This window comes from Syzygium oleosum, unplaced genomic scaffold (assembly GCF_021117445.2).
Source record: "Syzygium oleosum isolate NSW1041296 unplaced genomic scaffold, Sole_v2.1 Sole_v2.31, whole genome shotgun sequence".
In the NCBI taxonomy this organism is placed as follows: domain Eukaryota; kingdom Viridiplantae; phylum Streptophyta; class Magnoliopsida; order Myrtales; family Myrtaceae; genus Syzygium; species Syzygium oleosum.
In genome coordinates this window covers 632741-772166 of record NW_026607515.1, presented here as the reverse complement: position 1 = coordinate 772166, position 139426 = coordinate 632741, and the positions used below count along the sequence as shown (strand labels likewise).

The window sequence follows — 139426 nt, the reverse complement described above, 5'->3', positions numbered from 1 at the left end:
AAATAATGCAAAGTGACATGTACTTGCTTTTGTTGGTTCTCTCTAAATTCTGTGGGAAAATTTACCCACTTGAACTCTACACAATACTTTGGTTGTGGATCAGTTGAGGAGTGAGTAAATGTCAGGATTGCTGGAATTTTTATCATGTTGTAATACCTCAGATAACATCTCCCATGCCATCCCTTTGGCGATTTTGCTTTATGATGAGTGCATTAATTGTGTCCTTTCTTTTATGAGAATAAATGTTGGAATGAAGTATTGATCACCTGCTGCTCAAGTTTAAGCCCTTGAAGATTTTCAATCACTTGCTTTTCGATATTTAAGAACGCTTTCTCGTGTGGAATCTTACAGTTAAAACATTCACAAGCAAACTAGAATTGAGTCGATGCATGAATACCTTCCTGATGAAGCCAGTGAATTGCAGTGCACATACTTAGAAGGATTAGGTTCGTTCCTATATCGGTAGGAATGTGATTTAACTGCAATGCTTCGCTCTTTTTATGTCGTTCTCGATGTCGGTAATGGTCGTTTGCGAAAATCACCCTGATATTCTCCATGATCAATTGGCTAACTCTCAACTTAACAAGAAAAACAGGCGACGGCATCGCATTCATACGTTGCAACATGATTTGACGGGGCCGACTCGTGATGGGCTGGTGTCCTTTGAAGACAATATTGTCGACTTTGCTCAATAAATATAGGAGTGGGTTGGTCGTTGGTCTCGGTCATGCCCCTGTTGGGTCTTTCTCCCTCTCCTCACGTAGCGATGGCTCCTGGACGGTCGTACTAGGAAATAGTACAGAGCCAAGACTTGGGATAGAAAGAGCCAAAGTTAGCTTGGCCCAGTGCAATTACTATACGACCAAACAATGATAATGAAAGAAGAGAGTATATGGACTTAATCACAGCACCTAGAGGAATCGGCCGAAGCGTCGTCCTAAGCCAGGCAAACCCTTCTTCGAGTTGTTGAGCAGATCTCGTCGGACAAAACCAGCCGAATCATCTCCGTTCTCTGCCAAATTGACAAATGGGGTTAAGCATGGTGTTCCTATGACTATGGTAATTGCCATGAAAGGTGGGGGATAAAAAGCTCCATCAGTGCCTTTGCTGATGAGCAGCTGATGCAGCAAAAGAAGATGATTACGAGGCGCTGCTCCCACCGACGTGAGCTTTTCAGGTTCATAAAGTCATGCCAAATTGCCAATCAAATCCAAGCTAATCAACATCCTTTTCCATCGCATCAGTCTTTTTATAAACTCTTTCTTCAACTTTCTCTTTTCCTTGATTTACTTCTTCCCGACGAACACGACCCTGTTAAACCTGTCACTAGCCCCAAAATCAATTCCAACCAAAAGGTACCGTGACACCATGATTGAAGCATCTGTGCAAAGAGGGCTCGCCTTTCCCTGTCAGAAATTAAATGGCGGGCTGACAGTACTGCGTTCTTTATTTTAACGTGCTGGTGACTTCACATCCAACCCCCTAAATTGGGGAAAAGTTTTTCTTTCTTCACCCTAGGAAATACCTCCAAATTTAACGTCCAAATTCAGAATTCAGATGAAGCAGTTTAATGAATTACTCAGGTCCTAATCTGTCGTGGTCCCAAAATCAATTCCAACCAAAAGGTACCGTGACACCATGATTGAAGCATCTGTGCAAAGAGGGCTCGCCTTCCCCTGTCAGAATTTGAATGGATGGATGTGGAGATTCACTGTAAGAAAGACCGCGTATGAGATGATGATTGCTTTAATAGTCGTTAATCGTTAGCTTTTCTCATGATGGTTTCTTGAACGAATCAGCCTAACTTTTTCACCATAGGGTCAAAGAAAAAATCGAGAATTGCCACCCACTTTCGGGGGGTTGAAATCCACGAAACGTTATCATTCCTTAATTACCTAAAGCACACGACATTGTCCGATCACGAGGGAGAAAAAGTCGTCAACATAGCTCTTATGTAGGACTTTGCTTCCGTTTTAGTCAATTTTTGGGTGACCTTGCAAGTCAACAAACCCTCCAAGGTAATATAAAGATATAACCCCAATTCGATGGCCGCGTGATACATAACATTACTAGTCGGTCCGGGTGACGTGCGATGATCGATAATAATGCGGCGTTTTGTGAAGCGTAGTGAAACTTTGTTGGAGCTCAAAGCCGACAAAGAGAGAAAGAAAGGCGCCTATTTTTTATGGCATATTGTAGTTCAGAGCTGCATGTCGCGTGGAGTAACGACGTGATGTATGATCATTACTAAGAGAAATTATATTTTTTTATAAGGATATATATATTCAGGTTTTACTAAGTAGGCGACATCGAGTATCGCTCGAATTCATTGGTAAATCAAGCTACACGGAAAATGAATCTAAGAAGTTTAGGCATATTTTCCAACCCTTCTCGCCTTTTTGTAATTGCAGAGAGTAGTGGAAAATTGAAGGTACTTGGCGGTGAGATTACGTAATCTCTTGTATATTCCAACCAGGCTATAGTCATTATCACGCTTTTTCCCTAACCTCGTGGATGTAGGCCCGCGACCGAATCCCGTCAATGACCACCACACCGCTTCTCTACTCCTTCCCAATTTTGCCGATGTGCCCAACTCGCTCGTGTCGAGCGAATAATTTCAGATCACGTCATCATATTTACTTACAACGACGTTGTAAATAAAAAAGAAAATACTCATGAGGAAGTAGGTCGGGTCGGATATAAAAATTTGGCCAATGGATACGAACGTACTTGAAAGCATGGACCGTACCCCAAATTCACCTACAAAGTGCTGCAAATTATGGAGAGCGATGGTGACGGGGGAAGGATCAACATTGGGAATTGAAATGTGATCCGAAAACCACGTGATTTTGCTACCGCATTCTCGTGCTACTACCTGACCCACCACGCACCACCACGACGCGAATTTCATGTCAGACAGATGCACCAAATGTGGTCTGAAGTTGCCCCGTCCTTTTCCTATACCATCCATTTCCAATTTGTCGCTGCTCGACCGTGGACTCTTCCGTCTTGGTCCCTCGTTTTTTTTTTATAATCTTCTCGTTCGATCGTCGTCTTCAACAATTTCCTCGAAAAGCGCTCGGAAAGAGGGGCAGATGTTCATTGAGAAAGCGCTCTTCTTTCCCACCAATTATATGATTCGGAATATTAAATAGGGATGATCGGTTTCCGGACTATCCAATTTCAACCTAGGAAACGAGAATTGGACCGGTGCCTCTTGGAACCGGACCGAAACGGCGGTAATCGGTTTCCGAACGATCCCATTCCATCTTAGGAAACGAGAATCGGACCGGTCCAGTCCAATTCCCTGGTAGGCCGATGGAATCGATGGCATGTTCTTTTTTATTTTTATTTATTTGTCGTTAATGTTCAAAATGATTTTACCATTAGTAACTCTCTTCAACTCTTTTGGGTATTGCTTCTGGGTAGGAGAAAAGTTTGATTGGAGGGCTGAGTTTCGAAATCATTTCATCTAGTTGGAATTTTTATGATTTGCCATCCACGTTCTCGCTGGATTGTGTCGAATTGCATCAAAGAACATACAACCTGGCAATATAAAGACCTTTTTGTCATGTAATGACTCTGGCTCGATGGGGGCGGTGGCTTTACAACAATTGACTCACGGCTTGACTTGGTGTGACAAATTGTGATTTCGATCGCCTTATCAACCCTAGACACGTGTCATTATTACATCGACAAGTATATGTCTAGATTAAAACCCGAGTATTAAATCCGACGGATACACTTAAATTACCCGGCAAATTAACATTAACAAGACATCACCTTATTGTTATCTCATTGGGTGCATTACAGTGCCGCCACTATTGAAAAGGGTGAACGTCGATTGGTCTCCGAAATGATACGAATGCTATTCATCACACCATTTTCTCCGCTTGTCATCCACAAACTTTCCACATATTCAATAAAACCCGACTTCCCCTCGATAGTTCCGAGTAAATTATAACGTAGGATTCTGGTATATCAACTTCCACACACTTCTCGCTAAAGATACCACTCTTCACGCTAAGCTCAATTGCTCTCTCTTCTGCATTTCCGGCGTTTCAAGTGTTAGACTTAAGAATCGGAGGGCCAATGTGAATGCAAAAGCCTGAACGTCTTGACTTGGCTGTTGTGGTACAGATTGATTTCTCAGTAAAGTTGCAGACCAAGTCCGTGGTTCACATTTCTAGCTTCAACATGGTGAGCCATGATCTTGTACTTCTCCCTGATTGTATGTACGATGCTTGGAATTTGTGCACAGAGAATGATGACAACAATAACAAGAATTGTCGTGACACCCCGAATCTCACGATTGAGTTACGGTATAAAGATAACAAGTGGACCATCCATCACAATATGATCTATTCTAAAAAAAGAAAAAAAAGGTGTCATTCCAGAAAGTATCGAAAAATTTAGATTATTAATAAAAAGTTTTGACCTTTCGTCACGGTCTTTTTAAATAAATTCACGAGTTATGGTATTAAAATCAATTTTTGGGGGATGTTGCAGAGTTTACGATCAGAATCTAAAGGAGCAGCTCTCCACAAAAGGAAGGGTGCTTTTCTGGCCTAATTTTTAAGTTTATTTTCCTTTGGAAACTTTTTGTTTCTTTTCTTTTCTATTCAAAGTAAGAAAATTCGATATACTCTGTGACCGTCGAGTGTCGATATTTTAATAATACCCGAGACCATTCTTAACCCATAAAAGTAAATGATAGGCCGGGGGGGTCCAATCACTGACTATATGGTTGACACTTTTTCATTTAATGCTGACCAAAAAAATGACGTGGCAGCATGTATTATTGCTTAGAAAATCGTATTAGCATTCCCACAGAAATTGAGTTTTTCTTAGAGAGGCAGCAAAAATTGGGAACAATTTTCAGCCTTGCAAGTTCGATACGAAAATTCGACCAAAAAAAAAAAAGAATTTTGATTCGAAGCCCAAAAGTATTTTGATTAGTACCACGAAAAGTTCTAAACTATATCCGCCGTAACATTGGTACTCAGAAGTCTGAAGTTCTTTTTTAGACACCAGAGCCCCTAAACTTATATCAATGTGGCAAACGATCCTAAATTTATATCACATCGAGACAAGTTCGACACGAGAAGAAAAACTGGGCTATTGATATCGCAGTAGAGAAATTTTAACCTTTTTTTTTTGGGTGACATCTCGTTACAAGTTTGTGATTTTTGGCGACAAAAAAAAAATGCTTTTGAATGTTCGTTAGCAAGACGTACGCGTGTCGATTTCGAGGTCACTGCGAAGAGATCAACCTGTCTCATCGTTACAGAGAAAAAGTGCGAGCTTCGTTGTGAGCTTTCCCTAGTGTGTAAGAATATGGGATTTTATGGTTGTGCGTGGTAGAGACGTGACACTGCAACCAACTCAATGTCAAGTGCCCATCAAAGCTATACATGAACAGGCAATGCGCTTTAAATAACAATTATTCAAAAAATCATAAATTTATTAATAAAAAACTTAAAAATTCAAACTATTAAAAAAAATTACAAAAGCTTTTCATGTAAGCATCGGTCGTGCCAGTTAGCAATTTCCGATTAAAATCGATCGGAATGACTATATTGGCAAACCATCAAAAGGTTTAGATTTAAATTGATCAAAATTAAAAAAAAAAAATGTAGGATTGAATTGACCGACGTATGATAAGTTTACGACTTTTTAGACAATTTTGCCTCACTCTTTTAATTCGGGTAAAGCTTTCGAAAGTCTATTAAAGATTAAAGGCAATAAGCTAAACAAGCCAAATAAATAAAGGGGAAAAAAGAAGAAAAAAAGGGGGAAAAAATGGCTTTTCGACCATGCTTTATCATCTACATCTAAAGTTGGAAAGATGTCTAGGCAGTACTATGTTTGTTCATCCAGTCATTTTGTAAAGTGTGATTCCTTATGCTTTGGTTTCGACAGTTGTATCTCCAATGCTTTCTGAGATGCTGTGTAGTACTACTCTGCTTTTCGAGCTTTCTTAGGATGAAGAAGAAGAGCATGTACTGAAAAATTTTGGTCTCTTAACGTAGTGAATGTAAGAAGTTGGTCGTGAATGAAACTGAAATAATTGAGTTTGAATTCAAACTTTAGTCGGTAAGAATAGGACAGCTTTGATTAAGAAAGGCATTCCCTTTTCTTCTTCTTCTTTTTTCATTTTTTGGCCGGTGAAGGAAAGGCATAGTCTCTAGTCTCTACTTTGTAAAATAGACGATAAGGGTTGGTGTCCATGATGTGCAGCCATGTTGTTGTTCTTACTCTTTCCCTACCGAAAAAGGGTGGCCACTTTATATGACTTTTTTTTTTTGACTTTCTACATAATACCAAATGTCGAAATGACCAAATTATACGTGACGTGAGTTTACGTATGGTTAGAGTCGAGCACGTGTTACGCACGTGTGCAATGTAGAATAAACAATAAAAAATGATGGGATAAGGCTACCGGAAGTCTTAAAGTCCTAAAACTTTCAGAATGTGCAATCATGCCATTCCGTTAATTCCATTCAACTTGATAAATAGAAAATGCTAACATAGCATTTTTTTATTACTTTTTTCCTCATACATGGTATTTTTTTAAAATAAATTTTACTTAAATCAAATTAAATAAATTAGAAAATGATAATTCTTTTTTTTTTTTTTCTGAAAACCAAGTAAAAAGAAAGGAACAAGCCCTCGCCGGTGGCCGCCACCACAATCGCCGGGAAGGTGGTTATTTCTTTGAGTAGAGCAAGTGGCGTTTGGCTTGTAGATAGAATGCAACTATTAATTTCTTTCTTTTTATGATTTCACGAAGGGTGATTTTGAAATGAATGAAAATACGAGTGAATTGACCACTGTCGAGGCTCCGTTTATTTCGCGAAAAATGAATCATTTGGAAAACTTCGTTTTAAACATAATCGCTTCCATCGCTAGAAATAACTAGTCAATGAAAAATGCTTTCATTATCAATAATAGTTTATATATAAATATCTTTGTAGGCGATGGAATACTTTTCATCTAATTTTTTTAGAATACATTTTTCGCGAAACGAATGGACACCTATAATCCCGTTCCATCAGTTTCATTTGGGGTCTCTCCCCCATGTGGTCTCTTGTCTTTTCTTTCTTTGGTAGGTCACATAATTCAATGTTTCTAATTTCTTTTTTATTTTTGTCCCAATAGAAAGCACATGGTCATGTCTTGGAGCAAAGCTATATTGATTAGGTAAACGGGCAATAATGCCTTTTGACAAGCCAATGCAGATTAAAAGAAGAAGAAGAGAGTAAATAGCATCTGTCGAGGTGAGGAGGGCTGATCCACTTTGGCGGCTCCAACTAGATGCTCTAAAAGCTGCTAGGGCAATGGGTAGCATCTTCCCCATGAAGCATAACTATAAAAACTGTCAAATGTCCCTCGTCGGTTAATCTATTTCTCCGGCTAATCTTACTGTATTTACATGCCCGTTAAGGGATTAATCCCCAAAGGGAGTTTCCAGCCTATGAACCGCATGAACATTTTCGATGTGGTTTGAGACCAGTGAACAGGCAAAGATCAATCGACAAAGACATGGAAGCCTGCGTGCAGAAACATCCAGGGTCACCTGTCTTTCGCAAAGATTAGTGATTGAATTGGACACGAGATGGGTCATTGGATTGTTCAGCATGTATTGCACGCCATCCAATTCCGTCCGATTGTGATCTTGTTAGTTTAAATGTTCCCTCATGACAATAGTGTAGAAGAGGGCATTTTTCCGCGAGACACGGCGACGGGAGTACCCTCGGATTGCTTTGTTTCTTCCTTTTGGAGTTACGGTAAAACGGTTTCTTTTGAGAAATTAAGCTTTCATATGCTAGTACACCTTCATTATTAAGTTTCCACCGGAAGCAAAGCTTCCGCACAAGAGCAGGGGATTCTCGTTGGCCTACTTTCTCCCGATATTATTTCAGTCGACCGCGCTAAGAAAGAATCGACGCCTCACATTTCTAGAGATTTAGAATCTTTTTATTGTATAATCAGGGGCACGACCCATCACCATGACTCCCCACTTAAATTTGAATCACGAATTTAGAGCCCTTAGCTCTTGAATCGAAAGCAAGACAACGCTCCCCACTTAGATCTCAGTCTATTCTATCGAAGCGTGATCAATTATTGATGTTGCTTCTGTTAAGTCGGGAGCAAAGAGACAGGTGAGGACCTCATTTTTACCAATCAAACTACCCTATCATGTGTATGAAGACCAACACGCTCATGGCCTCGAGGTGGTTGAAAAGACCTCTACCAAAGAATCACGCGAAAATTTCTTGCGCCAGTAATCTATGATCCGTGTGGTTTCTCAATAGCTGACACGACATGACAGATCAAATCAATATTTGCCTGTACCATAATCCTTTTATCTAAGATGATTACAAATCTCGATATGTCACCAACAGATTGATAAATAAGTCATCGGATAAAAAGACCCTTTGATCTTTCTTAATTAGGGGATGGAGGTAGGTGCACGCATTGCTAGATGGGGGTGGTCATTGCACTAATGGTTCCCGACGAATACAAGGCTTCCCTTATTGGCTGCCTCGCAATGTCAAGTCCTTATCCTCATTCCTCTCAGCCCTACCACTAGATGAGGAATCTTCTTATTCATTAGCAAACTCTTTGCACGAGGAAGCATGGGATTTGTATTATTTCTTGATTGTCTCATCCATCTATAGCATTTCATTATTGATGCTTCGCCACAACAATCTCCATGGACAAAGTCTCCGTTCGTTTGAGAGGAGAATTTAATAATGTAAGGCACTTTTTGACCTGAAGACCCGGAGATCGATGTATCTCCATCCTCCCACCTAGGTTAATACCGGGCAATCTCCCTTTCCGTGTTTCGGTAAGAACTCGCGAGCTCGTGCCGTTTCTTGGAAAAGATAAAAAGGAGCGGTGAAAATCGTACGGGTACAATCTTTCTAAACATGGAGGTATCGATAGGATGGCTTGAATCGATTCGGTAAATTTATCCAAGCAAAGGAGCGAATCCCGCAGAGTCTTGCTCCGGTTCAGCGCCGATTCTTTCTCCGGGTCATCCGAAAGCCATCACGTGTCTTAAATGATCAGGAACCAAGAGATAAGAGTCTCGGGCACAAATCAGTATCGAAATCAGGAGTCAAGGAGACTCGAACGGATTCGACCGTAAAGACAGGCCCCGATGAATCTGCGCCATATTTCAAAAGGCATAATATCACGAGCCAGCAATTTGACCCCTAAATCACTCTTGACTTCAAAGAGAGAGAGAGAGAGAGAGAGAGAGAGCGAGAGAGAGAGAGAAAAGCGGGGGGGACTGTACTGTCAAACTTGCAACCTAAGGCACTAGAGACTAACAAGATGGAAAAGGGAAGGGGAAGGGGGGGAGAGAGCCAGAAAGGCCTTGATAATGCCCTATAAAAAGGGAGTGACATTGGAAAGTAAACATTACCCCCCACAGCAATCCTCATTTCTTTCACTAAAAATCACTCAAACCTCTCCCTCTTCTCTCTCTAGCTCACACTTGTATGCAACTCACCTAAGTGTTTTTAGTGGTCATTTTCTTCTTCTGCCTAGCCTCCTCAAAAGTAGCCTCCAGCTCATTCCTTCCCTAGACATCGACCTCACACCCACCTCCCCTCTTCCTCTCCCTCTCCATGTCCATCTCCCCAAGCACATATATTCACACCCATACACACATTCCCAATCCTCCCTCCAATCACTTCCCACCCAATTCCTGGCTCTCTCTCTCTCTCTGTCTCTCTCATCACAATAGTATCATCAAGCCTCAATCTTGATGTTGTAGTGTCACAACTTTGTCTCCAAAAATCATTGAAAATCACACATTCTCGCCCTCATTTGCGTCAATCCTAGCTTGTACTACCTTACCATTCCCTACACATTTCTCCTCGGTCACCAGCCCCACAAAATGCAAGAAGTGGGGCACGCCAAGCTCGGACCCTCCCCCGATGCCCAGCTCCCGGACCGGCTAGACCCCGCCGAGCCGTCGACCCGGGGCCTCCGCTCCCGCAAGTGGAAGCTCGCCCTCCTCTCGCTCCTCGCCCTCGCCCTCGTCCTCGCCTCCGCCATCTCCGCCATCCTCCTGTTCGGGCTCCGCACCAGGGCCTCCGGGGACTCCCGGGGCCGCCACCCGAGCCAGGCCATCGCCCGGACGTGCGCCAAGGCCCGGTACCCGGACCTCTGCGTCAACTCGCTCCTGGACTTCCCGGGCTCGATGGTCGCAAGCGAGCAGGACCTCGTCCACATCTCCTTCAATATGACCCTGCAGCACTTCAGCAAGGCTCTCTACCGGTCCTCCGGTATGAATTTCCTCGACATGGAGCCGGTTGTGCGGTCGGCCTACGACGACTGCATGGAGCTCCTCGACGGCTCCGTGGACGCGCTCTCCCGGTCGCTCTCTGCCGCCGGAGGATCGGGATCGCCGACGGCGGCGGAGGACGTCGTGACGTGGCTGAGCGCGGCGCTGACAAACCAGGACACGTGCGGGGAGGGGCTCGCCAACGCGAGCGGCGGCGTGAAGGATCGGATGATGCAGGAGCTCAAGGACCTGGAGGAGCTGGTGAGCAACTGCCTGGCAATATTCGCGGCGACGGACGGCGGCGGGGACTTCGCCGGAGTGCCGATCGAGAACCGGAGGAGGCTGATGGACGCGGGAGCGCCGAGGGACGACGGGCACGGCGATGTCGCATATCCGGAGTGGTTAGGGGAGAGGGAGAGGGAGTTGCTGGATATGCCGGCGTCGGATATACAGGCGGACATAGTGGTGGCGAAGGACGGAGCGAGCGGGACGTACAAGACGATCGCGGAGGCGATAAAGGAGGCGCCGGAGAACAGTGACCGGAGGACCATCATCTACGTGCGAGCCGGGAGGTAAAGTTCCTCTTCTCTTCTTTTTCTTTTTTTTTTTAACCATTTCAAATTAAGTTTGAATTGAGAGGGAAAAAGAAAAGAAAGGAAAAGAAAATGGCCTTTTGTCTTTTTGCCTTCTTTTTGTTCTTATTATAGAGGAGGATGACTTCAATTGATTAGATTAAATTCAGCCCTTTAATCATGCGAAATCGATAATTGCAATTTGATAATTTGGACGAAAAAGGGTGTTAAATTTATGAAGTGGCCAATTATATAATGGAAAGTCCTTGTCACTTTACACATAGTGATTATGACTTGATCATTCCACAAAAATAAATATGATTAAGATAATTGCCTACCAATCTTCAATACAAGTACGTCATTGTTTTGAGGAAATTTTTTTTTTTTTGTGAGTACGAACGAATGTTGTCTTTAATCGGTGAACATTGAATTATACGTTTCTTTTGGAGATATACTAATTAACAAACTAATTATAGCTATGCAAGTTCAAGTTTTTAATTGCCTTTATTAGAATGTTAAATATTAAATCACGCATTCGTGTATTGGTTTAAACATTAAGAATAATTCAGTGGCGGTTCCATAATATTTCAATTGAAATGAGTGAAAATCGAGTTGACGGGTGCTTTTTAGCTTCTTCGTGCTTCAGGTACGAGGAGGATAACTTGAAGGTGGGGAAGAAGAAGAAGAACCTCATGTTCATCGGCGACGGGACGGGCAAGACGGTCATAACGGGCGGCAAGAGCGTCGCCGATAAGATGACCACCTTCCACACAGCCTCCTTCGGTAAATTTCCACTCTCGACTAGGTTAGGCCAAAAAAAATTATCAATGACACCGGGTGATCAATAAGATAATAATTATAAAAAAAAAGCAAAAAGAAAAAGAGCCCTAGATCTTAATTTGACATTAGAATCACGAAAGACATTAGGGTCAATAAATAATTATTATGATTGAAAGCCGCTTTAGAAATGTCACTAACAAGGAAAAGGGTTGTTGGGAAATGCTTCATGTAGAAAGTTGCATGTGTTATGTCAATTGTTGCCGGCATGGCACCAAATCCCGCCCCCTTCAATTAATTCCGTGCCACCTTATAGCTGCGAGTGGACCCGTGTGCGGGGTGCGGTCCTAATCACGAACATATTCGTCGACACGATGTTAGGACGCCACTAACGATTGCTTCGGAGTAGCTCGTTAAATATGCTTAAGCAGGAGTTGTTCGATCTTCAAAGTATCGAATCGCGCATGTTACGAGGAGAATACTTAGTGCATCGGAAACCACGGCATTTCCTCTGTTTAGCCCGGGCTTTTCATCTCGCCCTTTCTTTCTTTAATGATAATCCCGTCAATTCGGACACGGCCGATTCCTCCTTTTAATGATCATGTTAAAGATTGTTTTTGCTGCACCAAACCACGTTTTGTAATACCCTGATCCAATCTTTCTCGTCTCTTCATAACGCCAGCGACATTGCTGGATGAAAGCCTCATCAATGGATGTTTTGCCGGTCCCAACATCGAATGGCATTATTGACGTGGGTCATGCGGGGGGCTACATACGCACGCATGTTCTTCATTTGGCTACCGTTCGTTACAATTCCGACCCTTCGACATTTTCCCATCTTTGGAACGATGCTAATTTACACAATGTTTGGATGCTAAATCCCGTTATACCAATTCCGAAGCGCAAACTTCATGAGATGATCTTCGTTTTGACTTATCCATCGTCGGCTTTGTCACGTGGGATGAAAAAGATTGGCGTGAGTTATCCGCGAGATGTTTGGTCGAGAGTCGACGTGTGATTCTTTAGTTTTCCGTCGAGTTTTGATTCTTCTCTTCTGCTCTGCTCCCTGCAGCGGCGAGCGGAGCCGGTTTCATTGCCCGTGACATGACCTTCGAAAACTACGCCGGGCCGGCCAAGCACCAGGCGGTGGCTCTCCGGGTAGGAGCGGACCACGGCGTAGTCTATAGGTGCAGCATCGTTGGCTACCAGGACACGCTCTACGTCCACTCGAATCGCCAGTTCTTCCGCGAATGCGACATCTACGGGACGGTCGACTTCATCTTCGGCAACGCGGCCGTGGTCATCCAGAAGTGCAACATCTACGCCCGGAAGCCCATGGCCAAGCAAAAGAACACCATCACGGCCCAAAACCGCAAGGACCCCAACCAGAACACCGGCATCTCGATCCATGCTTCCCAGATCGTCGCCACTTCAGATCTCGAGGCATCTAAAGCAAGCTTCCCGACGTACCTCGGCCGGCCATGGAAGATGTACTCGAGGGTCGTGTACATGTTGTCTTCCATGGGCGACCACATTCACCCCCAAGGGTGGCTGGAGTGGAACGGAGACTTTGCGCTCGACACATTGTACTACGGAGAGTACATGAATGATGGGCCCGGGGCAGGCGTCGGGGGACGCGTGAAATGGCCGGGTTACCGGGTCATCACGTCCGCGACAGAGGCGAGCAAATTCACGGTCGGGCAGTTCATATCAGGATCTTCATGGTTGCCGTCCACCGGGGTGGCATTCGTGGCCGGACTATCAACCTGAAATTGGCATTTTACAGGTACCATATGTTGTGCTAAGAACCCACATGCATAGGTGTTCATGTATTTACTGAGCTTAAAATTTAGGTCGTTTTCCTTATATTTTTTATTCACAAAAGGCCAAAAATAAGCAAGTGTAGAAAAGCCACAATTTCGTAATGGCATTATTCCTCATTATTACCTTTTTTTATGTTGATCAGAATCCCTTGTGTAGCCATTAATCAGTTGTAGCAAACACATTCTGAGGTTAAAGAAGTTGGTCAACGCAATCAATTCCTTCTCCAAAGTCCTGGACAAAACCTAGGAAGAACTGGTTTAAGACGGTGTGCATCATCTGATCACGTTCCATTATACCTTTTTCGGCAGCTAACATTATATGGAAATGAATTGAATGAAAACCGACTCATGCTCAGATTCCAATGGCAACCTTTGAATTTGTCAAGATAAAAATTTCATATGGAGAGGCTCAGAAGGACCGAGGTTTCTGGAAAAAAAATAAATGCCTAGACCTCACTCTTACTCTTAACTTGATGATCCCCTTCGTCTTCCTAGCATATGGCCCAAAGAAAGTGCTTAAAGCCGACCCCATTATTGCCGTAGTAGTCGCTCTCGCTACTTGTGTAAAAACATTTTCAAGCGTATAACTTAAGCACCAAGTAACACATAGCAAGGCTATGCTGAACATTGATCCCCTTTGCTCGCCTAAAGATAACGCATGTGGCCCACTCGAAAGTCAAAACACGAGCATATCCAGAAGCCTAGCAATTTAAACAACAGCTCACATTATTCAATACCGCTATCCTTACAAGTGATATGTACCGTTGCAATATGACTGGCAGTGACTGCTTACAAAATGTTTGCGAATAGCATGAAGGTCGATTTCATATCGCCAATGCTCAAATCATTGTTCCTTGTAAAACCCAAAAGAGCACATAGCTTTCCATCCTGGCCGGCCAAAGTGGCAGCTTCGGGCTGTCTTGGACGCCAAAAAGATTGATGCACCAGAGAATGATGCGAGTGAACAAGCATATAGTCCAAGCATTAGCAAAGATTTCACAAGAGCAGGTCTGTCCAGGAGAGGGACTTCTGTACATTCATGCAAGCATGCACACACTAGTACACACTACATAACATACAAGTTCACTCAATGGCCTCCATTTGAAAGTTTATCGAGGTAGTGATCCATAAGCACTGAGACAGATTCAAGAAATGAACCTTCACTAGCTCCAGGAAGCACACTTTCCTCTGCTTCTTTGACAATCCGCTCAATCAGAGACTCCTTGTTAAGAGTTTCCCGACACATCATGCTTCCAATGGAGAAAGGAGTAAGGCCTCTCTCCACACCTTTCTTCAAAAGCATAGTAGAGATGCGCAAGGTGCGAGCACACTCAATTGGCAAGTCCCAACCGTGAAACTTCAAGAGTTGAATGTCTTGTTCGGCATCCAGTGACTTGATGTAGTCCATAGTTTCTGGAGAGTAAGGCCGCTGAGCTTGTGGCCAGTAGAGCCACTCAAATGTGCAATCTTCAAACTGCAGCGACAAGAACAAAGATAATAAAAGACGAGAAGACGACGAAAAGGAAAGACTACAAAGAAGCTCGAGAGGTTTTGGAGCTTGGACGGAGTCATTATGCTTCTGAACTGATGCAAGAAACTAAACTATTGAGTTTGCTACTCATAGATCAACAGAAATCCAATACATCTTCCATAAACTTAAAAATCCTGGTCATGCTCTCTTTTCTGTGTTTACCACCAAAATAACTGAGCAGTGACAAGCATGAAGCATAGACTCCGAAGCAAATGTCATCTGCACATTTTATCCAGTGATGTGTCGATCTGAAGTACCTACGTGTCAAATAAAAAGCGGTTCATGCAGCCAAAGCTGGATGAATGCTGCTTGTGCAATAAAAAGCATCACACAGCCATCATTTTGTCTAGCCTAACCATGCAAAAAATTTATTGTATAAGTTTCGAGTTACAAACAGTCATCAACGCAACTGTTGGTATAACCCTGATGCAAATCAGTAAGTGCAACACATCCTAAAAACGACAAATAATTTTACAGATATGCACATACGTACGTAACCAGAGGTGATGGAGATTCCATCTTTGACAAGTTCTGAGGCATTAAATACTCATTAAGGAAAACGCAGGGTTATTAAGACTATAATCTTGGATCTCATGCCAATTAGGACGAATCATAACTCAAAGAATAACAAATCATCTATTGGTATATAACCCTGTTGCAAATCAACAAGTGCAACACATCCTAAAAAACAACAAACGATCGCAACAGAGGGCCCATTTTTCGTTGCCTAGGTTACACCTTCAGAATACCACAGAAGGGAATTTCTGAGGCATCCAATACTCATTAAGGAAAACATGGGGCTATTAAGACTAATATCTCGGATCTCATGCCAATTAGGACAAGTAGTAACTGAAAGAAGAACACATCATCTATTAATATTTTTAGCAGAGAACAACCATACAATCAATCAGCGAAGAAAATATGATATACTCACGTTTTCAGGCAGACAGTATCCATGATCAATAGGAATAAGCTCTATACGTCCATCTTCACCGTCCCTGCTGATCAATATGTTGCCTGCATGCCTATCCGCATTTGCCAACCTTATGTCCAAGACAGAAATCTTGTGTACCTCATCCACAGGAAAAGCTCGGGGTCCCATATCCTCACAACTTCCTATATTCTTTATGAACATCTGCAGCGATCCTATCTTACAATTCTTGTTTGTGTACTCATAACCTTCAGGATAATTGAACTCTCTATGCATACACTTCACCATAACAGTGGGCGGAACCCCAGCAAAGCCCTTCTCAGAATTGTGCACCGCTGGGTGGTCCAAGATGTAAGCTGCAACTTCTCTCAGTGCTCCCTCTCCCACACGCGTGCCCTTTTTCATCCCTTGACCATCTAGTGACAAGGGAAGCCCCCGAGGGTTATTCACCGCCATTGGTTCCTCATCAATAGGCTTGAAAACTGACACATACTCCAGGCCAGAAAAGTCTTGCATGAGGTAAGCTCCTCCCGATCCCTCTGAAGACCGTATTGGCTCATTGCCTCTATCCAATCCTTGAAAAGTAGATTCAATCAGCTCTTTTAACACAAATGGAAGTTCAATATCTCGAGTAACGATGAAAGGTTCCAATAGGAAATCTTTTGGCAGTGGTCTACTCTCCATGATATTGGGTTTCGACAGGTCCCCAGACTGATATTCACCAACTGCACTAGCATGCTCATTCAAATCTGATGCATCAATAAGCACTTCAAAGTGCTTGTCGACGGGTTTCACCCTCACTTTAGCAGATTTGCAGACCAGCAAATGGATAACAGCGTCACCGTTCTTCCTACGAATGTCATGGACGAGTCTCTGATCTTCAAGCTCTTCACCATCACATACCAGCTCTTGATCCTCCAGATTGACAAAGCCTTGCCCCTTCTTCACAATCTGCTGCTTCACATACCCTACGTTTCTGCTCCTCTCGACATGGAACTCAAATTCCTTCCCACAAGCAGTTCGGACAGTGATAGCTTGAAGATCTGAAAGCCACAGCACAAGGTGCAACACATTTCCATCAGCAACCCCATAGTCTCCAACACGCAAATTGTTCCGAGCTAGTTCTCTCCCATCAAAGACCAGTTTCTGCTTTCTGACAAAGAACCATGTCTGTATCTTCAGCTTCACAGACGCAATTGAATCTGACTCCATAATGCGCATGGGAATCACAGACCCACCAACACTGAGGTAAATCAGGATCGAATTGTTCAAATGAGGACCATACTGGTGGGAGAACTTCCCAGGGAAATTCAAACACTCTTCCAGAACCGGGCTAAGTGCCACGCTAGCAACCGACATCTTTCTCTCCTGTTATCTGCACAGCCCCTTACCAGAATAATCAAACTTTTAACCAGTCAAAACCTTCATCATGCTCTCTGGACAACCCATTTGACCAGAGAGTCCCAAACTTCAACTTCGTGCAATGCCACCTCAAAGCTGATAAACTAGGAAACTCGGTTTCCCCACTCAAACAGGTTCTCAAACCTAATATTCCATGCTCAATAACCTCCGAGACCAAACTCGAGCCATAACCCAATCTCCAGCTCACTGGATCCTTCGTATGCATCGGGCGTTAGGGTTTCTTCTGCGCCATGGAAATTTCCAAAAGAAAGCGCAAGGATTTCGAGAGAGCCGGAATCGTCTGGAAACTGCAGCCAACCTCAAAAGCAAGAGAAAGAAAAAAAAAAAGTACAAACAAATTGGAATCAGCTACCGATCAAGCTCGACCACGAAATCTTACCAGCGATCAAAAAGCAAAACGCCCAAAGAAACGAAGAGATACTGATGTACTCATTAGCAATTGCCCCCGCTAATACATAAAGCTTAGCCTAGTCAATCAAATAATGGACAACCTAGGCTCAATCTGGAGCATCGTAGAGCCTCGAAACACTCCCCGGATCATCATCTCCCGCGCTTCTCGCGAACGTAGAAAATCGCTTAAAGCCAGCATGAACGACATTGCCAGCCCACAACACAGGAGATACCAAAAAAAAGCAATTTCATCCGATCACCTCGTCCTCTACAGACCACATCTCGTCTCTTCCGCACCCGGCAAATCGCAACCGACCTGACCGCTCCCCACCTCCAGCCGACGCGATACCGACGGACACGACAAGTAGACCAAGAAAGTAAAAGCGGGAAAAAACCTAAAAGCTGAAGCTGCGCGGGTCGGTGTCATGTACCTGAAGATCAGGCGAGGCGGCGATCAAGTGCACGGCAATCGGAGTCACTGCTGCGCTTCATCGTGTCCCCGATCACCGAAGCGATGCGATTCGATGCCTGCGAAATCCGCAAAGCTCCGCTGCTGCGGCTTGGGCTTCTCGCTTGCTCCAGAGAATTCAACAGTGAAGAAGAAGAAGAAGAAGAAGAAGAGAGAGAGAGAGAGGGTGGAGAGGAGACCAACGACGACGCTGCGAAAATGAAAGGAAGCGTCAGTGGGGTCTTCTGTTGATTTATAGTGGCTCGTGAGTAACGGAGAAGGTGACTTTGTACGGAAGTATCGGTGGGGGGGCTTAAACGGCGTGAGATTTCCCGTGACGACGCCGTCCTCTCGCCTTCTTTCCTTGGGGCTTGGGGTAAAGAATAAAAGATGACGGGAGGATTTTCCCCGGGGGGAGGGTGTGTCGCGGCGTAAAAAGACGAGATTGCCCTTCGATGGGATGGAAGCAAATAATATATTATGAAAATAGCATAAAATATCTACTCTCATTTCTAGTTTTGGCGAACTAGATATGCTCTAGCCATGCCAATTTCCGACACTAACTAACACGGAACATATGCCGACGTACATGAAATATGAAAAATTAAGTTGCTCTTTACCTAATAATCATTCGTAAATGAAGGTTGACCCTGGTCAACTTTAGAGATTCTTAGTAAATAGTAATGAGTTTTCTTTTTTCAAAATTGGGACTCTAGAGTACTCTTCGTTTGTCATATGACAATTATCAAGAGTTTATCTATCTAGATGATGCACTCGTATTTTCATACTCATAAAACCCTTGACATGATTAGATCACTCGTAAAAACTCACTGGCAGTAATTATTACACATGATGAAATTTGATATTAAATATGAAAACTCACAACCATAACACCCGACACCATTTCCTCATCTGTAAATCATTAGGAAAATCTCGAGGTAATTCACCTCCAGTCCCTAAAAGACCATCAGAAGAAAGGGATGTAAAGATGGCCTCCCCGTTTCTCGTCTTGCTGGCAATGGCAACCTTTTCATGGATCCAATCAAAGGTCGTCTGCTTAAATATCTTCCTCGGTAGGTATATCAAAGGTGCCAGATCTTTCTATCACTAGGCAGTAGGCACTCGCATTTCATAATTGCACCCAATAGAACACGAGCGATCAGCCAAATATTTTATTAATATACATGTCTCCAGAAGGAAGTCTCAGGCGAGGGAAGCGAAGGGTAAGGACGTAATCTCGGAGAGTTATTACGCTGTTCAATGCATTAGCTTTGGGAGAACTAACGGCGTCTGTTACGGAAGCGAAGCGTCCGTGAAGATTCTAACTTGGAGACCAAGGTGGGGTGGGGTGACGTGGGGTCGTCGATTTTTGAGTTGTAGGAAGCGCGCTGCCACGTCACGCACGGGAGCCCCCTCGCCGCCCGGGAAGTCAACAATCATGCGCGTAACGCCGTCCACGTGGCAGGACCCGATTGGGCGAAGCCCGTGGCTTCGGCAATTTCCAGCTCAAAATAGAAAGTCTGCAAGACGGGCGTGAACAACTAGAAGAGAGATTCGTATTTGTAGAAAATTTGAGTTGAGCGGGGGGGGGAAGAGAAACTCTGCTACCATTCGCCTTCAGTGAGCAACGAAGAAAAGAAGATGAACAAGAATTTAAAGGGGGAAAAAGAAAAATGATACTTCACAGGCTCCTCTCAATGAACTCCCAGATTCTCTCCTCCATGTAGATCCGGTCCCTCCGCCGCCGCGGCATGTGCCGCTCGTCCGGGAAGATCAATAGCTCGTACCGCTTCCCCGCCTCGACGAGCGCGTTCACCAGCCGGGCCGTGTGCCTGAAATGCACGTTCTCGTCGATCATGCCGTGGACCAACAGTAGCCTCCCTGTCATGTTGTCCACGTGATGCATGACCGAGCTGGATTTGTAGCTTTCCTGATTAGCGGAAGGAAGCCCCATGTACTTCTCGGTGTAGAACGTGTCGTATCCGTCCCAGGATGTCACCGGGGCACCGGACACGGCGCAGCAGAAGACGTCGGGACATCTGGCCAATGCCATGGCAGATAGATACCCACCATAACTCCAACCATATATTCCGATCCGACCGGCTTGAGCTAGCCCTTCTTTGACAAGCCATTCGGCTCCGGACACCTGATCCTCGACGTCAATGTGGCCAAAGTTCTGTTTAAGAGCACCTTCGAACTTCAGACCACGCCTAGCGGTGCCTCGGTTATCTAACTGTTGCACCAGGCAATCAAACATTGGTTGTGAGTCACCAGTCATTCACCTAGAGAGAGAGAGAGGGGACAGGCTAGTCCTGTATTAAGGGAGTAGTATGCATTTTCGATATTCTGTGCTGCATGAAGCTTTCTTTCTAGGCTATCCTAAACCATATCAACCATTGTCAGTTTTACTATGTCTTATGATTCAGAAGCAGTGACTTCCACTAGGCCCATCTCATGTTGATGAAATTGATAAGTAAGATTTGCTTAAACCATCATGCAACCTTTACGGTAAACGCACCATGCAACATAAATGAAGTAAGATGCACCACAAAATAACTGGCAAGATCATGACATATTGAGGGATTTGCCTTACTTCTACAAACAGCCTATGTTCACAAGTAAGAGACGATGTCTGAGGTGACTAAAGAGATGGTACTGACCTTCCAAACTAAGATGCCTTTGCTTCTCAAATACTGTGCCTTCATGTCAACTGCATTTGCCCATGAATCACAGACAAATTGTACGCATGGGCCTCCATACACAGCTATCATGGTCTTGTAAGGTGGGGGTCCAAATTTTGCTACATCAGGTTTGTACAGAGCTCCATATAGCACAGTCCCATCATTTCCCTGTATTTGCATGATCTCTGGAGGCTCAAGCTGCAGCTTTTTCAACCTTGGTATGGTCAATGGAGGCTCATACACTGGCAACATTCTGTTGCCATCATGCAAGGAGCACAGTGACACCCTAGGGGGAGAAGTGAGAGAATCGTGAATATCAACAAAATTCCGCAGGTGATGATCAAGCACAACCACATGTTTTCCTTTTCCATTGGTTAATCTCTTTGGAGCTGGCACAGGACTATTCTTGTCTGGGAAAAGTTTAGTTGAATATAAGTGCTGTTCCAGGGGTCCATCTAGAGTTCCTGTAAAGTATACAAGTCCTGCAGCTTCATTTACACCTGCAAGTTGCTCAACCATCCAGTCACCTTCCGTGATAGGTCCTAGGCAAGTCCCATTCGAGTCGTGCAAATAAAGATGTCTAAATCCCGTTCTTTCACTCGCCCATATAAATCCCCCAGAAAATTTGGCTATTCCTTTGTCTAGAGGAGTGAAGCAGTCATGCAAGTTAATCCATGTACTCTGTTCTTCCACCAGTACAACTTTTCCTTGGCCCGTCTTAATATCAAACTTAAGCATCTTCAATTTGCTATGTGACCTGTTTAAGACCTGAGCAGTCAGAATATTTCCATGCATCCAGTTGACTCGGGCCAAATATTCCTCCTCATTGTCTAACTCATTTGTTCCTCCACATTGAAGATCCATCCAAGTAACAGGACCTCCACTAGAGGAAACTACCCCAAGACGAACTTTAACATTTACAGCTCCTGCGAAGGGGTAAGCATGATCTTCTTGTGCCTCTGGACCCACTGAGCTTTTACCTTGATGCATTATCCTGAAGAAAGGTACGTTAGAAGTGTCAACTTCTGTGAATGCAATGAACCTGCTGTCCAGTGACCACCAGTACCCATTTTTACGATCCATCTCTTCCTGCAAGCAGAAACAATATTATATTAGAGAAAAACCAAAATATAATAGACACGTGATCAAGTGATATGACATTTCAGTAGTGTTTTATCGCTTTTACCGCATAAACATAACTTTCCAGTATATCCTGAAGACCCAGAAGTTCTTCAATAATGCGGCACGAATGCAAATCAAGATATGCTCAAAAGAGAGTGAAGGGAGAAAATTACCTGAGCTATGTACTCAGCGAGCCCATGAGTCTGCAAAACATAAGTATATAGTCAACATCCAGAAAATTCTTGAGAAAAATAGAAAAGTCAAATAACAAGCAGACATTAACAGGAACAAACCTCTTAAATATGTACTTGTTCCATCCATTGCAAGTGAAATAATAAGCAAGCTAAGAACTAAACTCCTATATCACAAGGACAGCAACATACAACATTTTAACAAGTTCGGGCTCATGTGAAGTTGGATATAAAGAGGAACCGAAGGAACAGCTTTAGAAATTAAGATTCTGGATTTTCAAACGTTTGCTCAAGCTGTCAAATTAGAATTTCAGTTGATTACAGGTGAAATAAGTGGAACCAAGTTGGGCAACAATTATTGGAAGGGGAAATAAGCCCAAATCACCATGTAGAACGCATAGACAGAGAAAAGACATAGTATCCACATTTAAGCTCACCATAGCATTATCAATGGCACCATCAGTTAGCTGACATTGTTCGTTGTGTAGGAGGTTTAGAATGTGCAATTCTCTATCTCTAACAAAAGAAATCATGGTACCATCTGGAGAGATGTGTGGATCAATAATCGGTGAGGATGATGCGCTTGGAAGCTTAAGCTCTGGTTTTGAGCTAGAGAGATCCTGAATATAAACCTGTAACCCGAAGGAAAACACATCAGTTGAAGCTGCTTCTTTACAATCTTAATTGACAGATAGTTTAAAGAGAAAGATGCAGGCAACCAGGGTCAATATGATTTAAAGTGTTCCGATCGAAAAGCATCAAGATATTTCGGGATCATCGTCCATGGAGAGATTACCAAATGACATTTACTTCAACTATCAAGCCCCTATCTTCACCCATAAAACAAAAGGGAAAAGAAATGAAGAAACCATAAGGCAAAGATTAGAAATTGGATTGTCAATCTATATAGGTGGTAGGCCAGCAAATACATGCAAAATAGATGTTAAAGAAATGGCATTGTAGCATGAATGAGCGACCAGATAGTGACACCAAGCTTAAGACTTATTTTATCCCAAACGGCTGGATTAAAGACCGTCAGAACTTTGACCATTCTGCAGCATGCATTAGCTTGAAAGAATAGAAAAGAAAAGAAAATAACATCGAGGAACTAACATCAAGGAACTGATCCGCTTGAGCTTATATTGCAAAGTCTAATCATTATTCCTACCACTATGTAATTGAAAAGAATGCACGCCGATGGTATCTCTTACCGACACAGGAAGATAATTAAGGATGCCTCGATCATAGATAAAAATTTAAATAAAGATTCTCATTCAATGACCAGTAGAATCACGGTTGGATATACCAAAGAGCAGAGTACATACCCCGGCTGGCAAAGGCACCATAAGCGCCTTCTTCTTTGAGTTTGTCTTAATCCATTCGTATCGTGTTACTCCCAGACCACGCTCCCTCAATCTCTCCCTTCTCAACTTTTCTTCTGGAGAAATGTTATTCTCATCAAGCCCACCATCTGAGGGACTGAAAAATAAATCTTGCTTGCTACTCTTGAGATCAAATGCAAAAACCTTCCTATTTAAAGTCTGATCAGGACTGAACAAATAAGCGACGAGAGTATCATCAGGGCTGAAAGTGATTGACGTTGGTACACCATATCCAGGCAAGGGATATTGTACTATTTCCTCGACCGGGAAAAGAAGACAGTCGTCAATTGCTTGTGCAGCTGTGCTGTCAGTTAGAGGCATATTGCAGAATGACCCGAATCTCTTCAACTTCTTCTCCCTTGTCTCATTAGCCGATTGCATTACAAGAGAACTAGATCTTTCTGGTCAAATGACAAAAGAGCACGAACAAGCATGTTAAAACTAGGGCGCCAATCACTTCAACTAAATGTTGACTAGCATATAAATAACACTAGAATATATAATTTCGTGTTAAAGTTGAGTGTGCAACCGTTTGTTTCTACAACTTAAGCTGTTGAAAAACAGCCCGGATTATTTTTGTCTGAATAAGCCCAATCAAACATCATGATGATCATCAACATTCTTGCAACCACGCGAGTTCAACGGTTTTGCCGGGACCATGAGTACACTATGGGAAAACAAGAAAAACCGGATTCTACAGTCCCATATACTACAAGCAGAACCCCATTCAGATTGGCCCGTACAAGCATTTCCAAGTCCACCGACAATTCCTTCCTAGTCAGCTTAGACTTGAGAATAGGAAATGGTCTCGAAAGTCCATCCTTACTCCTAAGGAAGGTGGTCCATTCGTTTAGGGAAAACAAAAGCGAGACTACTTTTGCTCATCTCCTCACACCTGTGAAGGCTCATTTCCTTTTCATTCAAGCCACAACAGGAAAACTGCCAAAAATCGAAACTTTCCATAAATTTTCATTTTTCCTCCCTTTTTTCCAGAGAAGCCAACTAGTAACTTTTTTAACATTTCACGAGCTTTACAGGCTTTCGATTCGCTTCCTTTTTCCCAGCCAAAAAGCCAAAAAAAAGCAGCACGCTCATTTGGGGCAACTCCTATCTCTCTCTGTCTCTCTTCACTTGCCAGTCACAGGAGCTAACCAAACAAATGAAAAAAATCAATCCCGTCATCATCCGCAATCGCGTTAAATTCAAACCGTAACCCCCCCACGATCGCCCGCTAACGAGAAACACACCAAAAAGCCTCAGCTCCCGCTCGAACCCTCTCAATCCGATCGCACTCCATCAAGCCGCATCCGGCCAACCCCTCGCACTCCATCCGCGAAACTTAGGAAGCCCCAAAAAAAAAAAAAAAACACGAAGAGACGGCGACGAATCCGAGGCGGACCGCATCGGATTCGACGAGGAACACGACGGGATCGAAAGCGAACCTGTAAAGCGAGCGGATGCGATCGGCCATCAAAAAGCATCGATCGGGAGGCGATCGCCAAGGGCCCTTTTCCCGATCGAAAAGGCGCAGCCGCCGCGAATCGGAATCGGAGAAGGACCGATCGAGATTCCGAGAGCGCCGGCGGTCCGTCGGTCCTCGTCGCGCGCGGGGAGAGAGATCTGGGGGACAAAAAAATTAGCAGAGCTTCGGAAACGATTAATCTCGGGGATAAGAATGGCGGAAATTAGTCGATTCGAGTTTGTTCGCCACGCGCGCGGGTGCCGCGTGCGGGCGGGGCGGGAGGGAGCGCACGTGGCCCGGATCTAACGCGACCGTACGATCCCGATCGCTCGTCGATCGTGCGGTCCGGAACCGGACACGCGTCGCCCGGGGGGAGGGGGGGTCCGGGGGGGGGGATCGTTGATCGGGGAGCGACGATGGTATTTGGGATTTGATTATATATACTGACGAAAGCGAACCTAAGCGATGACGTGTACTGTATACGACGGTTATTTCGACAAGAAGATAGAACGTTGCGTTATGGGTTAATTTGGACAAGGTAGTATGTGATCATGGTATAGATTGATCAATACCGGGCTAGTGAATACTCGTGAATGTTAATTATTTAATTTGACGAGACCATCCGCCGTGGATGACCTCAGTTTAAGACACGGCTTGGGGGTGCGCATTTGTTTTTTCGCGATAAGTAAAACGATCTGGAAAAATCATTTTTAAAAAAATGATCGCCTATGTCGCTTATAAAAATGAATGAACGAGAAGTCTTTGCATGTCCACAGAAATATTTAGACATTAATTACTGTCGATAACGAAAACATTTTTCGTTAGCTAATTATTCCAAGCGATACAAGCAATTATTATTAGAAAAATGTTTTCCAAATCGTTCGTTTTCCGCGAAATGAATAGAGCCTTACTAGACTTTTACTCTTTATGTTTTGTTACCTAATTTGAGTTCCGTGGTAGACGCATTATAATTTATGTCCAAACATCTTCATGAATGGCAAAAGTATTTTCCATTCATTTATTTCGTAAGAGATAAAAACGATTAATTTTAAGAAAATACTTTTCCAAATCATTCATTTTCCGCGAAATAAGCGGAAGCAACAAGTCCATCCAAGCCCATCCAAATTGGGATTAGTATGCATGGACCATTTGGTTCAGCTGTCCATGAACCAACCCCACCTTCAGCTATGGATATTAGCATGTTAGAATCTATCTGGAAAAGTCGATAATTTATGAAAGAACATTACAAGCAGAAAACCCATTTGCTAATTGATCCATAAAATCCATAATTGAAAAACAAAAACAGCACCAAAAAGGAAAAAAATATATGTATCACGTTGCTTGAGAGAAAGAGAGAGGCAGAACAACATATCCAAATTGTCAAAATCAGAGAGAGCTTATTGGAATGGATGGACCACTTGAAGATAAGAAGATGCCAAAAGTTACGTACGTGTAAATAACTTTCTATTGGTACAACGCAGCATGTCTCGTTCGGACCGGCCATTCGATGTTCGCACTTGACTTTTGCGCAGCGTTCGATTGCCATGCGATGCGATGGACAATATCACGATGAGGATGTCATTCTCTCGTTTTTTTGCGTCCACGTTGTCCACACCAAACCTTGCTTGTAGAAAGACTCCAAGGACAAAAGACAAACATTGCTCTTGTCTTAATAGACCGGTTGCGATGTCAACGATTCGATTCGGTTTTCTGTGATACATGAATCGAAATTTCTGGGCATTTGTTCGCCCCGACCCGAAACTCGAACCGAACCGTATTTGACCCGAACCGAAAACACGGTTCGATTCGGTTCGGTTTCCTGATTCTTTTTTTTTCTTTTGGGACGTATGCCCTTTCTCTCTCTCCTCTCACCGTGTCCTTCTGTTCTTGTTTTTTGGCTTCGGGGCTCCCTCCTTCTTCAGGCATCCCCTTTTTCTCTCTCCCTGGAGTTCCCTTCCGCCCTTCGAGTTCCCTCCGGCGAGTTCCCTCTTCTAGCTACTTAGCAAGTTCCCTTCCGCGTAGCGTGGCCACAACAGGTTTGGAGCATGGCCGGCCCGAACCGAATCGTCAAACTACCCAAATTCCTTTTCTTCCCCAACCGAATAAGACCTGAACCGAATATTAATAGATTAATGCATATAGGGAATTAGCATCATCATGTGTAGTTTTTTTTTTTTGTCTCCCTCCTCTTTTCAATGTACATGTGCACGCGGTATTTACGAGGATCGAACTCCAGATTTAGTACTCTGCTACTCCATCCCCAATCCTTTTACCAACAGCGCCACAGGTCTGTCTGCTGACTATATGTATACAATTAGCATTAAATTGGGTAATCAACGAGTTGATTCGAAATTAGCTGACTAACTTAGTGTACTAAGTTGGCAACACTCCCCATTTTCATGCACACTACTACTATCAGACATGTATTTTCAAAACTAGACACAGGATTTTGCTAAAATGTTCTTGAGATTCGCTCAAGACCCGAGTTCAAATCGTCACACTTATATCTTATTTTGATACCATTCTAAAACCATGAAGATATACGATTTCGGTGATCGCTCATTGTGTCTCGGAACATGAATTATCACATTTTTTATAGAACAAGGTAATTGAAGGGTCTTGAACATGAGTTAAGGAAAAAAAAGATGAAGCCATCAGTAGCCAATAATCATGCGGTTTTAAGGAAATAGTACACCTATATCTACCGAAGAAACTAAAGTAAAGAGGCCCGTAATGCTTTTGCAACCAACAAAAGTAAAGAGGCCCACACCTCCAAGGCTCCATTACTAACCCAGGAAGTACAGCTTCATCGAATGATTCGAGATTCGTCGGGACTTTCGATAATGACACAAATAGTCTTTGAATTTTGGCCAAATATATAATATGATTCATGAACTTTAAAGTTGTTCAATGTTGTCCTTGAACTTTAACTCAATCTATAATGTCATCCATGAACTTTTTATTTGTTCAATATAGTCCCCGGACTTTTGGTAAAAGTAAATTTAGTTCCTGGACTGTATGAAAATGTTCAATGTTATCAAGTCTCACGAGGCACAGGAACATGATCCGATGATTAATTAGACATACACACCTGATCTTCTTAAACCTTGAAGTCCATGAGAAAGTTAACTATATACATTGCAAATATACCTCTCTTCCATGTATCCACTCAAATCTTTCTGAACTCAAAAAAATGAGAGACAGATGAGGCTTTGAATGCTCCATGATCCATAACATATCCCTTATACATTGGTGCATCTTATTCTCCTTCAGATTTTACCTCGCGACGATAGCTCATACTTGGCAGATTCTCAGAGCATCATCTAGTTCTATATGACATTGATTTGACATGTCGTCGACGCCTTCGTGATGGAACAGAGAGTCATACTTCTGAATCTTCATACTCAGAACTCACTATGAAACTGGGAAATGCCAATGTTATGTCCCTGCAAAAGGTGCAAAAAGAGAAAGAGTTGTAGCATAAAACTCGTGCAGATTAATCGCGTTCACAATGCGGTGCCCAACACAAGATTGACGAACCAACATGACCAGAGACTGATGTATGGCGGACAGTTTTTGTGTTATCTTTCTCTTTACAGCGGTTTTAAAGTATGAAGTAGAGAGGCTGTTCGTCGCATTGATGTGACCTATAGGTTCATCTCGTTCCGGTTTACTTACTTTAGATATGGAAGAGTCATATTTCTCATCAGAGAAGGATTCTTCAACACAAAGTCCTTCCACTCTTCCTGATCAATCCGTCCGTCATCTTTTGTATCGGCTTCCTTAAATGTCTGTTAATTCAACGACCGGTTTCAGAATGTTTAAAGTACCGAACCAAGGATAATTTGCACGTGAAAGTTGAGTACCGCACCTTATCCACGATGGTTTCCACGACATCCTCCATGAGTACCAAATCTGATTCGTGAAGAAGTGCCAATACCATTTCCTTCAACTGTAAATTGAAACCGAGATTTATTATGCCACTCCATGAGAAATTAAGAACAATTTGAGCAACTGTCAAGATGTCCATGCAACAGCAGAAAAGAGGAGATACCGTCCTCACCTCTTCTCGCTCGATATATCCGGTGTGCCTCAAGTCATACAACCTGAAAGCAACTGTGGAAAATGTTAGAAATTAAACCAGATTCATTGGAAGTTGCCGATTCATTAAACAAGTTACCGAAGGCCGTTTGACTTCCAAGAATGGTGCACGCATTCAAGAAGAGTCTTTATTGTAGTATTGTTTTTTCAAAGAGTCCGTTCGTATTTCTATTTCTTGACCGTTCGTGTTTCTAGGTCTAGTTAATATTGTGTAAATTCCTAGGAACCTATCTCCTTGGAACGGTAGAGTTCATTTATGAGTCATTTAAGAATAAGTCTAAGAGTCATGTAACAAGCCTATAAATCGGCATGTTTTGTACTTTACCAAAAAAAAATCGGCATGTTTTGTAATTATTTTGATAAGGTGAAATAAAGAAAACAGAGAAGTCTATCCATCTCCTTCTCCTCCCCGAGATTATGTGAATTGAGAGTGTTTCACCTTCGAATGTATCTCAACAAATTAAATTGGTATCAAAGCTTACAGTTTATGATCATGGCCTCAACAAACAATCAGCTTCCTCTTCAATACCTCGTCTTATCAAAGAAAATTATGGTAATTAGGCTGCTAGAATGAAAGCTCTTCTTGGCGCCTATAGTGTGTGGGAAGTTGCCAACACCGGCTATGATGAGCCAAAGGACGATGCCACGTTGAATCAAAACCAGAGGAATGCCGTGGAGAAAGTTCGAGCAAAAGATCAATATGCCTTGTCAATCATCTATCAAGCTTTAAATGATTTGATGTTCGAGATGGTGTCGAATGCTACTACTTCTAAGGAAGCATAGGAGATTCTTCACAACACATACCAAGGAGTGCAAAAAGTTCAGAAGATTCGCCTTCAAACTTTGAGAGATGAATTCAAAGCAATCCGTATGAAAGAATCCGAATCGATTACCGATTATTTCACAAAAGTGTTGGCAATTGTCAACCAAATGAAAAGAAATGGAGAAGATGTTCCAAATGTTCGTGTTGTTGAGAAAATTCTTCGATCCTTAGACAAAAAGTACAACCATATTGGCGTTGCAATCAAAGAGTCCAAAGATCTTGATGCCATGACGATTGATGAGCTCATGGGTTCATTACAAGCCCATAAAGAAAGATTCAGAAGAAACAAGAATGAACTGATGGAGGAAGTACTCCAAACTCGGTTGACCATTTGAGATAAGAAGGAGCAAAGTAGAAATCCCGTGCAAACTCAAGGGACTAATCAAGATCGTGATCAAGGTCGAGGCTAATGTCGCTTTCAAGGAAGAGGTCGTGGACGAAGCAGAGGAGATATTGCTCGAAATAATGGAAGATACCAAAATTAAAGAGGTGTTCGTGGAAGAGAACATAACTCGAGAGGGCAATGGTATGATAAATCTAAAATTCGATGTTATCATTGTAATAAACTTGGCCATTATGCTTCTGACTATTGGAACAAAGAGAGCAGCACAGCAGACGAAAAGGCAAACTTGGTGAATGATGCCGAGCAAATTCTTTTATTGGCATTCAAAGAAGATGAAGGAGGACAAAATGATACGTGGTACTTGGACACCAGCGCAAGCAACCACATGTGTGGGCGAAAGGAGATGTCTGCCAAGTTAGATGAGACAGTCAAAGGGAAAGTCTCGTTCGGAGATAATTCCAAAATTCTCGTCGAAGGCAAAGGTACAATTCTGATTCGTTTGAAAAATGGTGCACATCAGTTTATTACTAATGTTTATTATGTACCAAAGATGTCAAGCAATATCTTGAGTTTGGGACAGCTTCTGGAGAAAGGTTATACTGTCCACATGAAAAATCTCAGCCTTGTGTTAAGAGAAAAAAATAATAAATTGATGGCAAATGTAAAGATGTCGAAGAACAGAATGTTCACTCTCAATATAAAGAATGAAATGTCTCGATGCTTAAAGACATGCGTTGATAATCCTTCATGGTTGTGGCATTTGAGGTTCGGCCAAATCAATTTTGGTGGACTCAATTTGCTTTCTCGTAATAAGATGGTTTATGGTTTACCACATATTGATCATCCCGATCAATTATATGAAGGGTGTGTTATCAGCAAGCATTCCAGAACTAGCTTTCCAAAGGAAGTATATTTTCGAGCAAAGAAGCCACTTGAGTTGATTCACTCTAATGTGTGTGGCCCAATCACTCCTCAAACACATCGATATTTTGTTACTTTTATTGATGATTTTACTCGAAAAACTTGGGTGTATTTTTTGAAAGAAAAGTCAGAAGTGTTTGATACTTTCAAACAATTCAAGAGCTTAGTTGAAAAAGAAAGTGGCTATTTATCAAAGCCATAAGGACAAATCGAGGAGGAGAATTCACCTTGGCCATATTCAACAAATTCTGTGAAGATCATGGTATTCGGTGATTCTTGACGGCTCCATATTCTCCTCAACAAAATGGCATGGCTAAACGAAAAAATAGAACCACTCTTGATATGGTTCGTAGCATATTGAAAAGCAAAAATTTGCCCAAGGAGATTTGGAGTGAAGCTATTATGTGTGCTGTTTATCTACAAAATAGATGTCCTGCATATGGATTTGAAGGCGTAACTCCACAAGAAGCATGGAGCGGGAGAACATCAAATGTTTCGCACTTGAGAACTTTCGGGAGCATTGCCTATGCTCATATTCCGGACCAGAAAAGATTGAAGTTGGAAGACGAGCAAAAAGCTCATTTTTATCGGGTATGATTCATCATCCAAAGCCTATCGATTATTTGATCCTAACACTTTGAAAGTGTATATAAGCAGAGATGTCAAGTTCGATGAAGAAGGAACGTGAGAAGAAATTCAAAAAGATAAAGCAAATGCTCATGGTGATTCAAGCCAAATGGAGTTAAAGGATCTCTCTTCACCTTCTTCTCCGATATCTTCTTCAAGTTCATCACCACCAACTTCTTCAAATGGTGTCGATGAACCGCTAGTGCCAAGATCAAGGAGATTATCTGAAATTTATGAAGCTACCGATGAGCTTCACCTTGTATGCCTTCTTGCAGATTTTAAACCGCTTATCTATGATGATGCAGCCAAAGAAGAAAAATGGAGAAAAGCCATGAATGAAGAAATTGAAGCCATTAAGAAGAATAAGACATGGGAGCTTTCTAATCTTCCGAAGGACCAGAAACCGATCGGTGTGAAATGGGTGTACAAGGCTAAAAAGAACGAGAAATGAGAAGTGACAAGGTACAAGGCTATATTAGTCGCGAAGGGATACAAACAAAAGGTTGGAATCGATTATGATGAAGTTTTTACTCCTGTCATCTGCATGGAAACGACTAGACTAATCATTTCTATTGCCGCTCAAAATGGCTGGCAAATTATCAAATGGATGTCAAATCGGCATTTTTAAATGGCATCCTTGATAAAGAGATTTATGTCGAGCAACCCGAGGGATTTATTGTGAAAGGTCATGAAGATAAAGTGCTAAGATTGAAGAAAGATCTATATGAGCTTAAACAAGCACCTAGAGCGTGGAATTCCAGAATCGATGCCTATGTCACAGCAAATGGCTTCTCTCAATGTCCATACGAACGTGCACTTTATTTGAAACAAGATAAATGTGATGTTTTATTGGCTTGTTTATATGTCGATGACCTTGTTTTTACAGGAAATAATTCAACAATAAGGCATCGATGGTGAAGGAATTTAAGATGACGGATAATGGTCTCATGAATTATTTTCTTAGCATCGAAGTGAAGCAAAGTGCGGGTGGGATTTTTATTTCCCAAAAAGGATATGCAGAAATATCCTTGAAAAATTCAACATGAAGAATTGTACAACGGTCAATACACCGATGGAGTGCGGAACCAAGCTCTCGAAGTTTGACGAAGGTGTCGTTGTTGATCCAACGTACTATAGAAACTTGATTAGAAGCTTGAGATATTTGACATGTACGAGACCGGATATCATGTATAGTGTTGGAATTGTGAGTCGATACATGGAGAAACCGAAGTCATCTCATCTTAAAGCGGCAAAGAGGATACTTCGCTACATCAAAGGTATGATTTCTCATGGGTTACACTACTATCAGTCTTCATCCTTTCGGCTTAGAGCTTATTCAGACGGTGATTATGGTGGGGACATCGATGAACAAAAAAGCACTACGGGCTTTGTGTTTTTCTTGTGTGACACCACTTTCACCTGGTCATCAAAAAAGCAACCTAGTGTTACTCTTTCGACATGTGAAAGTTGAATATTGTAGCGGCATCTTCATGTGTTTGTCATGCAATATGGTTGAGAAACTTCTCAAAGAAATTCATGTGGAGTAGTTGAAATCGATAGAGATTTTTGTTGGTAATGTTTCTGCTGTTGCTTTGGCAAAAAATCCAATTTTTCATTAACGAAGCAAACATATCGATGTTCAATATCACTTTATTCGAGAACATGTGAACGAGAAGGAAATTGAAGTGTCACATATGAAGACTGGAGATCAAGTAGCAGATATTTTTACGAAACCTCTGAAGATCGATGCTTTTCAGAAGTTCAAGAGTTTGCTTGGAATGATTGATGGAAGAGAATTTGGTTTAAGGGGGAGTGTTAGAAATTAAATCAAATTCATTGGAAGTTGCCGATTCATTAAACAAGTTACCGAAGGCCGTTCGACTTCCAAGAATGGTGCACGCATTCAAGAAGAGTCTTTATCGTAGTATTGTTTTTTCAAAGAGTCCGTTCGTATTTCTATGTCTTGACCGTTCATATTTCTAGGTCTAGTTAATGTTGTGTAAATTCCTAGAAACCTATCTCTTTGGAACGGTAGAGTTCATTTATGAGTCATTTCAGAGTAAGTCTAAGAGTCATGTAACAAGCCTATAAATCGGGATGTTTTGTAATTATTTTGATAAGGTGAAATGAAGAAAACAGAAAAGTCTATCCATCTCCTTCTCTTCCTTGAGATTATGTGAATTGAGAGTGTTTCACCTTCAAATTTATCCCAACAGAAAAGTCTCACAATTCGGCTATCGTAGCTACTCATGTTAACATTATGTTCCAACAGGAAAAAGCAATTTAAATCGAATTTTAGTGAAAATTAAAAGGTAAAAGCTGCATAATGGGAACAAAAGAAAAAAGAAAAGAAGGTATATTTGAAGTTTTCTTACATGCAATCTTGTCTTCCGTTGGTGCATTCGGGTGAAAGATGCCGAGCGATCTTACGAATTCCCCAAACTCAATGACCCCATTCCCTTTCATATCGAACAAATCGAATATCTGCAATATATGATACCAATGGTTCATGTATCAGCAGTAAAAAGAAAAGAGCGTCAGTCTAGTGAATGAGAAAATTCACAAAAAAGTTGTGAGTGGCACTTTGTTAGATCAATATTATTTGAAATTTCCATTTCTTTTTATCTAAGTCTGGCGATCAACTGTATCAGATTACAGGATATAAATGAAAGTAAAAGGATCTCCGTCGAGTCGAAGTGAGTCTAGATTCCATACCCTGTCGGCAAAAAGATTTCTCCGATTTCTGTTCCCGAAAAGAGCAAGCTGAAACTCTTCCTGCTCAATGTACAGCATAAATTGCAATGATTTTCAGCATTAAGTAGCAGAAACAAGTGCATAATTAACCTTTTCGGAGTCTTGTGATCATGCAAGACTTGGCTAGAAGTAGATGACCCAGCGAGCGACAACTGATAGCCAAAGGCTGAGAGATTTCACTCAAGTATCAAATGCAGGTTCAAAGCACACCTTGTGAATAAGCCCGTCGGCAATAATTGAACTACTTAATTTTTTGAAGAGCACGTATAAGGCCTCGACTTCGCTTGCAGTAACTGCAGTCAAGAAACTTGAATGGATGAAGTGATGAAGGAGGGTAGCATCCCAGTTTAATTACCCATATGACTTTATTGAAGAGCCTATAAATAATACTTTCCCCATCTGTCCCCGATGAAGTAATTCTGAACTGTATGCAAAATGAGGGTAGAGGAGGTGACAATGCTCGATCGGATGAATGAGCTTCTCGAGAATGGACAGGTTAAGAATCAATCGGAAAAGACAATCCGGGTTACAGTAAACCTTCATCAGAACAATCTAAAGGGAAGTAAATGCAGAAACTTGACATCTAAAGGATGGACACTTACAAGGTGTTGCAGCAGCAAGAACTTTAGGCTCTTCATATCCAGGTGTATGCCCAGACTTCTTTGAAATAACGCAACCCATGGCAACTACTTACCTTGCTCTTTTCCCGTATACATCTGTGAGCTCGAAACAGTGAAACTGTCCAGCCACACCTGCCAATGCCAGTTCACAGGAGCATGAGATGCTGCAAAATACTGATTCAGCTCAATTTGTGAGATCAAAAGGTTTTCTTTTACTGCTCAGATTTTCAATCCACGCGATTGCTCTTCTTAGGTCTGCAATGACTGTAGAAGAGATTGCACCCACTGGTGTCGCGGAATTGATGGTCAACACTGCGAAATCAGGGTCTAGACAACCTCATGCAACACAAAATTCAAGAACGGAGGGTGTCCACTCTAAATAGAGATTAATTGTAACTCGGAAAGGTGTCTGGTATGGCTGAGTCATCTATGTATCGAGATAGATGACACATGGACTCTGTGTATGATTGTGTAAAACTTGATTGCTAATACTTGGTTATCCGAAAACATAGAATCAATCTGCATTTTCGCTCTTGGTAAGCAGAACATAAGCCAAGGTTCATAATTTTGTAGGACATTGAATCATCACCCCTCAAATGTCACATAATCTTTCTTCAACATTCTAGTTATGGTGATTCAGACTGTAGCAGGTCTGCCATGAGACAAACTTGCAAATTTTGAGCTCAATATGAAGTATCCCCGTACCCGCACCCATGCCCATGTCTTATCCTATAGATGCGGGTACATCGCTTCAACATGAGTCAGAGCAACCTCGACGGACACAAAGAAAAAGAAAAGAAATTGTTGAAAGAGCATTGTAGCTTTGATTCGGTTGCTGATGTATACTTGAATGTACACTATCATGGTATTCGCTGTTGATAGCGAACACCGCGCATCAATAAATCACCAAATTAAAGGTCGAGAGCACCTATGTGTCTAAGAGCAAGAAACCGACCCAATAATAACAAATCTCCCATTTTTGGGTCTTCGATACAATCATTTCTATGTTAGGGAAAACTATGAGTCTACGAAGATGAGACATGAGTAACAGGTTTTTCAAAGCAGAACCATGACCCCAGAAAACTGTAGAAGTTGGCAAAATAAGCTGTTTTTCCCAACACAATGACCAAATAGACTAAACCAGAAACAAAGAAACTCTGATCTCAAAAACGATGTCTGCACAAAAACTTACCACGCAAGCGGCTCAAGAAAAATTTACAAAACATGAAAAAAGAAGATGGAACTAATCATCTTTAAATATGAAGATTCTGACATATATCCAGGAAAGAAAAGAATTTATGCCTCAAGGTTGATGGAAGCAGCTGTGCACGGTACGCGCATCCAATTAATTCCCAACTTACAAATTGACAACAGTGTATTACACAACAAAAAAAAACGTAAAGAATTTGAAAAATCGTTTGAGGAATCAATATGAACCGTTCTCATGAGGAAGAGATTATGCAAAGGAACCCAATATCTAATCGCCCGTTAAAACCGCCGACAATGTGGAAAAAAATATCCTTTAAATCGTTCTCTCATAGGACCACATTCTTAAGAAGCAAAGACAGATTTTTCGAGCTAATCTAGCTGATCTTTTATTTCTCAAAAGAGAAAGTCCATGTTAAAATAATGAAATGAACCTTTCACTCCAATCAACTTCTCTTTGTTTAACTTTTGTTAGACTCCAGCCATGTACAGAAGGATATGACTTTTGGAGGCTTCCTACGTAACAATGAGAAAGACTGCTCAGTGGAATCGAATTCCCAAGAGAAAGAATAAACTCTTATAAACCATTTGCTAGACGAAAATGAAGGGTAACTCCAACTCGAACTGTCATATCAGAATATCGAATTTATGTAATCATCCTTTCTTTCCATTTACGACCAGTTAAAGCAAATAAAGATCAAGAAATTTACCAAAAGAGGGAGGAAAAGAAAGAGAACGAAAGAAAGAACTTTGCCCTGCATTTGCATGGAGGAAAACCGATGAAAACATAGACAAGGAGCATGAAAGCTTTTGATTCTTTCTCGTGTTTTGCTCAGCAACCCCAAGGAGCATAAGCGAAAGGAAGCAAGGAGAATCAAAACCAGGAGGACAACAGGGCAAGTCCTTGAAGTGGGCGGATAACATCACAACCCCCATCAATGACTCGGAGAGAGAGAGAGAGAGAGAGGAGTCGAGGACTGACCAGAAATTGGTGACGGAGGAAAGGAAGAGAGACGTGAATTTTTGCGGGATTCTTTCTCGTGCTCTGTTTTTATCTATGGGGGAATGGATTTCCTAGATATTTGGTTGCTCTGCACGTCTTGGAACTTCTCTGAGAACAGAGAGCAGCTTTCTTGGTTCATGTGTCTCCCTCCCTCCCTCTCTCTCTCTCACTCTCGCTGTCCTCCCATGGAAATCTGTTGAGCTTGCGACTTCGCTTTCGAACTGCCAAATGGGGGGAGCTATCTGTGAACTCGCGGAGATCGACGTGGATGAAGAGTTGAGAGTTCAAAACTTGTCTTCCTCCACTTTGTCTTGTCCTGCAGTTATGGCCAAATGTATTTCATGGACGGACGGATCCATAAATTCTGTGTTGAATCTGATTGGGCTAACTCGGATCCACCATGCAAATGGTAATTTTTTTAAAGTGTAAGTATTCAACAGAGTTCGCAAGAATAAGGATACCACGGCTGACATAACTTTTTTTTTTCGATTATTTAAGTGATATAACTTTTAAAAAACGTTCACTTAAATGTCGTACGTACTTGTGGTGAACGTTTTTCAAAAGTTATGACATTCAAATAATTAATTAAAAAGTTATATGAAAAAAAGTTATGGTATCAAGTGAGCGCCGTACATAAATTATAACATTCAAGGAATTGAAAAAAAAAAAAGGTTATGACATTCAAGTAAGCGCCGTACGAAAGTTATAGCACTTGTGATGTCCTAACACCCTCTACCATGAGGGCAAGAGATCCTAACCTTATACTCACAAGAGTTCGGCAAGGCTCTAGCAAGAGTCGCACGACACTCACTCCTCCTACTGTGAGAGTAGGAGATCCTAACCTTCTACTCACGAGAGTTAGGCGACCCTCAAGGAGTTATTTAGCGCCACATCAACATAAGATGTCTTTCTGACCAAAAAAAAAAATACAAAATGTCTTTAAAAAAAAAAACACAAAATGTCCGTCATGTCCACATCATCTTTATAACAGCATCGATAATTGTTTGCAAAAATAAACTTCGAAGGCCAAATCACACAACTAGTATAATTTAGACGATTAAGAGTGTACATAATCCAATGTTGTGCTGTGCATATATAAGTGCAAATTGAGAATATTTTTCGCAAATATAGGAATTCAAGGGAGGGTTGGCTTATTGTCATTAACATGCATACGTGCATATAAGTGCAAGATAGCTTTGATCCCATGTTTCACGAGGTGCAAACAATTTTGTGATTGGTCATCCTAACTTTGATCCTCAATTTAGGTAACTTTGAGATTGTTGCATGATTTTATCGAATTAGAGGTTAGCAATCTAAGAAGGGCTGTCCTTTCCTTCATTCCTGGTTGGAGGAAATCTTCTGCAATTGTGCCTATGACTGTAAGTTGCAAAAATCGACATCACTCGCTTTCAATTTTAATTGAATTAGCCTTCCGATAATGTTAACAACTTATATACCGCAAATTAAAAATATGGTCGGAGAAGTTTCCTCCAATAAGAGGTGGAAGAATATATTCAATTCAAGACTTAACGAGTTCTTTTTGCAAATGCACCACATGAATAAGTTGACATTGGAGAATGAGATTACTTACTCTGTTTATTTTCATAAATAGTTAATGTAGTTGATTGTAAATTAAGAAAATTTTCCTTCTTTCCCCTTTAAGATTAACCCATTTTGAAATATTAAATTTTTTACCGCTAATAATTCTCTAGTAGCATTTTACACTGGATATCAAGTTTCTCTTTCTTGCTTATTGGCGTGTATTAGCATAAGGGTCATGTTAAGAAATGTCTTGAAGCACTTTTTAAGGATACTTTATAGCAAAAAAATTTGGTTTTCAAATAATGGATCGTACATATTGCAAGAAAAGCCATTAGATTCAAAATTAGGACTTTTCATATTTAATCTACTTAACGGTTGTCTTGAAAATAATCTCTATCGAAACTCTCTTTGGAAAATCTTCATTTCTTGCATAATGTTGTTTGCCAGCGTACACTGTTTGATATGTAGAAACTTATTTAATTCAAATCACGTACTATTCATTAGATATATAATTTCAAAGTAATATATATATATATTACATGGGTTAATATCACGAAAAACTCAAAACTGATTTATTTATGACAAATTTACCCCAAACTAATTTTTTTAACCACGAAAAATCCAAAACTGGTACACTTATGACAAATTTATCATCCGTTAAATTTGATTAATACAAAAAAAAAATCACAAACTTGTACACCTGTGACAAACGGAGGGTAAAACCCCAAACCAATATATCCGTCAACTGCCACGTGTCATTTAACTCAATGACTTGACAGTAAAATTTAACGGAAACTAATATATGGTAAATTTATCACATATGTACCAGTTTGGAATTTTTAGTAGTAAAAAACTTAATTTTTGTTAAATTTGTCACAAGTGTATTAGTTTGGGATTTTCGGTAGTATTAACCCATATTATATAGAGAAAGAGAGAGAGAGAGAGAGAGAAATACCCCGACACCGACACCTTATGTAGATTGCATGGAGCATTATTCACGTGTTGTGACCATACAACGAATAATTGGGCCATGATCATGCATGCCTTTTTTTCAAGACTTTTCATTGGACTTTCACATCATTGTTTTTTCTTTTCTTGGATATTTTGTTTTTTGCCCTTTTTCATGTCGCTGATGAGGGAGCAGTAATGGCGATTGGAAAGGAAATCATCAAATGGATCAAAAAGGGTGAGGCGTCGAGTCGGTCCACGCCACCAATTCAAGGTCTCCCCTTTGGCTTGTCCGTTTATCCTGGATTAAAATAGCCAACAAGATAAAAAGAAGCACTTTTGCTTTTGCTTAATTTTGTAAAGGAGAACCGATACCTTTAATCTCATAAAATTACTAAGAAAATTCTAAATGATTCTACATGTGCATTTATTTCGCAAAAAATAAATAATTTAAAAAATATTTTCTTAAAAATAATCTATTGTATCCCTTACAAAATTGAACGAACGGAAAAAAATTCCATCATCAATGAAAATATTTACACATAAATTATTGTCGATCATGAAACATTTTTCATTGACTAATTATTTTAAGCGATATAGACGATCAGTTTTAGGAAAATATTTTCTAAATTATTTATTTTTCGCGAAACAAATGGAGCCTACACATCAATATTTCCATATTTTGTAATTGGGCATTATTGTCAAATTTTGACTTTTTCTTGGACTTTTTTTTTTGGTAACCGAAGATCTGTCGCCATTCCCCGGGGACGAGCCCGCACAGGTAATCGGGGCGTCTATACCTTGGGGGAGACTAGCCCAGCAACCCACCGCCAGAGCCCCCCACTTAAATTACGGAACCAACGGGGATTCGAACCTAAAACCTCTCTGAGGGAAGGAAAGTGCCCATCAACTCGGCCATGCGCAGGTGGGTCTTTTTCTTGGACTTTGTACCTCAAACTTTGAAATTAGGCTTGGACTTAATTTTAAGTACCTCAGATTTTCAGCGTCGAAGTACCTCACGATTTTAGAAATATATGAATAATAACATTGAAGTCACTCTAATTTTTTCATGACATTTTAAAGTTTTGGGTTAATACCACAAAAAACCCTAAACTGATACACTTGTGACAAATTTACCCCAAACTAATTTTATGACTGTAAAAAACTCCATCCTGGTACACCTGTGATAAATTTACCCTCCGTTAGTTTTCGTTAAATTTTACCGTCAAATTGCTGAGTTAGATGGCATGTGGTAGTTGATGGATGTATCAGTTTAGGGTTTTACTCCTCTGCTTTTTACATATTTACCAATTTATGATTTTTCGTGTTATTAATTCAATTTAACGGAGGGTATATTTGTTACAGGTATATCAGTTTGGGGTTTTTGACGGTCAAAACATTAGTTTCGGGTAAATTTATTACTAGTATACTAGTTTGGGATTTTGGGGTCAAAAAATTATTTTAAAGTAAATTTGTCACATGTGTATCAGTTTAGAATTTTTTGTGGTATTAACTCTAAAGTTTTTAGCCTTATGAGGGCAAATTCAAAAGGAACCTTTTGGTCCGGCGCAACGGGCTTTCATTATCCCCGTAAAAGTAAGAGAACATGTTACTTTAAATTTTTGAAAGTATGAAAACGGTAATAGTGATTTCAAATATTATTTAATTTATATCTTAAAAAAAATTTGAAGGGCTCAATATTATTAAAATAAATTTCAAACCTTAACCATTAATAAAAAAGCCAAAAAGTCGTCGCTGAACTTTTAATTTAGGAAAAATTCCAATTAAGGACCCTAAGTGGGGTCAAATTCTCAAAAAAGGGTCCAAAGTGAATATTGTGTCAAATAAGAGCCTGAAGTGCCCAATCAGTTTCAAATAAGGACCCGAAGTGCCCAAAAAGTCTCAAATAAGGACTGACTCCCGTAAAAAATACCGCTGCCGGCGAGAAAGTTACTATTCCGGCACCGAACAAGAACTTTTTAAATTTTTATTATTTTCTTTATGTTTTTCCTTTTCTGTTTTTTTTCTTTTCCTTTTCCTTTTCTTTTTTTTTTTCTTCTCTTCCTTCGCCTGCCAGAGCCGAGGCCGACGGAGGTCGCCGACCTCAGGCGAGGCCGCCCTCGCTGACGTCGGGCAAGGGCTGCCCTCGCCTGGGCTGGGCGAGGTCGCCCTCGCCGGCGTCGAGCGAGGCCGGCCTCTCGCCCAGCCCAGGCGAGGGCAGCCCTCGCCCGACGCCGGCGAAGGCGACCTCGCCCAGCCCAGGCGAGGGCGGCCCTCACCCGATGCCGGCGAGGGCGGCCTCGCCTGAGGCCGGCGACCTCCCGTCCCGGCCCGCCTCTAGCAGAGGAAGAGAAGAAAAAAAAAGAAAAGGAAAAACAGAAAGAAAATAATAAAAATTAAAAGTTACGTTCGGTCTGAACAAAACTTTTCTCTCGCCGGCGGCAGTATTTTGGCGACGGGACCCGTGTCCTTATTTGAGACTTTTTGGGCACTTCGAGTCCTTATTTGATACCGATTGAGCACTTCAGGCCTTTATTTGACACTATGTTCACTTTAGACCATTTTTTGAGAATTTGACCCCACTTGGGGTCCTTAATTAAAATTTTCCCTTTAATTTATTCAATGCAATCCTTGAACTTTTGGTATATGTTCAATTTAGTTTGCGGACAATATTAAACATGTACTAAACGTCTAGGGATCACATTAAACAATTTAAAGAGGCTAGGGATGACATTGCACCTTGGGCTAAAGTTCAGGGACCGCATTGAATAAATTAAAAGTTCATGATCACATTGCATATTAGATCAAAGTTCATGGACCATTTATGTCATTTTCTCAAAAAAGAAAAAGTCGCACAGATTATCCTCAAGTGCCTTGTCATGGGCTGAATTTAGTTTTCGTTGTCTTTGCAAAATTCCGATTGCGATCTATGTACCCGCACATAAAATTTTAGGTACGTGCACGCGTAAACAAAAAGAAAATTATGTCAAACGAGCATTATTCTCTTATATGTCGGGTATGACAATGATTTGTATATTCGTGTTAGGTAGGATGGAGGTCCCTCAAAATTAACATTGACGTTTCTCGTGTGCTTATTGATAAGTGCATATGATGCTGATCGACAAAAAAATATTCATGGCAAAGCGAAAAAAAAAGGCAAGAAATGAGAAGATATTTAATAATTAGCCGATGGGTATAGCGTCGACCGTCCGTCGATTAATAACCCCTATTTGACTTGATTACAATATTAATTTTAGGTTTAGGAATTCCGAATCAATTTTTCGCTCTAGCCAAAAGATTGAGAAGATGGTTGCACATTCATACATAAAACAACACCATGACATCAACTTGATACATCCGAATCGATTACACGTAATTAGTATTTAGAAATTTGGCATGTGAGGCATGCATCTTGAGACTGAACATTAGAGGGAGTAGATTTCATCTTAATCAGAATCTCCCTAACTACATAATTTATGAAGGTCATCCGATACATCATCGCATCAATAATAAAGCCTTTGACCTTTGTATTCGTTCGCCAAATCTTGTTCAGTTCCATCCGAGGGTTTGATCATTCCTTTCGTGCTGAATATTTAAGGGGTTGTGTGATCATTCCGTAATAAATCGACATATTACGTACAGGGCTATAGATTTAAATTAAATTGAAGAACAAGTAAAACCCAATCGAGTGTACGCTAACAAGGGCTGCTAGACAACAATGATTTTGCGCGGTTATTTTCCGTAATAAAAGTTAACCATATACATTGCAAATACGCCTCTCTTCCATGCATCCACTCAAATCTTTCTGAACTAAAAAATTGAAAGACACGAGAGGCTTTGAATGCTCCATCAATCCATAACATATCCATTGTCTCCACGCCGCTCTGTCGATAAAATGGCGGTGCTGCATCTTATTCTCCTTCCTGCTTTCAGATTTTACCTCGCTCCAACGACAGCTTGTACTAGGCAGGTATTCAGAGCATCATCTAGTTCCATATGACATCGATCCGACATGTCCTCGACGCCTTCATGATGGAACAGAGTCATACTTCTGAATCTTCATACACAGAACTCACTATGAAACTGGGAAATGCCGATGTTATATCCCTGCAGAAGGTGCAAAAAGTAAAAAAGAGCTGTAGCATATAACTCGTACAGAGTAATCGCGTTCACAATGCGGTGCCCACCACAAAATTGACGAACCGACATGACCAGAGACAGATGAATGGTGGACAGTTTTTGGGTTATCTTTCTCTTTACAAGGGTATTAAAGTTCAAAGTAGAGAGGCTGTTCGTTGCATTGATATGACCTATAGGTTCATCTTGTTCCGGTTTACTTACTTTAGATATGGAAGAGTCATATTTCTTATCAGAGAAGGATTCTTCAACACAAAGTCCTTCCACTCTTCCTGATCAATCCGTCCGTCATCTTTTGTATCGACTTCACTAAATGCCTGTTAATTCAACAACCGGTTTCAGAATGTTTAAAGTACCGAACCAAGGATAATTTGCACGTGAAAGTCGAGTATCGCACCTTATCCACAATGGTTTCCACGACATCCTCCGTGAGTACCAAATCCGATTCGTGAAGAAGTGCTAATACCATTTCCTTCAACTGTAAATTGAAACCGAGATTTGTTATGCCACTCCATGAGAAATTAAGAACAGTTTGAGCGACTATCAAGATGTCCATGCAACAGCAGAAAAGAGGAGATACCGTCCTCACCTCTTCTCGCTCGATAAATCCGGTGTGCCTCAAGTCGTACAACCTGAAAGCAACTGTGGAAAAGTCTCACGATTCAGCTATCATAGCTACTCATGTTAACATTATGTTCCAACAGGAAAAAGTAATTTTAATCGAATTTTAGTGAAAATTAAATGGTAAAAGCTGCATAATGGGAACAAAAGAAGAAAGAAAAGAAGGTATATTTGAAGTTTTCTCACATGCAATCTTGTCTTCTAATGGTGCATTCGGGTGAAAGATGCCAAGCGATCTTACGAATTCCCCAAACTCAATGACCCCATTCCCTTTCATATCGAACAAATCAAATATCTGCAGTATATGATACCAATGTTTCATGTATCAACAGGAAAAAGAAAGGAGCGTCAGTCTAGCGAATGAGAAATATCACAAATAGTGTCACTTTGTTAGATCAATAGTATTTTAAGTTCCCATTAATTTCTTTTTATCTAAGTCTGACGATTGACTGTATCAGATTACAGGACATAAATGAAATGATCTCAGTCGAGTCGAAGTGAGTCCAAATTCCACACCCTGTCGGCAAAAAGATTCCTCCGATTTCTGTTCCGGAAAAGAGCAAGCTGAAACTCTTCCTGCTCAATGTACAGCATAAATTGCAATAATTTTCAGCTTTAAATAGCAGAAACAAGTGCATAATTAACGTTTTTAGTGTCTTGTGATGAAGCAAGACTAGACTAGAAGAAGATGACCCAGCAAGAGACAACTGACAGCCAAAGGTAAAGAGATTTAACTCAAGTATCAAATGCAGGTTCAAAGCACACCTTGTGAATAAGCCCATCAGCGATAATTGAACTACTTAATTTCTTGAAGAGCACGTATAAGGCCTCGACTTCGCTTGCAGTAACTGCATTTAAGAAACTTGAATGGTCAAAGTGATGAAGGTGCGTAGCATCACAATTTAAGTACCATATGACTTTTTTTTTTTGTCCGTCTTATCTTTAACTCTCCAACTTTTGCTCTGCCTCTTGCAGAGCGCGAAAGTCAAACCCCGCACTTGTGATACTAGTGTCCCCACCCCCCAATCCCTTTATCGGCAGGGCCGCACAGTTTAAGTACCATATGACTTTATGGAAGAGCCTATAAATAATACTTTCCCCATCTGTCCCCGATGAAGTAATCCTGAACTGTACGCAAAATGAGTGTAGAGGAGGTGACAATGCTCAATCGGATGAATGAGCTTCTCGAGAATTGTCAGAGTAAAAATGAATCGGAAAAGAAAATCCGGGTTACAGTAAAGCTTCATTAGAACAATCTAAAGAAAAGTAAATGCAGAAACTTAACATCTAAAGGATGGACACTTACAAGGTGTTGCAGCAGCAAGAACGTTAGGCTCTTCATATCCAGGTGTATGCCCAGACTTCTTTGAAATAACGCAACCCATGACAACTACTTACCTTGTTCTTTTCCCGTTTACATCTGTGAGTGCGAGCTCGAAACAGTGAAACTGTCCAGCCACACCTGCTTATGCCAGTTCACAAGAGAATGAGATGCTGCAAAATGCTGATTCAGCTCAATTTGTGAGATCAAAAGATTTTCTTTTACTGCACAGATTTTCAATCCACGCGATTGCTCTTCTTAGGTCTGCAATGACTATAGAAGACACTGCACGTACTGGTGCCATGGAATTGATGGTCGACACTGCGAAATTAGAGTCTAGACAACTACATGCAACACCAAATTCAAGAACGGAGGTTGTCCACTCTAAATGGGGATTAATTGTACAACTCAGAAAGGTGTCTGGTACGGCTGAGTCGTCTATGTATCGAGATGGATGACAAGTGGACTCTGTATATGAGTATGTAAAACTTGTGTGCTAATACTTGGTTTTAGGAAAACATAGAATCAATATGCATTTTCGCTCTTGGTAAGCAGAATATAAGCCATGGTTCATAATTTTGTAGGACATTGAATAATTATTCCTTGAATTTCACATAATCTTTTTTCGACATTCTAGTTATGGTGATTCAGACTGTAGCAGGTCTGCCATGAGACAAACTTGCAAATTTTGAGCTCAATATGAAGTATCCCTGTACCCGCACCCATACGCATGTCCCTATAGATACGGGTACATTGCCTCAACAGATGAGTCGGAGTAACCTCTATGGACACAAAGAAAAAGAAAAGAAATTGTCGATAGAGCATTGTAGCTTTGATTTGGTTGCTGATTTATACTTGAATGTACACTATCATGGTATTCACTGTTGATGGCGAACACCGCGCATCAGCAAATCACCAAAATAAAGGTCAAGAGCACCTATCCGTCTAAGAGCAAGAAACCGATGTAATAATAACAAATCTCCCATTTTAGGGTCTTTGATACAATCATTTGTATGTTAGGGACAACTATGAGTCTAAGAAGATCAGACACGAGTAACAGGCTTTTCAAAGCAGAACCACGACCTCAGAAAACTGTGGAAGCTGGCAAAATAAGCTGTTTTTCCCAACACAACGACCAAATAGACTTAACCAGAAACAAAGAAACTCTGATCTCAAAAACGACATATCCTTAATGCAGACAGTTTGAGGTCAATTTACATGAGAAATGCACAAAAACTTACCATGCTAGTGGCTCAAGAAAAATTTACAAAACATGGAAAAAGAAGATGGAACTAATCATCTTTATGTATGAAGATTCTGACATATATCCAGGAAAGAAAAGAATTTATGCCCCAAGGTTGATGGAAGCAGCTGTGCACGGAACGCGCATCCAACTAATTCCCAACTTACAAATTGACAACAGTGTACTACACAACAAAAAAACGTAAAAAATTTGAAAAATCATTTGAGGATCAATATGAACCGTAAACTAAAAGCAGTCTCATGAGGAAGAGATTATACAAAGGAACCCGATATCTAATCGTCCGTCAAAACCGCCGACAACATGGAAAAAAATATTCTATAAATTGTTTTCTCGTAGGACCACATTCTTGATAAGCAGAGACAGATTTTTGAGCTAATATAGCAGATTTTTTTTTTCTTAAAGGAGAAAGTCCATGTTAAATAATAAGATGAACCTTCCACTCCAATCAGCTTCTCTTTGTTTAACTTTTATTAGACTCCAGGCATGTACAGAAGGATGTGACTTTTGGAGGCTTCCTACGTAACAATGAGAAAGACTGCTCGGTGGAATCGAATTCCCAAGAGAAAGAATAAACTCTTATAAACCCTTTTTCTAGACGAAAATGAAGGGTAACTCCAACTCACACCGTTATATTAGAATATCGAACTTATTTAGTCATCCTTTTTTTTTTTCCATTTAGGACCAGTTAAGCAAATAAAGATCAAGAAATTTACCAAAAGGGGGAGGAAAAGAAAGAGAACAGAAGAAGGAACTTTGCCCTGCATTTGCAGGGAGGAAAACCGATGAAAGCATAAACAAGGTGCATGAAAGTTTTTTATTCTTTCTAGTGTTTTTTTTGGCAAAACCCAGAATCGATGGAAACTGCTAGATTTTGCCGATGCTCTCTGCATTTGCTCAGCAACCAAAAGGAGCATAGGCGAAAGGAAGCAAGAAGAATCAAAACCAGGAAAACAGGGCAAGTCCTGGAAGCGGGCGTAAAACGTCACAACCCCCATCAATGACTCAGAGAGAGAGAGAGAGAGAGAGAGAGAGAGAGAGAGAGAGAGAGAGAGAGTCGTGGACTGACCAGAAATTGGTGATGGAGGAAAGGAAGAGAGACGTGGATTCTTGAGGGATTCTTTCTCGTGCTCTGTTTTTATCTATGGGCAAATTTCCTAGATATTTGGGTGCTCTGCACGTCTTGGAACTTCTCCGAAAACAGAGAGCAGCTTTCTTGGTTCATGTGTCTCCCTCCCTCCCTCTCTCTCTCTCACTCTCGCTGTCCCCCATGGAAATCTGCTGAGCTTGCGACTTCGCTTTCGAACCGAGGGGAGCTATTTGTGAACTCGCGGAGAGCGACGTGGATGAAGAGTTCAGAGTTCAAAACTTGTCTTCCTCCACTGTGTCTTGCCCTGCAGTTATGGCAAAATGTATTGCATGTACGGACGGATCCATAAACTCTCTGCCAAATCTGATTGGACTAACTCGGATCCACAATGCAAAAGGTATAAGAATTCTGTAGAGTTTTGGGAACATGGAAACCACAACCGACGTAACTTTTTTTTGGACCATTTGAATGCTATAATTTTTAAAAAACGTCCACTTAAGTGTTATAATTTTCAATCCATCACTTGAATGTCATAACTTTTTTCAAAATATTCACACAAATGCCATAAATATGACGTTCCATGATACTTGTGGTGAACGTTTTCAAAAAATTATGGCACTCAAATGATCGATTAAAAAGTTATATAATACCTAAGTTATCGGAAAAAAATATTATGATTATTAAGTAAGCATTGTACATAAGTTATAACACTCAAGTGATCGGAAAAATAATTTATGGTACTCAAGTGAGCGTCGTACAAAAGTTATAATACTTAAGGTGTCCTAACACCCTCTACCGTGAGGGCAAGAGATCCTAACCTTCTGCTCACGAGAGTTAGGTGAGGCTCTAGCGAGAGTCGCACGACACTCACTCCCACTATGTGAGGGTAGGAGATCCTAACCTTCTGGTCACGAGAGTTAGGGGACCCTCAAGTAGTTATGTAGCGTCGTGTCAACACAAGATGTCTTTCCGACCAAACAAAAATACATAAGATGTCCATCATGTGCCACATCAACTTTTTATAGTATCGATAATTGTCCACAAAAATGAACTTCGAGAGCCAAATCACACAATTAGTATAATTTAGACGATTAAGAGTGTACGTAATCCGATATCGCACCGTGCATATAAGTGCAAATTGAGAATATTCTTGCAAATTTAGTGAATTGAAGGGGAGGGTTGGCTTATTGTCATTAACATGCATACGTGCATATAAGGGCAAGATAGTTATGATCCCATGTTTCATGAGGTGCAAACAATTTTATGATCGGTTGTCCTAACTTTGATTCTCAATTTAGGTAACCCGTGAGATTGTTGCATGATTTTATCGATTTAGAGGTTAGCAATCTAAGAAGGGTCATGCTTTCCTTCATCCCTGATTGGAGGAAATCGTGTCTCTGATCTAAAGTTGCAAAAATTGATATCACTCGCTTTCAATTTTAGTTGAATTCGCATGCGGATAATGTCAACAACTTATATACCACAAATTAAAGATATGATAGGAGAGTGGAAGAATATATTCGATTCTAAACTTATAAGTTCTTTTTGCAAATGCACCACATGAATAAGTTGATATTGAAGAGTGAGATGACTTACTCTGTTTATTTTCATAAATAGTTAATGTATTTGATTGCAAATTAAGAAAAGTCAGGGAGTTTTCTCTCTCTTTTTCCCTTAAGATAAACCCATTTTGATATATAAATGTTTAACCCGTAATATTTCTCTAGTAGCATTGTATACTGGATATCAAGTTTCTATTTCTTGCTTAGTGGCGTGTATTAGCATAAGAGTCGTGTTTTTTTTTTTTGGTAAATAAGGGTCACGTTAAGTAGTGTCTCGAAGCACCTTCTAAGGATGCTTTATAGTAAAAGATTCGGTTTTCAAATCATGGATCATACATATCACAAGAAAAGCCACTAGATTTGAAATTATCAGTTTTCGTATTTAATTACTTAATGGTTGTCCTGAAAATAATCTCTATCGAAACTCTCTCAGAAAAATCTTCATTTTTTGCATAATGCCGTTTGTCATCGTGCACTGATTGATACATAGATACTTATTTAATCCAAATCATGTGCTATCCATTTGATAACCAAATGCCATAAATCAGACGTGGCATGGTACTTGTGGTGAACATTTTTAAAAAGTTATGATACTTAAGTGATCGATTAAAAAGTTACATGTCATTCAAGTTATCGGAAAAAAAGTTATGGTACTCAAGTGAGCGCCGTATATAAGTTATAGTACTCAAATGATCGAAAAAAAAGTTATGGCGTTCAAGTGAGCACCGTACGAAAGTTATGAGACTTAGGATGTCCTTTCCCCGAGTTCTCATCCTCTAAGTTCTGGCATTTGTATAATTTGATCCTTAAAGTTATTTTCATACAACCAAATCCTCTCGGAGGGGGGTTAGCAAGGCTCTAGCAAGAGTCACATGACACTCACTATCGCATCCAGTGGTACAAAGAATTAATCGAGTAAAACGACTTCTCACTGACGCCCGCCGTTAAAAAGTTCAACTCAAAAGCTTAAACTGGGGGGGGGGAAGAACAGCAGAAGTGCCAAAAGCTGTGTACGGAGCTCACTTTAGTGCCAAAAGTTCCATTTGGATCACTTAAGTGTCAAAAAATTTTAAAAACGATCTTTTAAGTGCCAACTCCGATCTGATTGGTCGAAAATCTGACGTGGCAATTTTTTATTAGTATTTGAAGCCAACGTGGCTCGCCGGAGAGTACAGTCAGCGTGCAAACACTAAAACGACGCCGTTTTATTCACGATACCTATACGGCGCCGTTTTATTTAGCTTCTTCTCCCCAAAATAAGAACCCTAATCCCCAAATTGAAAGATGGAGGGCGGAAGCTTAGCAGCGGCTCACATTCGGGATACCTAACCCGCGAAAATCAGAACCTTAAATCCCCAATTATCAGCTCGCGCTTGCAGATGGAGGGCGGAAGCTTCAGCAGCGGCTCACAGTCGATTAAAAAAAGCGAATTAGATGGTGAGTGTTACTGTTTTTGTGGGTTACCGAGTCCGAGAAGAATATCTTGGACTCAGTTAAATCCCGGGAGAAGATTTCATGGATGCGGCAGGTATAGAGAAGGCTCAAAGTGCAAATATTTCAAATGGGTTGATGCCAAATTCTCCGATAGAGCCACAGAAGTGATCTTGCAGCTACTTGAAGGACGACATCAACCTCCACCTACATTAATGGACGAGTTAGATGATGTCGACTCAATGCAAACTCAAATGAAGGGTTTAACATCTTTAGTCGACCATTTGAAGAGGAAAGTTTCAAGGCTGAAAATTGAAAGAAACTTTTATCAAGCATTAATTGTGTTGTTGTTCTCTTGTGTAGTATATTCAAATTTGAAGTGAGCAATGAGAAGAAGTTTGCATGTCTACCATAATCGAAGATGTGGAATAGTTACTTGTATTGGGTCATTTGTAAGTAAAGTGTGTTACTGGTTTGCTGCAAATTGTATGGAACAAAAGGTTTTATTCCAATCTATGGTGGAAATGGAAGGTTGGAGTTGGAATTCATTGGTTGTGAGCACTTCAAATTTTTTTTGCTTGGTTCTATATTGTATATATTGGTTCGCTTGGTTTTTGCATCAGATGTAATGGTTTGCTGCAACCATTACTGCAAACCATGAAGAAATTAAGGGGTGGTAACAATTCATGAGTGACTATTTCAGTGCCATAAGTTGTAAATAGTGATCGTTTCAGTGCCAAGTTTTTCTGAAAGTGATCATTTTAGTGTCAATCGCGATGAAAAAGTGATCACTTGTGTTGCACGAGTTTAAAAATAAGAACAAGTCAGTTTCAACTATGTTTCCATTGGCTTGCACCAGTCGTGGTGCATGTTGTTGCACCAGTTGAGTTGCTAGTGCATCTTGTTCTTGCACCAGCTCATGCAAGTGTTGGTGCAAGAAGACGCACCAGCACCCAAAGTTGCACTGAGAGCTGTGTTGGTGCAACAGGATGCACTAACAGCCACAATTGCACTAGTGCTGTGCTAGTGCATCTTGTCTTACACCAGTACTTGTATTTGCTAGTGCAGGAAGATGCAACACCCACAACTTCAACCAGCACGTACATCCAGCACCCACAACTTCAACCAGCAACAATAATCAACCAACCATTTCCAAAAACAACATCAGCCTCATAACAAGGTGCAAGACAAGAAAATAACAAAAACATTGTTGCCATTGACATTGATTGGTTCTTTACAAAAATAAACATGTCCATAAAAAACACCAGTCCCCCAATCAGTCAACGATCCCCTCCCACCTAATATGTCAATGCGAACACATAAAAACAATGGCAGCAATCCCCATCAGTGAAGATACCATGTCTAGCACCCTCCCATTAGTCAATATGCACAACACCCCCGGCTCCTTTTCCTTTTGCACTTTTGAATTGATTCATAATTCGGGCACTCTTTCGAACTGGACACGTAGGTTCGTTAACTGGCATTTCTGTCACATTCTTCTTAGCATCAACATTTTTTTTTGTAGCACGTGTCATGTGTGGGGACCTCTCCGTAGGAACATTGGTCCCATGATCAGTCGGTTGAGATGGAACTAGTACTGGTTCTGTTGGTTGAGATGGAACTAGTGCAACTTTATTTGTTGGTGGCTATTTTGAAGCTGTACTCGCTGTCTTCTTCTTCTTCTTTGGCTGCGCCCTTGACTCTTGAGTTGGCCCACCTTGAGAGATAAGGACCTCCGAACTTCTTCTAGGCTATAAGAACATAATTATATTGTTAACCAAATGAATTGAAATACCATAAATTAAATACATGAGTCCTACAAATCTTACATTGAAAATAGTCATTCCAGTACGTTCATCTGTGTAAATCCCATAGCCATATTGCCTTATTCTTTTTCCAAGAACCCCTCTTGTTCGCTGTGGTGCATCACTTTGAGCAACTTGTGGGGAAGCAATTTGTGCAACCTGTGGGGGAGCAACCTGTGGGGCTCCCTGTCCTTGTGCAACTTGTGCAGTTGGTCGTCTTCTCACCTGAGAAACACATAACAAAATTAAACTCAGCCCATAAAAGACAAACACAACAATGTATAGCTTACTGGATATTTTTTCCTCGTTTGTTCAACAGTGGACTCAGTTGTTGTTGTTGCTGTCCTGCCTGTACTTGTCCCTGCACTTGGGCCTAGAACAGGGCCTTTTGTTGGCTCTTCAGTAGGCCCAACAGCAACCTCTTCAGTAGGTGTTGTTCCTGGCCCACGATCAGCTCTTGCAACAACTTCTTGTTCACGTTGCCTTTTCAACTGACAACCTTTCTTATTGTGCCCTTCCTTGTGGCAATAGAAGCATTTCATCTTTACCTCGGTCCTACTCATCCTCTGACTTGATGCCTCTCCCTCCTGTATTCTTAGTTTTTTCTTTGGCCTTCCTATTTGCTTCTTTAGTGGCAAAGGTTAAGGGCCTTCACGATTTGTTGGCCCCCAAAATTTGCTACTTCGGATAGGCTGCATCATGAATTGGTACGAATTAAGGTATAAGCTTTTTTTGTACCAATCATGTAAGTAATTCTCTGGCCTTTCTTGCTTCATCAAAATGGCACAAATACCATGGGGACAAGGAATTTCACTTAGTTCTCAGGATCGGCATGAACACTTTCTTCTATCTAGGTTGATCACATACTTATCATTATTGTGAATGATCTCATATCCATTTTCTCCATTCCAAATCGAATGGCAAAACCTACTAGCAGCAATGTTCGCATCCAATTTCTTTACAATTCTAGGACCGCATTCTCTGCTCCACTTGGTAGCCTCATCTCTTTGCATGTGCAGTCTGGTCATGACCATAACGCGAATATCATCAAGCATGCTGATGATTGGCTTGCACCTGGCCTCTAAAATTCTGCCATTGAAAGTTTCACTGAGGTTGTTGTCAATTATATCACATTTAAATTCTTCGCTGAAGAAGGCCCGACACCAGTGCTTAGCTTCTCGTCCTGGAATAGTGCATCAAAGCCTTCCTTTGTCACCGCAACAACCCCCGTTTGGCTAATCGAAGTCAGCCATGTTGGTACTCTTCGCTATCTGCCAAAACTGCTTCTGCAGCATATCTCCTTTGTAGTTCTTTGCCCAATTTGCATATATGTGCCTCACGCACATTCTATGCTCAGCATATGGCATCAACTCAGCCAATGCAGGAACAAGTCCCTACAAAAATTCAAATCAACAAATACAAGTCAGAAAATACTCAAGTAATTAATATTAAAAGGGAATTAATTGACAATGGTATTACCTTCTGTTGGTCGCTCATGAATGCCCATCCTCCCCCATCGTTTATGTCAAGGTCAACCATTAAATTCTTGAGGAACCAGGACCAAGTATCATTGTTCTCAATCTTGACAACTGCCCAAGCTATCGGAAACATTTGATTGTTGGCATCTCTCCCCACAGCAGCCAACAACTCCCCCCTGCATAAACCCTTAAGGAAACATCCATCCAATCCTACAACTCTTCTACAACCAGCCCAAAAAGCCCCGTTTGCATGCATCAAAACAAACATAAAATCTATTAAACCTAGGCTCACAATCAGGCAGTGGCCTCTCTACAGCCTTAGCATATACCCTACTAGATGGGTTTTGAACCACACATTCGCGGGCATAATCCCATACCTGCGCATATTCTTCCTTGTACCAACCCATCAAAATTTGCATCACCCTCTACTTAGCTCTTTTGCACTGATTCCTCGACACATTAACTCCTACCTGCTCCTTCACTAACTGCTTAAACTGAGGGCATTTGATCTCGGGCATTGCTTTGATTGTATTGAAAAAATGCTTTGATTGTATTGAAAAAATGTTTCGACAACCACACACTTGTTACCCTTTTGTTATCAAAATGAATTGAATAAGTATGTTCCTCCTGAAATGACCTAATCTGGAATGACCCCTTCCTACTCACAGCGCCGTACAGCTTCCAAGGACAATTGGGTTGTGAGCACTTAGCTCTCACAAATTCCTTCGTATTTCTAATGAATTCTACGCTCCTCTGTTCAACAATAGAACTCTCCACAATAGCTTCTTTTAATTGTTTTGCATCATCAAATTTCATATCGACACACAAAACAGGTTTATCGACATTTGGATCATAGCAAGGGTACTTAATTTTCCTTCGATGAACATGTTCTTCATTATCATTCTCCGAACCAGCAGTTTCATTGCCGCAACTTTATGTATCTTCACTTCCATTACCTCCGGCTGGAACTCCATCCAACTCAAGCCTTTCTCCTAAAGATGGGAGTTTTTTTCTGAAAAATTCCCTTTGGTTTTGTCTTGACTGTTGGAGTTCATCATCGTCTTCATCACTTAGGAAATTGACAATTGGCAAAGCTTCATCTTCTGACACACTATATTGAGCAATTTCCCATTCTAATCCAACTAAGCCTTCATCAGCCACATCTTCAACTGAGGCTTCATCCACATTTCTATCAAAATCTGTCTCCCTCTTCTCCCTCACTTGGCTCTTATGTTGCCCTCTATCTAACGTAGACTCATCCCCAACCTGATTACTCGCTTGAATATGATCATCATTTCCATCATCCTCATCAGCCTCATCATCACTATAATATTCAACATAGACCTTAGCTTCATCGACGTGAAAATAATGATAAATGATATCCTTAATACCATTATTGTCACTAAAAAATCTCAAACCATCCTTCAATTCCTTCCCAGGAACACAATAGTGCAATTTTTGCACTTTGCATCAACAAAAATACACCAAATCCCTTACAAAATCAATATATGATAGCTTCCCAACATTGACGTAAATAATACCTTCGTTCCCACCACAATATTCCCAGTCGTCAGCGCCAATAACAAACTCTCCACCATAGCAAACGATGACGCCTACATGATTCCCCTCCATTTCGATGCTGCACCCAAAGAATAAAAATAAACAGTCATTCATTGGGACCACATAGCAGAATCATCAACAACTTTACATTTAATTGATTAAACAATTATCAAAAGAAACAAAGGAAGCCGATTTATTCAATTGATTAAACAACGTGAGGTCCCCAACACCCATTTGTCAATTCGACCCCATTCGGTCCCCACAGAAACACTAACTAACTAAATAAAGAGGGGTCCCCACCACTGTCCCCAGCACTCCAACCAGTTTCCCTCTGCGCTGAGCCCTCATTTTCTCTTCCACGCTCTATTTTTCAATTCAGTCACATTCGGTCCCCACAATTTTGCCTTCCCCACAAAAGTGATTAAACAAAAGTGAGGTCCCCACCATTTTTTCCTCCCCATAAAAGCAGTCCAAGCCAAGCCCTCATTTTGCCCTCCGTGCCCCAATTTACCTGTTGGAACCCTAAATTATCCACCCAATTGACTCACGGCGAGAACATGACAAACCTGAGTGAAGCGGCTGAGCGACGGTGGGCCAGCAAACAATGGCGCAGCTACGACGACGGCCGACCGACGGCGGGTGAGCGACGGTGGGCCAGCAAACAATGGCGCAGCTACAACGACGGCCGAGCGACGGCGGGTGAGCGACGGCGGGCGAGCGACGGAAGGCGATCGAGGGATCTACGGCGAGCGAGGGAGTGACGTGAGAACTCAAGATCCGAGCCCTAATTTTAGTCCCCCTTCTTCAGCGATGTCGTTTTTTAAACGCAGTCTATGTAGGAAAATGAAGCGACGTCGTTTCTTGTAGAGGATGGAAAACGACGTCGTTTATGCCATTCCACGTGGACTGCGATTTAAAATATTTGCCACGTCAACTTATTTTTCTTTAATATAAATGCCACGTATTAATTTGGCCGGAATCTCTCGCCGTTGGTACCAAAGTGATCATTTTTCCTCCGATTTAGCACTTAAGTGATCCAAATGGAACTTTTGGTACCAAAGTGAGCTCCGTACACAACTTTTGGCACTTCTGCTGTTCTTTCCCTGCTTAAACTGATAGGTGAAGGGAGACCGACCACATTAATATAAGGGATATATTCACTAGAAGTCCTAAAACTCGTCACCAAAGTGTAATTGAGTTTTAAAACTTGCAAAAAGTGCAATCAAGTCCTTAAACTTATCAAATTGATTCAAATGAATCTTAAAGTTAACACCGTCAAATTTACTAACGGAAAATGCTAACGTGACGCTAACGTGGCTCATTTCAATACTTTTTCTCTCCTACTGGCCAAATTTTTTATTTTTAATACTATTTTTATTTAAATTAAATTTTAAAAAAAAGGAAGAGGACAGCCGAGGAGGGAGGGCTTGCCCTCCCCGCCACCGCCGCCACCCCACCATCGTCGGGAGGGGCCGGCAAGGCGGGGGGACGACAGGCGGGGGTCGTCGGGCCTCGGCCAGGGGCCGGCGACCCTTGCCGACAGCAGGCGAGGGGTCACAGCCCTCCCCTAGATTGAGCGAGGGTCGCCGGCCCTCGCCTAAACTTGGTCGAGGGTCGCTAGTGGCAGCCGACCCCCGCCAGTGGTGGCCCTCCCCCAAATCTGGTGGGGGTCCACCGCCACTGGCGACCCTTGCCTGATCTGGGGGAGGGCCCGCAGGCCTTCGTCTACCATCCCCCCACCCTCGCTGGCAATGGTGGGGCGGCGGCGGCGAGGAGGGCAAACCCTCCCTCTCCGACTATCCTCCGCCTCCCTTTTTTTTTAATTTTAGCTTATTTTTAAATTTTATTTAAATAAAATTAATATTAAAATAATGATTAAAAAAAGTCACGTCATTGCCACGTATGATATAAAAAATAATAAAAAAGCCACGTCAACATTTTCCGTTAGTCAAATTGAACGGTGTTAACTTTAGAATTCGATTGAATCAATTTGACAAGTTTTAGGATTCGATTGCACATTTTACAAGTTTTAGGACTCAATTGCAATTTGGTAACAAGTTTTAGGACTTCTAGTGAATATATCCCTTAATATAAAGAGCAATTAAGACCCATTGTCAAGCGATGTCGATACTCGCAAGAGCACTTGGTGGCTATTCGATTCCGAGACCAGTGCACAGATACAATGAATATGCAACCCGCATGAAGACAGGAAAGGACAAGACCGGCAAGCATATGAAGCACATTTTGCGGATGATCATCGTGATCTTTCCCCTCGACTATGTTCATTGTTTCGCTTTTGACTAGTTGCTAGCATGTTGTCACTTTCATGCAGAGGACAATAGTAACTAATGGCCAAATACTATCTTGCTTGCCATTGTATGTTGTGATGCTATATGATTAATAATTCTCTAGTAGCATTTTATACTGGATATCAAGTTCCTCTTTCTTGCTTATTGGCGTGTATCAACATATAAGGGTCGTGTCAAGTAGTGTCTTGAAACACCTTCTAAGGATGCTTTATAGTAAAAGATTCGGTTTTCAGATAATGGATCATACATATCACAAGAAAAGCCATTAGATTCGAAATTACCCCTTTTCGTATTTGATTTACTTGACGGTTGTCCTGAAAACAATCTCTATTGAAACTCTCTCATAAAAATCTTCATTTTTTAAATAATGTCGTTTGCCAGCGTGCACTGATTGATACGTAGATACTTATCTAATTCAAATCACGCGTACTATCCATTTGATATGGAATTTCAAAGAAAAAAAAATAAAAAGTTATAATATGTATGTATAAGTTATATATACATATATATATGTGTGTGTGTGTGTGTATACCTTCAAAGTCTCCCCTTTGGCTTGTCCGTTTATCCTGGATTAAAATTCCCAGCAGAAAAAAAAAAGCACTTTTGCTTTTGCTTAATTTTGTAAAGGAGAATAGATATTTTAAATCTCATAAAATTACTAAGAAAATTATAAACGACTCTACATGAGGTGCTTTTTTTTCGCAGAAAATAAATGATTTAGAAAATATTTTCCTAAAAATAATCGTTATATAAAATTGAACGAACATAAAAAAAAATTTCATCGTCCATGAAAATATTTACACATAAGTAGTGTCTCGAAGCACCTTCTAAGGATGCTTTATAGTAAAAGATTCGGTTTTCAAATCATGGATAATACATATCACAAGAAAAGCCATTAGATTCGAAATTACCACTTTTCGTATTTAATTTACTTAACGGTTGTCCTGAAAACAATCTCTATTGAAACTCTCTCATAAAAATCTTCATTTTTTTAAATAATGCCGTTTGCCAGCGTGCACTGATTGATATGTAGATACTTATCTAATCCAAATCATGTACTATCCATTTGAGTATGGAATTTCAAAGTATAAAATAAAAAGTTATATATATATATATATATATGTATGTACATACATACATATATACTGACAATTGGTGTAGATTGCATGGAGCGTTATTCACATGTTGTGACCATACAACTAATAATCTTGGCCATGTTCATCCATGTTTTTTTTTGGGGGAGTTAATACCAAAAAAAACTCCAAATTGGTATACAAGTGACAAATTTATCTCAAACTAATTTTTTGACCACCAAAAGTATAAGAACCATATTGAACAATTTAAAAGTTCAAGGAAGACATTGCATGTTAAGCTAAAGTTCAGGTGTAATGACCCGGTCCGACGAGGCAAGGAGTGATAGCCGGGGCCAGAGGGCCTAGATAAGGAGTGGCTCTTGGCAGGTTTCTAGGATGGCGAAGGGGGCAGAAATGAACCGAACTGTGTACCGAAGAGGGGGAGAGCGATCCTGAGATATATATGTGAAAACTATAATTAACTCACGGAGACGCCTTTTGACATATCGGCGAGCTTTACTTTGGAACTCCAAAGTTAAGCGAGCCCAGGCCATAGCACTATTAGGATGGGTGACCTCCTGGAAAAGCGTCTGCCTATACGCTAATTGACAAAACCGTGAGGCTCGATATGAGACGAGCCAAAGCGAATAATACCTCAAGTGAGTTAAATCCAGAGTGTCACAATATGGTATCGGAGCGGGACCCCCTCCAGTAGGTGTTTGGTTCGGGGACGAACCATACGGAAGCTGGTGGGCCTATAACGACCCGGTCCGACGAGGGCGGGAAGTGGTCGCCGGGGCTAGAGGGCCTGGACAAGGAGCAGCTCCTGGTAGGCTTCTAGAATGGCGAAGGGGGCAAAAATGAACCGAACTGTGCACCGAACAAGGAGAGAGCGATCCTGAGATATATATGTGAAAACTGGAATTAACTCACGGAGTCCCTTTTTGACATAACGACGAGCTTTGCTTTGGAACTCCAAAGTTAAGAGAGCCCAGACCAGAGCATTATTAGGATGGGTGACCTCTTGGGAAAGTGTCTGCCTGTACGCAAATGGACAAAACCGTGATACTCGGTATGGAACGGGTTAAAACGGACAATACCTCAAGTGAGTTAAATCCAGGGTGTCACATCAAGGACCACATTGAATAAATTAAAAGTTTGGGGATCACATTACACATTGGGTCAAAGTTTATGGATCATTTGGGTCATTTTCTCAAAAAAAGAAAGAGTTACGTCAATTATCCTCGAGTGCCTTGGCATGGGCTGAATTTAGTTTTCCTTTTCTTTTTGAAATTCCGATTGCGATCTATTTACCTACACATAAAATTGTAGGTAAATTCACATGTAGCTGAAAATTATGTAAACAAAAAAGAAAAATTATGCGAAACAAGCATACTCTTACATATCGGATATGACAATGATATGTATATTCGTGTTGGGTAAGATGGAGGTCCCTCTTTCGCGCGGGCTTATCGATAAGTACATATGATTTCTAGCAAAAAAGAAAGAAAGATAAGTGCATATGATGCTGATCGACAAAAAATATTCGTGGCAAAGGAATAAAAAAGGCAAGAAATGAGAAAATAATAAAAAATAATTAGCAGACGGGCATCGACCGTCGATTAATAATCCCTATTCGACTTGATTAGAATATTAGTTTTAGGTTTAGGAATTCCGAGTCGATTTTTCGTTCTAGGCAAAAGATTGAGAAGACGATTGCACGTTCGTACATAAAACAACACCATGACATCAACTTGATACGTTCGAGTTGATTATTAAAGGAAAAAAGAGAGATTACAATAGATTAGTATTTAGTAATTTAGCATGTGAGATTCCATCTTAATCACAAATCGACCTAACCATACATATATTACTTTATGAAGGTCATCCGATACATCATCGCATCAATAATAAAGCCTTTGACCTTCGTATTCGTTCGCCAAATCTTGTTCAGTTCCGTTTGAGAGTTCGATCATTCCTTTCGTGCCGAATTATTTAAGGGGTTTGTGTGATCATTCCTTACGCAAGCAGTTGAAGAACAAGTAAAAACCCCAATGGAGTGTACGCTAATAAGGGCTGCTAGACAACAATGATTTTGCGTGGTTATTTTATACACATGTTGTGCTTAACTGGCGTTGCACAGGTACGTTGTTGTCTTGTGTGAAGTAGACGTTTGGTGTTCTTCTCCAGATTATGACTTGCCTTAAGAGATCAGCCGTCGGCCGTAGACATGGCCACGGGCCGGTTTTGGCCCGGAACCGGCCCGTGGCCTACGGGCCCGGTTCCGGTTCCAAAAAAAAAAAAAACTACTGCTACAGGCTCGCTGCAACAATTCCTCCTCTCCAGAATCTTCCCCTCCTCCTCCGCCGCCGTAACCCATGGCCCACGCGCTCCCCCTACAAACCAGCAACATTGCCAACACCGTCGCCGCACCGGCGGCGGCGGCAGCGCACAAGGGCAAGACTGTGGAAGAGACCTACCAGAAGAAGTCCCAGCTCGAGCACATCCTCCTCCGCCCTGACACCTACATCGGGCTCCGTCGAGAAGCACACCCAGTCGCTGTGGATCTACGAGGGCGACGAGGTGGTCCGCCGCCCCGTCGCCTACGTCCCCGACCTCTACAAGATCTTCGACGAGATCCTCGTCAACGCCGCCGACAACAAGCAGCAGGAGCCTGCAGCCCCATGTTCCAACCCCACTCACGCCCACCTTCTCTAGTCCTCCTCCAAATCCCTCCTTCCCTCCTCTCCCCTGCGCCTCCTCCGGTCCTCCCCTTTTCTCCTCCGCCCGCCCCTCGTCTTCCCAGATCTGGACCTCGCCGCCGTTGCCCCCGCCCATGGCCGCAGCCCGCCGACGCCGACGCCCCTCCTCCTCCCCTCGCTACCCCCGTGCCTCCTCCCCTTTTCTCCTCCTCCCTCTCGAACCGAACCGGCCGGAACCGAACCGCCCGAACGCCTGAACCGAATCATAGTCATACATGGCCACGAACCGGAACCGGCGGTTCCTGAACCGTGGCCATGTCTAGTCGGCCGCTTTCCTAATCTCTGATTAATTAACTTGTCGATTTCATCTGCCATCACAACTCGATCTGGCTCTCTCTCTCTCTCTCTCTCTCTCTCTCTCTCTCTCTCTCTCTCTCTCTCTCTCTCTCTCTCTCTCTCTCTCTCTCTCTCTCTCTCTCTCTCTCTCTCTCTCTCTCTCTCTCTCTCCTTATTATGAAACTCGTATTCAATAATCTATTAATTTAATACATAATCATAGCCATGTACGTAGCTCTACGGTCTACGGTCTCCATTAATAGTAGATGCATTAACTTTTGATTGAAGATAAGAGCTACATGAAAAGAATTTGGGATCATTTGATTGGTCCGAAAGCGAGGATTTTCTTGATTGTCGCCCACAAAAATATGAACTTTTTTTTTGCTTGTGCGTGCTTCTCAACAGGAATAGTATAGTTGCTCGATCAATCCTCTGCATAATATGTAGATTTATTTGGGATAAGTGCATCGGAAGTCCTAAAACTTATCACGAAAGTGCAATTGAGTTCCGAAACTTTTAAAAAGCTCAATGAAATCCTAAAACTTATCACGAAAGTGTAATCGAATCCTAAAATTTTCAAAAAGTGCAATCAATGGAAAGGCTTGATTGGACTAATTTGATAAGTTTTAGGACTTGATTGCACTTTTTGAAAGTTTTAGGACTCAATTCCACTTTCGTAATAAGTTTTAGAACTTCTAATGCATTTCTCCTATTTATTTAATATAAATAAGTCTTGCATTGATAAATTTCGTTTGATTTCGCGGCCTTTGTCTGTGAGAACTAGAAAACCTTGTCTGGCCCAGGAAGTATATAGAGCCTAGAAGGAGTGGAACACAAACTACCATAATTATCATGGAATCATTTTTGGACCAGTTTGAAATTTTTCATAATAATGTTGGCTAGGTTGTCGTAAAGGGCCATGAAGTCGCCTCAGGTAGGTAGTCTTGGAGTTTTGCCTTTAATCCATGCCAAACTCGCTCTCCACGCAACTAAAATTAGGGTTGTCAAAGAATATTCGCCACATATTCAGGGAATCTCTACAAATGAGGGGGAAAGCGTTTCGATTCAAATATTGGGTTTTAGGCGTTTTTGATTGAGCAAATATCGGTACAATTGGTTAGATGCCGGCCGACATATGAGAGCTAGTAGCGGCTGTCGTCACTCTTATATTTGGTGCTTGGTGTAATTTTCAGTATGTAATACATGACGCTCGCATTAGCATATTTGAAAAGTTCGGATATTGCAACCTTTTTTGAAAAAATTCTTGCTCCGCCATTAGTTACCTAGAGTGAAGCGCATCATTCATTTTCTGCCGTTTGGTATTGAGAATATGTCTCGAGTTTGAGTAAATTTTCCACTTTGAGTTGATTTCTTAAAGGGGGTTTTCTACTCTGATATTGGATACAGTAGAGCAAACAAGAGGAGTATTAGGTTTTATCTGAGTTTTCTAAGTGAGTTCTTTGTAAAAGATTGTGAGATGACACTTGTAAGTTTGCTTTGGGTGTAATCTAGAGCTAGGAAACACTTGAGTAATTGAGCGATTGTAAAATTCTCTGAATTCATAGTGGATTACTTGCGACTGGCTCTTTCCGTGGAATATCTACCGACACTCTAACTGAATCACATAAATCTCAGGTGTTCGTTATCGTTCTTTGTTAATTTCTCTGGTAATTTCATTCTCTCTCCTTCAACTTTAATCGCAAGATCCATTAACTTCTGTGTGAAATTTTTCATAACAATTGGTATCGGAGCTAAGGTTAGGGTTTCTGGAGTTGATTTGGGGCTTTTATTTGTTTGATCACTCTTTGGATATTTTGATGCTGCAATTATGTCCAGAACGAAAGTAGAGAGTGAGAAGTTCAATGTGAGGAACAACTTTGGGTTGTACAACATTAAGATGCGTACCCTACTAACAACCTTAGGTTTGGCGAAGGCATCATATGGCAAGGATAAATGGCCAGAAACTATGAAAGAGGCCAATAAGATAGAGTTGATGGAGAAGGCGAAAAGCATAATCCTATTGATTTTATCGAATGAGGTATTTTTAAAGTGGCCGAAAAGAAGAATGCCGCACCATTGTGGGAAAAACTTCAAGTACTTTATCTAATGAAGGGTTTGAACAATCGCTTGTATTTGCTGAAAAGAATGGTTCAATCCCGGATAGTTGAAAGTACATTCATCAACCCATTTAGATGAGTTTAACAAACTCATGATGGACTTAAAGAACGTCAATGAGGCCTTGCCTAATGAAAAACAAAATATGATGTTGTTGGCGTTTCTACCGGATTCTTTTGAACACTTTACTAATACAGTGCTACAAGAGCACACTATGATTACATTGAAAAAGGTGAAGTCTGCTTTATTTTATGAGGAATGGCAAAAGAAGTTACGAAAGGATAACTTAGTGCAGGATATGGCGCAAGATTTGGTTATCTAGGGTAGAGATGCACGGTCTTGATATTAACCCAATTTTTAAACCATAGTGGAAAAGCCATATTGATTGTTATTAGCAGTAAATACTCTTTTTTTCGAAATGAAAATTATCTAACCATCGTTTTTACTTACTATTATAAATACTCAACCACCAAGAGGTTGAAAGCCCACATATTTCATAACACTAGAGAGTGTTTGTCACAAGAGAATCTAGCTTGCATAATATTTTCAGGTGATGGAATTTGAACTTTGCTTTTGGGTACAATATATAGTTAGAGAAATCAGTTCAGAGACTTTTTACTATGAATTTCTTCCACTTTTATGTCGCCTCACTTTCCTATGAAAAAATCGTAACTCTAGTTTCTTCTATCATATGGTCATATTTGTTAAAATAATAATATGGTGGCCACACTCTGCAAATGTCATTTTAGCTTCGTTTGTTCATTTCATACTGAATTAGAGTTCACATTACGAATAACCATGCGTATATGACACTGAATTGCTCCTGAATTTGAATTATTTTCCTTTTGGGATTATTAGGAATAATGCTGTATGTACAATGGTGATCAATTTCCTTACCATTTAAGCTTTTAAGGGAAAAAAATTCTTTTGTCCAACATAATGGTCTAAATTATGACACTCTGCGTCATATTTATTATTCGTGTTATTCTTGTTGTTCCGTAGGAATTCCCTATCAGATCGTCTAATTAACGTGCGAAGCCTGACTTAAAACTATGCGAGTAATTGCTCTTTAGGTACAATAACCTGCCAACAAAGGAAACAATGACGCTATCAAGGCATGCTCAACAGAGATTTAAGGCGTACTCTCACTCTCTAATGCAAAGCAGCAATCAAGTTAATATGATTAGATAGAAGGAGAAGTGAAAAAAGAGCAGCCTGTTTGAGAATCAAACTCTCTCTTGTACTCACTTTGGCAGTCTCCTGGGGCACAGGAGAGATCATCCTCGTGACTAATTTATCAGACATACACATTATCTTTTTAGTCCTTGAAGTTCCTGAAATTTTTTACCTACACGTTGCAGGATGCCTCTCTTCCGTGTATCCACTCAAACCCTTCTGAACTCAAAAGCTCAAAAGACACGCGAAGCTTTGAGTGCTCCCATGATTGATAATATATGTGACCACCCTTATGCACCGATTAGTCGATGAAAATGGCCAACTAAAGACTTGACGACGGCTGCTTCTTATTCTGCTTTCTGCTTTGAGATTTTACCTAGCAACGACAACTGGTATTTGGCAGATGCTCAGAGGCATCATCCGGTGCTATATAACATCGATCCGACATGTGTTGACGCCTTAATGATGGAATGGGGTCATACTTCTGAATCGTGAGACTCAGAACTCAATATGAAACTGGGAAATGCCAACGTTATATCCCTGCAAAAGGTGCAAAAGAAAGAGTTGTAGCATATCACTTTTGCAGAGTAATCCCATTGACAATGCGCAGCCCGACATGACCAGAGACATGTTTAGTAGACAGTTTCCGGGTTATCTTTTTTTTTTTTACAGGGGGTTTAAATTTTGAAGTAGAGAGGCTGTTCCTCGCATTGATGTGACCTATTAAGTTAATCTCGATCGGGTTTACGTACTTTAGGTATGGAAGAGTCATGTTTCTTATCAGAGAAGGATTCTTCAACACAAAGTCCGTCCACTCTTCCTGATCAATCCTTCCGTCATCTTTTGTGTCTGCTTCACTAAATGCCTGTCAATTGAACGACCAGTTTCAGAATGATTGAAGTACCGAGCCGATGATAGTGACACGTGAAAGTTGAGTACTGCACCTTATCCACGATCGTTTCCACAACATCCTCCGAGAGTGCCAAATCCGATTCATGAAGAAGTGCCAATACCATTTCCTTCAACTGTAAATTAAAACCACGACAAAAGAAATTAAGAACAATTTGAGCATATACATCGAGATGTCCATGCAACAGCAGAAAAAAGGAGATACCGTCCTCACCTCCTCTCGCTCAATATATCCAGTGTGCCTCAAGTCATACAACCTGTAAGCAACTGTGGAAAAGTCTCACGACTCAGATATCATTTAGCTACTCATGTGAACATTATGTTCCAGCATGAAAAAGTAAGTCAAATCGAATTTTAGTGAAAATTAAAAGAGGAAAAATTGCATAATGGGAACAAAAGAAAAAAGAAAAGGAGATACATCTGAATTTTTCTTACATGCAATCTTGTCTTCTATTGGTGCATTCGGGTGAAAGATGCCAAGTGATCTCACGAATTCACCAAACTCAATGACCCCATTTCCCTTCATATCGAACAAATCAAATATCTGCAATATATGATACGCATGGTTCATGTATCGGCAGGACAAAGAAAAGGCGTCACTCTAGTGAACGAGCAAAATGACAAAAAGTTGAGTGGCACTTTGTAAGATCAAAAATATTTGGCATCCCATGTCTTTTTATCTAAGTGGGACGATTAACTGTATTAGATTAAACAACATGAGTGAAAAGATCTCCATCGAATCGAAGTGAGCCTATGTTACATACCCTGTCGGCAAAAAGATTTCTCTGATTTCTGTTCCGGAAAAGTGCGAGCTGAAACTCTTCCTGCTCAAAATACAGCATAAACAGCAAGTTTAAGTAGCAGAAACAAGTGCCCAATTAACCTTATCAGTGTCTTGTCATCATGCAAGACCAGACTAGAAGAAGACAACCCAGCGAATGACAACTGATAGGCAAAAGTGAATAGATTTCATTCAAGTATCAAATGTGGGTTTGAAGCATACCTTGTGAATAAGCCCGTCGGCAATAATTGAACTGCTTAATTTCTTGAAGAGCACGTATAAGGCCTCGACTTCGCTTGCAGTAACTGCATTTAAGAAACATAAATGGTCAAAGTGATGAAGGCAGGTAGCATCACAGTTAATTTACCAGGACTTTATTGAAGAGCTTATAAATAATACTATCTCCATCAGTCCCTGATGAAGTAATTCTGAATGTACACAAAAGGAGCGTATGACAATGCTCTATTGGATGAACGAGCGCTCGAGAATAGACAGGTTAGAAATGAATTTGGGAAAAAAGTCCGGGTTACACTAAAGCTTCATGAGAACAATCTAAAGGGAAGTATATGCAGAAACTTAACATCTAAAGGATTGGCGCTTACAAGGTGTTGCAGCAGCAAGAACGCTAGGCTCTTCATATCCTGGTGTTTGCTCAGAATTCTTCGAAATAATGCAACCCATGACAATTACTTACCTTGTGCTTTTCCCAGATATATCTGCCAGGTAGAAACAAGGAAACTGTACAGCAACACCTGCCAATGCCAGTTCACAGGAGAATAAGACGCTGCAAAATGCTGATTCAGCTCAATTTGGAGATCGAAAGATTTTCTTTTACTGCTTAGACTTTCAGTGCACACAATCGCTCTTCTTAGACCAAAAAGAGATCGCGCCTACTGGCGCCATGGCTTTCATTGTCAACACTGTGAAACTAGAGTCAAGAACCTGCATGCCACACCAAATTCGAGAACGGAGGTTTTCCACTCTGGGTAGGCATAAATTGTACTACTCGGACTCCAACCCGGTGTCTGGTATGCTTAGTCATCTATGTTTTGTGATATCTGACACGTAGACTTGTTATGTGGATGTGCAAAATTTGAGTGCTAGAACTGGGTCATAGGAGAACATAGAATCAATATGCATTGTTGCTCTTGGTAAGCAGAATATAAGTAAAGGTTCAAAATTTTGTATGACATTGAATCATCATACCTCGAATTTCAGATAATCTTTCTTCGACCTCGTTATGGTGATTCTGACTGTAGCGGGTCTGCCATGAGACACAAACTTAGCAAATTTTGAGCTCAATATGAAGTTTCCCCATACCCGCACCCATACCCATTTCTTATCCTGTGTATATGGGTCGCTTTAATAGACGAGTCGGAGAAAGACTCTAGGGACACATAAAGATAAAAAAAAAAAAGAGAGAAAAGAAATTGTCAAAAGAGCATTGTTGCTTTGATTCGTTTGCTGATAAGTACTTGAGTGTTCGCTATCATGTATTCACCGTTGGTAGCAAACACCCGCATCAGTAAATCACCAAATTAAAGGTCAAGAGCACCTATCTGCCTAAAACATCTGGGTTAGAGAAACTATGAGTCTTTGAAGATGAGACATGAGTATCAGGTTTTTTTTTTTAAAGCAGAACCATGACCACAGAAACTGTGGAAGCTGGCAAAATAAGCTGTTTTCCTCAACACTATGGCCAAATAGAGTTAACCAAAAGCAAAGGAACCTTGATTTCAAAAGCGAGATATCCTTGATGCAGACAGTTTCAGGTCAATTTACTTGAGAAATGTACAAAAAGTACAACGCAAGTGGCTCAAGAATAATGTACAAAAACTGAAACATCAACATGGAACTGACCGTCTTAAAATATCAAGATTCCGACATATATATCCAGTAAAGAAAACTATTTGGGCCCCGAGGCTGAGAGAAGCAGCTATGCACAAAATGAGCACATAAGTGATTTCACAATCACAATTTTTACAAATAGTGTACTACAGACAAGAATATTCAAGAAATAGAAACTTCAAAACTCAGCCGAGGAATCAATATGAACCGTAAACTAAAAACTGTCTCGTGAGGTAGAAATTCATTCAAAGAAATCCCATCTTTTAGTTATCCATTAAACAGTCGACGAGGGATAAAAATATCCTTCAAACTGTTTTCTCAGTGGACCACAAACCCAATACGCAAAGGCAGATTTCTTGAGCTACTTCAGCAGATTTTTCGTTTCTTGAAAGGGCAGGTCAATTTAAAGGTATGACTTTTGGAGGCTTCCTGGTAACGATGAGAAAGACTGCTTACTCGAATCAAATTCCCAAGAAAAAGAATAAACTCTTATAAAACCTTTTTCTTAAACGAAAATGAAGGGTAACTTCACACCGTTATACTATCAAATTTATTTAATCATCCTTTCCATTTACGACCAGTTAAGCAAATAAAGATCAAGAAATTTACCCAAAGAGGGACCACAAGAGAATGAACAAGAGAAGGAACTTTGCCCTGCATTTGCATCGAGGAGACCCGATGAAAACATAAACAAGGTGCATGCAAGCTTTTGATTTGCATGCGAGCTTTTAAATCTTCCTGTTGTTTTTCTAAGGCAAAATCCAGAATCGATGGGAAATTGCAAGATTTTGCCGATGGTCTCTGCATTTTCTCAGAAAACCAAACAGAGCATTGGCAAAAGGAAGCAAGAAGAATCAGAGTAAGAAAACAGGGCAAGTCCTTCAAGCGGGTGGAAAACATCACAACCCCATCAAAGACTCAAAGCAGAGAGGCAGATAGAGAGAAAGAGAGAGAGAGAGAGAGTCGTGGACTAACCAGAAATCAGTGACGGAGGGAAGGAAGATACTTGGATTCTTGACAGATTCTTTCTCGCGCTCTGTTTTATCTACTGAATCAGGCGCTCTGCATTTGGCTTTGGAACTTCTCTGAGAACATAGAGCAGCTTTTCTTGTTTCTTGGGTCTCTCTCCCCCTCTGTCTTCCGTCACGAGAATCTGTTGAGCTTGCGACTCCGCTTTCCGACTGCCAAATTGGGGTGCGTTATTTGTGAATTCCCGGGGCGTGACGTCGATGAAGAGCTCAAAGTTCAAACCTCTCCTCTTCCTCCGCTTTGCCTTTGTCATGTGTGGACGACTTTATTGCGTGGTTTTCTGTGTTAAATCTGTTTGGACTTACTTGGGATCCCCTCTGTCAATAGTAATTTCACAAATCTCCTATAAAGGAATCTTAATTTATTGTTATATAAACCAAAATCTCTCTCTTTGAATTTATACGATCAATCTTCGTATTAGTCATTATTACTAACACCGTCAAATTGCTAATGTTGGGAGCATGTAGCAGAAACCTAATATCTTAACTTGGAAAATCGCCAAGAATGAGCTCAAGTCCAAGCACACTGGTTGATTCGTGGAACCCCTTGCCGAGGAAGAGACCTTCCCCGGTTTTTTGAAAACTTTCTGCATGTCCCTCCTCCCTTTCTTGATCGGCCAAGAGGGTAATTATAACCTCCATTAGGATGAGTTTGAATTAAAAGCAAGGATTATCTTATAGGAGTTTGATCGATTTCGGAAACGTCTAAAAAATTTGAAAGAGCTTCAATCATTATCGTTTACGCAAATTGAGCTGATCAAAACCCGTTTGAAATAGCGCATATAGGATAAAATATCATTCAAACGACCAGTCCCCTCCTTGTAGATAAAATATGGTTTGAAACGATTCAAAAGCAAATAGGAATAAAATTGAATGGATAACTATTGAATCGAGTAATCACTGGAGATCAAATCTCATCGATAAGGAATTGAGTGTGGAGTTTAAACCCCCCCTAAGGATATGACCGGCCATGGCTCTCGATTGCCCGCGCGATGATACTTGATAACATCGTGTTAAGATCATGTGACTTGCATGTCATGCATGACTTCAATAAAATGCGAACGTGAACTATGCTAATGGAATTTTTGTTTAGAGGTCGGGGTCGATCCCTAATTTTCTTATGTAATAAATGACTAAGGAAAATAGCCAAAATTTAAGTGTCAACAGTAAGTGATATAAGCGATCATTTTTATGAAAAATGTTTTTTAAATTATTCATTTTTCGCGAAACAAATGCACTCTTTAAGGAAAAAATTGAAGAAAACCTAGAGGGAAGAGAGGGAGAGAGAGAGACGAGGCAGCTGAATTTATTTAGTGCCATATCAACGCAAGATGTTCGTCATGTATCACGTCAATCATTTTGACAGTGTCGGTAACGGCTTACAAAAAAAATCAGATGACCAAATCTCACAATTAGTAAATTTAGAAGATTAAAGTTGTCCTTGACCCAAGACTCCGTCCATTTCACAGAAAATAACTTTCAGGAAAACGTTTTCCGGATTTTCCGCCGTTCTGTTCATGAAAAATAAACTAGTCAAAGAAAACATTTTTCGTCAATGGAAAAAACACCTTCAAAAGTGGGGAAAATATTTTCACTTTTCAAAAAGCGGAAAACATTTTCCATCCTCTTTCTTTTGCCTCTACACCAAGCACTTTCTTTCACCAAACACCTTTTCCTTTTTTTTAAATCGAGTTTTTAATTATTTTAATTATTTTCTTTTATTTTCTTTTGTTTCTTTTTCTTTTTACTTCTTCCTTGGCCGGTCGCGGGCGACCGACCAGAGGTGAGCTCAAGCCCCAAGCTTGCCCGACCAACCTTGGGCAAGCTTAGGCCTCGCCAGATTTGGCGAGCTGGGCGGGGCTCGAGGTCGCCAGAGCCTCGCTGACCTCTAGTGATCTCAAGCGGGGCGACCTCAAGCGGGGCTCGAGCTCACTTGTGGCCGGCTGAGGAAGAAGCAAAACGAAAAGGAAAGAAAGGAAAAAAATAGATGAGAAAAGAAAAGAAAAAGAAAAATAATTAAAAATTCAAATTTATTGATATTTTCTTCGAAAAATCAAATCAAATACCAAACGGCAAAAAATATTTTCTAGTTTATTTTTAGATTTCAGCCGAACATCGGAAAATACCGTTATTTTCTTAAGAAATGGCTTCTTGGAAAATATTTTCTAGAAACATCACATTTTCCGCGAAACGAACGGAGCCCAAATTTATAATTAGCGGTTGCGAAAAATTTTTGAAGGGTCAAGCTTAGAAATGTTCTTGCAAACTGGGTGTTGGGTGGGTTTGGCTTATTGTCCTTAACATGTAGTAGTAGATATAAGTGCAAGACAATTTTGATCCAATGTTTCTTAGATTCCGTTTGTTTCGATTATGAATGATTTGTAAAATATTTTTCTAAAATCGATTGCTTGTATCACTTAAAAAAAATGAATGAACGAAAAATATTATCATCGTCAACGAAAATATTTAGAGATGAGTTGTTGTCGATAACGAAAATATTTTTCACTATCTAATTAATTAAAGCGATACAAGCGATCATTTTTAAGAAAATATTTTTCAAATTATTCATTTTTCGCGAAACAAACGGAACCTAACGTGCAAAAACTTACGTTTGGTCGTCCTGACTTTGCTTCTCAATTAACCTAGTCCATGAGGCTAGTTCATAATTTAATCAATTTGGAGGTTAGCAATCGAAGAATAGTTGTTTTTCTCCTCCCGAGGTTTGAGAAAAGTTTCCACGATTGTGCCTTTGAGCGGTGCATTACAAAGTCGACATCGCTCGCTTTCAATTTTAATTACTTTGCATGTGAGTGATGTCAACAACTTATAAAATATGGGTTAAAGACATAGGCGGAGGAAATTTCCTCCAATCAGAGATAGAAGAAAATGTTTTATTAAAAAAATTAAGGGCTAATACCACGAAAAATCCTAAACGGGTACATTCGTGACAAATACACCACATGAAGAAGTTGATTTTTTGAGAATGAGGTTACTCAGTCAACATTAACTCTATTTATTTTCATAAAAGTTAGTGTATCTAATTGTAAATCAAGAAATGTAGGGAGTTTTCTTCTTCTTCTCTTCTTTTTTAGAAATAACTCGTTTTGAAAAGGCAAAGTTTGATCCCCTGATAATCCTAATAATATTTTGCATGGACATCAAATTTGTCTTTCTTGTTTATTCATGCGTGTTAACACAAGGGTCATGTTAAGCAGTGTCTTGAAGGACTCTCTAAAGATACTTATTATGAAAGGGTTTAGTTTTCAAATCATGAATCAAACATATTTCGAAAAATCCACTAAATTCAAAATTGCTACTTTTCATATGCAATTACTTGACGAATGTCTCGAAAGAAATCTCCATCACAACATTCTATGCAAAATGCCATTTGTCAGCATACACCAATTGGTCTTATAGAACACTATTTCAATCCAGATCACGTTCGATCCTTTCGATCTCGAGCTAATCATTTTGTCACGATTTTACACTTTCGTGGCGATTTTTGCATGGAGCATCGTTCACTTGTTGTGACCATTCGAGCTTCTTTCTTTTCCTTTTTTTATAATGGAGCTTGATGTGACATTTCATCGAACTGTCACTACATCGTTTTTGTTTCTCCAGTGATGTTATGTGTTGCTAAGGAGGGAGCGGTTGCAAGTGAATGAAAGGGAATCGTCAGTGGATCGAAATGTGTTTTAACGCATGGAGTGCACGCCACTGTCGCAAAGTCAACCTCCTTGGCTTGTCCTTTTATCCTGGCTTCAAATCAAAAGAAAAAAGAAATGATCACTTTTGCTTTTCCTTAATTTTGAAAAGTGGAAAAATTGATTTGCATATCATAGAATGATAAAGAAAAATATCTGAGTGTCCATGTATAAATGTCTGTTTATTTCGAAATGTTTTCGAGTCTTTGATATATTTCAAGTTTCGAGGAGAAGAAAAAAATATAGAGAAAAGAAAAGGCGAAAATAGAAAAAAAGAAAAAGAGGAAGCACACGGAAAACTCAAGAGGGGAAAAGCAATATTCGAAAAATGATTGGTTATATGCTTTGAAAAATCAGTCAGTGGAAGATATTTTCATTGTCCACATAATTTATGTTTAACTCTTTTCGTGGGTGATGAAAATATTTTTCATTCGTTCATTTTTGTAATATATACTAGCGAGAATTTTTCGGGAAAATGCTTTTCAAATCTAGAATTTTCCGTTAAATAAATACACCCCCAAATGTGAATTTAAAAAAGATAGATCGGATTTGTGTGTGTGTGGGTTTTATTTTCCACTTTTGACTTTTTCTTCAACTTTATACCTCGAAACTTTTCAAATTTGACTCGGACTTAATTTTAAGTACCTCAAATTTTTGGGTATTCAGTATCGAAGTACCTCAAAATGTTATAAATACACAGACAATAATATTAAAATTCATTATAATTTTTTCCATGATATTTTAAAAACAAAATTTCACTGCAAACAAAAATTCACAAGGAGCTTTTTGGTTCGGGCAAACAGGCCTTGATTATCCCCCGTAAAAAGGTTCGAGAAAAAGATGTTTCAACTTTTGGAAAGTATGAAAAAGGCACTAGTGATTTTTTAGACGTTATTTATTTTATATGTTAAATAAAGAGGCAGTAGTGAATTTTTAGATGTTATTTATTTTATTATCTTAAATATCTCGAAGGGGGTGAACATTATCAAAATATAATAATATCGAACCTTTGATCGTTTACGAAAAAGCCAAAAGAGAAAAAAAAAAATAAAGGGGACATGGTCACGCCAATCAGTTTTCCTTTCCTTTATAAGATTCTGATTACGATCAATGTACCCGCGTATCAAACCGTCGGTGGATTTGCATGTGAATAAAGCTGAAAATTACGTTTTAAAGGAAAGGAAAAATCCTGTCAAACAAGCATATTCTCTTATATATCTGATATGACAATGCTTAGGAGAATTAGTGTTGGGTTTGGGAATTCCGAATCGATTTCCCGCTCTAGCAAAAGAAGATCGAGAAGACGGGTGCGTGCTCATGCATGGAATAATAGAGGTGAGCATGATTTCGAGGTAATTAAAATCGGGAACCTGGAACTGGACCGGTGAAGATCGAGAAGACGAGTGGGCACCGTGCATATGATAATAGAGGTGAGTATGGTTCTAGGATAGAACTGGAAATGGGAGGACCCGACCGGTGGGAATCGTTCCGATTCTAGGTTTTGGTGAGATTTCGGTTCGGTTCCCGATCCCATATTTTTTGGAACCTCTACTATGCGGGAACCAACTTGAACCGGATGTTAGGATTCGGCACACAATCACTTTGCTATTTCACTATAACTAACACATTGCACTTCTGTATTACATCTCTCAATTACAAGAAAATGATAATATATAAAAGCAACTGTAGATATTCATGGGCGCAGCCCAAACTACCAATAAAATGCATGCTCAAAATATAAAAACCCTTTGACTTTGCGGGGACGTTGTCCCCTACGACCCCTGCCAAGGAAGCCCCCAAACACCCACCCGGTGAGACCCCCATGCCTTCCTATCAGAGGGGAATATAAACCACACGCCAACACCAAATCGAGAATCGGACCGGGAATTGGACCACCTACAAAACCCTAAAATAGAAATTGACATATATTGTACGATATTGGGGGAAAAGTACAAAAAAAGTCATAAACTTATTGCATTTATACCAATTCAATCATAAACCTTTTCATATTGGTACCAATTCAGTTCATCCGGTCAATTAAGGCTAGAAATCGCTGACATGAACACTAGCCGATCTACGTGGCACGGCCGGCACTAACGTGAACAATCTTTAATAATTTTTTTGAATTGTCTAATATTTTTTTTCCCTTTTTCCTTTATTTTTTTTCTTCCTTCTCTTTTTGGCGACCGACCACAGGGGAGAGTCGCTCTCGCCGATGAGGGCGAGGGCTGGACCCTCGTGGCCTGGGCGAGGGTGGCCCTCCCCCATGCCGCGAGCCGTGAGGTCGACCCTCCGTTGTGGTCGGCGAGGGCGTCGGCCCAAGCTAGGAGAAGGAAGGAAAAAAAGAAAAAAAAAACATTAACAATTCAAAAAATATATTTAAAATTTTTTTAAAGATTCCACGCCAGCGCCGGCCGTCCTACGATGCCGACCGTGCCACGTAGGACGGTCGGTATCCACATCAACGGTTTTCGATCTAAATTGGCCGGATAATCTGAATTGATACTAATATGAAAATATTTAGAACTGAATTGGTATTAATGCAGTAGGTTTATGACTTTTTTTGTACTTTTTCCACGATATTGGTGAGGGCTGCGAGGCATAGTGCTGTTCACTCCATGTGATTCATGATCCTTTCCTGCTCAGTATAACCCCAGAAAAGCTGTGTATCGCGTGCATTAACAAGAAGGGTGAGACCCGGGTTTTGAGTCCCACTTGCTTTTGTCTGCTTAGCTTTTGCACATTTCTTTCTCAACTGGCAAAGTTAGCGACACCCGTTCAAGCAAGAAGAAGCTTCTCGATAAAGTATGATATTCTCGTAAACAAAAGGATGTTAAAAGGTAACATTCTAACAGCAATAGTGATAGCATTCTCTTGCGTTCCAAGATCTATCAAGTCCCGATACTGAAATCTGTGATCGAGTAGATTCCCACGGGACATGTTCCAAGTTCCTCTGAATTGGACTGACTATGGAACCACCCATTCCTGTAGAATAACACACTGACATGAACTCGATAAGGTTTAGTCCGATTATTAAAACGCAGATATTATACTTGAAGTAAACCCAATTGAGTGTACGTTGGCAGAGATCGATTCACACGATTACTTTATACGTACTCTGCGGCATCATATAAGCACGTTGTCTTGTACAGAGCATACATTTGGTGCTCATATCCAGATCACGACTTGCCTCAAAGAGATTAGCCGTCGGCTCGGCTTCCTAATCTCTAATTAATTAACTTGATTATGAAACTCGTATTAAATAATCTATTGATTTAACACACGATCAATACTCTATATACTTCACATTAATGGTTGATGGGTTGACTTTTGATTTGAAGATGGGAACTGCGTACTAAGAATTTGGGAAAATTTGATTGGTCCGGAAGCGATGATTCCCTCGATTTTGTCATCCAGAAAAAAAAACATGTCCATTATTATGTTTGGTTGCACGTGTTTCTCAACCAAAATTGCTGCTCTATTTTAACACTCCGCATAAAACTTACTGTTAAAATTTGGTAAAACTTCTTTAATTTCGGCGCCTAACTATAAGACCTTGTGTGGCCCAGATGACGTTCAACAGAGCCTCGAATGGGCATGGAATTGCTAATTGTCATGATTATCGTGGAATCATCTTTGGACCGGTTTGAAATCATTTCCATGCTTTTAGCTAGTCTTTGAGCTTTTGACGTCGATCCACGCCAAACTCGCTCTCCATCCAATCTATAGTTAAAATCGGATCCGATGGTCAAATGCCGACCAACATAAGAGACAGCTAGCATCGGCGGCGGCCGTCGTCTCTTCAACGTTCGGCGTGTGGTCTAATTTTCAGTATGTAGTACACGAAAGCCCATTTAAGTGTACCCGAAAAGTTTGGACATTGCGTTGTTTAGAAGATTTTGCTCCGCCATTAGTTAGCGCAGCAATCAATTTTCTTCTTTGGTCCGATTCGAGAAGGTTTTCAGTAAGTATGGTTCGCAAAGCAAATGACACTGCGTTTTGCAATTTGATTTTGTTTCGATTTTTTTCTTAGACTCGTGGGATCGTGAACTGGGTACTCCATATTAATCGATTCTTTTTTTATTATTTCTCTCGTTAAAGTTGATATCAGGGCTGAAATCGGCATTTCTATACATATTTTCTTTCGTCGTATATTTTACATCATATACTAGGTTAATCGATCACGTTGATTTTTTTCCGTTCTTGCCCTTGGGTTTCGTATTTTGGTATTCCGAGTTAATGTCATAACGAGGGTAAACACGGTTTCAGGTAGAACCCGAAACCTAATAATTGACTCAGTAGGAACCTATCCGATTTCGTGTTTCGCTTCCAAAAATTAGAGAACTCCGCTTTTGATAATAAGTTTCAAGTTTTAGGTAAATGGAACCGCGAACGGAAGAAAGAAGAAAAAAAAAATTGGACAAAATTGCCGCTATTCCGGTGCGGAAATGTCGGGATCAGCCACGGAGAACATTTGTCCGACGGCAAATGGGCTCAGTCCTTATTTGATACTAGTTTGACACTTTGGGTCCTTAATTGATACCTTGTCCACTTGAAGTCCTCTTTTGAAAAAAAACACCCACTTTGGGTCCTTATTTTATAATTTCCCTGGGTACTCCATATTAATCGATTCTTTTTTTATTATTTCTCTCATTAAAGTTGATATCAGGGCTGAAATCGGCATTTCTATACATATTTTCTTTCCTCATATATTTTACATCATATACTAGGTTAATCGATCATGTTATCCGATTTCAGGGTTCGGGTTCCAAGGTAGGTTCTAGGTTCCAAAATTAGGGAACTGTTTTGATAATAAGTTTCGGGTTTCGGAGTAAATTGAACTGAAATCTGGAACTTGTGTTTTTCTTGATCTATATCTTCGCGCGATCCTACGGCATTCCATGACATCCGATGATGAGTGTATAATCCGGAACCACTAGTTCGAGCTTCTATTTTATGACCGAGACTTTTACTTTGTTATTGTTTCATATTTTTCGTGTATCTAAATATATATTGTGGTTGGATTGTAGTAACAAGTGATGGTCATAAAAAGGTGATGATTCACTGTAATCGTTCAATTAATAATAAAGTCGGACCCGAGTAGACCTTGGAACCGACCTTGCAGCTTGTGACACGGTAGGTTCTAGGTTCCAAGGTATGTAGGGTAGGTTCGGTTCTCGAACCTCAGTAGCAACCAGGAATCGCTAACCCCTAATCACGACGCGCGAGTTTTCCTGGCGAACCAGGAATCGCTAACCCTTAGTCACGACGCGCGAGTTTTCCTTCATCGCATAGGAAAAACCCGCAACAAAAAGCCCATAAGCAATCTTTTACTGGGCCTTAAAGCCCAAACCAAATCGCTCATCCACAGGCCCAACAATTTACTGGCCCTCCAGCCCAAACCAACGCTCTCATCCCAGGCCCAAACCGACCCGACCCGACCCGCCTCTCTCTCTCTCTCCCTCTCTTTCCTCCCTTAAACCCTCTCAGAACCCTATCCTCCATCTTCACCTCCTTCCTCATCGCTGCTCTCTCTCTCTCTCTCTCTCTCTCTCTAGAAAATGTCGCTCTCGAAACCAGCCTTCCTCGCCCACCTCAGAATCCTCGCGAGCCCCGCCCTCCGCCGCCCTCCTCCGCCGCCGCGCCGCTTCGTCTCCCTCCGCTCCCTCTCCTTCGCCACCCCGGAGGAGGCCGCCGCCGAGCGCCGCCGCCGCAAGCGCCGCCTCCGCATCGAACCCCCGCTCTCCTCCCTCGGCCGGCCGTCCGCCTCCCCTCCTCCGCCTCCCACGAGGCCCCCGTCCTCCATCCCGCAGAACCCCAACTCCCCGAAGCTCCCCGAGCCAATCTCCGCCCTCTCCGGCAACCGCCTCAACCTGCACAACCGCATCCTCGCCCTCGTCCGCGAGGACGACCTCGAGGAGGCCGCCCTGCTCACGCGCCACTCCATCTACTCCAACTGCCGCCCCACGATCTTCACCGCCAACGCCGTCCTCCACGCGCTCGTCCGCCAGTCGAAGTACTCCGATTTCCTGTCCCTCCACAGGTTCATCACCCAAGCTGGGCTTGCCCCCAATGTGATCACTTACAATCTGCTGTTCCAGACCTACCTCGATTGCAGAAGACCCGATACCGCGATGGAGCACTACAAGCAGTTCATAAACGATGCGCCGATCAACCCTTCGCCGACCACTTACAGGACACTGATCAAGGGGTTGGTGGATAACAACAAGGTGGAGAGGGCTCTGGAGTTGAAGGAGGAAATGGCTGTCAAGGAATTTGCTCCGGACCCGCTTGTGTATCATTATCTGATGGTTGGGTGCGCGAAGAATTCGGACGCTGATGGAATTTTCAAGCTTTATGAGGAGTTGAAGGAGAAGTTGGGGGGTGTGATTGAGGATGGGGTGGTGTATGGAGGGTTGATGAGAGGGTACTTCTTGAGGGGAATGGAGGATGCTGCGATGGAGTGTTACGAGGAAGCCGTGGGTGAGTATTCGAAGGTGAAGATGAGCGCTGTCGCGTATAATTCGGTGTTGGATGCGTTGACAAAGAATGGGAAGTTTGAGGAGGCGCTGAAGTTGTTCGACAGGATGCTTGAGGAGCATAGTCCGCCTAAGCGGTTGGCAGTTAATCTGGGGAGCTTTAACGTGATTGTCGATGGGTATTGCAAGCAAGGGAAGTTTAAGGACTCTATTGACGTTTTCAGGAAGATGAACGACTATAGATGTGGCCCAGACGTGTTATCATACAATGTTTTGATTGAACAATTATGTGAGGATGGCTTGCTGGCAGAAGCCGAGGAGCTTTTTGGGGAAATGATTGAGAAGAAAGTCAATCCTGATGAATTCACACACGTTCTGTTGATGGATGCCTGTTTCAAGAACGCCAGGGCTGATGATGCGGCGGGATACTTTAAGAAAATGGTGGATTCTGGTCTGAGACCTAATTTGGCAGTGTACAACAAGTTGGTTGATGGGTTGGTCAAGGTTGGGAGGGTCGACGAGGCTAAGGCGTTCTATGATCTCATGGTGAAGAAGCTGAAGATGGATGTGGAGAGCTACCAGTTCATGATGAAGGCGCTGAGCGAGGACGGTAAATTGGATGAAGTTCTTAAAATGGTGGATCAACTGTTGGATGAAGATCCAATTATCTTCGATGAGGAGTTTCAGGAGTTTGTGAAGGGGGAGCTGAGGAAAGAAGGGAGAGAGGAAGAGCTGGGGAAGCTGATGGAGGAGAAGGAGAGGCAGAAAGCTGAGGCTAAAGCTAGAGAGGCTGAGGCAGCCGAAGCGGCCAAGAGAAGCGCAAGAGCTGCGGTTGCTTCTTTACTTCCTTCAAAGTTGCTGGGTAAGAAGGAAGAAGAGAAGGAATTGGCTAATAATGCCAGTGGCGAAGCCAATGCAGCCCTATCGGCGAATGAGGACACTAATGGTGGGAAAGAAGAGACTACTGAGGAAGTTGTTGCTGAGAATGCAGCTAGCGGAGAGGTTGATCCAGCCAGAGAAGCTCCTTTGTGCTAATTAAGTGCTAGTGAGTATTTCGACCAAGAAAAAGTGCTAGTGAGTATGTGCATTCTTTGCTTCGCTTCAGCGGAATAGAAAATGGATGAAATGTGACCTGCTTTGTCTTGCTGAACTGATCATTGTGGCCTGTGGGTATTCAACTTGGTGATGCCATCGGGTGCATACTAGTCGCGATATAGAAGTTGTCGACGGGGATAAAATATCGGACTTTCTGTGAACTACTGTTGGTATGCATCACTCACTTCTGGATGTATAATAAAGCAGCTACTAATCAATGCCCCTTTCTTTAAGTTTAGAACACAAGGCCAAATGTCGTTTTACCTAACAAATTTTGCCTGGCAACTTCAATGGAAAATGGGAAATTTGCTGAAAGTAATCGAAGGAATAGGATGGGAACTGACTAGATTTGAAGAAGGTGTAGTATCGCTCTTGGACACCAAGGGCAAGACTCCACTTAAGATGATTTGGTTATGGAACAATGATACCGATATGCTTGATTCGTGTCAAATTCAATAACCGAGCGTCAATTCATTTAAGACAAGAAAAACGCCGTATTATGGTCTCCCATAACCATAATGATAATCTACCCGAGAAGGGTTCCTTCTGAAGTGAAGCGTAGAGACCCCATTTTCAGTTGGTATCTTTACCCGACAGCCGATCTATGCTTTCAAATAGGCTGGAACGGTCTATGTACTTACTCCCTTTCGATCGGTTAGTTCGCCCTTCAGAATAATGCAACGTCGTAGGGTCGAAGCCTATTCCTTAGGATGGTGCTCCTCACACAACCCCATGATCAAAAGAAATACTTCCCGCCATAAACAGACAGCAATGCCCAAATTTGAACTCTCACCCTTCACAATACCAGACATGAGAATGAGAATGGGACAATAACGCCCGTCATTAAAGTAGATAATGCACGCCTGAAACATGCCCAATCACGAGGAACAATCTATTTGCATATTTTGAAAGGAGAGAGAGAAGTTGTAATGCATCATAGATCTCAATCAGAAAAGGCAAAGGCAATATACAAGGCGCACGAACCGGTCAGAAAATGCAATTTCCAAGGAGGATTATAATGTTTCCCGACCAAAGAAAAAAAGGAGGATTATAATGTTTATGCGTACACTAACTAGTTCAATAAATATAAGCTTTATTATGTACACCGGTGGAATTACAATAAGAACGAGCCAAAAGGATTACATGCTGGCAACAATTTTAGGAATCTCAGCTTCCACCTCGGGTTCCCCATCAGAACTCTCAATGCTCGTCTGCAACAGGAAAATAAGAGCATAATTAAGAGATGTTTCGTCAGTGATAGACGTTTGTAGCTAGAGAACACAGCAATATGCACCTCTTGATCCTTTACTTTCTTTTGGGAAAGATATCGATCAAAAGCACCTTTGCCATAGAGGATTTTCGCCCCATGTCCACGTCCCTCGATCCCAACCGCCTCTTCGTCAACTACGACTGCATCAATTATGTCTTCCCCCGTTCTTACATCTGGAATCTGCAAACAAGAATTAGGGAGTCTATTAGGTATGTAATGAGATGACTAGAAACGTTGCAAATACGAACCTATCAATCAAGAATGGCTAATAGATCACCAAACCAACGTTTAAAAGTAGTTGAAGAAACATTCAAACCCGAGAACTGTCGTTCTTGATCTAGCTACAAATTTTTTTTAAACTGTCCTTATTAAGCCAACAAGCAAAGGGATTGATGGACATTACTGCTCTCAGAAAACCACTCAAGTGATTTTCAGAGAAGATCCAAGGGATGTCAGAATTACCTCATACATGGCTTCCATCAGAATATTCTCCAGTATGGATCTTAGTCCTCGAGCTCCAGTATTTTTGGCTATCGCTTTTCTAGCAATTAATCTCAAAGCCTTATCAGTATAGTGCAGCTTCACCTGCAATACGCAATGTCTATGTAAAATCAAACAATCTAAATGACATTAGTGACACTGAACACAGTAAAAAATTCTAACAAGAGTTTCTCCACATAAATTAGGAAGAAGCCCCTGCAAAAAAACTTACGCCATTCATTTGGAACATCTTCCGGTACTGCTTTCCCAAAGCATTTTTTGGCTCCGTTAAAACCTACATGAGTTACAACAGAATCACGAGATCATAGAAAACAAGCTTAAAATTGGAGCTGACTATCCAAATCATGTTGGCAAACATCACAAGTTTTATTTTGCTGCAGTCATTTAACACTTCCGTGTTTTCTCCAACGAATAAAAAGTCAATGCACTTAGTCAGCTACGTTTCAGCACTGTAGCTGGAACTTGAACGGTTAAAACAAAAGATGTCTATATCTTTTGGTAAAAGTAAAAGACAGCATGAGGCAAACAAAAATGCGGGATATCCAGCAAAATAAAAAATCAATCAGTCAGCTCACTTCACATAATTAGCCTCACAAATTTAAAGTGCCAATTATAAAATAGAGTACAGAATTACCTCAACAAGTTGGTTTTCACTTAAAGCTGACAAACTGACAAGGATTGGAAACCGCCCAACAAACTCAGGTATCAGACCATATGAAATAAGATCACTACTCTCAACCTGCCATACAGCAACAGACAATGTGAATTTAACAAGCTGAGAAGACTACTAGCTGTTGGATGCAAAATGAGGACTAGAATGCACTTACAATCTCTAATAAAGAAGATGCCACCGCCGCATTTGTAACATTGGAAGCTCGCATGTTCGCACGTACTGGAGCACCAAATCCAATCGACGAATCTTGACGCCTGCAGACCAACTTTTCAGGTAGTCGAGTACAAGCACATTTATAGTCAGTTTTAAGGATATTAGAATCAAGACTTTAGCATTAATATGACCTCTCTGAGATTGTCTTCTCTAGGTCAACAAAGGCACCACCACAGATGAAGAGGATGTCCTTGGTGTCAATCTGCCAAAAAGAGGAAGAACAAAATATAGGTTGTAAACCAGAAAGTAATGAAGTACAAGCTCATGACTTGTAATTCATCAAACAAATGCAGGGTGAACATACTTGAATATTGTCACCTCTAGGATGCTTACGAGCTCCCTTCTCTGGAACATTTACAACCTTTACAAGATCCAGAACAAAATGAATGTCAAGAAAAATTCAAGATCAGATATGGTTGAGAGTAATCACTGTAACAGTTATCTCATTTGACAGACTCTGGAGGTGATGTGATCAACAGGCAGGATTTTTTTTTCCTTGTGTGTATATATGTATGTGTCTGTTTGTGCGTTTATGATAGCACAAAGAGCTGCTTCAGTGACACTTTGTCACATTGCCTGTCCCCAACATGGAAGCAAAAGCGACGGCTAATTTACTCATTTTAGAGCTGGGGCATAAAACACACTTACAGTCCCCTCAAGCATTTTTAGCAATGCCTGCTGGACACCTTCCCCAGATACATCTCTACTTATGTTAACACTCTCAGCCTGCAAGGCAAAATAGGTGATCAGATCACATGCTTCTAAGGTTGAAAATTTTTTGTAAATTCTCGAGCAAAAATGACCAGAGAGAGGAAGTAAAAACCTTTTTGGTGATCTTGTCGACCTCATCAATGTAAACAATGCCCTGCTGTGCAGCTGCCACATTATAATCAGCAGCCTACCAAGTTGAAGAAACAAGATGGTAAGATCACCAGTTTTCACCGCAATGAGAACCGTGATCGAAGATAATCGTATAAATACGCAGTTGCTGGAGTAAGTTTTCTTGAATAACCACATAAGCTAATACAGCATCGAAAACAGTGAAAAAACTTAGCCTTTATCTTTTGTTGTTTTTACACAAGGAAAACCATTATTCTTGAGAAGAGGGAGAGGGCATCTAAAGGACAACCCATATACAGAACATCAGCAGATCTACCACCCTCTGAGACTGAAAAAATTAAGATCAGTATACATGTTTAAAGTAGAGCTCGGGACTTATGTCAGGACAAAAGAAACTTGAAAGGCCACACGAAGAAGGCCCAAAATCTTACAACGAAGCAGCACTGAATCTGAGTAATAGCAAGCATAACTTTGGCTTACTCAGGTGAAGCTTGAGCAGTTGGACCAGAAAAATGAAAGTGACTCAGAAGTCAGAAGTACAGTGATAGATCACTACTGCTGTGAGAAATAACCCTAATGAGCCAGAACAGACAAATCCAAAGTAACTCTATATTATATTTGTGGTAGAATTGTCCTCGTTCAAAAGAAGAAACAACCAAAACGAACCGAAAGTGAATATTACTAAGGACCTGTTTGTTTTTGATTAATCATAAGCAAAATGCTCTTTTTTGCTTTCGCAACGAAATTTAAAATATTGTTCAAATTTCATAAGATTATGAAAAATATATATGTAAATTTATGGGGTAACATTTGGATGTTGTGAAATTTTCAGATATTTTTAGATTAAAAAAAGTCAAAGTAGTTGCAGATTTAGATTAATCAAAAACGTATAAAGTAAAATCCTTCGGCTACAGACCCTAAATTTGCAAGACACCATCTTAGACAAAGAAAAGATGCAATGAGAGAAAAAAAATCAAGTCAAGGGACAAAGGTTCTCAAAAAATGTAACTTCTTTTTGGGAGAAAAACTTACTGTAAGAAGCTTATGCAATATGGACTCCACATCTTCCCCTACATATCCAGCCTGCAAATTAGAGTTCATGTCATTGCACGTCCAGAGCTAAAATCACTGATAAACTTTCTCACATTCGCAATTATATAGGACGTTGCATTAGAGGTAAAGAAATATGAATTCCAAAGGAAAATGACACAAATTTCAATTCTAAATTGAGCAAAAAAAACAAACAATGATCCTAGCTATCCTTGCATTCCACTCTCCTAAAGGAACTTTAAAACAAACAGAATAAAATCATCTAGTCTCTCCCCGGAAGTCTGAGAATAGGTAAAGAAGTTTTGTGAACCATAAAAGAAGCAATTTAGCTTTTACTTTGCCACTGTCGATACCAAATTTGTTAAAACTCAATGAACACGAGTCTTCCCTGGACAAGTCACTTACTCCAGATCGTCAAATATTCAAGAACTCAGCAAGAATGACACAGAAAAAGTTACTGATATCCATCTAAAGGGTAGGGTTCCAAATCAGCAATGCCAACTGAAAAGGACTAGGTACATACTTGCATGCTCATAATTCCCAACGCTTGTGAATATATAAGCAACTAGGGAAAATTCCTCGTAACCCATGAAGCTTCCATGAATTCACATTTTTGCTCCATAATACACAAAGCGGAAAACGCTGATAATAAAAATAAAATTAAGGGGCTACCAACTTGCCTGAGTCAAAGTAGTTGCATCAGCTATAACAAAGGGAACATTCACAAATCGTGCTAAAGTTTTGGCTAGTAATGTCTTCCCTGTCCTTGAGACAACATCGACAGAGAGTAAGCACGAGAAGTAGTCGATTCATGGGATAAGTAAACGACTGGGAAAAAAATTCTGTATAGTTCTCATATCAACTGTTCATACTCCAATTTATTACTGCGATATAATAGTAAGCAAATAGAGATCAACATCAGTTACAGAAAAAAAGAATAAGGCAAGGAGAAGTTTTTCCATACTAATTCAGTTTATACAAACTGTACTCTGGATTTAATGAACATTTTGCATTCATGTAGGGACCCTAAGTTTGTTCAAATGAAGACATACAACTAGACAATGCATTTCACACTTGATCAGATTAATAATATTTATTTTATAGCTGAAATGTTTACTTATTCATGTTTGTCAAGTAGGGATAGAGACTGATAGTGAATTACCTGAGCCTGTCGGCCCCATAAGAAGGATATTACTCTTTTCGAGTTCAACTGAGTCATCATCAGTTGACTCTGATCTTCCATCCTCTATAACTCCAGCAGGCCTAACTTCCAGAATGACGACAGAAGTGTCGAAGGATTAATCAATTAAACAGAAAGAGTTACGAGCACTAGAATTGACACTAATTAGGAGCATAGAGAAACTCAGGGAAGCTATGCTCCAATATTTCAATGTTATGGTGCTAGAAAACATTTGATAGACATAAAGAAAGAATCATTGAAAACGATTAACCCATAATAAGTTCCAAGCCTTTATGGTGGCAAACTAAAATGTACAAGTTTCACCGAAGCTATTCCATTTCACGTGCATGATTTGCACGAATCATTTTGGTATCTTCAATGTATTGACTTGAAGTTATTGTGAAAAAACAGGTCAATGCTAATCCATCTTTGAATTATGAATGGCTTTCCATTCAACTTTAAGATGGAGATTTGCATATTGCATGGCAATAATCACGGTTAAATTCTCAGAGTGACTCCAGAAGCAGATTAAAATAACATGGATAATAATAGAGTGAATATCTTCCAAAAGCTTGAAATTCTAGCTTTACATCACAATAGTTTATCCTTATTGTATTTGCTTAGGCATATACAACACACGCGGAAACATCCAGGCATCTTGCCACATAAAAAACTAAATTACCAACAAATTTTAATTTGTGGGTTTGAAACAATAACAATTAAAGCTGCTCATTATCAGTTAATGGAAAAATGGCAACTCCCAGAAGTGAAATTCACCAAGTGAAAAGAGAAATTGCCTGAAATATACATGAAAGCATGGCACAGTTCAATTGGCCATTTAAATGGTTTAACATCAGAAGTGCATGGACAACTCAATCAGGGAATATTTAGGTTCATATGAGTATGTCATGAGGTATTAAGCTAATTACCTCTTCGCAGACTCATGATATATCCTTTTGTAGTGATTGTAGACTGCAACGGAGAGCACCTGCAAAAGCACATGTTAAGGAGGACTGTAAAATAAAATCTCTTTCAATGTTTTAAACAGACCGAGAAACTATCTATAGCTCCATAGCTTTATAGTAAACTCCATCGTATTTCCATATTATGCACACCCAACATCTTCTCACAGCCACACAAGTGTTTCAAGGCTAGCATATCTGGAAAGGGATCCCAAAGAGTTCAGGTAATGCAAGAACCTTTCATATGATTTGATTCCGAAACCAGAATGAGCACTGAATATCACCATGCTAAATCATCAATTATGACATTCTCATTCTGATAGTATGACAGAAAACCATTGGATTTCCAGTGTTCACAAAAGGTAAAAGCATATTGCTTTGAAGCATATGCAACTACAGGTGGCAATGATATCTAAACAGCTTCTTTATTCCCAACTAAGGGAGAATTACTCTACACCATTTGATTGTATTCCAGCAAATATTGCAATAACCTGTAACCACTGCTAACTTGTAGCCACAAAGAAATATCAATTCAAAATAAGAAAAGAAGACACTGCTTTAGCAAATTAAGCTTCTTGACATCCACAACACTATCCTTTTACATTTCATAAAGCATAAAAAGTGAACCCGCAAAAACGCATTTTAAGTTCACCAACAAGCAACCAAGCATTACCTTCTTTGCTCTCTCTTGTCCAATCACGAACTTGTCAAGCCCCTTGCAAATCTCCTTTGGAGTGGGAAAATTGCTCCCCCGATTTGAGCCACCCCAAGACTCATCCTTGGGTGAATCGCTTTCCGAACCCGACCCACCTCCTCTCGTCACGACGTACCCTGAATTCCCGAGCCTCACCGTAACTCCACCCCCGGGAGGCTGCCACACCTCCGGCGGGTCCCCATTGGAGCTCGCCATGTTAAATCTCTCACTCCAACTTCTACCCCCATCACAATCCCCGCGAGAATTACCCAACATCTCCCTCTCATCACACGCTACGGCACCCTTCTTGCCGCTAACAATCGAGTTAACCCTCCGATCACCCAAGAACTGCGTGCCCTGCTCGACGAACTCCCCGCGGAGCGTCACGGGCTTGAAAGAAGTGAAGTGGTACGGGGTGTTGGCAAAGAACCTATCCCAATTGGAATGGCTAGCGCGGTGGGAATTGGGCACGCGACCCGCATGCATCTGGTTGTTGAACACAAAGCAGCGGAATTGGGAAGCCGCGAAAGTCGCCGTTTCCTTGGAGGGCTTGCATTTGAGCACGGCGGCCATGACGGCCGTGAATAACTTCCCCCGGAAAGAAGCAAAAGGCAGGGGAATTCCGTCAAGCAAAGCTGAGCTCAGTCAGAGCGAGCGAGCTCCGAGTTCATACAAAGAGATGGAAAAATCGGGAATTGATCGAGGTGTTCGACGAAATATGAGGTGAATCGAAAAGGGTCAGCGCAAGATTAAGTCATGAGCACGCAAACAGATTCAAGATTGAATTTTTTTTGCTTCCTCTGTTCTACAGGAACACGAACGCCCACATACGCAGAGTCAGAAGCAGACAAGGAAGGGGAGATAATGATGAAAGAAGCCAAAGAAAAATATAAAGATACGAGCTCTCGAGAATATCTAAAGCGGTCGGAGTCGAGCTCAAACGACGCCGTTCGTTTTCGCGGCGAAAGGAGGTTGATGTCGTTCCCGGTTTTGTACGATATCTACGAGGGCCGCAGGCAGAACCAATTCCCGGTTGCACGTGCGACTGTTGTCTTTAGGAATGAGACAGGGACACCTCTCTACTATGTATTTTTTCTGTACTTTTCATTTCATCTGTTTTCTTTCCGAAAAATAATGCCTTTTGAAGTCAGTTTGCAGAGAGTTGTTCATTAGTTTGAAGAGACAAACGAGCAAAAGCAGTGATTGGAAATGCATGTAACACCTATGCCGTGTTACTAGTTTCCTTTTAGCTTCGACAATGAGGTGCATATTGTTACTAGTTTCATGCAAAACCGATGTTGGTATTGTCTTCTGATAATTGATCTAAAGGAGGGTTAATTCCGGGAAATTGCTGATTGTACATGACTGTACATAATGTGCATCGTGGTTGTTTGTTTGAGAGGTGACACAGAATGATGTGATGGACAAATCAAGTATAGAAAAAGTGTTGCAACGTAGTTTCTCTGTATGTGGTACATGATCAGCTTGATTTGAGAGAACGAGTCTTGGCAATAATTTCTCGGTTATTTGCAAATTCGATGCTCCGCGGTCATCGCATATGGAATGGGAGCAGCTTTAGCCTAGCACAAGCGAAAGTAGGTGGTGTACACTACACATCCTGCATATGCCACTTTCACCTTCTACTAGTTACAGATTACAAGCTAACTTCGAACAAAGAATGTCAACAGGTTACATGAATATAATCTCTCGATCGTCAATGGGGCATCGGCCAGTTACCAGACCTTCGATGTCTCGACATCCAGATATTTACAACAAATCCCTTTCTCTAACACTGCTTAGGATGGAGCCCCGTCCGACAGATAGTTGCTTCGTTGTCTCTCGTCTCAGTCAGCTGAACTACAAGACTATGAGGGGGCTGAGGAAAAATTCAGGGAGCAATACTGGAAGTATCGGCTTCGAAGAGTACAGCAAACGACTTTGAATATGACAATCCTACACACGTGAGTTAACTGTTATTTGTTCAATTTCGAGGGCAAAATGAAAGTGTCAACATACATGTTACAAGAATGTGCTGAGGTCAAGAGCTACACTGATTCTGGTTAAGTTCAGCTGTCAGAACTTGGGCCTCACGTACAGCATAACTTGCTGAATAGATCGCCATCTTTTTAACCTACAAAAAAAGGAAAAGTAATGAGACTTGACTTAATATTTGCAGCGTTACAATCAGATTACCTGGTGCAGATATTGCTGTACCAACTAAAAATGTTATCTTTCCACAATATGCCGACTGGTATTTCTAGTCGCGGCAAGCATGCCAGAAGCTATATCAATGTGTACAACCTTATATTTGCTTTATCTTTACTGTCGACCTCACAAACTTAGTCATTTGACTTTGCGAATTATTGGCTATACCAATAACATAGTTAACACAAATCTAGTGGAAAACCTGATGAATGATGATGTGAAATCACAGCTTATGTTATTATATGAAGCAGCACCATCACAACGTACCTCCAGTTTGTCTTCCTTAGCTCTGTGGTCTCTCGGAAGCTTGCGGAATTCTTCAGTTAATCTTACGCATTCTTGAACATTTTCAGGGGATACGAAGTCGAGGGCCACTTTGATACACGACTGTACAGTACGACAGCATAGCTATGTGAAAGAAGCGAACTTACATACAAAGAAAATCAGTTTGCTCTGGATAAATCTTAAAGGAGTTTCATTTCTTTGAACTTCAATCTTATTTAGCTCAATAGAGACTAACAAAGCAAGATCAAATTAAATCTGATAAAAAGTCTTTCTTTCTCTTCTCTTGCAGTACAGAAGAGTTGGCTCTTAGAGAGGATCATTGGCAACACATTCACATGCTTAGGACAGTTGATCGATCTCGTTTTGAGATTAGCAGTCTCACCTGTCTGTTTCTCACTTGATGTGGACATCCTGCAGGAATGAGAACAGCCTCACCAAGTTGTTGCTCAAACGTCCAAGGTTCAACATCTGAAGAGAGTTCACCGGTAAGAACTGTCCCTGTCTACACTTCTATACTAAGAAGGAAGTACAAATGAATAACTTTACATACTGTATTCCTCTTTCAGTTGCTTCTTGTGCCTCTCGGTTAAGTAAAGTGTTTGGTCATGTATCGGATGAATAACCTGCCACAGTCACATCTACCGAGTTTAGAGAATATAACTTAACTTTAATCTTGGCAAATTAATTTTGGAGCCAATTACCCACAGATTCGACGGGTAGATTGTTGATGTGGCGAAATTCTTTCCAATGTCTTTGCAAGTACTCGACTAGCTTGGGGACGTCCTGCCGACGGAAAATATCCCAAACAGCACCTCCAAACGATACATCCAAATCATCGTCTTGAATAATTTCTTCAGTAATGCTCAAGTTTGGCTTCAAACATGCATCTCTCATCTCATCCTCCAGAAAAACCAATTCTGATGCGCTTTTACTGACCTTATCATGTGGCTCCTCACCCTCATTTAGCTCAGACGAGGAGAGTGAGTCATGGACACCAGGATCACTAGTATGAGCACTTAATGTGTCTCTTTTAGATGTAGCCAAGTTATTTTGCATCCAGTTAACAAGGTCATCAGGGCCTTCTGCTTCATGTCTCTTCTGGAGAATGTTTATGGCTCTATGCTGCCATTGAGCTATATTTACTTTGGTAGTATGCGTCAATACATTGATCTGAAAACACAATGTTATGACTTAAACTTTCAAATTGTGATATATAACCTTCAAGAAACAGGTGAGAAGTTTGAGAGTTTTACCGAGAATAAAGTACTTGGAAAAAGCACATAGCAGAAACTAGTAAGAGCAAAGTGCCTTCCAGTAATGTGATTATTCTATGCAAATGTAAGTATGTAATAAGAAAAGAAAGTCCCCATGCCTCTAAACATGTGAGCATTTCATGATCAAATCCAATTCACTTCAACTTGCAAGTTGCATATAATAAGCAATTGTAAAGATTACTCAAAGCATTGAGCATACCGCATCAGAAACGTCACAGTGAAGCTTTGTAACTGAATCACCTCTTCCAAGCTCTTTCGAAAATCCATAGGCAATAAATGTTTTAGGTCCCAAGTCAGGCTTCACAAATGCGGGAAGCTTCGTGGCAAGGTTCAAAAGACCAGATCTTGGATGAGTATAATCCATGTAAGGAAGCATTGCAATGAATTCGGTCCCATGCCTCGGCAAACACTCGTCAAATGAATTCGACGGTGGCCAATCCTTCAATTTCAACATCTCTGGCCACCCATTTTTATACCTGCGGCCCTCTAGGTAGCCCTTGAAGAACTGAAAAATGTTGATTCCAACCTGCAGCATCAGAAACAGACAGCAGTGTTTTTATCCTGAAGTATAAGTGCATGCTATGCATTTTTCCGTACATAAAATGCAGCCTCAATATCTGTTAAAATCGCCGTACATGTTCCAAAGGAATAAAGAAGGAAGAATACCTTACCCTTTTGAAGGATCTGATTAATGGATGCACAGAAGTCCCGAATTTTTCTATTTAAACTTATACATGCATCTTATAGAATCTCAAGCAATTATCTAGAGACGCATGAGTTATTGAATCTGAGCTCAAGTTTTCCTTTTTCTGATACCTGTCTGGGCTTAAGTTTAATTTTACTCATTGACTGAGTTGAAGAAATATCAAGGAAGTATAGCTGTGGAGAGATTCATTGACCTGGCCAAAGTGATCCTAGGAAAACTGACACTTCCATTCTTTCTACTGCTATGTGTCATCACTACTGAAGTTTGCATAAAAAATAAGGCATCATAATGTAACGGAATTCTCCATTCAACCACAGCTTATATTAGACCAAATAGCAGATAACATTCAGCGAGAAACAAGATAATACAAACTCACAGATTCAGCTAGCTTAAAGTTGAGACCTACCTCACACCAATCCAGGCAATCAATGGCCTTAACAACATGAGCATCCTCCTTCAATACCTTCTGCGCACCCCTAAACGCCCTCCACATTACCATCGGCTCCCAACTTAGTCCAGACGCTTTTTGTAGTAGATTTCTAACAATGACAGGCTCACCTTTGATCCAATGAGTTTGAAAATGCTTATATCCATCATCTTTCAAGTGAAGAGCATCAGGACAGTACAAACAGTTATCATGACTGTTCTCCCGGTGAGCTGCTTGTCTTCTTTCGAGTTTCCCACTTAATGTAGAATCAGTGGAATAGCACAAAATACATCCTTGGGAAAGTTTGGTCTCTGGGGACTCGTAATGTAGCATCAGCTTATGCGCATTGTCTATTATTTTGTCTATAAAATTTGCATCAAAGATCCGTCTCAATTCAAGAATTCCACTACCGCAACCTCCCTGTGCTTTGGAAGGACAATGGATCGAACCATCAGTTTCTGCTCTCCAATTATGAAAGTCAAATTTTGTATTGCCAGCATAATTGTTCAGTGAGGAGGTCAATTTGCTCTCTTGACCATGTTCCCCTTTCACAGATGGTATCTGGACATCCAACTCCGTACCTTCACTCTGCAATCTTTCTAATTCAGTTGATTCTGCCTCATCAAGTCTTCTCAGCTCCGAACAGCAAGTTAGACACAGATCATATGAGCAAACAGGGTTGGGGCAGCTTCTGTAGAAATTGATGATGGACGTATTGCAGTTGTCACTGTTGAAGGAAATTTATGCAGAATTACAAATTTATATACATCCAAACTACTTGGAAAACATATTGTTGGTCAGTATGAGAAATTCAAAAGAAACAAAGAGACAACAACCGTCCTTGGTTTATCATGGAGCTATTTTATACAACGTTTTCCAATATGTGAATCAGAAGCCTGGCTATGATGGCGAATGAGGGTCATACTATATGAATGTACCACAAGTTGTAAGGTTGAAGCGCACCAAGGTAAAATATAAAACATCATATATATTAATTTCAGCAATCAGGAAGACCTGAACAGTATCTACCAGTACACTCGATCGTCGTCATCCAGTAGAGACTTTGGTATATCTTCCTCCACCACTTGATTTCCTATTAACAAGAGGAGCAGACAAAATGCCTTATTCAGCTCACTCGATGACGAACTTTTGAGCAGATAAAGAGAAGAACCAAACGAGCAGTCTAATACCACAGATTCTAGCCTCTGCACCCAATTCAGAGACTTGCTCCTGTTGCATATGCCTGAGGAGAGGCAAAGTTTTGTCGAGCATGTAAAGCAACTTCTGCAGCTTCATCAAACTATCCTCTTTGTCCTCCTCTGCCTAAGAGAAATCAATATCCAGTTTGGTATGGAAAAAACACCGAAAACAGGCTTCTGGCGCAGGAATTGAAAGGAAGAAAGCAGATAAAATGCAAAAGAATGTGGAAACTAACCCTAAGAACTGAATCTTTCCTGAGGCATCTTCTACAGTTGCAATGGCCGCGGCAAAATGGGCATTCCATCTCCATGTCTTGTTTACTTTTCCCCGGGTACCTATTCAAGCATAAAATGAATAGTCCCTTGACTATGGTCACGTGACATTGACAGAAGACGATGCAAAAAAACCTACAAAAGTTCAAATGAAGCCTGCTAATTTTGATTTAATTATTACGTACAGCTACTCTTTGTTTGAATGGAATAACTTGATTTACTGTACCACTTGTCAAGGCAGTCATAGCAATAGCGCTTTCTCTTGCATCTGGAACAAATTACAACCCCACTTCTGTGACTCCTCAAGCACTGATGACACATTGAACTCCTCTGCTCCATTTTCCGACTCCAATGATACTGAAACAGAAACCAGATAATTCCTAATTCCCACGGTTCTCTCAATTTTGTCACCAACAATGTTACACAGAATGTCATAAAAAATCTCCATCAAAATTACTATTACATTGCGAGAATCCTGTGTCACCAACACAACATTAAAATGAATGGAGAATGCTTCTTAAGACACAAGCTTTGGGACAACTTACTGATGATCTTGAATTTCCAACTCTCCTGCCACTAATAATCTTGATCATTCTTTCTCTATTCATCCGTTTGACTACCCTCTCTGTGCTGTGAGAAGACGAAGCTTTCTCAAGTAACAGAGTCTTCTTCTTTGTTGAACCCTTTGGTCTGCCTCTGCCCCTTTTAGGCTTCAATGTCTCAAACCCAGGATGACCATTTCCCAGGAAATCTCCATTCTTGCCTTCCAATTCTCCATCAGCAGTAGCTAATTGCCGATTCTTCGGCCCCTTGGGTCGGCCTTGTAAAATCCCATTCTTCCCCTCTCCATGCTCAATGCCCACTGCATAACCCACATTAGCACCATCCTCAGAAACCACTTGGTTTTTAGCAGTAGCACAATTCCGACACTTCGAACCCTTCGGCCGACCGCGCTTTCGTCGTACCACCTCAACTTTTTCCTCTTCGTTTTCTCCAAGCACTCTTTCATCTTTCTCATGACCCGCATTATTAACCCAAAACAACTCATCATCCCTAGGAGCAGTTTCCTGGTTTTTTCTACTTTTATGAGTGGCCGGTTTCCATTTCTTCGAGCCCTTCGGCCTACCACGCTTCCGCGTTAAAATCATGTTTTTGCACTGCCCGTTCTCAGTTATCTCTCCATTCGCTCCACTAACTCCCTCATGACCCACATTGTTAACACACAGAGTCTCAAGCCCAGAAACTGCTTGATCCTCTGCAATTCCAACACTTGCCCCCTTCTTCTTGTCCTTTGAACCTTTTGGCCTTCCTCTCTTTGCTTTTGGACACAAGCTCTCATTCCCATCGCTGACTGACGCCACCTCCTTCCCAGTCCCATCACCAACTCTCTTCTTGTTCGTTGATCCTTTTGGCCTCCCTCTCTTCCGCGGACCACCGTCTCTCTTGCTCTCACCGTCACCACCATCACCACAAGACCCTTCACCACTTCCCACCTCCGGCACCCTTCTCCAGCAGCCCACCTCGGAGACGTCACCGGAAGATTTCTCCCTCCTCCCTTTGGCTCCAGCACTTGCACAAGTACCGGTCGCGCGAGCGCTCCTCTGCATCTTGGCGTAATACAGCAAATGCTTCTCACACAACTTCTGCCCACTCACGGCTCTCTCCTTGCACCGCCAGTTCGGCGTGCCGGTTCTTGCGCATCTCCCGTACTGCTCCGGCAGGTCGGAGTCCATTTCCCCGGATCCGGGTCAGTCAGAATCAAGAAAATCACAGCAAGTCTCAAGAGTGTGGGGTGAGTGGGAGGTGGGCTTTGAAGGCTGGTTACGGAATCATCAGCTTTTTTCTCTCCACCATGAAAACACTGACAGTGGGACTGTACTGACCGGGCTGAACGAGGTGGAGGTCCCGCCAGAAAGCATCTCATCGTACCTGCATCGCTCAGTCATACGAACAAGTCAAGTCTGAGTCAATCTCCCAGCTCCATTTCGGTGACATAAACCCACGTGCATCACATCAACATAACGTATGAAATACCTCCGTCTCCCATTGTGTTTCACCCTCTTCTTTTTACGGCCGTCGAGGCGTTCAACGTTGGAGTGATAAATGCCTGCCGTACGTTTCTGAAAGTGAAAAGAAAAAAGGGGTGATTATGATGAAGAACTATGTCTTCTTGAGAGTCGACAGGCTTTCGTATTTGGCCGACGAAGAGGTACAGCACTCCCACCACTAGGGACAGTGCTGGGAACTGGACAGAATCCACGTAATTCTTGACCAAAACCTCGACCAAAAAATAAGCGAACGAATGATTCAAGTAGATTGGTGGAGAATCTCACGTGGGGCGTAGGCTCATCAAGTGTATTCCACATAAAAACAAACAAAAGAAAAGGGAAAAGAAAAAGGGCTCATCGGATAAACTACCTACGCATCTCCGAAATTGTCACGTGTATTATTACCAGACTGGACTATAAAAAAGCAGCTCTTTTTAATGTAAATATAGCATAAAGTAGTCACTTTTTTTTTTTGCCTTTTTTCATATCCCACCAAGAGCAAGACATCTATGTATGTATATCGTGAACTCACGATGCCATTCTTCATAAATTTCTTAGCTTCAGTATTGCGAAAGAATATACATTTGAAACGGATATGCAAACAATGAATTTGAATTTGAATTTGAATTTGAATGTTTAACAGGTCGGGAAAGGATTTCGAAATATTCCACAATAAGCTTATGAGCTTGACATTAAGAGACGTTGAGATTTATAAATTGTTAGAACGAAATCATCAAGCAAATAGATAGAAACTCGCTCGGCAACGTGGACGGAGCTTTATTGTACTCTACTCTAGATAATGTCATATCAATTTTGCATCATCATCTTTTCTCGACGAAGTTTTTTTGAATAAAACGTTCTTATTGTACAACTTGAAGTTATAGGAAAAAGAAGGGAGTGTAGAAACGTATATAAAAGTGCAATTTGTGTGAAGTGAACTGTATTGCTCTGCAATTTGCAAACGTAAAGAAATAGAGTGTGAGAAAGAAACAAGAAGAGGACAAGAATGTGGCAGGACCACTGCTGGACAGATCCCCATCAAGTGACGGCCCGACAGAGCATAAGACAGAGAAATTAGTGGAAAGAAGAGAGCGCTTTACGTTAATTCGAGATTAATTAGTCAACAAGTGCTCTGTTTTAAAAACAATTGGTTCATCTTTAATAGGAAAATGCTTCTGTGGAGGGATGTTGGACGCTTCTACCCAGGAGACAAATAGAGAAAAGTTTAACGTTGTACGCCGCCAAAGCGACAAATGATGAGTACGGCGAAAGACGCTTGTGTTGCCGGTGTGTTTGTCGATCGCTTTGTTTTAACTCCCCTAAAAGCTGCTTGCTTGTCTGCAATAATCTGAACCTCTCGCTTTTCTCTTTTTATCTCCCCCTTATCCTTAAAAGAAGAACCCATTCTAATTGAGAATTTTAAATATAAACCGCCCAAAACAGGCATATAAAACTTTGGGCATTCAGCAGGACTTGATGAAGGACAAGTACATCAGACCATGGTTTCTGTACTGGCTTCTATCAAGTGTGTTCCACAAGTGCAGAGAGTACTGCAGTCAATATAATCGACATTCTATCCGAGATCATGGAAAACATCTGCAAATAACACGCATTCTCATTAGCATTGATTCGGAAACTCATAATTTGGGGCGATAGATGAAGCGATGCCAAATGACTTATGATTCCGGATTGTCAATCCATCAAAGAGGACAAAGATGTTTGACTTGCGGTGCGAGCTGTGATGGCGAGGCTGCTCGAAAAACAGTACTAGCAGATATCCTTAGCCATGGTTAGGGGTTATAGGACGTGCATTTTCCAAGAAGCACATTTCTCTGCGTTTCTCCACAGTTTCAATTCCATAAAATTGGTAGCTGCACAGAAGTACTCTGGTTATCTTTCATTTACTTGGCATAGACAATAATCCCATCTTTCCAAGCCCAAAAATATAAAACTAAAAATAATTCACAAGGGCATGGTAGGGGAGACAAATTCTTTCGGGCAGGATTCCAACTTCGGACAGTGATTTTTCATGAAAGCCTGTGCCGTGTCCATTAACTTATGAAATTCCTTAGTCTTCCCATAAAATTGCCGCTTATCTTCCTCACAAGCTCTTGTAATCTTACGTATCTTGTGGACGGTCACTCTTAACTCTGACATAGCCTCTTCAATCTGCATCTTGAGTTGAGAACTCTCTGGCGAAGCATTGATCTGAATTTCTGACATGACAACAGGAAAGAATATGTCTGGCTTCCTGAAGAGGTAAAATGGTAAACCAGGTCACTCGTAGCAGAAAATGGAGATATCCTCCCGTAAAACGTGAACTAGCAAACAGGTCAACCAAGAACTCAGGAGCTGTAATAATCAACAAAGCATGTAGTACAGTGTTGTGAAACTTGTTTAAAATAATGAAACGATTAGAAGAAAAAACCCACAGGATGTCCTTGCTCCTGCTACAGCTTTTACAGCAAAGAAAAAACTTCCTTGATCAATTTGAAGAATGATTGACTATGCATCCAAAATGTCTCACACCCTTTTCTCAATCTAAAAAAAAAATGCAAAGAAGTATATATTTAGCTTGATCACTAAATAGCAACCAACTTCCTTTTCTATTTTGATTTCAGTTAGGTCAGATCCTGGTCACAGAAATTTTCTAGTTACTTGCAACATCTGGAAATTGGAGGGAGAAACAGAGATACCAGAAGCCAAGAGAAATCAATCCATCCTCTCGTATTATCCCACCGTCCAGCGATACAGCACCGTGATCTATGCAGACACGAGCCTGCTTCATGTGTTCTCTGGTGTCATAAACCTGTAACTTGCCAAAAAACCGATAAAACAGTGTTTCTCGAAGACCAAGGCCTTTGGTTGTTCTTGTAATCAAATGATCGACGGCTATGTCGACCATGTTAACTGCGTATCCCATGAAGCCCGGAGGAATTTCTCCATTGGGCAAGGTAGGATGAGGCAAAGCCAGTTTCCTCTGAGGATCACAGCCTTCAAACTCTCCTCTATATGGGCTGCCAAAGATTTATTGCAAATGACTGAGGAAATGCTTTCGACAACTCAATTAAGTTGGTTGAGGAATATGATCTTCCATAACACTAAATGTTATAAAATAAAAAATATTACGACTTTTGTACCTTATTTCCTCAAGACATATGACACGGAATTCACGACTAATAGACTTGCCAAGTTCAGCTGCTTTTGCATAAACAGCATTTTGGAGATCAACTTCTCCGTTTTCGTCATACTTCTCGAGACTAAATGCGGTCTCAAAGTTTGTGCACACAATCCCAAGCATTTGATCTTCACCCAGATACTTGGCTAAGATCCTTCGAAATGGAAAAATGCAACTTTAGGTATCGATTTCTCTAAAAGGTGAAAAAGGGAATTTGCAACATTGAACAAGTGGGTCAGATGGAAGGGTCAGTGATAGTTTACCTGCTAAGCTCAATATTGCAAATTGTTCCAAGAAGTGCAACCACACCAATGATGCCATCTCTAGATCTTCTATGCGGTCCTTCTGAAGGAAAATTTCTGATAAGTTCACAGAGAACAGAAGCCGCCGAGCCATCTCTGTTTTCTATCATGTCCATCATTTCCTCTTTGGTGAAAAAGCAGTTCAAGGGGGAAGGCTCTGCATAAACTGTAAAAGTTGGTCATCCACACAAACCTAACTTGGTAATGTAGGTCCTACTTGTCACAACTGAATTTGCTAGGTAAAATGAATAATTGCGCCCCAGGTGATTTTGGTGAAAAGCAACCATTAACAGAGCAATCATTTTCATCCTAACTTGATTTAGATCTATATATTTTGTACATTGGAATGAACGGCAAATCGTTCTTTAAAAAGCATCACATTCTCTCATCTAGAGACAAAGATGATAATACTATGAGAGTCATAATATGACAATCAAAATATGGATTTATATTCTTTAAACTTTCCAAACTAAGTAGCCGTAGGTCACTGATATTGACAAGACCACAAGGGCAAAGAAATGCACATCATCGCAAAAGAGTGTTGCATGCATTTATGAAAACCAATTATCCTTCAGAAATGACATTAACCAAGACGAATCACCTCCCAACTCCATCAAGGATTGCTCTATTTCAACCTTCCGGTCATGCAGCAACTTCAGTACCTTTTCCCGATGTCCAATTCGCGAACCAGTTTCAAGAATGTCATCCTCAAGAACCTGCGAGGAGCAGTAATTGTAAGTCATAAAGCACAACTGATCACATAAGTATGTGAGAATGATGGGCAATAGCTGCAACTAACTGAACTCATTGGAACATGAGAAAAGCTTAAATTTAGAATCTTAAAGCCAGGTACTTAAAAGAATAATTATGACTACAAGATTACAGTGGGAATTTATAAACCACAAGTAACCAGATTTATGATAGCAATCAATAAAGATCTAATACAATACCTTCTCATTCTTGATGATGGAAAGTACATTCTGTACATCAATAGGGGTTGATGTGTCCTGAAGCATCATTGCATCCCTATTTCGACATACAGTTTGAATCTCAGGCTGCAAATCTGAAGAAGGCTGAACGCCAATCTGCATACACAAATCAAGTACGATAAATGTACCAATGCAAATTACCAACAAATTACCAGAAATAAACATTGCGACCTTGATGCTTAAAGATAACTCTTGGTGACGAGAATGAACAGCAGAAAAGCTAAAGCACCCAGCATCTTGAGGGACAGTAAGAGAAGGAATAGTGCATCTCCCCTTTCGAAAAGCATATAAAGTGGTCGATTTTGTAACGGACGAGTCCAGTTTGATGGAAAGTGTATGAAAATGGCCATTTCCTTCATCGTTGTGGATATTCTCATCGAGATTACCCTCTGAATCCACAATTTCGAAGACAAAATTTTCTAGTTGGGAACCAGCTGCACAAAGCTGAGGCACCTGCAAATCAAGCCAACATTAAAACAAGTTTCTGAAATTGAAATCATTGTGCAACTAAAAGCAGAAGACTATACTAACTGGTTCTGCAACTCTGAGCTCCCTTTTTTCTGTTTGGAACTCTTCCTTGAATATTTCTTCACCACCGGCTATAACAGACAGTGATGCTGTATGCAGGTAATGAATGTAGATATCCCCAGACAGTCAGTGAAACTCAAAACACTTAATAGTACAACTATTGAAGCTTCACTTTCAGCGCAGCTGCTAAGTGATGACAGTCTGGAACCAACTGGAGTTTCTTTCAATAAAATGAAATGTGAATTCATACCCTCCAGTGAACTTAACAACATAAATAGTTGTTGGTAAAGAAATTGCACTTTTTTCAGATGCCTAACACTCCTAATCCTTATTGTAATAGTATAAAATTATCAGAACATGATCATACACATACAGAAAAATAGACTTTGACCAAAGCTTTAAAATCACAATTACGAAGGGAACATTACATTCTCAGTTCCTTACTCATCCCCCTACCCACAAATCTCGTTAGTGACTCCATATAAAATTTAAACAGAAGTATTAAGATAAATGCTGAGTGAAAATGAAATACAGACACGTAATTTTACTAAAATAAATTATCATCGACTGAAATGTCCAAGAAGCAAAATTAAAATAAAACACCTTCTTGATGAAACTATGGGATTTCATGTCCATATCACAGAAAGCCTGCACTCTGAGAAAAGGGATTATTATTTACCGCATGTATTGGGAGTACCCAAATCCTTGTTTACAGAATTCATGTTAAGCTTTGATTGATCAACGCTACAATGAATAACTGAAGTAGATAGACCTAGAGCGTAACTATACTAAATCGAATAAACTGTATGTCAATGCATAAGTTTGAAGATATGAAAGGTGACCCAATGTAATACTCTTAAAATATTGATTCATCGAGTCTACTGGATGATTAATGCAATCCTTTCTTTGAGTCAATTAAAACAATTAGTATGGTAAATTGAAACTCAAACTTTGTTCTCATTACAGTAAACCCCAAGCTATGCGTCAATAATGCTACCTCTCATGTTTCTTATGTTTTACATAATGGCTAAGTTCTTCTCATTTTCAATTCAATTAAGGTTAAAGTTATTTCACCAAGAGAGACAAGAAAAACTCCAAAAAAGAACATATGATCGAGTTGTCGCTTTACTAGCAAGAGTTTTCGAACCCTCATCAAGAAAGAGATATTAGTTCGAAAAGAATGAAAACAAGTATAGATTATTTTAGAATAAGGATGAAACTTTTCAGTGAGAAAAGGTAATTATGATAGGCTGAGTATGCTTTTCTTTTACTATTGAGTTTCCAAGTTATTTGCTTCTTGTAACTTCCTTTATTATATCAAGATTTATGAGTCCACCCTCGGTAGAGACTTCAATTCAAAACAAACTGCATTGATTTCATGGCACGTGTAGGAACTAAGAAGTTAGTCACGATAATCAAAATTAACAGGCATTGCATTGTAAAGAAAATGCCCCATCGATGATGGACCCAATAATAGTTTACAACGTGATACTAACTGTAGAAGGTTGGGATTATAAATTGGACCATAAATGGGCATTATTTCGAATGGCCATAGGCCTAGTAGTAGCATTCTTGGTTGCAGACTCAATCAGTAAATTAATATGTAATCACGAGCTGAGCTACAAAACTGCAAAAAGAGAAGGAAATATGCCTGAGAGTAAGTCCTAACAGACCACTTGCCCCCTAAAATGGTGAGTACATGGTTTCATAAAAATTCAGATATAGCTTGTGAAAGTTATTGCAAGAATTTGAGCTATACTCCACTCTACTTCACTTGATGTTCTTTTGCAAGCATAGATTCCTTCAACAAAAGATTTCCCAGAAAACATTACAAGAGATCAAAGTAAAAGTTTAAGCTACAAACTCAAGGCTCATACCATCTTGACCGTAACCTGCAGTAACTTTCAACATGCCACCAAGATGAACAAATCCATCATGATCCACCTGAACAAGAAATTCATTCCTTGTCTTAAATAATTTTTGACAGAGGTTAAATCATTATCAATGGATTTGGTGCTTCAAATATTGTATGAATACACAATACACATCTACAACTACGCCAATTCTTTTTTGGGCCACCAACATGCTACTTCAACGTTTCGACAGTTTATGCCCAATATCTAAAATGTCAGCAGGGTCATTCCCAATAATAACAACATAAATGTAGGTAAAAATGAGAGCAAAATCACCACAAAGTTCATGTTGCTTCAGTTAAACAGTCCCATGCACCTCATACACAACTACGGAAATATAAGTGCCCTGACTAAGATGCTTAATTGAATGCCGATGTGTCAACAAAGGCCATCTTTAAAGCTTTGTTTGGGAGAGTGGGGGGAAGAAAATTTAGGTGTAAGTACACAAAACTGACTTTTCCTTCCATACTCACGAAAATTCCGAATTCTCACCTACCCACTTTCCACCCAAATTTTCATTTTCCCATTTTCCTTCATCTTCCAAACATAGAATAAGAGAACAAATCACCATTTACAGAATTTACTCATTAGCACCGCAGGGAATTTGGGAAAGCACATCACCTTGTGCTTTTTACCCATCTGATCTTCAATGGAAAATCCCTCAACCTTCAAAAGAACTTCAGATCCCTTCAATGCATGATTTCCATATGCATCAAACATCTGAAGGAAATGAATCAAACGAAAGGCATAAGCAAGGGTGCCAAATAATTGCTTCTGCAAATATACAGCGGAATATATGCTAAACACAATGATAATTCCAGTTTGGAACAGGTCATCTTGTACTTCTTTTTCTGTTGTACGGTGAAGTTCTACAAGGTACATGATAAAAAAGTTCAAAGAAGTTCTGCCTCAGATACTTGTTACTTTTCTTTTGAAAGGAGAAAGACCAGGCCTCAATTTCCATCCAATAAGATACCTTATGAAAGACTAAGAACTATACATGGCAAGTAAAATAATTGCCATGGCGATCAGGAAAACGCGCTGAGGACTATGACTATGCAATATGTGCACACAAGTAACAGTCTGAACGTGATTGAGTATTGTCTCATACAAATAATGCTAGAAACTTCATTCACAATTAGGCTTAAGGGCTTGAGAGGATCTGCTTTTACCTCCAATTTGAGTTCTTGTACTATGCACCCAGGAAGCATTTGAATACTTTGCATAGATGGATGTGCCAAAACTCGCCGCATGTGTCCAGGAATAACTATGAGAAAGTTGAGAAAATAATTGCCAGGCATATCAATAGCTGAACAATCACCAAATCTTGTGCTCATGCCTGTAAAGGAATTTAATCTGGAATGTGATACCTTGACATGGTACAGAAATTGACAAAGATTCATCTGGTGGACATAGAAGCATTGTGCCCTCATAGCTTGGCCGGATAATGTCTAAATCCCCACTTTCTATTAGTAAATCCTACACAATCGGTAAATCTGAGTTACCACAACAATGCGTTGTAAAGTGTACAAATCTGAGATGGGCCTGACATACATAGATGTGCATGGTACCTTAATTCTTAGAGTCTTTTTATCGGCCAAACGGCATGCCTTCATTTTCTTTACACAAATCAACGTGCCTTTGCGCATCTTGAATTGCAAATTGACTTTTGGAGTTGATGGAAATGGGATGAGGTTCTCATATCTGTCATAACATGCAACATCTAAAGGTGTAAAGCATGATCCAACCCTGTCAAAATAGCCCATAAATTACATTATAAACCTGGAGCGCCACATATAAACAAAAGAACAAAATTGGTACTTTCAAAAACTTCTTACCATCCTTACCTGACTTTAAGATGCTTATTCTGATCATATCCCAAAAGTTGCCACCTTCCAACCTCAGCAGATGCATGAACTGTTACCTCTTTTTCACAGTTCTTACAGCTTGTCTCATCCTGATCTCAAGTATATATCAACAAAATGATTGAGAGGTATTACACTGTAAAAAGAGTATTTGGTAATAAAGTTTGTCCCTGCTTTTTTTGCTGGCAGAAAAGGGAAGGAAGAGGCTTGCTTACCGTATGGAACAAAAATCTATATACACCGGATTTCTGAAATAGGTCATGTGACTTGTGCTGCAAGGAAAAGATGTATAGACCATGAAATCCTCTATGACTAGACGGTGTCACGCGAGATGAATAGAGATGACTTTCTTGACCATTGTCAGAATCGCCACTGAATTTGACTTCCATAGACATTTCCATTTTATTTTTGACAATGTACTTCTGATCCAAGTTCTTTGGGGCAGTGGAGTAACTGAAATTTGCTGGCCGTACAACTGCTACAATTTCCTTTGGAGGGTCTTGTCCAGCAGGAATGGGTGCATGAACTGGTACTGCCTGAAAACAAAAAGATTAAAAAACAAAAAATGAATAGGCTAGTAATATAGACAGAGGACAGATAATAGTATTTTCAGGTCAGCGGTTATTCTGAGGAGAAGGAACAATATGTATCACCAAGCAGAAATTCTCTTTAGCTCTTAAATCTTTCAGACCCACAGATTTCACGTAAATGCTATAAAATACTCGAACAAGGTTATATAGGATGCTTTAATAAATACTGCCTGCAGTCACATGTGATTTGAAGATTGATTTTTTTTGGGGTCAAAATTTGAAGATCGATTTACAAAACCCTAACGAGACACTTACCCCATGAACTCCTAACTCTTCACATTGGTTGGCATCTAGCAAGTCAATCGAAGATGGTGCTTTCAAGCGGTGCTTCTCCAACTGGCACTCCCACTCGGATTTCCCAACAGCTACTAACTGTGTTTAAAAGCTCAAGATTGAGTAGAGATCACAAAGAATTGCTATTCTGGACATAATATGACATAAACAAGTAAAATGACATTCAAAAAATTAAATAGATACCTTTCCAGAGTCAATGACTCCAATAGGTATAGATACAGAACTCTGAACCTCCAAGCAAACATTTCCATCATGCTTATTGAGGATGCAGCCTTTCTCATCAGGCACCCCTAGCGGCCTTTTACCCACAATAACGCAGGGACAGCTTGTTAGCAGAATCTTGAGGTATCCAATCGGTTGATGAAAACTGAAAATACTTCAACCACAGAAGATCAACAAGTGATTTACCTGCACATGATTCGTGCTTCCCCTGCAGAGACAAGACCATCAGATTAATTGACCAATACACTTAATTGAACAGAATAGAGAAACATCGTCACAATAAATAAACTGTTTTCTCAATCAAGTTGAGGGATCTTCTCATTTAAAAATCCCCTATGAGCAGATAGACGGTTAAAACTTGATCCAAAGGTTTTTCTCCAACTTAATACATGATCTAATTCTTTCATTTCAATCCTCATGCACATAAGTATTGACTTATGGTTCAAATGGAAAATGCTGCCACTGATTGATGTGCGGCACTTCTAAGGAACCTCCCTTTCAGTCCAAAATTCCTTGGAAAACTTAACATAAATAATTCATTGATGGCGAAATAATAAAATTGTCGGAAAACTTTTCACTAATATGGGACGGGCACACATTTGAAACTTAGAGTTACCAAAGAAACTATAACGTCTGTACATATTAACGCAGTGTATCTCTTTCTGTTTCATATCGCATGCTCAACAGAAGATTCTATTCTGTTAAGTATAAACATGATCTGTTAGACGTACTGAGATAATCTACCATGGCCACAATAAAAGTATCGTTTTGGCAGAAAGCTCAAAATAAAAGCAACTAAATGCATGCATGTATAACATTTCTTACCACCACCGTCTCCTTGAAGTCCTTCAAGCAAAAAATATTCCAGAGTAGCATAAACATTGTTGTTGTGCACTCCGGCACATGCTCCTTTCAGAATTTTGATTTTCTGGCCACGTCTCCAAGATACTCCCTTCCTTTTCATCCGACGGTGCACTCTCACAACTAAGATATAGATATTTAAATTAACCAATTGCACCATGAGAAGCAAAACAAACAAATAATAGGTAAAACCAGAAGCAGTACAGTTGAAGAAGTTCAAAAAATATCAAGCATTTTGCCCAAAACACGAAAAGACTGAATGGCAAGCCACTAGCATGCGACATAGCTGAGCTTAACTGGTGATCCACTAAATTATGATATAAATACTTCTACATACCGTCAGATGATACACCAAGTGCCTTCTTGTTTCCAGGGTTGATTATGAAAACAGCTTGGTCTTCGCCGCTGTCAACCTCTTCATCATAACGTTCATGCATTTGGATAATCCAATCACAATATTCCTTTTCCAATTGTAAAGGAGTCAACAACTTCTCTTCTCTACAGATTTTAAATTTTATTTCTACATAATGGAAAAAAGATTCATTAAGGACTTTAAAGTGAAAACCATGTAAGTTCAAGAAAAAGATAGTGGGTGTAAATACAAGCATGACCTTTAACTCCATCAAGAGGCCTGCCAATTTTTTTAAGAGCACTGGTAAATGGGCTGTGCTGGGCCAAATCTGTCTGTAAAAAGTAAGGAGCACTGAGCATCTCTATATGAAAGTTCCACAAGAAGATGAGCAATTTACATTTCTCAAGCAATTTAGATGAGGACTATATGTCAATCTACCTATTTTGGTCCTTTAATTTAGCAATTTAGATTAGGACTCTATGCCAATCTACCTATTTTTGGCCTTCAATTACTCTTTCTGTAAAGCAAAGTATTTCAAGTACTGAACCATTTACATAAGAAAGACATGTTTTAGCTTCAATGTTTTCCGAAAGTACATTATTTGCTTATCAAGCAAAGAGTCAGCTCAACAGATATTAGACAAATGAAGAACCAAAAGAAAAGGAAGTGAAGAAGACCTGTCTTTGAAATTTTGATCATCAAACTTATTGCCGTTTCCAATTAATTGAATTTAAAAAATTTATTAAATTGTGTTAAGATATCATAAACTCATCCTAAAATCTACGTGTGTCAACTCAAAAAACCTTTAAATTTCAATAAAAGCATTATTCTACTGCAAAGGCATACAGGTACTGTGTTTGCATAGTTCTAACCTTCTCCCTGGCTAGGTAACAGCAATGAGAAAGATTTGAAACATTACTGTCAACTGATATATAATAGACGAATGACAACATGTTTTGCCCACAGATATAACACTTAAAAGGAACTACTAAGACATTGAATTCAAATGTACTAATATGTCAACATAAAGAGGACTCAACTCTGATCAAACTTATGACAGCCACATTAAAAATGCTACCATTTTATCCATAAAAGGGCACATTCCCACCAACATACATCATGAAATTTCAGAAGAATCACTTTGGAAACATATGAATAATCTGGAGACATTTTTCATTTTTTGTGTTCCTGCTCCAGTTTGCACCTCAGAAACTGCACGCTCTGTTTGGCCTTACTACGAGAAATCTCTATTCCATATGTTTTCAGTAGATCAAAATGGAAATTCTTGAGTTACATAAAAATATTACAACTGGGAACATGAAGTATTCTAATACTGAAAGCTTGATGGCCCATGTATAGGCAGTAGAGCTCCCCTCACCTTAGAAGTTGTTGGAGAGAATCCAGCATCAGTCTCTGCATCATCAAATTTTATGTCAGACATATTCATGATGTATAGAATTGAAGAAAATGCAGTCTCATCAGATAGGAAAGGTCCGAATAATCAGTGATAACAGTACCAATAAAGCATTTAACTCTAAAGAAAGATCTCCTGAATAAGTGAGCTTTATCTCCTTTCTTATGTCTCTCTTCCATGAATGGAAGCAAACCCTGTGGTAGAAAGCAACCATTAGGATATTGGTTACAACGCTTTTTTTTTCTTTTTTCTTTTTTTGTTAATAATCAAGTTAGCAAATAAGCAGAGACAGTGGAAGCATCGAACATTTGACATTGACGCGATTTAATCCCAAAATTTTCAATTAGATCAAGTTTCTCAAATAGGACCTTCTCAACGTGCACATAAAATTTCTATAAGATAAACCACTATGTATATATATGTTGAGTATTTGTGTTTTCTTGAAAATCTTGTCAGAAATTCCTTCATTTTGGAATAAATCTTACCTTTGATGATATTCCACAAGATACGAGGTGAATATTACATAAAACCTTCACTGTTAATTGAGTAAAATCGAGAAAAATACATGTATAAGCATATTAGAGACCCATTTACTGCAAAATGAGTCTTATTAGCTGACTCAATAGCTTGAAGAAGATGATGTCAACATTTGCATATATGCACTACAAGGGAGGAACAGAAATGAGCAAATGCAATTGAAGTGGGCAAATATATGAAAAAAAAAAGAAAGAAAAAGTAGATTTTAGCAGTTGTCATAGACTAAATGAGTTGCCACAGGCATTTGCTGGACATGAAAGCACATTGATATTGACTATAAGTTTTGGGCAAGATTGCCCACCAAGGAAAGAGGTAGAGCATGTTTTGATGGGGTTAACCATTTGGAAAATTTACTAGAGTTGATAAAAATGAGTTGCACTGCAGCACAACAGCAAAGAAGTCTTGAAATGGCGTCCTGATGTTTCACCGTTGTTCTAGCATGCAATACACGCAACCCGTCACATGATATCTGCTATTCCCAGCACAGCAGCCGCAACATAAAGGTAAGAAAGTGGTCTCATCAAACCTATAAACCAGCCTGGCCAAAATATAAAAAACTTAACCAGCCTAGGAAGTTATACTTGATACCAGCTTTAAACACATCGCGTTTGCTTAATTTCATGCAGGGAATGAGCTACGACTGTTTGATCTTTCATACTAGGGCAATGGCTGTCACAGTCGTCCAACTTCCATTTGCTGAAGATTTAATCAAATTTTTTTCAGGTTTGCAGAATGCTTCCTTTCTTGATGCACTAATATCCATCAGATGAGCAATGGCTGTGACAGTTGTCCAACTTCCAAAAGGATAACCATGGGTCGAGGCGTCTAAACCTCGCTTCATGGACGGTTCGGGGAAAATGGATTATGAAGGACTATTGGGCCACTAGATTTAGAGAGCGGAGAAAAAGAAAAGTTTAAATAACCATCTGTTAACAGGGGGCCATATCCAAAAGGATAAAGGCTTGAAGATGTGTGATCAATAACAATGTAAGCTGTACTACTTTAAAGCAGCATAACATTTAAGGATCGTGAAATTTTCTGTTGGTTTTTAGGCATTTAAGCCTGCATCTCACCATCCTAATCTTATGTAATGCAAGGGAGTTGCCTGGGCGTTTTGTTTCATCAGCTTTTCTTAGTTTGATTATAATATCCGAAAAGATCCACAACTCACCCAGCGAGCATCTGGAAGCAGTCGGCCAAGACGTCGGATTGACACGCGACTGAAAGATTCATAGGTTTCATCAACTTTGCATCCATCAGCTTCTAACTTCTCTAAGATTCTCTCGATGTTTTCCTTCCCCTGGAGTACTTAAATAAAGAACTTCCTCCACAGTAAACTGAAAAGAAAAGAAACTATAAGAATATACTGCCATACCTGAACAACAGGATAGTAGACACACCTCAGGCGAGCATTAGCCTCATGAATTGATGTGGAACCTGAAAAGTGTTGCGACTTATTATATTAGAGACAAGCCGCAATCTGAGTCACATTCTTAGGTAAAACTAGTGCTAAAATCATTGATGCCAACAGACCAAAAGAAGGGCCTAAAAACAATAAAAGGTGGACAACCTAGAATAAAAGACGATAAAACTGTCTCCTCTTTTAAAAAGAAGGGACAGAGAACTACAGATACTTACCAAGTATTCTATTAGCATCAGTGTCCGGTGTGATCGAAAAATGAACTTGAATTATAAAATCAGGACCATTGCATGAATGCAAGTTGGTGATTGCAACCTCCCCGCCTTCAATTTCAGCTAAATCAATACCATTAACCTGACAAAGCACAAACTCATTTCATGGTGCAAAAAGCTTACTATGAGATCCCATTATTGCATAATGGGAACAATTTTTTCCACAAATCATACACTATAACAAGCTCATATCACAAGCGTCTTAATAGCAAACCTTCTCGAATTAGTTTATATATTTGTAGGCATAGCGAGAACAAGAAATCCGAAATTGTTTGTAAAACTGAACAACATAGTTACATAGCTGGATTGTGCCTTTTCTATCCCAACATTAAGAATGTAGACGACTGCCTGATCACAGTGAACTAAAAAGATAAATGCAATAATGGGTACAATTTTTTCTACAAACCATACACTATAACATGCTCATATCATAACCGTCAAAAATAGCAAGCCTCAAATTACTTAATATAGTTGTAGGCATAGCAAAAACAAGAAAATCCAAAATTGCTTGTAAATCTGAAAAACATAGTATTGTGCCTTTTCTATCCCAATATTAAGAATGTAGAAGACTACCCGTTCAAAGTGGACAAAAAAGATAAAAGCATCAAGTGGCTGAAGGAGATAATATTAGAGGCTACCGTATCAACAGTGCATTTCATACCTCGAAATGGACCGGTCTGGTTGTCCTCCTCAAATTAGACAAACCATCACACTGCAAACAATCAAACTAATGAGATAAAATCAAATCTAAGCATCCTATATGATCCTCATAGAAAAAAAGCAAACCTTCATAACCCTGAAAAGTCATTTCACCTACTACTTGCTCTCTTAAACATTGCTCTACCTTGATATCCCCAGTAATACAGCAAGTTAGTCATAGTTATGAATTCACCAGAAGGGAGAACTCATTAGCATAGTTTCAAATCATAGCCAAGAGTAATAATCTCAAAGACATTGACCAAAGCCGTATCCCACATTGACCACAATTGCTAACTGAACCCAACTTGATCTGGTAGCAGCATTTATGAACATTTTGCAGTGATGGCATTATAGCATTATTACATGTGCTATAGCAGTAATTTTTCATAGCAGCATTAAAGAAATTATGATACTACATCGATATTCTATTTGGCAAAATCAACAGAAGTGTTTGAGTTACTCCAATTTCTGCAGAACTTAAACTTTCCACCACCACAACTCCAGGCAATCAAAGATGACATCAAGGCACCATCTAAAATTTGCAAAAATGCAGATCTGTTTGAAAAATCTAGCAAAACCTTTTAAATTGTTAGAAAAATAGATCATTCTAAATTTTACGAAAGTGATACGACTCTTTCCCAAGTTTAGCTGATGAACCTCATAAAGCCAAGAGAAAAAGACCAGCATGACTTTTTCCACTTGTGGTGGAATAGTTTCTTGCTATAACATCTCTATAAAAGTCTTGTTAAAGAGTGCTCGGGACACTTGTTAAGCATACTTATATGAAATGTATCGATTTCTAAAGCATCAACTACACATAACACAAGTAAACAGTGCATCTAAAACTGTAAACTTTCCTCAATTTGTGATTTAACAAGTGCCCTAGGGGCACTCTTTAACAAAATCCTAAAGAAAAACAGATATGATGGCAGCAAACCTGAACATATGGGAAATAGATGTCCTTCAGCTTGCACTGGAGTTGATATAGATTCACCTTTTTCATTCTAGGCTTGAAAATCTCAACCTGTACGGATTTTACACGACAAGACTGCTTTAAAACATCACAACATATTGTCTAGGTATCGAGAATTCACAATATTTACCAGCTCGTGACAAAGCAACAAATACCTGAAAATTTACCGGCAGAATGTATTTAGAACAATACATTCAAGTCATTAACCACATATATATGCCCAAGGCAGTACACGAAAGAAATAAGATTTTTTGCTTAGAACTTCATATTGGAGGCTTTACCCCGTCAACAGATGCCGGCATGCGTGAAGATGTCTTCTATCAATCATTATTGACTTCAAATGTTCCAAGAGTTATGTCTTAACTCAAAGTAGCAGCCATCTTATTTGTTTCATAATCCTTGTGAGGGGGTTTCATCTCTCACTCATGTATAGTTCTCAACTCGCCTCACATCTCCTAGATTTTGAATTCTCCCTATCTCTTCCCACTGTGTTACCTCTCCTATAAATATTTCAATCTTATATCTCAAAAAGAACATATATTTTACTGCCGCTTTAGTGGAGTGACATAATTAGAAAATCTAAAGCCTAAGATTTGCTCAGGAAGACTAACTTTGCCTTGAGGACAAAGTAAAGACATGACCTGAGAAGTCTTTGACTGGCATAATCAGAGAATCTAGACCCTAATAGTCACTCAAGACGACTGACCGATGACCACTTCCAAGTCCTGTGCCATGGCCAAGCCAAAAAACAAATTTCTAGAGCAATGGAGGTTACGAAAAAGGCATGCTTTCAAGAAGTGTCCCGGAGAATTTGGGATGATGCTCAGGTCAGAGCATGACAAATAACCTCCTAGACAATGGTTTTTACCAGATTTTGGAGAGATTAGCTGAGTAAAACCTTCCCAGAAAAAACACATGCAAAAATTCTCCGGGACATAAAAAAAGAAAAGATGTGGCATGTAGTGGCAGAATGTCCTACTGACACTAAAATACAACAACAGAAAGAATGAATTAGAAAAAGTCTACCTTCATGAAGCTTCCTTGAGGTGCTCTGGCACTTTCATTTTCTAAAGGAACCCTTACGCCACCATCAGTCTGAATAAATGATAAAGAAAATGATGACTGGTCGGATAAATCTATGTATGGAACATAACGGAGTCCAGTCAAGAGAAAAATATGACAACAATAAGTTATCAGTGATCTTGCATACTTTCCAAGAGTGTTGAGAACCAGATCTGCTCAATAGAGCTTCTCTCTTCAGATGTAACATGTATACTCTCTTGGATTTCATAGTCTTGGAAGAAACTACGGCATGCCTGTAACTCATTAAAACGTAAAGAGGTGTAAATTACCTCTACAAAATATCATGGGCTACCAGTTTCTACAACTATAATGCTCTGGAACGTACCTTCCCAAATGCATAGAGGCAATTGGTCCTCCATATCCAAACAAGCCAAAGAAAGGCTGCACCACACTCAACAAATTATCGAGAAACCAGAAGCAATTTGAACTTCTAGAGATTTAAAACAGTTAAATTTTCCCGATTCAAAGCAATGTCCAAGCAGTGGAACGGTGAATTGTCAGCTAGTTAGGAACATACTGTCAACTTCTCTCGCATAATTCCGACTCATAGAAAACAGAAGTTTGTGTTTGCTTTCTCTTGGGGGAGGATAGGGAAAAGATACACATCAACAAGATTTTGTTTTTCAATGATCCTAATGCTGCATGGCGCAACAAAGCTTTGAAAATCAATTCCACCGATGAGAAGTGGAAGGTATCAGCAACATTTGCGGGAAAAGGAAGTTAATTCTTTAAAGACATTGAATATTTCATGTCATACTTGACAGTGTATGAATATGGCTGCGGAAAAATCGATTCACTCCAAATATATTGAAGTCAACCAATCATTCACATGCGATACTAGCTTGCATTAATTTCCATCTCTAGGAAATATCAATGGATTCCTGCTACTTGCGAAAGGACATTTTGTATGTCTTTTTTATGCAGAGACTAGGAGATTCAATAAATGTTAAACGTTTAAAGAGAAATTACCATTAGATATGGAGGTTTCCCACCTACTGCCTCAGCTTTAAACTTTCTGTGAAGTGAGGCACCCATCTTTCCCCTAGACAAAAAGAATAAAAACAATACACGAAAAGATACAAAAAGAGAATGAAATCAGAAACCAAGGCTTGCTAGCAAAGGAATTTAATTTTGTAATTATGCATCTCTGTTTTCTTGAAAAAAAAATGTCTGCCCTATAAAGTATATTTCTAAAAGAAATAACTGGAAAGGATACAGTCAGTTTTCTCCATAAAAAAGCTATCATTTTGCATTTAAGTAGCACCAGCCTCTTTTGAAAAATAGATAATTGACTCAAATAATCATCTGAAGAAGATGTAACTCCACATTATCATAGTATGTATGAAATATCATTTCACAAATGTTGTTTCTTCATTTTCAACTAGATAACCAAAATTTACCAAATGCACAGATTTCACCCCTAAGATTGTCTCCTCTAGCCAAAATACTGTTATTGGTATAAGTTGCCATAACCACGTGAGTGTGTGGGTGTATGTGTGGGTTTGAATTAAATGAGGGAAGAAAAAACATTGCTTTAGAGTACTGCATACCACTTTGTTATAGAGTTCTCATCACTGTCATCCATTCCAGGGCCAGTGTCAAAGATTGAGATCTTTTCATCAGATATATCCAAGCTGCAATTTCAAAACAACAGTGATCCAGGCACCAAAGTTCAAACCCAACAAAATGTCAATAATAAGAATGCAGCTATCACAAGCACCAAGATGACAGATGAAATATAGCTAACACGAGATCATATGGCATCAAACACCTATCCTGGTTAATTTCACATATCGTGTTAAAGTAACTGCGACAGTCTCCACTTGAAACTTATGATTTCATAATATATTGCACAAAGATGTTTGCATTGATGAAGTCCTATGTGGTTCAGACTTAAAGAAGAGTTTTGTTGGCAATTAGCAAAGGGCAGTGATACTTCCAAACAAAGGAAAAGCTTCAATGTTGTTTTCCATTACTCTAGTGATTTATTGTTCACTAATTTAGTTGAACAACAAAAATGCGTGTCTACAGTAGTTCATATCTATCCAGTAAACAAGCCATTATTCACCTTTTATACATTTGCTTAGTATAAAAGTTTCCTTTTGAAAAGAAAAGGTTCCATTTATAGGAGAAGTTCTAAGATGCACCCGGTTCAACAACTAGATCGACACAGAGAAGAATCAACCTTTGTACAGCTTCCACCATAAGCCACGATATTAATTCTAATGTTCCACAAATTCTCAGCTTTAAGCCACAAAAAGGTTGATGTTCCAATCCTAATAAACACGTAGCAAGATCAAGACATCACCTAATCAATCTTTTAGTTTTCGGAGGATTAGCCCACACAGCTTGCAAGGAATTATCCTGGTGAAAGGAGCAGGAGTCAGTTTGGCATCAAACATGGATCTCACCTTCCAAAATCATCAGGACAACTTACTATTAAATCTGCAAGAGCAGTTTCAAAAGTATATTCTTCAGGTAGCTCCTTCAACAAGTCTGTATCGGGCGTCAAATCCCACATATTCTGCAAGAAGTTTCATGCACATATCAATGCAATCACTTGAAGAAGCACAGAGAACCAGAGGAACTCTATCATAGCATGTGTGATGTGTTAAAAGGCCATAATACGCTCCCCATATGGTACTAGCAAAATTCACAACAAGAGAACTCCTAGAGGGCAAGTGATACCCATCCTGCAGAATATATCAACAGCTGGGTACGATGCGATAAGAAATACAATACTAACCTCAAAAGTATCAGTTGTGTTGGCAGACCCATCCTAGTTGGGAAAAGAAAATACAAACAGACAGTAAAATAAGAACAGCCATAAAAGTGAATATGCACGATATAAGAACACCGGTACAGTCTACTCTCAGTAAATTAAAAGACAAAGCAAGCGAAAGAAGTATGACTTGCCCCAATACTTACGTGAAGATGCAAGATGTGGCGTTTGTGTGGCTTAAAGTGGGCGAAAATGATTCTGCTTTTGATTTTATGTCCATTGGCATCTTCTATATACGACCCATCGCTCTCCCATGCGATGGGACGTCTCAACTTGAGCAACGGATCCTGTGCTTTGGCTCGAACGTACCTTTCTTTGATCATGAGTATGAAGTCTTCAAGGGGCATGAAGGAGCTGGGGTCCCTTATTGTGATGCCCACAGTAGTCCCATTCGGCAACAGTATTGTAAATCTATATACGCTGTCGATATGACCACCATCATTCGTCGTCTGATCGACGCGCCTCTTCCTGTCGCTCCCACTAGACGGGCTCGGCTCCATCCTTAGCCAGCCCAGAATCTGTTACCCGAAAGGGAAATGGCCTAAGCTGAGCTCGACACAGATCACACGGGTCGAAAAGCACAAACGAGAAAGCAGAGGAAAACATCACTCCCTCAAAGCACATTCGACTGCAGAGCTTCAAAAAGATGATTCCTTTCCGGTCTTTTCTCGTAATACAGAACCAAACACATAGAAAAGGCACGGCGTGTTGTGAACATCAGAACATTTAGACGAATTGGCCGATAAAGCGATCGTTCGAGCAGGCTCGAAACACGGGCCCGGCAGAAGCAAACGAAAAAACCAGACTCTTTCCGACGTCACGCACCGCGCGAACGTGACTCGACGCGACAACAGGCAAAAAGAATTCCTAGAGCTGATCTTTTAACACGACGTCCTCGCGCACCAACTCCAGGTCCGGCGAGAGAAAGATCAACGAGCAAGCACGGGCCACCCGATCGAAACTCGAACAACACGGGCGCCACGTGAACGTCGGAAAAGCGCGAATCAAGGAAGAGGAAGAGGGAAAAGGAAAAGGCGAGAGCGTGCCTGAGCGAGAGCGAGAGCGAGAGCGAGAGCGAAGGGCGATGCAGCAGATACAGCGGAAAGAAAGCCACGGGAGAAAACTTCAGCCCCTGCTGTTCGTGCCTAATGCTGCGAGCGACAAGACGACGAGGAGGAGGAGGAAGGGGGAGGGAAGACGATGACGGAGCGCGACGCCTGTGCACTCTTGCAAAACCCCGAACGACGTAAAGTGGCCGATGCGACGCGCGGACGGGAGGGCTGGCCCCCTTTGAGATCGCGCCACGTGGACGCGGCAGCGGCGACGTCTCGATGGTGCAAATATTTACGGGAAAATTTCAAATAAAGCTCGAAATGCTTTCATTTTTCTTAATAAGGACGTGAAATAAATTTTATCTTAAGAATAAAAGTAAATCTTGTCTCGAATAAGACTTAAAATTGCCATTTCAGTCTCAAATAAAAACATGATATCACCAGCCAAAAGATACTTTTAGTTTTTACTTTTTTGAATCTTCTTTTTTTTTACTTTTGTTTTTCTTTTCCTTTTTCCTTTTCTTTTATTTTCTTTTTTTTCATCTCTTCCCGCCCACCTCAGTCGGAGGGCGACCCTCGCCCGCCATTTTTTTCGTCTTTTACTTTTTTGAATCTTCTTTCCTTTTTTCCTTTTTCCTTTTTTTCCATTTCCTTTTCTTTTTTTTCCTCTCTTCTCACCCAACTTAGGCGGAGGCCGCCCTCGCCTTGGCAGGCGAGGGTCGCCATTGCCCGCCCAGCCCAGGTGAGGCGACCACCCTCGCCCGAAGCCGACAAGGGCGACCCTTGCCTAAGGGCGGCGGCACCAACCAAGCGCGATGACAGCTGGGGAGGGAAGAAGAAAAAAGGAAAAAAAAAAACAAAAAGAAAAGAAAGTAAAAAAATCAAAAAAATATACTTATAATTTTTTTTACTAAAATTCACCTTTTTTGATGACAAAATAGTCACCGGCCAGCCAATGGTCCTTATTTGAGACGATTTGGCGACTTCAGTCCCTTATTTAAGATAACGTTCACTCCAGGCTCTTATTTGTGAAAATGATGGTACTTCAAGTCTTTATTTGAAATTTTTTAATATTTACGGCTGCAAATTCGCAGCTAACATAACTAGATCAAATGCTTTTTAGTTGCGATATTCGATTTTATCATTTTTATTGCAATATAAATTGAAAGATATAATCATATATTCAATAGATATTCGCTTTTGAACGTGTTATTATATTAATTCGCTTTTATGCTTTCCGTTTAATTTTACACGTTGGTGATGGCTTTTTCGTTAGTCTTTTTAGGCAATGACTTGAGTGGGGACCACATAGTGCATTTATAAAGAGTCAAAGTCATGACTATTTTGATCAAAAAGAAAGTCATGACTAATTTCGTGAAAAAATAAGGTTAAATGTTTTTAGGATTTCTTTTGCTGAAATTTTTTATGTAGAAAATAAAGAATTATCTCGTTAATAGTCATTGCATTAAATGCACTTATTCTATAGGATAAAAGGTACCAAAAATCCAAATTATGCCCACCGGACACATTTACTTGTATGATTATTAACCATAAATTTTTACCTACGTTACATAAACTTTAGTGTGATACAAAAAATCATAAACTTATATGTGATATATTTATGTAATGCCATAAAAAACCTCAAACTTAGACCCATGTTACACATTTACTTTCGTCAAAATTTTTTTCCTTTTTTCTTTTTTCACTTCCTCCTTTGTCTCACCGCCGCCGTTACCCTTGCCGTCATTATCGCCACCTTCCTCACTTAGCCAAATCAAGGAAGAAAACGAAGGAGAGAGCTATTAAAAAAAGGAAAAAGAAAATTAGAAAAAAACATACAATAAATAGACATATTTTTGCTCCAAAGCATCTAGTCAGCACCGTTTGTTTTCCACCATCCATATAGGCAGCCATATAAGATTTATCCTAGCATTCGAGTAAATGCGTCGCACAAGTATAAATTTGAGGGTTTATGATGTCACAAAATAATTCAGAGTAAATATATTACAGTTAGTATAATTTGATTTTTTTTTTTTTTTTTTGGCTTTTCCCCTTTCCAAATGCGATGCATTAATCATGATCCATGCAAATATTGTCTCTAGGGGGAGTCCTACACGTCGGATGCAAGATCTCAGGACCACTCATTTGAAAATGGTCATCAAACTTTCGTGACATATTAAAGTACAAAGCATGTTGATAATTAATTTCTGGGCGTCAAATCAAATTCATTTAACCACATACGGATGTCAAAGTCAAATCACTGACATTGGCGGTTCTTTTTGTATAGGAAGACCGACCGCTTCACGTGGACCGAGCTATTGAACGAGTGAAGCATTAAGCTACTGGCTTTTGTTGTGTCCCAGGTTACTTTGCAAAATCATTATAGTAAATCTATTGATCACTTATTAAATTCACTAAGTAACTCTACACACGGAATTATTTTTTTCTATATCGGGACTTATTATTAATAACATGGATAAGATACGTGTAGACCTTTACTTTCCTTTAGAAAAAAAAGGTATTAGCTATATAAATAGATTACTGACTAGATTACAGTTAAAGCTGCTTTTCTTTCCAAGTGAAAATTTGGAAATTGCGTCGAGAAGCAGATGCAATCACGGGGAGTGGCCAAAGGTTGGGCTCAATGTGCTATCAAGGCCTACCCGTACATAATGCCTAAAGAAAAATTAATATCAACTCTTTTTATTAGACTCGAATTACTTACATTTTCAATTTGAAAAATTTTCCGGTTCGCCATTGGAAATGACACCTACGATAATGATGTAAATAAATTTATTATGTAAACGAAGTTATTATTTATACAAAGAAGCTACCATTTTTTTGTTAAGTCTATATTTCCTTTTTACGATGAAACTTAACAGTCAATAGTAGTTTTCATTGATAACGGCTAGGTACATAATACCTCTTCATACAAAAAGCATGATAATTTCTCAACAATAGACGTGAGATGCAATCAGGTGTGATAATCTATTCATTAAAAAAAGGTCGCATCGTCTTTCTGGTGATCGTGCTAATTAGGGCATATTTGGTAACTGGCCAAACAATACCCGATTCTATTATTTTGTTCCTGCGAATAAAAAAAGAACAGAAATCCGTTTGACAAATATTTTTTTCTAGTTTTGGAACAAAATCAAGAATTAAGAAAAGTTCATCCTTAATTCCGGGATCAAGAATAAAAAATGGAAGAGAAACATTTTTTTCTTTTTTTTCTTTCTTGGCCTATGGCCGGCGACCGGCCATAGGCTACGGTTGGACCCTCGCGGCTTGGACGAGGGTCACCCTTGCCAGACCCTCCCTAGACCTAGCGAGGGCTGGAAGAGGCCGGCGAGGGCCGCCCTCGCTGCTCGTGGCTTGGGCGAAGGCAACGACGAGGGTCCGGCCCTTGCCTAGGCCACAAGGGCCACAACACCCTCGCCGACCGACTACTCGACCATGTGCCAAGGAAGGAGAAGAAGAAAAAAAAAGAAAAAAGAAAGAAATATTAAAAATTTTAAAATATTATTAATAAAAAGAAAATTTGTGCAATTACCAAATGTATTTTTGGTTTTTTTCTATTCCAAAAATAGAAATTTTGGACAGTTATCAAATGTTTTTAAATGCTCAGAAATTATTTCCGAGAATAGAATAAAAAAAATCATTTCAGTGTAGAAATTATTTTCGGAAACAGAATGGTTATCAAACGCACTTTTAGCGACTAATTTGTATTATAGGCATTTATTATCTCTCATGGAGAAAATTGCTGCTTTGGATATGCTAAATTGCTAAGGTAGTTGGGTATGATAACATGTTTGTTAATCTCGAATTTTCCTAATTTAATTAATTAATCTTAGTTGGGAAAATGGCACGAACAGTTTCTGAACTTTGGCATAATGCGCAATTTGGTCCCTGAACTTTTAATTTGTTCAACATAATTCATGAACTTTAATCCAATGTGCAATGTGGTCCCCGAACTTTTAATTTATTCAATATTATTATGAACTTTTTGATACGTGTTCGATTCGATATCTGAACTTTAATTAGGATATTCCTAATGCTAGGCACCTATTTTTTTATTATTTCATTTGTTCACAATAAAAGAAAGATTTTCCTTTTTTTGGGTCTGAACAATAAAGGACGATTTGAGGTGGCGAGATCTCAGCGGGAGTGACGCAATCACGAAACCTTCCCGGAGTTTCTCTCCTTTGTTGCAGAGCAGTTTCGCCCGAAAGATTTGGGCTGCTCGACACGTGGCCGGAGATCACGCGCCACGTCGGCTGCGGCGGTGTCCGAAAGCGTGGCGGGCGGTCACGCACTTCGCGCGCTCTTCATGTGGGGAGGATTGGGATCCAACGCTGGGCTAATCTCACTCCGCAATCAATGAATCTGTGCCTCTTATATCTCTTTTCTGTTACGCATTCCCCAAGCAATCTCTCTCTCTGGAGCTGCCTCCTGCTGCTGCTCTGCTTCTAGCTCTTCGCTCTCCGGCTGAAGACCTTCTCCCCATGGAGACCCTGCGCTTCGCTCGGGGAATCCCGTGTCGAACGACGCCCGTGCGGGCCGGCGCTGGCGGCGCCGGTGCGGCCGGTCAGGCGCGGTTCGTTCCGCTCCGGAGGAAGGGCGCCGGAGCCGGCTCGACCGTGCTGAGGAGATCGGCGAGCGGCGGGCGCGGCGGCGGCGGTTTCGGTGGCTCGCCGTCGAAGGACGAGTTCGCGGTGGAAGATGAGGAGCGGGAATCCGAGGGTGGGCTGGTGTTGGGTACGGAGAGGGACGCCTCTGGCTCTGTCGTTGGGTTCAACCTCGTTCCCCAGTCACGGCCTGGTAAAGCGCGCGGGGGCATTTGGGTGTCTCGATTTAGGAGGATCTTTTTGCTTGCTCTCTCGGTGGATGTTTTTTTTTCCCGGTGGGATAACTAGGAGGATTCCGATACGTGGTCTGTTAATGGTGAATCGTGTTGACTGGTTTACTTGCTAAAATGATGTGGTGGGTGGGTATCATTGCATCACCCCTCGTCCTTCTTCTCTTCTCCGAAGGTGCTTACTCGGTTCACCGAGGTTGTTCTACTCAGTGAAGCTATTCATCTACATACATAATGTTCCACTTGGCGGTGGTAGCATTGATTGTCACCTCCCCACAATGTTAGTTATAAAGAGAAAACAGACTGGCCTGAGATCGGAGACATGTTCTTTTTTTTCATTGACGCTGGGCATTGGGATAGACAAGTCGGAACTTGCTTCCCCAATTTACGTTGCGATGCCCTTTGGCTTATTTGCTGGGACCTATTGAATTTGGGACGGTGATGATTTTGCGGATGCTTGGCATTCTGATCTTTCTTGCCCCTCTTAGTTGCTTATTCTTTCACAGTTTTGTCGATGAGTGATAGTACTCCAGTACTAGCTTTTGTAGGCTGAAAAAAACTTTAAAAAAAAAGAACAGAGTTTCAAGGGTGAGCACAAACCATTGTATATGCTCTGTTTGTCACTGCCTACAGCTTGTCCTGTACCCTTCTATCAACTAGATATGTAGAAAATGAATTCATAAATCCACTACTTGAGTAGCAGCTATGGTTTTCACATTGTTACACGGCAGCACACCTGGCTCCACCTATGGACTTAACAATGTAATGTTACATGTTTCAGAGTATCTTGATCTGTTGAATGAGTTCTGCGATCAATTATGAGAAAAGGAGTTGTATAGGCATGACGCCAACCTTCTCTGTGATATCCCAATATGGTTGCTTCCAGATGAGAACTTCGCCAAATTTTTGCATTGCATATTCTTGAGTTGTTTGTATTTTCTTGAATGTGGTGAAATGGTGGTTATCATTCTCATATTCGATGTGTTATGTAGATTATGTGGAAGTTGCTAGTGCTGAGGAAGAAAAAAGCACTGGTGAAATAGAAGAGACTGAGGAAACAGAAGGCGAAGAGGAAGCCAAAACCAAAGTATCTTACAACATCGTTTTTGTGACTGCTGAAGCGTCTCCCTATTCTAAGACAGGGGGCTTGGGAGATGTATGTGGTTCATTACCAATAGCCCTAGCTGCTCGGGGACACCGTGTTATGGTTGTCACTCCCAGGTACCTAAATGGAACTGCTGCAGATGAAACATATGCCAGTGCTCTCGATTTGGATAGCAGCATTAAAATCTATTGTTTCGGTGGAGTTCAAGAGGTTTCCTTCTTCCACGAGTACAGAAAAGGTGTTGACTGGGTACGAATTGTCTTAATGCTATTCATGATGTAATTCCAGGATCCACGACTTGTAGATAACTTGAAACTATTCTTTTCAGAAGCCAAGTTAGCACGTTCTGTAAAGTTTTAATACAGTTAGTATTCAGTTGGAACCTTTGTTTCGGTGTTGAGTTGTCATGCAACTTCTCAGGTATTCGTGGATCACCCATCGTACCACCGTCCTGGAAATCCATATGGAGATAGTTATGGTGCTTTTGGCGATAATCAGGTTATAGCATTTGAAATTCCTCTTGCTTATTGCTGCTTTTTGAGAGTTTATATTAAGATCAGCGTTTAACTTGCTTCCTTAAAATATGGCAATGACAAATTCTTCTCCCGCTGGTTTTACAGTTTCGGTTCACTTTACTTTGCCATGCAGCATGTGAAGCCCCATTAGTTCTTCCCCTGGGAGGTTTCACATATGGGGAAAACTGTCTGTTTCTAGTCAACGACTGGCATGCCAGCCTTGTGCCAGTGTAAGTCATCCCCTTTTCTTTTCAGGAACCGGACAGATGATCACCTTAGATTATGATGCCTTGATGTTGCTTCTTTTTCTACTTTATCAGTCCTGTCTTTGCTTGTGATCTTATTATCAGATGCAGTTTCTTTTATTGCAGTTCCTAAAAGCAGGATCATAATTCTTATAAGATGATGAGATGGCAATAGTGTATGATTTGGCTTAGACCAAAAATGAATTGAGAAGTTGCATGATAATGGATAATGACTTTGGACTATATATGTTTCTTCAGTCTATGGTTGATATGCATAATTTGCATGCGGAAAGTAAAGGATACCATTGCTCACTTGCTTGAGGAGCTTTGTTTGACTGTGTGCCGACACAATAAAATATTTATTTGTGTTGTTACGCATGATAGACTGTCTTTTGGTACAGACTCTTGGCAGCCAAATACCGTCCATTTGGAGTTTATAATGATGCTCGTAGTGTTCTCGTAATCCATAACCTTGCACATCAGGTAAATGCTTTGTGATGTTTTTTTCAAATGGTATATCTTATTTGAGAAAACCATGAAGAAATGTAGCTCATCTCTAGGTGAAGAAACTAAGGGTTGTTTATAAACTCTCACCACTGACCAACTTTACACGAACAGTCAAAGTTTTTCTGATTATATTTCAAAAATAAGGTACACTTATGAAACATGGTCCCTTATGCATGATCTCGCAGGATGACATGACCTTTATGGAGAAATAACAATAAAACGATAACCTTTTAAGGGATATAGGGCAATGTTTTTGGGGATCTTTTTCTTCTAAAATTTTTCTGGGTGTAGCCCAAGAAGTTGATGGTGGGATTTCGTTGTTCCAGCTCTGTGAAGGTTTATAAACCACTCTCTGATAAATTTATTTGCATCGGATGATTAAATTCAACACCAAACATGCTATTAAAGTTTTGAAGCTATGTTTGTCTTATTCGAGCAATCTTGGAAGTTTGCAAGTGTCCCAAGAGAGAACTAAGAATGTGGAAGAGGTTTTTTTCTTATTTATATTTTCATTGTTTTTATAGCACCCCTGCTAGCTCTGGAGTGCTTGACTACCAGGCAGGAGAGTACATAATGGTATTTGCGCACACTTGACCAAGGCTATCTATGGTATTGTGTCTGTTTTATGGAGGAGAGATAGATCAAACTTGACCACTAGGAATAGAGCATATCATTCTGGATGCACACACTTTGAGGGCAACACAAAGGGTTATGTACATAATACAGTGGTAATTAAGACATTCGTCGTTAACAAATACTATGGGATCTTTTAATTCCGACGCATTTGTTTGTTTCTCATATGCATGATGCAATTTATAAGCGATAAAGTTAATACTAGCTGAACTAACGAACTAAACTATCTTCAATATATAGGGTGTGGAAGCTGCAGCGACGTATAACAATCTGGGACTCCCTCCTCAATGGTACAAAGCACTTGAATGGGTGTTTCCTACATGGGCAAGAACACATGCTCTTGATACTGGGGAAGCTGTCAATGTCTTAAAGGGTGCGATTGTGACAGCCGATCGTATACTTACAGTTAGCAAGGTTATAATTGTCATATCCGTATCTGTACCCGAGACTGTCTCCTTTGACATGCCTCTATCTAGCTCAGAGTTTTTTTTTGTTATATTTTGAGTTTTTGAAGCCGGTCATAGAGCAGCAAAAATTATCTTATGACGCTCTGGTGAAACAGTGTCACTTGAAAAGAGATAATGATATATCATGTTCACATTTCCAAGTCCTGACCACCATGGCATCTTTATTCCCGCTAACACATCTCTGTTCTATTTTATAGCATCTTAAGCGCAATTCATTTGCCTTTTATGTCTTTCATCATCACGCAGTTCATTTTTCTTCCTTGCAATTGCAGGGTTATTCCTGGGAGATAACAACCACTGAAGGCGGATATGGTCTCAATGAATTGTTAAGCAGTCGAAAATTTGTTCTAAGTGGTGCGTAAGCTTGTATTCAAAGTTATATATTATTCTTAATGAGTAAACTGTCTTTTAGTTACTAGATGTAGGAACTGCACTGTGGTGTGATTCACTTAATTTTAAGATGTTCACTTCCAGTTTAGTAGTTACTTAGAAATTGATCCTGAACCATCAATGATTTTAGCTAGCATTTTAAATGTTATTCTGTGCATATTTGATAAATTAGCCTGTTACTAAAATATTTTAGTTCCCTTCTCTGTTGCTTTTCTTAGCATCCTTGCATTGAAATATTTCTTGAGATTTTGATACTAATTTTGACAGGTATTACCAATGGCATTGATATTACTGAGTGGGACCCTTCTACGGATGAGCATATTGCTTCCCATTACTCTGTCAGTGATCTTTCTGGAAAGGTGATATAGCCTCTCAATTTGTGACTTGGGTATTCTGTTACACTGTTATGTTAACCAGCTATTTCATGAACTCCAGGTGCAATGCAAGATAGCTTTGCAGAAAGAACTTGGTCTTCCTATTTTGCCAGACTGCCCAATGGTAATATGAAGTTGCTTACTATGTGGTTCTGGTGGCAATATATCAGTTCTAATTGCACATTAAACTTTGTAGATTGGGTTTATTGGTAGACTGGACTACCAGAAAGGGATTGACCTAATTTTTTCGGCAATTCCAGAGCTTATGGAAGATGATATCCAATTCGTAAGTGAGTTCGCTTCTTCCTGGAATTCCCCTTGAAAGTTTCTGCTTTTGTCTGGCTTTCTATGATACACGGATCATCCCCTTAATTCTCCTTTTTTTGTTCTTTACTTGTAGTAGCAATCTTTTCTTTCAGTTGTTCTTATCTTTCTTGACAGTGCTTCAGGTACATGGTTGTGTGCATAACTCTATTTCCTCGGCTCCCCAAGGATCTAAACTGAATCCCTAGTTATCGCTTCAAATTGTTTAAATCTTCTTATGCAGCACCTATACTATACCGGTTGTTTCATTGCATTTTTTATCCAACCCAATTTAGCAGTTGTCTAATCTATGAAGGTTATGCTTGGGTCTGGAGATCCACGTTTTGAAGAATCGATGAGAGCAGCAGAGTCAACCTACAAAGAGAAGTTCCGGGGCTGGGTGGGATTCAATGTTCCAATTTCTCATGAGATAACGGCAGGGTAATTTAATTTGAGTTTTGCAGTTCAGTATCCTCTCTATCAGGAGCGGCAACTCATTTTAGTCAATGAATGAACAGCTGTGACATTTTACTGATGCCATCAAGATTTGAACCATGTGGGCTAAATCAGCTGTATGCCATGAGATATGGAACTGTACCAGTGGTACATGCCACCGGAGGACTTAGAGTGAGTTCAGGCTTATGCGGAACTCCAAAGCAACTCTTCATTATGTGATTCCGTATTACTCAGCCGTTCCTGTTTTCTTATCCTCAGGACACAGTACAGAGCTTTAGCCCATATGCTAATGAAGGTAGCTGCGAGGGTACTGGGTATGTGGTTATTGCAACTCTCTTCCTAATGACAGTTACTTCACAAGAGATGCTTTGCATATAATCAGATTACCATCTCAAAAATAACGGGATAAGGATACTAGGAGTCCCTTAACTTTTTACGGCGCTCACTTGAGCGCCATAATTTTTTTGGCTCACTTGAGTGTCAAAAATTTGAAAAAATGATCACTTGAGTGTCAAATGCCATTTGGCAGTCGGAAAATCTGATGTGGTTTTGCCGGAGTTTGACGTAGACAATATTTTAATATTTTTTTTGAATTTTTGAATTTTTTTATTATTAATTTTTTTATTTTTGCAAATTTTTTTTTCAATGCCGGCGACCCTCGCTGGCTGTGAAGGCCTCCCCCAGATTGGGCGAGGGCCACCATGCCCTTGGCCATGAAGGCCCTGGGTGAGGCTGTCACGGCCTCGCTGGCGGCGGGCGAGGCCGCGAAGGCCGTCTAGCCGGCCGCAGGCGAGGCAGCCTTGCCAGATCTGGCGAAAGCCGTCATCGCCGCGGGCGAGGCCTTCGCCACCTCGCCTACGCCGGCGAGGCCACGATGGCCTCGCCAAGGGCTTTTGCGGCCGCGGGCGTGGCCGCCTCGCCGGATCTGGCGAGAGCCTTCGCCGCAGCGCTCGCGGCCGGTGAGGCCGCGATGGCCTCGCCAAGGGCGTTCGCGGCCGCGGGCAAGGCGACCTCGCCGGATTTGGCGAGAGCCTTCGCGGCCGCAGGCGAGGCGGCCGCTGGCGAGGGTCACCGGCGACCCTCGCCAACCTTGAAAAAAAAAAGAAAAATAAGAAAGAAAAAGAAAAATTAAAAAAAATCAATAAAATAACATTAAAAAAATCCACGTTGGATGAAAAAAAAATTAATTAAAAAATCCACATCAGCTCATTTGTCGGAAATGGCACTCAAGTGATCTATTTTCGCCGGAAGTGGCACTCAAATGATCTATTTTACTCCGATGTGACATTCAAGTGAGCCAAAAAAAAGTTATGGCACTCGAGTGAGCGCCGTACGAAAGTTATAGCACTTTTAGTGTCTTTATCCCCGAAAATAACACAGCTCAACTTTTATGGGTTCACGCCTTTCTCTTTTTTACGAAGTGCTTGGTAGTATAGAAGTTTTGTTCTTTAATCATCATAAGAATTATTCCTTCTTTAATGACATATGATTATGATGGATTGCCAGATGGACCTTTTCTCCACTAACAAAAGAGAGCATGTTGGCGGTAAGTTTGCCAAGACTTCCTATCCATTGATAATTGTCGTTTGGCTTACTAAATAGCATGATATAGCTTGATCTAAATGCAAGAAAACTTAGTCCGCTTTAGCATCTTTATTTCGCCAGACATCACGATTTAGAAGTGTGGCAAAATGATTTTATATCAAGGATTAAATTCAACATGGCTGCTGATTGGTGCACTGGACCATTTTTTAGTGTCATCTCCAATGGAAACTGTAATAATATGTCTAGAGAGCATTTTGCTTTAATTGCGAAAATGCGAGTTTACAGGATGCTGTATCACCAAGTCATATTTCACTTGATAAATAAGCATGACCGCTTTTTTTTTTTGGTAAGGTAAGCATGACCGCTTTGATCTTTCCCTTGTTCCACACTCTTCGGTCCTTTTCCTTACGGTCCCTCGTGTTGAGGGGCGTAATGGATTGTGAGGTAACCGTGAAGCGGCTATCTGCTGCAGGCCCTGAGAGTTGCCATTAGGACATACAGAGAACACAAAACTTCTTGGGGGCGACTGATGAAGAGAGGTATGGCAAAGGACTTAACGTGGGAGAAGGCGGCAATGCAGTACGAGGATGTCTTTAAGTGGGCCTTCACAGATCCGCCTTATGTCGGGTGAGGCGGTATGATGCAGAGGACATGGAAAACCAGGAGAAAAACAGAGTTTGGGAGCTGCAAATTTTCAGCATGTCAAGGACCTGATCTTTGCGCAAGCAGCTCAAAAAAATGGGACAACTTTCCCTGCCCACTTCCCTGTTGGGCATGAGTCTTTCGCCTCACTTCCGGATGATCCATTCTTTGTTGTTTAGTCAGTACAGCTGTTCTGAATCTTACTAAAATTCACCGTAAGTTACTTGTCCCTGTCGTTATCTAAATGAAAAAAAAAATGTGGTAAAGAGCTTGCCACGTCATTTTGTAAGCTACTTTTACTGTAATTTCCTTGTAATTAAGGAGCAACGTTCTCGTTAGATGTTTTATTGCGTGTCTTGGTGATTTTGTCATCCTTTTGGGGACGCTAGAATGACGAATTGTGCCCATTTTTGACACAATCGTGATTCCTGCTGCAATATTGGGAAATGGCGATCGCACAACATAAACTCGTTGACGCTTAGCCATAAAATGGTATTCCATTTAATAAATAGGTATCGTCGGAAAGGGGGTAAGAACAACATTGGTGCCAAAACTTGTGTACGGAGGTCATTTTGGTGTCAAAAGTTTCAATTGGATCACTTAACTGCTAAAAGTTGTGAAAAACGATAACTTAAGTGCCACTTTGCCGGAAATCCGACGCGGCATTTTTTTATTAATTTCTCAAGCTGATGTGGCTCGCCGGAGGCTGATGTGGCATTGTTTTTTCCTTTCTTTTCTTTTTTTTTCTTTTCTTTCTTCTTATTTCCGATGGCCGGCGTCCGGCCACCGACCACCGGCCATGGTAGAAGAAGAAGAAGACATAAATGAAAAAAGAAAAGAAAGAAAAGAAAAAAGAAAAAAGAAAAGAAAGAAAAGAAAAAAGAAAAAAGAAAAAAGAAAAGAAAGAAAAAAAATCAGAAAAAAATATTTAAAAAATTGAATTATACACATGGAAATGCCACGTGTCATTAAAATTTAAATATAAAAGCCACGTATTAAATTTGATCGAAATTTCTCGCCGTTGGCACTTAAGTGATCGTTTTTTCTCCGATTTGGCACTTAAGTGATCGCCGGCGTAAACTTTTGGCACTTAAGTGATCCAAATGAAACTTTTGGCACCAAAGTGGCCTCCGTACACATGTTTTGGCACCAATGCCGTTCTTCCTCCCGTCGGAAAGTATAGAGAAACGGATTCTAAAGCTGTGCCTTGCCAAAGTACGGTGAAAGAGATTCCAACAAGATCCATTATTTGGTTTAGTCGGTGTAGATTGTTACAAGAACTTTGGCAGGATACAGCTTTAAAATCTTTTTCACTATACTTACCAAATAGATCTATTTAATAATGTCCATCACTAAAGCCCGATATATTAAATGAGATCAATTGATTAATGTCCATTTGGCATAGACTTCGAAGTATCGGGGGGAGGGCTAAGGCTTGTTTAAGAAAATAAAATGTTCTGGTCATAAGTTTGGTGGATCTTGTTCATGACGTCACTTAACGGGTAGTGGTCGACAACTTTAGATTACGATAAAGCGGTGAAAGCTGGTTGAAGAGATTTAATCGGGAGATTTTTTTACTTGCCGGTGAATTGAAGGAGAATATGAACAATCTCATCGTTATTCTTTAAATTATAACTCAGAAAAGAAGACAAATAATGTTTTAAATCCAGCTAGCAAGTGACGTGAATTTATTGATAGGGTGGAATACAACTTTAAGTGTTTGCTCGCGAGCGATCCTGACAAATGAAGCTATGGAGGATTGAAAAGATTCCAAAGAGCGAAACGCGAGGAAATGAGGCTTTTATGAGCTGAAAATGTTTGTGAAAGAGAGAGAGAGCGCTCTTTTCTTTTCAGTAGGAGGAGACTAAAACGAAGTAAAAACACTCTTTTGCTGTAAAGTCTTGTTGATACCTTTTTGCAATGTCTGAGTTAAAAAGGGTTCTAGTCGTGAGCTTGGCGGATCTTGTCCACGACGTCACTCGACGGCCGGTGGTCCACAGCTTCAGATTACAACAAAGCAGTGAAGGTTGGTTGGAGAGATTTAATCCGGAGATCTTTTTGACTTGCCGGTGAAGTGAGGGAGACCATGAACAATTTCACCGTTATTCTTCAAGATGCATTTCGAAAAAGAAGACAATAAATAGTGCTTTAACTCTAGTTAGCAAGTGACGTAAATTTATTGCTAAGATGAAATAGTCACGTTGAACAATCAACGTTCCAAGTCAACAGGGCCAAATTTAGGATTCAACTTAAAGCCGGCGATTCTTTACGAGACAAGAAGAAAGTTCGGCTCAGAATCGTCACTCAAGTTGAAGTCGGTGCTTTTTTTTTTTTTGTTTGGAATTAGTCCGCGAAATTTGCACGAAATATGAAGAGGGGCATTCAGTCCAAATGAATGAAAAAAAAGAAATCTAATGGTTTCTTTTTCCCTAATGAAAATTGCCAAAATTAGCATGAAGTTACAACAGAGGAGCAAATCACGATTATAGGAGAGTCTCTCCCCTTTGCTTCTTCCCTTCGTTGTCCGATCGCATCATTCTTTCTTCTTCCTTCTGCCAACCCTGCAAATACCTCGGACAGTTAGAGAGAGAGAGAGAGAAAACGGACAGATTCTCTCTCATCATCCCTTAGGACAAGGAAAAGCCGCCGGCAGCAATTCCTTCCTCCGACGTCGGAATCTTGATGAAACCTCGGTGAAACCCGCCGCCGATGATCCCTCCCGACCCCAACCTCATCTTCTACGTCTGCGTCGCCCGGGGCGCCTCCCCGATCCTCGCCGAGTTCGCCGCCGACCCCGATCTCCGGCCCCTCGCCCGCCAATGCCTCCTCCGCGCTCCGCCCCACCACTCCGCCTTCTCCCACACCGCCCGCCGCCGCTCCTACACCTTCCTCATCGCCGGCCCCCTCGCCTACTTCGCCGTGTCCGACGCCTCCCTCGAGAGGCCCGAGGTCCTCCGGTTCCTGGGTCGCCTCCGCTCCTCCTTCGAGGGCGCGGTGGGGCGCGAGGCGGCGGGACGCCCCGACGAGTTGGGCTCGTACTGCTTCCAGCCCCAGTTCGATAGGATCCTCCGGGAGCTGTTGCGGCCGGCCGGCGGCGACGCGTTCGATTCGCCGCCGCCCGGATCGATGACCACGAGCGCGGAGAGCAGTAGGAACGCCAGCCTCGACGGAGGGGGAGCCTCCATGGCTCCGCTGCTGGGCAGCCCGGGGAAGGGGCTCAAGAAGAAGAAGAGGTTGAACAGCGAATCGGCGGCCAACGGCGACGCCAAGGACCTTCATTTCGAGAACAAGGTGGACGTTTGCGACGAGGCGAACGGGCTGTGCAGGGATTTCCCCGCCTCGATACAGAAGGGCGGCGTTCATGCGGGGGAGAGGCAGAGGGCCAAGCAAGTCTGGAAGAAGCATGTGTGGGTCGTGCTGTCGATCGATCTGTTCGTGTGCGTCGTCCTGTTCGGGGTGTGGTTGTGGGTTTGCAGGGGATTTCAGTGCATCGAAGGCTGAAACTGAAGATCCAAGGTTGTCCTGTTTGTCGTCGCGCTTATTTTCGATTGCTAATTATATACTCCGGAAGGAATTTGTCTATACCAAATGAGGGGAGATGGAAGAGGGTGGCGCCCGTTGTCTCTTGGAGTGTGCGCATTTCAGCTGTCAATTGTAAATCTCTTGTCTTTTATCTATGAAACTCTTTGATGTCGGATGAGTTCTTCAGAAATTATACATATCTGGATGTTGTATAGTTGAAAGTTGATCACAAAACCTTTTGAGAAGCAGTGCATTGCCAAATGGGTTCGAATACCCGAGATAGAAATCTTGCAGTCATGATTTGTTTCTGGGTCTCTCCAAGTTGAGTTTTTTTGTCCTTTTGATGATCTAAGATCGAATTGTTCTTGCGTTGACCCAACTGCATTACCTGTTTTGCTCTCTTCCTTCCTTTTGTTTTGACTGAAGTTGATTGGTAATTATTAGAGTAACGTATAAATCTTGGATGCAATGACTAGATGCATGTTCAGATGTTCTCTACAGCTAGACTTTATTGATGTCTTGTGCATTGCTGGTGCCCGGAGGAAATTTTGTTGATAGTTTGTCACAGTTTTGCACAGAGAAGCAAAGTCTTAAAACTTTCCAGCACTATGTAAGCTGGATGGTTGCCCTTTTTGCCTTTTCTTCTATTCTGGGTTTCGGGGGCCACGCACTGGAGTGGATTCTTGATTTTGCTCCTCCTCCAAGGAAGAGTGGCCATGTTTGTGCTGTATTTGCTCGGTCCACCAGGGTTGGCCATCTTTTTTTTCCCTTGTTAGATCGGGCGAACCTTACAGAAGACTCGGCACTTAAAAGGGTGTAGGTGTTTTGAGCTCTCTCGCAGATGCCGGGTTTAAATCAAGGTCTTTCGCGTAGAGCGAGCATTGGCTTTGCAAGTGCATGTTCAATGGTTCTTTACAGCTAGACTATAATTGATGTCAAGAGTGATAAAGAAACAGAGAGCAAGTGCACAAGTCTCAGCAGGCCAACACCCAAAACTAGCCCAAGACTGGTGGGACTTACGAAATCTGATTCGACCTAGAGAGAAACTGAAGGGAATCGAAATGAAGCTATTGCTGGACGGGTACTTATACAATCCAATGCCTTTGCTGTCACGATTCAGGTTTAAAGAAGGGCATCACTTGACAGATGATTCGGAGAACCATAAAGCTTAGGAGCGACAACTTCAAGATGATGACGTGTTTGTAGGGAAGAAGAAGTAGGCCTGCTTGGTATTCAGATGAAGAAGAGGATAGGGAGAAAGTGAAGAGAAAAATCAGAGGAGATAGATGGATCCTGAGACAGCCAGTGGAGTCGTTCCACGTCAGCCTCCACGCTCACTCCCACCTTATCCCATTTTGAACCACTTATCACTCCTTGCCCGAATCTAAAAACCATCTCTCTGAATCCGAGCAATCACAAACCTTCGTCTGAACAGAGCAGCAGCCATGTCTCTCACCATCCCCACCAATCTCTCCAAGCCCATCGCTACCCCGAAGCTCAACCCCTCCAGATCAATCAGGCCGACCGCCACCCTCATAAGATGCTCCTCCTCCTCCTCCTCCCCTGACCAGGCCTCCGCCTCCGCTGCTTCCCCCCTCCAGGCCTTCTCCGCCGCGCTCGCCCTCTCGTCCATCCTCCTCTCGGCGCCGCAGCCGGCTGCCGCCGACATCGCGGGGCTGACCCCGTGCAAGGAGTCGAAGCAGTTCGCGAAGCGGGAGAAGCAGCAGCTCAGGAAGCTGGAGTCGTCGCTGAAGCTGTACGCCCCCGACAGCGCCCCGGCCCTGGCCATCAAGGCCACCATGGAGAAGACGAAGCGGCGGTTCGACAACTACGGCAAGCAGGGGCTGCTCTGCGGCACCGACGGGCTCCCCCACTTGATCGTGAGCGGGGACCGGAGGCACTGGGGCGAGTTCATCACCCCGGGCATCCTCTTCCTCTACATCGCCGGGTGGATCGGGTGGGTCGGCCGGAGCTACCTGATCGCCATCCGCGGCGAGAAGAAGCCCACCGAGAAGGAGATCATCATCGACGTCCCCCTGGCCTCCCGCCTCGTCTTCCGTGGCTTCAGCTGGCCCGTCGCCGCCTACAGAGAGTTCGTCAACGGCGAACTCGTGACCAAGGACGTCTAATCTAAACTCCCCCGATATAAGGTAAAATGTACCAAGCATCACTTTAGCCCATTCTTCCGCAACTGACTGAGGTTTGGCGCTGAGTGCTGATCGATGTCTGTCTTGTGTATGCGACTCGTTGAGCGCAGGCGACTTTGGAGGATACAAAGCTGGTGGGAGTGGAAAGCATGGATCCCCCCGGTATCTGTCTTGTATGAATGAATGCAGATCGAAACATTAGTTTAATGTTTGTCATTGGATTGCACCTTGGTCCATATATCTTCTGCCCTTCTGTTTCTTTGGTTGACCTTCTTCTGCTTCTTCCTCTTTTCCTTTTTTTTTAGGGTTCTTTTGTAAATTTTGAGGGGTGGATGGAGATATGACTTATTCTGATAGATGTATGTAGCATTTTGGTGAAGTTCATGCATTCACATAACACGGCGTGGATGGCTTCTTCCGAACAATAGATGCATAGCGAGAAATGACTGGACTTTGTCACGAAATATATTCATCAAAATGCCGGAAAGTCAAAAAATAATTTCTCGTAAATAGTTTTCCTTCTAATAAACCGACCCTAATCATACGTTTGATCGCAATTAATGACTAGTACTTGCCAATTCTATCAAAGGTTGTGATGTTTGCTTGTCGTAGTACCTATTCTGTGGACCTAATAGCTATTATGATAAGGAAAATGCTTGGCTAACTGTACCGTTAGCTCCGAAAACGGGCGGTCAACGCTCAGCTACACATTTTCCATGAGAGTGATAGAGATTTGAGTTTCGCTTGGAAATTTCCACGCTCGTGTTGGTGAAAGAAAAAAATTGTGGCTATCCTTTGACCATCACACCATCATGGTACGGAGGACGGTGATGCTAGCACAACTCTTACGACTAGTTGGAATTGCTATTCCCAGGACACCCACTTTATTTTTTTCTTACTCGCTCAATCAATGTTAGGTTGCTAATTATAATCAATATACAATTATTATACATAATTTTGTTTATGGTATCTATGTAACGATGATATCGAATATACTTATCTTGACTTTAATCACATCTTCTATGATTCATAAAAAAAATAATATTAATCGATAGGTAAACAATCGATGTAGTAGGTAATTATGTTAATTAGTTTAATCCAAATGCAAGCAAATAACAAGGAAAGATGGAGGCAAGCAAGAACCCACAAAGAATTGCTGCTCCTGAGCAGTTCCATCGATTATCACACTCTCCTCTTTGCGATCTTCAGTTCTTCATTTATACTGTAATTGTCTGAAAATAGGGATACCGTCACCCATTTCATCGATACTTTTTACCTTTGCACTTTGGATCGATTGCTGTGATTTGTGACATGCAAAACCCTTGGAATGAGCTGTGAGATTGTATTTGATCACATTGTCAGAACTGCAAAACTTAACGGTGGACTAAACACGATCTGTTAATATTGACTTTAAGAGCTAAATTATCAACCCAAAACTCCCTACTCCCAAGCACTCATCCATACCCAATTCGTAGCACAGCTCGATTTCGATGTATGTTTGCCAAACATCTGCAATCGATAGGGAACTAAATTACCTGGACTGTGCCATTAGATTGAACTGAAAATAGCTAAAAAGAGATGATACGATCGTTTGTTCTCCTTGAATAGATGTCGTCGGGATCGGTTACACGTCTATATTTTGCTTCATTGACCCAGAATTCGACCATTAAAGTGTTGAGAGATGGTACGATTAATTGTTCGTCGTACAGGTCTTCCAGCGGACACATCTCATCTGATAACCCTTCCCCATTCAATTGTATGAGCTAACCCGGAATTCTTGGGCCAGAGAATCGCTAATTTCTCGAGCTACAAGGACTGTACTACTTAATTCGGTAGCCATTTATGGATAATTTTGTGTGTCTTAAAGTGAATTCTATGGAGTATTTCGAAACCTGAAATGAAAAATCGAGCATCTCTAGGCCTTCTTCAAGGTCCGTCACGCTCATCACTTCAACTTCTTAGCTTCTGATTGTTGTACTTCTGGGAAGACTAGTCATGAAACTAAGTTTTGATTCGCTGCGACTCTTTGTACATCAGGAGTTGGACATTCGTTGCAGCTGCAGCACCTCGGAAGGCATTTGTTACTTGTCTGGATCTGATTAGTCGGTTAATTGTCGCGAATTTCGACTCCACATTAACATGTGACGTTAGAGCAGGACCATCGCCGTACGGTTTATGAGCAGGTTTCGCCCGATAATGCAGGAAAAGAGAAGCATAACCTCTCAAAGGGTCAGATCATCTGCTGTTTCTGTCTTGATTCCATGTTCTGTATACATCTCTAGGGAAAAGCATAAAAAAAGTCCATAACCTGTTTGAATCGATACAAATTTAATCCTAAATCTTTTATTAGATCAATTTAGTCCTAAACCTTTTCACATTGATACCAATTCAGTCCATCCGGCCAAATTTAGGCCGAAAATCGCTGATGTGGAGTCGGCCGGCGCTAATGTCGACATTTTTAATAATTTATTTTAAAAATTCCCTTTTTTATTTTTTTTCCTTTCTTTTTTCTTGATTCCCTTTTTTTCTTTGGCCTGTGGCTGGTATATGGCCGGGCAAGGGTCGCCCTCGCGGCCTTTGGTGAGGGCCGCCCTTGCCGGCTCTAGCGAGGGCTGGACCCTCGGGCTTGGGCGAGGGCGACCCACCGGATCTTGCAAGGGCTCAACCCTCGCGGCTTGGGCGAGGGCGGCCCTGATGCGGCGAGGGCCACCCTCGCCTGGTTGCCGGCCATGGCCAAGTACCGGCCACAGGCCAATGAAGAAAAAGAAGGAAAAATAAAAGAAAGGAAAAAAATGGATATTTTTTAAATTGTTAAAAATGTCAACGTCAGCGATTTTCGGCCTAAATTGG

The 139426-nt window shown here is 40.8% G+C and overlaps 14 protein-coding genes across 29 annotated transcripts in view; 6 read left to right on the top strand and 8 right to left on the bottom strand.

The window, feature by feature from the left end:
• The window catches only part of LOC115686150 (protein YELLOW LEAF 1, choloroplastic-like), a 4729-nt gene extending 4593 nt beyond the window's left edge, over nucleotides 1-136 (top strand). For both annotated transcript variants that reach the window (XM_056304160.1, XM_030611352.2), the window contains one exon: nucleotides 1-136. This exon is cut by the window's left edge and continues 364 nt beyond it. The gene's annotated coding sequence lies outside the window, so the exon portion shown is untranslated.
• Nucleotides 137-9448: 9312 nt separating this feature from the next.
• LOC115686048 (probable pectinesterase/pectinesterase inhibitor 61) lies at nucleotides 9449-13577 on the top strand. Its single transcript, XM_030611228.2, has 3 exons — nucleotides 9449-10875; nucleotides 11522-11658; nucleotides 12725-13577. Exons 1-3 carry the CDS (start codon nucleotides 9914-9916, stop codon nucleotides 13420-13422), a joined length of 1797 nt encoding a protein of 598 aa, XP_030467088.2. The 5' UTR covers nucleotides 9449-9913; the 3' UTR covers nucleotides 13423-13577.
• Nucleotides 13578-14183: 606 nt separating this feature from the next.
• On the bottom strand, nucleotides 14184-18372 carry LOC115686049 (phosphatidylinositol 4-kinase gamma 3). Of its 2 annotated transcripts, none has more exons than XM_030611230.2 (3): nucleotides 18181-18372; nucleotides 15941-17657; nucleotides 14184-14949 (listed from the first exon to the last, which is right to left on the bottom strand). In XM_030611230.2, exons 2-3 carry the CDS (start codon nucleotides 17294-17296, stop codon nucleotides 14563-14565), a joined length of 1743 nt encoding a protein of 580 aa, XP_030467090.2. In that variant the 5' UTR covers nucleotides 17297-17657; nucleotides 18181-18372; the 3' UTR covers nucleotides 14184-14562. The 2 variants fall into 2 exon arrangements, with proteins under 2 accessions (XP_030467090.2, XP_030467089.2); XM_030611229.2 differs by having other exon boundaries at nucleotides 15941-17646.
• A 1417-nt stretch (nucleotides 18373-19789) lies between these two features.
• Nucleotides 19790-25222, bottom strand: LOC115663906 (uncharacterized). Of its 2 annotated transcripts, XM_056304251.1 has the most exons (7): nucleotides 25016-25222; nucleotides 24284-24512; nucleotides 23517-23974; nucleotides 22629-22823; nucleotides 22174-22203; nucleotides 20858-21967; nucleotides 19790-20430 (listed from the first exon to the last, which is right to left on the bottom strand). In XM_056304251.1, the coding sequence occupies exons 3-7, from the start codon at nucleotides 23952-23954 to the stop codon at nucleotides 19879-19881; spliced, it is 2325 nt and encodes a 774-aa protein (XP_056160226.1). In that variant the 5' UTR covers nucleotides 23955-23974; nucleotides 24284-24512; nucleotides 25016-25222; the 3' UTR covers nucleotides 19790-19878. The 2 variants fall into 2 exon arrangements, with proteins under 2 accessions (XP_056160226.1, XP_030441741.1); XM_030585881.2 differs by lacking the exon at nucleotides 24284-24512 and having other exon boundaries at nucleotides 19791-20430; nucleotides 25016-25221.
• Nucleotides 25223-28050: 2828 nt separating this feature from the next.
• LOC115663905 (calcineurin B-like protein 4) lies at nucleotides 28051-48465 on the bottom strand. 3 transcript variants are annotated; one of them, XM_056304286.1, is made up of 9 exons: nucleotides 48333-48465; nucleotides 35207-35356; nucleotides 34815-34897; nucleotides 34566-34625; nucleotides 34226-34334; nucleotides 29099-29151; nucleotides 28907-28987; nucleotides 28714-28826; nucleotides 28051-28481 (listed from the first exon to the last, which is right to left on the bottom strand). In XM_056304286.1, exons 2-9 carry the CDS (start codon nucleotides 35283-35285, stop codon nucleotides 28418-28420), a joined length of 642 nt encoding a protein of 213 aa, XP_056160261.1. In that variant the 5' UTR covers nucleotides 35286-35356; nucleotides 48333-48465; the 3' UTR covers nucleotides 28051-28417. The 3 variants fall into 3 exon arrangements, with proteins under 3 accessions (XP_056160261.1, XP_056160259.1, XP_056160260.1); XM_056304284.1 differs by lacking the exon at nucleotides 48333-48465 and adding an exon at nucleotides 37413-37657; XM_056304285.1 differs by lacking the exon at nucleotides 48333-48465 and adding an exon at nucleotides 36417-37066.
• LOC130135351 (calcineurin B-like protein 4) lies at nucleotides 43556-48472 on the bottom strand. 2 transcript variants are annotated; one of them, XM_056304281.1, is made up of 10 exons: nucleotides 48333-48471; nucleotides 46719-46782; nucleotides 45988-46143; nucleotides 45447-45529; nucleotides 45198-45257; nucleotides 44868-44976; nucleotides 44650-44702; nucleotides 44458-44538; nucleotides 44265-44377; nucleotides 43556-44030 (listed from the first exon to the last, which is right to left on the bottom strand). In XM_056304281.1, exons 3-10 carry the CDS (start codon nucleotides 46064-46066, stop codon nucleotides 43967-43969), a joined length of 642 nt encoding a protein of 213 aa, XP_056160256.1. In that variant the 5' UTR covers nucleotides 46067-46143; nucleotides 46719-46782; nucleotides 48333-48471; the 3' UTR covers nucleotides 43556-43966. The 2 variants fall into 2 exon arrangements, with proteins under 2 accessions (XP_056160256.1, XP_056160255.1); XM_056304280.1 differs by lacking the exon at nucleotides 46719-46782 and having other exon boundaries at nucleotides 48333-48472.
• Nucleotides 48473-65819: 17347 nt separating this feature from the next.
• On the bottom strand, nucleotides 65820-70763 carry LOC115686145 (calcineurin B-like protein 4). Of its 3 annotated transcripts, none has more exons than XM_056304283.1 (10): nucleotides 70414-70763; nucleotides 68797-68977; nucleotides 68193-68342; nucleotides 67813-67895; nucleotides 67574-67633; nucleotides 67245-67353; nucleotides 67024-67076; nucleotides 66845-66925; nucleotides 66653-66765; nucleotides 65820-66440 (listed from the first exon to the last, which is right to left on the bottom strand). In XM_056304283.1, the coding sequence occupies exons 3-10, from the start codon at nucleotides 68269-68271 to the stop codon at nucleotides 66377-66379; spliced, it is 642 nt and encodes a 213-aa protein (XP_056160258.1). In that variant the 5' UTR covers nucleotides 68272-68342; nucleotides 68797-68977; nucleotides 70414-70763; the 3' UTR covers nucleotides 65820-66376. The 3 variants fall into 3 exon arrangements, with proteins under 3 accessions (XP_056160258.1, XP_056160257.1, XP_030467206.2); XM_056304282.1 differs by having other exon boundaries at nucleotides 68797-68854; XM_030611346.2 differs by lacking the exon at nucleotides 68797-68977.
• An 8935-nt stretch (nucleotides 70764-79698) lies between these two features.
• LOC115686141 (pentatricopeptide repeat-containing protein At3g49240, mitochondrial) lies at nucleotides 79699-81801 on the top strand. The gene has a single exon (XM_030611342.2). The coding sequence runs from the start codon at nucleotides 79732-79734 to the stop codon at nucleotides 81682-81684; it is 1953 nt and encodes a 650-aa protein (XP_030467202.2). The 5' UTR covers nucleotides 79699-79731; the 3' UTR covers nucleotides 81685-81801.
• Nucleotides 81802-82734: 933 nt separating this feature from the next.
• Nucleotides 82735-90001, bottom strand: LOC115686144 (CLP protease regulatory subunit CLPX1, mitochondrial). Its single transcript, XM_030611345.2, has 15 exons — nucleotides 89107-90001; nucleotides 88401-88459; nucleotides 87454-87554; nucleotides 86972-87051; nucleotides 86274-86324; nucleotides 85225-85299; nucleotides 85050-85127; nucleotides 84706-84762; nucleotides 84533-84603; nucleotides 84343-84442; nucleotides 84150-84254; nucleotides 83727-83789; nucleotides 83477-83599; nucleotides 83039-83194; nucleotides 82735-82955 (listed from the first exon to the last, which is right to left on the bottom strand). The coding sequence occupies exons 1-15, from the start codon at nucleotides 89698-89700 to the stop codon at nucleotides 82884-82886; spliced, it is 1785 nt and encodes a 594-aa protein (XP_030467205.2). The 5' UTR covers nucleotides 89701-90001; the 3' UTR covers nucleotides 82735-82883.
• Nucleotides 90002-90682: 681 nt separating this feature from the next.
• Nucleotides 90683-97731, bottom strand: LOC115686139 (lysine-specific demethylase JMJ27-like). 8 transcript variants are annotated; one of them, XM_056304309.1, is made up of 14 exons: nucleotides 97531-97730; nucleotides 96042-97425; nucleotides 95723-95853; nucleotides 95460-95559; nucleotides 95215-95347; nucleotides 95054-95117; nucleotides 94004-94751; nucleotides 93091-93417; nucleotides 92323-92787; nucleotides 92168-92240; nucleotides 92000-92085; nucleotides 91600-91719; nucleotides 91144-91258; nucleotides 90683-91080 (listed from the first exon to the last, which is right to left on the bottom strand). In XM_056304309.1, the coding sequence occupies exons 2-13, from the start codon at nucleotides 97227-97229 to the stop codon at nucleotides 91166-91168; spliced, it is 3528 nt and encodes a 1175-aa protein (XP_056160284.1). In that variant the 5' UTR covers nucleotides 97230-97425; nucleotides 97531-97730; the 3' UTR covers nucleotides 90683-91080; nucleotides 91144-91165. The 8 variants fall into 8 exon arrangements, with proteins under 8 accessions (XP_056160284.1, XP_056160285.1, XP_056160283.1 ...); XM_056304310.1 differs by having other exon boundaries at nucleotides 90683-91003; XM_056304308.1 differs by having other exon boundaries at nucleotides 90683-91097; nucleotides 91177-91258.
• A 1201-nt stretch (nucleotides 97732-98932) lies between these two features.
• LOC115686117 (structural maintenance of chromosomes flexible hinge domain-containing protein GMI1) lies at nucleotides 98933-118994 on the bottom strand. The gene is made up of 38 exons (XM_030611309.2): nucleotides 118865-118994; nucleotides 117965-118336; nucleotides 117783-117815; nucleotides 117474-117560; nucleotides 117345-117400; nucleotides 116587-116670; nucleotides 116006-116078; nucleotides 115362-115417; nucleotides 115164-115269; nucleotides 114980-115048; nucleotides 113918-114004; nucleotides 112943-112993; nucleotides 112228-112363; nucleotides 111965-112026; nucleotides 111761-111889; nucleotides 110156-110246; nucleotides 110017-110051; nucleotides 108898-108970; nucleotides 108624-108806; nucleotides 108251-108409; nucleotides 107612-107633; nucleotides 107387-107501; nucleotides 107165-107281; nucleotides 106535-106855; nucleotides 106302-106411; nucleotides 106026-106203; nucleotides 105825-105933; nucleotides 105627-105721; nucleotides 105076-105174; nucleotides 104419-104485; nucleotides 102545-102630; nucleotides 102185-102466; nucleotides 101975-102109; nucleotides 101626-101740; nucleotides 100986-101190; nucleotides 100685-100876; nucleotides 100241-100561; nucleotides 98933-99795 (listed from the first exon to the last, which is right to left on the bottom strand). The coding sequence occupies exons 2-38, from the start codon at nucleotides 118316-118318 to the stop codon at nucleotides 99507-99509; spliced, it is 4782 nt and encodes a 1593-aa protein (XP_030467169.2). The 5' UTR covers nucleotides 118319-118336; nucleotides 118865-118994; the 3' UTR covers nucleotides 98933-99506.
• A 4310-nt stretch (nucleotides 118995-123304) lies between these two features.
• Nucleotides 123305-130877, top strand: LOC115686050 (soluble starch synthase 1, chloroplastic/amyloplastic). Its single transcript, XM_030611231.2, is given in 16 exon segments — nucleotides 123305-123688; nucleotides 124718-125079; nucleotides 125251-125328; nucleotides 125451-125575; nucleotides 125992-126073; nucleotides 126971-127144; nucleotides 127470-127551; nucleotides 127855-127946; nucleotides 128023-128085; nucleotides 128158-128247; nucleotides 128581-128705; nucleotides 128783-128882; nucleotides 128884-128891; nucleotides 128979-129034; nucleotides 130227-130266; nucleotides 130738-130877. Coding segments are annotated over 15 exon segments (1773 nt in total). The 5' UTR covers nucleotides 123305-123372; the 3' UTR covers nucleotides 130247-130266; nucleotides 130738-130877.
• Nucleotides 130878-133495: 2618 nt separating this feature from the next.
• LOC115686051 (phytolongin Phyl2.2) lies at nucleotides 133496-134619 on the top strand. Its single transcript, XM_030611232.2, has one exon. It carries the CDS (start codon nucleotides 133617-133619, stop codon nucleotides 134406-134408), a length of 792 nt encoding a protein of 263 aa, XP_030467092.1. The 5' UTR covers nucleotides 133496-133616; the 3' UTR covers nucleotides 134409-134619.
• A 1189-nt stretch (nucleotides 134620-135808) lies between these two features.
• LOC115686052 (photosystem I reaction center subunit III, chloroplastic) lies at nucleotides 135809-136835 on the top strand. The gene is made up of 2 exons (XM_030611233.2): nucleotides 135809-136579; nucleotides 136687-136835. The coding sequence occupies exon 1, from the start codon at nucleotides 135875-135877 to the stop codon at nucleotides 136556-136558; it is 684 nt and encodes a 227-aa protein (XP_030467093.1). The 5' UTR covers nucleotides 135809-135874; the 3' UTR covers nucleotides 136559-136579; nucleotides 136687-136835.
• The last annotated feature ends 2591 nt before the right edge of the window (nucleotides 136836-139426 follow it).

Excerpts from the sequence above, each read along its gene's own strand:
- LOC115686048 (XM_030611228.2), top strand. The coding sequence starts at position 9,914 with ATGCAAGAAGTGGGGCACGCCAAGCTCGGACCCTCCCCCGATGCCCAG. Across the intron at positions 10,876-11,521 it reads ATCTACGTGCGAGCCGGGAG|GTACGAGGAGGATAACTTGA; the intron begins GTAAAGTTCCTC and ends TTCGTGCTTCAG. Across the intron at positions 11,659-12,724 it reads CTTCCACACAGCCTCCTTCG|CGGCGAGCGGAGCCGGTTTC; the intron begins GTAAATTTCCAC and ends TGCTCCCTGCAG.
- LOC115686049 (XM_030611230.2), bottom strand. The coding sequence starts at position 17,296 with ATGTCGGTTGCTAGCGTGGCACTTAGCCCGGTTCTGGAAGAGTGTTTG. Across the intron at positions 14,950-15,940 it reads GATACTGTCTGCCTGAAAAC|TTTGAAGATTGCACATTTGA; the intron begins GTGAGTATATCA and ends TTGTCGCTGCAG.
- LOC115663906 (XM_056304251.1), bottom strand. The coding sequence starts at position 23,954 with ATGCAATCGGCTAATGAGACAAGGGAGAAGAAGTTGAAGAGATTCGGG. Across the intron at positions 22,824-23,516 it reads TGGTGCCTTTGCCAGCCGGG|GTTTATATTCAGGATCTCTC; the intron begins GTATGTACTCTG and ends TTCGGGTTACAG. Across the intron at positions 21,968-22,173 it reads TCGCTGAGTACATAGCTCAG|GAAGAGATGGATCGTAAAAA; the intron begins GTAATTTTCTCC and ends TTCTGCTTGCAG.
- LOC115663905 (XM_056304286.1), bottom strand. The coding sequence starts at position 35,285 with ATGGGTTGCGTTATTTCAAAGAAGTCTGGGCATACACCTGGATATGAA. Across the intron at positions 28,827-28,906 it reads TGGAAACCATCGTGGATAAG|ACATTTAAGGAAGCCGATAC; the intron begins GTGCGGTACTCA and ends TTGAATTAACAG. Across the intron at positions 28,482-28,713 it reads ATGACTCTTCCATATCTAAA|GGACATAACATTGGCATTTC; the intron begins GTAAGTAAACCG and ends CACCTTTTGCAG.
- LOC130135351 (XM_056304280.1), bottom strand. The coding sequence starts at position 46,066 with ATGGGTTGCGTTATTTCAAAGAAGTCTGGGCATACACCTGGATATGAA. Across the intron at positions 44,539-44,649 it reads GATTTATCGAGCGAGAAGAG|TTGAAGGAAATGGTATTAGC; the intron begins GTGAGGACGGTA and ends TTCAATTTACAG. Across the intron at positions 44,378-44,457 it reads TGGAAACCATTGTGGATAAG|GCATTTAGTGAAGTCGATAC; the intron begins GTGCGATACTCG and ends TTGAATTAACAG.
- LOC115686145 (XM_056304283.1), bottom strand. The coding sequence starts at position 68,271 with ATGGGTTGCATTATTTCGAAGAATTCTGAGCAAACACCAGGATATGAA. Across the intron at positions 67,634-67,812 it reads CCGACGGGCTTATTCACAAG|GAAGAGTTTCAGCTCGCACT; the intron begins GTATGCTTCAAA and ends TATTTTGAGCAG. Across the intron at positions 66,441-66,652 it reads ATGACTCTTCCATACCTAAA|GGATATAACGTTGGCATTTC; the intron begins GTACGTAAACCC and ends CACCTTTTGCAG.
- LOC115686141 (XM_030611342.2), top strand. The coding sequence starts at position 79,732 with ATGTCGCTCTCGAAACCAGCCTTCCTCGCCCACCTCAGAATCCTCGCG.
- LOC115686144 (XM_030611345.2), bottom strand. The coding sequence starts at position 89,700 with ATGGCCGCCGTGCTCAAATGCAAGCCCTCCAAGGAAACGGCGACTTTC. Across the intron at positions 83,600-83,726 it reads AGATGTTCCAAATGAATGGC|GTGAAGCTGCACTATACTGA; the intron begins GTAAGTTTTTTT and ends TGCGTATTGCAG. Across the intron at positions 83,195-83,476 it reads TGATGGAAGCCATGTATGAG|ATTCCAGATGTAAGAACGGG; the intron begins GTAATTCTGACA and ends TCTTGTTTGCAG.
- LOC115686139 (XM_056304307.1), bottom strand. The coding sequence starts at position 97,229 with ATGGACTCCGACCTGCCGGAGCAGTACGGGAGATGCGCAAGAACCGGC. Across the intron at positions 95,118-95,214 it reads TGCAGAGGCTAGAATCTGTG|GAAATCAAGTGGTGGAGGAA; the intron begins GTATTAGACTGC and ends TCTTGTTAATAG. Across the intron at positions 91,259-91,599 it reads CTAAGGAAGACAAACTGGAG|GTTAAAAAGATGGCGATCTA; the intron begins GTACGTTGTGAT and ends CTTTTTTTGTAG.
- LOC115686117 (XM_030611309.2), bottom strand. The coding sequence starts at position 118,318 with ATGGAGCCGAGCCCGTCTAGTGGGAGCGACAGGAAGAGGCGCGTCGAT. Across the intron at positions 117,401-117,473 it reads CTGCTCTTGCAGATTTAATA|GATAATTCCTTGCAAGCTGT; the intron begins GTAAGTTGTCCT and ends TCCTTTCACCAG. Across the intron at positions 108,410-108,623 it reads ACTTGGTGTATCATCTGACG|TTGTGAGAGTGCACCGTCGG; the intron begins GTATGTAGAAGT and ends TCTATATCTTAG.
- LOC115686051 (XM_030611232.2), top strand. The coding sequence starts at position 133,617 with ATGATCCCTCCCGACCCCAACCTCATCTTCTACGTCTGCGTCGCCCGG.
- LOC115686052 (XM_030611233.2), top strand. The coding sequence starts at position 135,875 with ATGTCTCTCACCATCCCCACCAATCTCTCCAAGCCCATCGCTACCCCG.